This window comes from Onychomys torridus, chromosome 2 (genome assembly GCF_903995425.1).
Source record: "Onychomys torridus chromosome 2, mOncTor1.1, whole genome shotgun sequence".
Lineage (NCBI taxonomy): Eukaryota > Metazoa > Chordata > Mammalia > Rodentia > Cricetidae > Onychomys > Onychomys torridus.
The window spans coordinates 99988190-100132368 of NC_050444.1; the positions used below are offsets into that span (position 1 = coordinate 99988190).

General features: G+C 42.7%; 1 non-coding gene across 1 annotated transcript; it reads right to left on the reverse strand.

Annotated features, from left to right (window-relative positions):
• Window positions 1–43520: 43520 nt before the first annotated feature.
• Window positions 43521–43592, reverse strand: Trnah-gug. The gene has a single exon. It is a non-coding gene; the product is annotated as a tRNA-His (tRNA).
• Between the last annotated feature and the right edge of the window lie 100587 nt (window positions 43593–144179).

Consider the following 144179-nt stretch of genomic DNA (forward strand, 5'->3'; position numbering starts at 1 on the left):
TCCAATTAAGAAATGGGCTATAGAACTAAACAGAGAATTCTCAACAGAGGAAGCTCAAATGGCTAAAAGACATTTAAGGAATTGCTCAACACCCCTAGTTACCTAGGAAATGCAAATCAAAACGACTCTGAGATACCACCTTACACCTGTCAGAATGGCTAAATTAAAAAACACTGAAGACAGCTTATGCTGGAGAGGATGTGGAGCAAAGGGAACTCTCCTCCACTGCTGGTGGGAATGCAAGTTTGTACAGCCACTTTGGAAATCAATATGGTGCTTCCTTAGAAAATTGAGAATCCATCTCCCCAAGACCCAGCTGTACCACTCTTGGGCATATACATGCTCAATCATACCACAAGGGCATTTGCTCAGCTATGTTCATATCAGCTTTGTTTGTAATTGCCAGAACCTGGAAACAACCTAGATGCCCTTCAACTGAAGAATGGATAAAGAAAATATGGTACATATACACAATGGAGTACTACTCAGCAGAGAAAAACAATGACATTATGAGGTTTGCACGCAAGTGGATGGATCTAGAAAAAAATCATCCTGAGTGAGGTAACCCAGACCCAGAAGGACAAACATGGTATGTCCTCACTCATAGGAGGATACTAGATGTAAAACAAAGATGACTAGACTGCTATACAACTCCAGGGAGGCTACCTAGAAAACGGGACCATAGGAAAGACCCAAGGATCACCCAATGACAGAGAAATAGATGAGATCTACATGAACAACCTGGAAGACAGTGGGAGTAATGAAGGGCAAGATTTGAGGGAAAGAAAGCTTAGGGGAGCAGGAGATCCCAGCTGGATCAAGAACAGAAAGGGACAACAAGAAATAACAGACCATGATAAATGAAGACCACATGAGAACAGGAATAGTCAGAGTGCTCGAGAGGTCCCCAGAAATCCACAATGATATATCCTCTGTAGACTGCTGGCAATGGTCGAGAGAAAGCCTGATCTGACCTAGTCTGGTGATCAGATGACTAAACACCCTAGCTGTTGTCTTGGAACTTTCATCCAATAACTGATGGAAGTGGATGCAGAGATCCTCAGCCAGGCCCCAGGTGGAGCTCCCGGTGTCCAATTGTCGAGAAAGAGGAGGGACTGCAAGAGCATGAATTGTTGAATCCAAGATTGCAAAAAGCACAGGGACAAATAGCCAATCGAATGGAAGCACATGAATTATGAACCAACGGCTGAAGAGACCCCAGCTAGATCAGGCCCTCTGGATAAGTGAGACAATTGAATAGCTTGATCTGTTTGGGAGGCACCCAGGCTGTGGGACCAGGATCTGTCCTTAGTGCATGAGCTGGCTGTTTGGAAACTTGGGCTTACACAGGGACACATGCTCAGCCTGGTAGGAGGTGACAGGACCTGCCTGTACTGAATCCACCAGGTTTAAATGAATCCCTAGTGGAGTCTTGGTCCTGGAGGACATGGGAATGGAGGGGAGTGGCTAGAGGGAAGGTAGGGGTGAGGCCAGGAGAGGGGAGGACAGGGGAACCCATGGCTAATGTATAAAAATTAAAACACATAATAATAATAAAATAAATTAAAAAAAAAGAAAGAAAAGAAATCACCCTACAGACTTGACTACACGCCAATGTGATGTGTGGTGATATTTTAGTTTTGAACCCCAATAAAGCTTATCTGGGAATCAGAGGAAAAAGCCAGCCACTATATTAAACACAGGAGTCAGGCAATGGTAGCACATGCCTTTAATCCTTGCATTTGGGAGGCAGAGATTCATCCAGATCTGTGTGAGTTCAAGGCTACACTGGGAACAAAACTGGGTATGATGATACACACTTTTAATCCCAGCACTAGTTAACCATAGAGGTCTGTACAGACAGGAAGTGATAGAGCTGAGAGGAAAGAGGAAGTGGTGTAGCTGGGTAAAGATAGGAAGTAAGATGGCAGGGCACAGAAAGGTATATAGGCATGAGTATATAGGAACTAGCTCTCTCTTGGACTGAAGAGTTCCTAGAGGTAAGACATGGCTGGTTTGCTCTCTGATCTTTCAGCGTTCTCCCCAATAACTGGCTCTGCTTTTTTATTTTACTTTATTATTTTATTTTTTATTAATAAGACCTTTTAAGATTCATGTTACAGTGTTGGAGGCATTTTCTTAGTTGAGGATCTTCTTTCCAGATAACTCTAGATTTGTGACAAATTGACAAAAATCAATCAACACAGGGTCAAAAGCAAAGGGTAAAAGACAACTTGAAGATTGGGGCAAAAGATACTTACAATGAGCAACATTACACAATGGTATGTAAAGTCGGTATGCATAAAATATTAATACACATAATTCAGACAGTGAATACAAATTTGTAAGAGGAAGGAGAAACACAAATAATCCAATAGAAAAATGAGCAAGGGCTAGAAATAAAAGACCGACATGCTATAAGCACATCAACAAACACATGAAAAGACTTTCTGACTTCACAGAAAAATGCAAATTAAAACAAAATATCAATTCACTTCTATCAGTCTGACAAAATGGGCATATGATTGGCACATTTATTTAGAGAACAATTTTGCAATAATTATAAACATGTGCTTGCTCTACAGTGTAGGTACACATGCTGACTAGTTCTATTGGAAGTCAACTTGACATAGCTAGAGTCATTTTGGAAGTCATCAGGACCCTCAACTGAGAAAATGCCCCACCAGATTGGCCTATGGCTAGCATGCGGTGCATTTTATTGATTGATGATTGGTGTCAGAGGGCCAAACTCATTGTGGGTGGTACGACCACCAGGCTAGTGGTCTTCCGTGCAATAAGAAAGCAGACTGAGCAAGCCACGAGAAGTGAGCTACTAAGCAATACCCCTCCATGGCCTGTGTATCAATTTCTGCCTCCAGGTTTCTGCCTTGAGTTCCTGCCCTGGCTTCCCTGGGTGATGGACTATATACTGTAAGATGAAATAAACTTTTTCTTTCTAAGTTGCTCTTTGGCATGGTGTTTTTAACCACAGCAATAGAAACCCTCACAAAGACAGTACATTTCATGGAACAGCATTTTCCAAATTCTTTCCTGTTATGTCACATGGAGAAAATGATGATATCCATACAGCGCACTGGGTAACCCAGAAGGTTGCTCACAGGAGGAGATAACCCATAGAATGGGCTGTGGTTCCGAGGCTCTTTGTTTCTCTGTAGGAAACAAAGGCTCTGTTTCTCTGAGGAAAAGGCTCTACACTGACTACTAGTCAGGAAGCTTGGCCCTAGAAAAGCCACTGCTGTGTATTTGCTACAAAACTATGTAGCCTTTTAACCTTCCCCCTCTTACTCTCTCCTTCCTCCTCCTCTGTCCCTTTTCCTCTCGTGCACACGTGCTTCTTACCATGGTGCCTATGTGGAGGTCAGAGAACAACATTGTGAAGTCAAGTCAGACTTGCCTTTCACCATGTGGGTTCTAGGGACCAAAGTCAGGTTATCTAGCTTAGTGGCAAGCTCCTTTACACACCTTGCCATCTTTCTAGCCCCACCAGAGCATTTTTATAATATCACAAAACAAAGAAAAAAATGGAACCAACAACTCAAATGCTCATCAGTAGAGGAATGAAAAAAGTACATTCAAGGATATTGGTATAATGAAATAGGATCTAGCAGTTGAAATTGATGAACTTGAATTATGCTAGCTTTTATGAAATATGTACTACCTTATTGTGATTTTTAGTGAGTAGAACATTAGAACTTGGGTCTCCTGTTTAACTGTAGTATTGTGATCTCACCATAGTGATAAATCTAATAAATATACAAGCATTTAACAATATAAACACGTATCAAAATATCATAAATAGGAACATTCATGTATATTGGCCCAAACCAAAATATTAATGAACTTGAATTTCAGGGATGACTTGCCAAACTGGAATGCTGAGTAAGAAAATCAAAATACAAATCAACACAAGTACCATGATTCTATATGTATTAGTTCATTTCCGTCATTATAGTGAAACGCCCAAAGAAACTTTTGAAGATAAAAATTTAGTGTGAGGTGGCCCTGTTGGTTTACCTCTGGTGAGAGACTAATGGTGTATGGCATTAGAATGGGAGGAGCCTGTGAAGAAACAAGTTATCACACACAAAACAGAAAGTCAGGGGAGGCTGGTCCTATAGTCCTGCCTGACAGTATGCCCCAAACTGGTCTGTAGACCTCTCACTGGGCTCTGCTCCTTACTGGTCCCATACTATCTCCCAGTGTGCTACTTCAAAGGCCCCAACACATGAATAAGTTGTAGGAAGACACTCAAATAACATCCAAACCCAAATACAAATGTAAACCAAGCGAAACTGTACGTGCCCACTTAGAAAAGCTACATAGAGATATGTGGATGAAGAGAGTATCTGCGACTTCAGGACAGCAATGGCCTCTGGACAAGGAGTAAAGGCAATTAGATTTGATGGCTGATGAAGATCTCAGGACATCTATGACATGAGATTCTTAAAAATAAAACCAAATGGAGCAACAGTAGCAATAAGTTCATATGTTAAATCTAGATGGTAAATACTTAGATTTTGAATTTATTTTCACTATGTACTTATACCAAGCCAGGGGGTCAATGATTTCAGGTCTGAATGCACATTATTAGACACATATAGAAACAGACATCTATAGCATTCCAAAACTGCCTCTGTTGGCTGGTGAGATGGCTCAGTGAGTAAGATTGCCTGCCACCAAGCCTGATGAACTGGGTTCAATCCCCAGGACCCACATGGTGGAAGACAAGAGTGAAAGCCTGCAATCCTGACTCCTCGGACCTCCACAAGCATGCCGTGGTGTGCTGCCACATGTGCACATGAGATTAATATAACTCTGAAAAGAATCTTTCCATGAGTCTAATGTGCACCTACAGGTTCAAACTGCTAACTTAGCTCATCTTGAAAGTTTCTCTCAGGATTTTATGTCTCTAAACATTTTAATTACAATTTCTTCTTCTGGCCTAATGTGAATGAATACAGTGAGCAGCCAGGCCTTGTTAACACTGCAAAGGCTGCCCCCTCTCTCAGACACTGCCGTTTCTCTGCTCATGCTCTTCTGTTTTCTAAAAACATGTTTCTCTTCTCCTGTCTACGTTGTCAGTCCCTCCCTCTTCCCTACCTTTCTGAGTCCATCCCAACAAGCAATTTAGCCAAGCACCACCAATTTAAGCTCTGACTCATTTGCACGCATCGCTTTTGAACATATTAAATAGATCCATATGCTTATCTACACTAAGATAGATATTTTTTCCATAAGAAAATAGAATACAGAAAAAAATGTGTATACTTCCAGTATTTTAAACAGGCATCTAAACTGAAGCAGAAATTAAAAGTAATTTGGATCAGGATTTTGAACATTAAAACATTACAGTAAATTGGTAAAACATAAAGCAAATATATAGATGTCTACTTTATATCCAAAAAAGTTCCTCTTTCCCTGCCATATACACAGAGACACAATGGCTCCATTTCAGTTGGAGTTGGATCGTAAGTAGAATAGTAATGAACGTGGCCTTTCTCAACATTATTATCCCCAAAGACACTTTATCATCCTTCCCAACTTGGGCAATCCCTATGAAGTCATCGTCAACCAATCAGAGTTTCTAACAGTTAGAATAACCAGTGTAGCCAGCCACATTGAGTTGATAGAGAATCAAAGAAACATGATATTCTCCTTAGCCTGGGCAATTGTGTCAGGGGTAAACATATGATTTCCATTAAGTTTCTCAAAACACAGAAAAATCGTTTTCAGGCCCTCCTCACTACCTCCAGGATACCAACTCCAGATCAGAACTACTAGCGAGACTGCCACTGTCTTGAATAAGCCCTTCCAAAATCTGATTGTGGGGACATAAAACAAGGGATCCTGAGATACAATACATGTCAACAGACCAGGACAAGCTCTAGCACTGGTACTTAACTGTAACCAGAAGACTGATGTCCCCAGAGGGGAAAAGGTAAGAAATCACAACGTTACAGTTATATGAAGAGGCACACTGGAGTTTCTGTCTCATTTGTGTAGTTCTCTAAAGCATGACTGACGGGCAGATTTATTAACCATCCCCTATGAATAAAACTGAAAAGCAACAGTTCCTATCATACCCATCATCCAGATTTTAACTTCTCATATCACACACCAACAGAAAGAAGTAGAATTCCTTAGAGAAATGGCTAAGAAAATAAGGAACTTCTTAGAAAACATAAAAGATGGGATCAGTCAGAGGGACATAGGAGGCAACTGGAAGAGAACCCAGAGCTCAAAACCTGAGGCATTTGATCCACAGGAATCATAATGGTGCAGTATCGAGGCCACACTGAATATGTGCCTCCACCACAAATTCAAATGCTGGAACCTCATGCCCATGTGACAGTGTTTGAAGGTAGGTCCTTTGGGATGTGGAGAGGTCCTGAAAGTAGAATCCTCATGAACAGGATTAGTGCCCTCCTAAAACCTTTGGCCAGGTTAGAAAACAGTAAGGTAACAATCTATAAACCATAGATTGTCTTCAGTAGACTCAGATTCTGCTGGCATCTTAATTTTGGGCTTTGTAGCCTCTGGGATCCTGAGATATTCTGAGAGTGGTCTGAATAGATTAGAATTTTCAGTTATAACCAAAAGTAAGAAACAAATATTTTTTAGTCTATACTGTTATGAAGACCTTAATTGAGTTTTTTTTTATTAATTAAAGAGTGTGGACAGCTTTCACATACAAAAGACTTTTGAGTAATTTATATAGAAACGGGGTCCTCTGAGGGATGGAACAGAACTCTCCCTCCTTTTAGTGGTCTGTGCATGAGGATTTCCTTCCAAAGAGTATAGTATAGCGGTTCAGGGACAGTCTTTCAGTAGGAAAATCTGATAAGCATCACCTCAGTTGTGTGTTCAAGGTTATCGTGTTGAGTGATGAAGCACATTGACATATTATAGGATGGTACTTCATCTCTGGGACCTCCTATGCCACACAACACAGTCACAGAAAATCCAACTGCAGAGCAGTCTGCAAAACACCTGACCAGGACTGACTTCTCAGAACTTTCAAGGTCACCAGAAGTAAAGACAGAGGAACTACCTCCACCAAGAGAAAACTCAGGAGACGAGACAATGACAGCTATATACACTATGGTAGGCAGGATAGATTGGGAAGGGACAGTAAGAAAAAACTAAAGAAATGGATACAAAACACAGACTTAAGAATTGTACATCGCCAGCTGGTGGTGATGTACACCTTTAATCCCAGCACTCAGGAGGGAAAGGCAGTCGGATCTCAGTGAGTTCCAGGCCAGCCTGGTCTACAGAGAGAGTTCCAGGACAGCCAAGGCTACACAGAGAAACCCTGTCTCAACCCTCCCAAAAGAATAGACTATAAGTAATAAAAAATGTAGCATGTCACATAAGATGCTAATAATAGGGGAGTGGATTAGAGAGTTGTCAGGACTCACTTCACACCTTCAATAAATCTAAAAGGATTTCAAAACAAAAAGATTATTAGGGACAATAGTAGTTCACAGAGTAGTTACAAAGATTAGCTTAAATATGAGGTGCCAGAGAGTTAGCTGTTGTCAGACAGTGTATGACAATGCCTGGTAACTGTTATTATTGGTTAGTATTATTAAGCTAAATTAACCCGTGAACTGCTTAGAGATTACTAGGAGGAACACTAAGAAAGATGTGCTGATTCACACCATATTGGGCATTGATCCTCATGGTCAACATCAAGTGGTCTTGGGAATCCTGTCACGTTATGCTTGTTCAACAAGTCTCCTCTTCCATGTGTGTTTTCTTAGCACTCTTCTGCACCTGAGAAAGAACTCTGGCTAGTGAATCAAATAATGCTTCTGGATGATTTAACTTTCTCATACTTCTGCAAAGAACTGGTAAATGTTCCTCTAGTAACTTTCTTCCAACTCTGTCTTTGTCTCCAACAAATTTAACACAGTTGTTTTATTGGAAACGTGCTACACACACCTCCAGCACACTACTGGAGCGTCTCTAAGATGCTCTGGCCCAGATGTGGTTTAAGGGGATGCATTTCACCATCTGGGGTCTGCTCTACAATGTCTCCACATCTGCTTTCTACTTACACTTCAATCCCCACCCCTGCTTTGTTCATCAAGCCTTTTTGACCCTGCTCCCAAAGTAAGTCCTTAGCTCCACCCTCCTTGGAGCACAGGAGACACAGCCCTAACCTGAAGGTATCTGCAGGAATTCTGTGTGATTTCTCCTAGTTCGTCAACTCCCCCATGACTAAAGCCAAGTCCCACCCAATAACCTTCTTCACATTTAGTGCATCTAGTGGCCTGGTTCATACTGGTGAAGTGGTACTAATTTGGAAGCCATCCACAAATGATACAGATGCATTGAAACAAGTTTGTTTACCAGGAGGGCTCTTCTGGCTTAACAGAGATTCAGGATCAGTTTTACTGTGTTTTCTGCAAAGGAAATTCCTAAGAACTGGTAACAAAATAAGTAAACAAATAAATATCTACAGTGAGCCCCTTCCCATCTCCCTATTAGCTTTTACCTAATTATAATTCTCCCCCTTCATTTATCAGAGTTATTTATCATTATTTTTGTTTATTATTAATAACAATTACTGTATTTTTGGCAGGTTAAATATAGAAATGGTTAAACTCAATATATTCTGTTTCTTGAAGGCCAAGGAAAATTTTGAAGTTAAGCTGATGATTTCTAAATTATACAGGTAGCTAAACAAAAAGGCTTTTGCTATCTAACCATCTATCTACCCATCCACCCTTCCATGCATTTGTCTACCCATCCATCCAGTTGTCTGCCTAGCCATCCTATCTAAATAGACATTACTGATGGTTAGTGCTTGCCAGGTGTTGTACCTGGTAGTAAAGATGCAAGAATGAATATTAAAGCCTTTGTCCTCAAGGAGCTCTCCACTCTAGTGGGAGGAAACACAGGCTAGAGCAAATGCAGCACACAAGAAGGGCTCCGATAAGTGGCGTGGGACTCTGTAGTTGAAGGAAGATGTGCAGAAGGCAATAATTCTTGAGTCAAAAGCAAACAGACACAAATTATTTCCATGATTTCCTCAAATGACTTCCCTAGCATATAGACGTCTTGGGAGGTTAAGAATGGAGCCTCACTTCTGGCTTCTCCTAGCACTGACCCTAGGCAAGGCCCCAAGCTGCCTTGAGCATCTTCTTTCTCTGAAATAATAGCATCATTGCTGGGAACTTACAGGAAAGAGTGCATGGCAGACCTCTGTGAGCTCCTTAGAACCTTCGATCTCTAAGAACATAATTACACCGTCAATACCTTACTACAAGGCAAGGAAAATTGTGTTGTGTTTTTAGCCTCTGTTCCATTCAGTTACTACAAGAATTGGCAATTTCAGGTAGATCTGTTCTTTCTGTGAGATGACCAAGTCAATCTTCCCTTAATCCACACAAAATGAAGCAGGAACGTAAGCTCACCTGGACGGAAGACTGCATGACATCTCCCACCTCTCTACAGAAGCTCCTCTAACTGCCTTACCTTGTCACCCGGTTTTCCTAAAGATGCTCCCTCATCCTTCCCTTTTGATATTTTCTGCCACCCAACAGCATCCCAGAATGCCTCATTTGGTGACATCACAAATAGCCACGGGTTGCTTCTGGTGTCCCATCTGTTCCTGCTGCCCTTGCTTCAGTACAGGCAAGATATGAAGCTCATGTGCAGTTGCGGCCGGGCTGGGCTGGGGGAGGGGATCGGGCCTTTGAAGCTGTTTCTATCAGGGCCCTGCAGCTGTCAGTGTTGGCTGCAGAAGCCAGTGACTGTCCTTGCAGCTCCCTGATGCCGGCCGTACACTGTGCTTGCAGATATTAATTGGGCTTTCATTATGTGAACGTACCCAGAGGCTTTTGCAGTCAATTCCTATATCTATATTGATTCATAAAAATGCCAATAAATAACAGCTCTCTCAAAGCACCTTTTAATGTTTCTGATAATTAGCTGGTTTATGTTTTCCCCCAATTTTTTCTTTCTTTCATTTTCTTTCTTTCTTTCTTTTTTTCTTTTTACACATTGCAGCATAATAGATCACAGAATCCCTGGGACAATGGACAGGCACATTGGCTAAATCACCTTATTACAGTTCCATATAGCTGAAAAGAGGCTTAATGCTAAATGATCAGATTCCAGCTATTGTGGAAACCAAGAAAGAATAATGCTCCAAAATAACCGCCCTGGCGCCTGTGTCCTACCCATTGTCCAGGCAGCCATTGGCACGTCTTCCATTGAGTTCTCCATAGAGGCCCAGCCCTGAAGTGAACAGTGGGACCTAAATTCAGGTCTAGATGCATCTCTTTGCTTTCTAGTGTATTTTTAAGTTAAAATATATTTCAAAAAAATACTATATTTGTGTGTCACTACGGGCAAAATTATGTTATTAGTTTTGGAATACCCCAAATTAGCCACCACAGACTACCCTAGCCCCCACAATTACTACATATTATGCCACATAAAGTGAGGAGGAAAGCAGAAATTGCATGTCCATTTAATTCGCTGAAATTCAAAGGGAGAAAGGATGTTCATTAAAAGTTAATAGTGACACAGCTGTGCAGAACCCTCACAGAAAATGCCATAGTCATAGGAGTCTGACTGTGACCTGGTGTCATTCTCCATAGCAGAGTCTAAGGGGCCTTTGGTGTGTTGAGCTGTTGATGGACAAAAAAGAAGAGCGCTGACCCATGGAAACAGGGGACAAGAAAATTTTGGAAGACGCTTGTTCTGGTTGTCATACTTTAACAAGAAGCGGGTATCGTTTTAATTCCAGCTAGGTAGGGTAAGAGGTCCTGATAAACACTGTCACTTGTATCTCCAAAGATGGGTAGACCTGAATTCTTTATAATAAACTATGTACAGCTACCTCTCTCTCTTACTTCCTATTGAAGTCACTTTTTAAATAAAGTCCACTGAGCTGAGATTGACGGAAGTCAAAATGTGAAACATAGACTTTATCACCAAAATGTAACCTTAACAACATTGCAGTTACCACGCCCAGCTGGGATTGGTCCTGCCTTCTTACATATGGTTATTTCTAATACAATCTGTGGGTAAAACAAGCAACAAGAGTGGCATAAGTAAATGTGCAATAGAAGCTGTATCCCACCGGCAGATAATTCCCCTCGAACTGCATTGTGGAAATACTCTGCTATTCAGCAGTGGCAATGGGACTAACTGACTTAGGGTAATAAGGATCAGTAAGTGCCAACTTGGGAGAAAACAATCCAGATTTCTTACTTCCAAGAAATGTGGAGAGATTCAATATAGTACCTTCTTTATGAGTTCAAAAATAGACAAATAAGTAAAAATAGACTTTTTAAAAAAAATCCTCAAATTTGAAAAATTCTTCATAAACCTTTATCTGATAAAAGAAGAAGAGGGGTACAGGACCATTTAAAGAAAACCAAATTTGTATTCAAGATATATGGAGTCGTAATCATTGGTACCTTTTAACAAGATTCTCCTTCAACTTAATAGAGGAGTCAGCCACAGCACAGAAGACGTTTACTCATGGAGGTGATTTGGCATAGGAGCTACAACAAACATACTTCTGCTAGTTAAGGTATGCTAATAAGAAAGAAAATACGATTTCGTGCAGAGGGCTGCAGGGTAAGGTGGGCCCTGCCTATCAGGACACACAAGATGGAACAGGAGAGAGGCCGATGTGGAAGAGGTGATGCCAGCCCGCCAGCCTTGTTTTCTTGCGCTGCCTGGATGCGTCCGTAGCAGCGAAGACTTTCTAGTAACAGCTCCCACTGAATTAATGCTTACTATATTCCAGTTCCACACACAACCTGCTTACCTAACATGAATATTTCCCATGCCATTAGGAGTTACATGCCTGGAGACATCAAAGATCAGTGGCTACTATAAATAGGGAGAGGTGAAAAAAGACAACTCATTTATCTAAGTTTTGTGGATTATTCTCCATTTTCCAGTTTAAATTATCTCTTGATTAATAGTGCGGACACGTAGGGCCTGTAAGAAAGAAACTTCAGATTACCTAGTCTACGTTTTCCCCAGAAACATTTGCAGTTCGCTCCCTGGCCTGCTCTTCTTTCTCTTACCGTTTGCAAACATCCCTACACAGCCCTGCAAGCTGTTCTGGGTGGTCACTCTGGCCTGGAAACAAACAGGAAACCTTCTCTAGGGAGGCCCTGGCTTCCGAACTGCTGCGGATCCAGACACAATGCCTAAGAAGCTGGAGGCCTATTCCACAGAAAAAAAAAAAAAAACAGATGAACTCTGTGAAAATTAGTTGCTCCCAGAAAACCTAAGCATGGAATTGACATTCCTTCTGGCATCCCAGGGTTACAGTTCAGGATTACACACCAGACAACCCAAAAGTCCACAGAACGCCTTCTTCTCCCATCTCGCACAGATCTCTGACGAGGCTCATGTGGGCCCTGCCTCTCCAGGTTAGGTAGTTTCAACTGCTCCAGGTCATGTTCTCCCTTAAGTCCCTTGTAACTCAGCTGCATAGCCATAGCACACAGTGGATCTGTACTGTGCAAGGCCAGCATTAGAGGGAAAATAGAGTTTAAACAAAGGGTTTCCATGCTTTGGAGGAATTCGCTCCATCAACAGTCCTGAATCTTCTCGACGGCCATAGGCTCAGCAATGAGGTTCCCCGCAAGTCTTCTGAGTGGGATTCCATCATCTTCACCTTCACTATCCAGTGTGATGACCTTTAACCCCCACCCCGAAGTATGGCTAGTGCGAATGGAGATTAGTGGTAAGCACAAAGTGAAGGGGGTTTTGTAGGCATGGATGCTCACAGAAAGGAAGGCAATCCATCATGTGCAATTAAAAAATATTGATTGCATGATAAAATGTTTCTTTTTAAAGTATATTATTGGAATTAATTTCACTTTTTAGAGTGTGACTGAGAGAAATTTAGCATAAATGCCTGGCTATTATGGACAACATTTTATTACTACTGAAAAGTCTAGAATGCTGGAGGGTGAACTAGGTTATGATTTTGCAGGCCAAGATAATAAATCTGTAGAAATTACATTTGCTTTATTCTTAATTTTATAATTGACACTAAAGAGAAATCCTAAATGTAAGAAAGTATTTCATGTATTTATATATTTTTTGAAGTATAAATTGTTTTTGTCAGCATTGAGTCTCTTTAATAATAAAAAAGACAAAAAAATTTAAGGTAATTAAAATAACCTGAAATACAAATTTCCAAATAACAATACTTAATATTACAAACAATTATAATGATTTATTTTCTCTCTCTGACTTGAAAAGAATATTAAAATAAGTTTAGTTAGATTAGACTCTTAAATTATTTAAACTCAGATGTCACATTCAAGTGCATAAAAAGTTAGCTTCATGCATTTGGTTACTAGAGAGATTACTCTGAAAAGAAATAAAATATTGCAATCTTTGGTGAGATTTTAAAACTTAACCTATCTATTACAGATTGTGTTGTTATTCTTAATAAAATCAAGAAATTATTGTTGGTTGAGCTAATCCTCTCAGTAAATAAACATTTACCATTTAACATAAGTGACAAAATATTGCCAAGTGTTCTTTTGTGTTCTGTCTCTTCGAAATGTTCCAGTTCCCTTGTGTGTATGAATCCTGAGACATTTGACTTTGGTGCACACAGCAGCTAATCAGCCATTACAAACAGTGCCATATCAAAAGCAACACACACACACACACACACACACACACACACACACACACAGAGAGAGAGAGAGAGAGAGAGAGAGAGAGAGAGAGAGAGAGAGAGTTTTCCTTCACTTACTAATCTCCAAGTTCAAAATCGAAATTGGAAGCATGTTGTTGCGGTAAGCAGCATCTTGCAGACAGAACGTACTATAAAGCCGCTTTATGTGCTGTTTCGTTAAAGCTGTGCCATTTGTACTGCTGATTAATGACATAATTTGTCCACATAAGATATTTCCATTCAAGGATAAGATAATTGCTTGGGGAATGTACAGAAATGCTGCTATTTCTTAATCAGAAAACTTTAAAAAAAAATGTGCACTTAGGAATGACATTTGCTGATGGGTTTGTAAACTTAGCCTGCTCACACTAACAGGGATCTATTCAAAGCTGACAAGGACAGGATAGCTTTACACAGTAAAAGCTATGTTTGTTCCTCATGTTGATTGTTTGTATGTATTGACTGAGGTTTGGAGTTCCGAGACATCAGGTAAGAGTTTGTTTAAAAACAAAAAACAAAAAAACCCAAACCAAAAAACATCGTATGCATCCTCAGTAACAAGCAGCCCACAGCTGTAAATCAGGTTAAGCTACCAACTAAGAATAGAAACCAACCAACCCAAACCTAAAGCAAACAGCCTGCTTATCACATAATAACTACTGAGTAACGCAAATATTAGCAAAGCAAACCCAGCCGGGGCTCCAGCTCAGAAGGAAGAAAAGCCTGCATACATGACAGGGACGGCAGGCAATCCAATCCGCACTTCCCCTGATTCAAGCCTTCGGAAAAGTGGGTCAGGACTGACATCTGCTGGTCTGGTTAATGGGATGTTGCCCATTGAAACCAGATCCTTGAAGAACAAACCATGGATGTTGCCTGGCTGGAGCAAGGGGGAGGAAGTGGCTTGGCAAAATCCTCCCTGGGAAGCCATCTGCAAAGTAGCCAATCCTCTACAGCGGCCTCAGTTTCTTTCTCTTCTTTGATGTTTCACCCTGGTAACCAGGAACGTTTTTCTCATCACCCCTAAGCAAGGATAGAATGTTGTGTAAGTGGATTCTACTTAGAGAGCCAAACTTCCAAGAGATGGTAGTCAACTGGGTGCTAAGAAATTGGACAGGGAATTCTAAGCCTTTATCAGAAGAATCACTAGAGAAAATTACTTTAAAAGGCAAGTTGCATGTCCAAATACTGGTACTCTGTGCTTTCCTCAACACCTGGCTGTACCCTCAGCTTTGAGAATATTCACTTTGAGAATGTTATGAACATCTATGTTATGGCTTCTATCTATCTCTCTTGCACCTGCACCATTTCCCAACTGGAACGCGTCTTGCTGCACGGAGTCTTGTGTCCATTCTCTGGCTTTATTATTTATTTTTCAAACTTAGGTCTCACTGTGTAGATCAGGCTGTCCTCAAACTCATAGGGACCTGTCTGCTTCTGCCTCCCGAGTCCTGGTATCAGAGGCATGTGCTACCACATCTGCCTTCCATTCTCTGGCATTTCAGTTTTCTATCTTTAGCAAGACCAACTTCCTAACTGACTTGGAAGCTACAAGACTCTTGGGTTGGGATGGTGTCTATCTTTTTCAAGCCATCTTGTCAGTTCCTACTTCCAGTATCCATGATACAAGTAGACACACAACAAATATCTTCTGACTCACTTTGATAGTTCTGGATTCTATAATGCCATGTGTCACTCTTAGGAATGTGACTTCTCCCTGGTGGATCTGAACAGAACCTAGAAATGCTGATTTGAATTGACAATAAATAATCTGGGCATCCCACCAGGGTTCCGTGCCAAACCATTTTAGTCTTCTAGGGGAGATGTCATTCTAAGGTTTGTAATAGAAGCTTTAAGTCATGGGTCACAGAAATTCTTCTCCAGAAACTTCTTTAACAGTGTTCATACCATTAAGGAGAATGAGCAAGCGGACCAGAGAATTTCCCTCCTACCTTTGGCTACAAGAATTCCAAAGTGCTACCAAAATTGTACATGGAGGCTGGAGGGATGGCCTGGTAAATAGGCACCCTTACTGCACAAGCGTGACAACCTGAAAATGTTCTTTTATAAGGTATGTGTGTAGAAGAAATAAAACTTGAAAACTTTGAAGTAGAGAAAGAGAAGCATAGAACTGTACACTCTCCTTAAAAACATTGCAACAACCGTCAGGTCAGCAGAAAGCCAGATTTTGCTGCCTCCAGCTCCCTTTAGGGAGGCAAAGGTGAAAGAGCGCAGATTAGTTAACGCAAATAGACAGTCATTAGGTCTGTCAGAAAGGACCCGGGTCCTACTTTTCCCGTCGCCACCCTTGACCTTCTGTCTTGTATTGCCAGTTCATGCAAAATACAAGTACAGTAAAGGCCCTTTCCTCCCACTATGATTCTGAGGAAATAATTGAGTGGTTTTTTTTTTAATTTGCTGGTTTACAAATAAAAAAATCCTCTAAACCTCAGGATTATTTTCAGGTTCAGAAATTAAAATCATAAAGTAAAATACATACAGTGCTAATATTACTGAGTAACATCGTCTCAATATTTATAACAAATTTTTATCACTTTTGTTAGAAGCTTATTAATTTGAAGAGGGAAATAAGAACACAAATCAGATCCTTTACAAAGAATTTTTCTCTTTATATACCATAGCAACCTAATAAAGACATGGTAACTTGGCAGATGGCATGGCATGTTAGCCTTGAAACAAAACATTAGATGCCAAAATGTGCAAAAAAAAAAAAAAAAAAAAAAAAAAGAATCCCTCTCTGCCTCCCTTGTTTCCCTCCTTCCTTCATTTGTCTCTTCCCTTCTTTCCTCTCATTCATATTTGTCTTATCCTTTATGTCATCCTATAACAAAAGTTATCAACTTAGAGTTTTCCAGTGCCTAAACAAAAGGTGCTTGCTAAGGCCAGAAAGGATTTGGGTCACTCCATCTGGATAGGAGCATTGTAAGTAATAAGCTCAGTCTCACTTAAAACTGTTTTGGAAAACATATACAGACCGGCCATTTCTGCATTGTCTGAGCAGAATTACTTCCTTTGTCTTGTTCTTGCACACACATCTGAGGTCCTCTTCTAATGGAGTGTGTAGAATCACCCAGCTGTACACTCCAGGAGTCTCAGCATCTGTGGCCATGACATAATGCAGACAGGGTACCCCTCTTCAGGGGAATGAGCCCCGTTGAAAAATACAGTCTTGTTTCTTTAAGGACTAGTAGATTTTTTGGCCAGCCTCTGCAGGCAATGAAAGTTACCCTTGCCCGGTGGCAGTGATCCAGTGATGGAAGATGCAGGGTATACGTGTGTGTGTGTGTGTGTGTGTGTGTGTGTGTGTGTGTGTGTGTGTGTGTAGGCCCAAAATCCCTACTTTGTAAAGTACAGACTCATTAAGAGTGCAAATAATTAATGTAAGTTGGACCAGAAGGAGAAGCTTCTTTTCTCTCTTCTTCTCTCCCTCCCTTCTCTCTCCTGGTCCTCCTTCACAGCTCCACCCCTTTCCTTTCCCATCCTGTTCTCTTTCAAAAGATCTCCTTGGACACACACTCTTTCACCTCATCTGTATCAGAACCAAAATGTGGGCAGCTTTCTATAGATCACACTTTTTCTTATTAGTATAAAGCCACTGAAAAGGCCTGTTCTTCAGAGAGGGAAGGGTTAAACATTTGTCCTTGTAATAGCTGCCTGTCTTTTAAAACATTGTCATGTAATTTCAGTGCTACCTAAAGTGTCTTATTATAAAGGCAAATCTCTCTGTCAAAAAGACGTCATTATTCAGTCCCAGAAAGAAATTCTACAAAGCAATGAAATAAACACAGGTTTCCATGAGACACATTCCAGGCTATGAGCTTAAGAGAAAGGAATACCTAAAGAAGTACTTTCCAAATAGATGGACCAAGTTCATTAATCCCTATGGATAAAAACATTTGTAATCATCACATTAAAATTTTGAATGTTCTTTATGAAAGATGAAGATTCAGAAAATTTTAAAAAATTAGATGATATTTCCTATCCATTTTATTTTTCTGTTGGACACAGCTATACTGTTTCTTTTATTGTATATAAATTAGTTATTTAGTAGGTTGAGGACCAAAAGGAATATATTGCATTTCTGAGTTAAAGCCATGAAGACCTCTCAGCAGCCAGTGTATAATCTGTTTCCCTCCATCTATGAGCTGGCTGGTAATGCAGTAGAAGCTAGAAGTCACATGGTGAGTATGGCACGGCTTTCATCAGCCCTAGTTCCCCAAATGGCTGCAGGGAGCTGAGCCTCTTCACTAATCAGATTTCAGTGAATAAGAAATAAAAGTCTGTAGCATTATACTGTTGAGATTTCAGGGTTTATCTTTGTAGCAGCTAAAGTTGCTCTAACTCTGGCTGGAATATTGCCATAACACAAATGTAAAATGTATAGCATGGTTCAGTGACAAGGGCAAGAACAGCAGTGGAATGGACTTTGGAGGCTGGAAAGATGAAGATAAGTTAGGCAGTGGCAAAATCCTTTGATGATATTGCCCCTTGATACAACTCAGAAGACAGGCCAAGTGCATGCTGGTTCTTTAGCTCTAGGGAAAGGCTTAGAAAACAGAATGTTGGTAGCAATTTGCAAAAGGGTAGATGAATTCAGGCAAGAATTGGCTTGTTTTTCAAGCAAAAATAAAACTGAACATCAGAAATGAGAGGTGTTGAAAAGTTGGAAAAATTGACTGCTTCTAAAACCCACATAGTAAGGAGTAAGATTGAATGAGAGTCAGCTTTGTATCTAAGCTCAAATAGGAGTGAAGTCTCCCTGTCTAAGCTAGATGGCCTCAAGGCAATGAAGAAATGGATTGGGGTAAGAATGAAAAGATAAACATGAATCATACCTGAGAGTTTTGATGAGAAAGAAGCCTACTGCAAGCAAATAGATTAGAAGTCTATCTGGTTTGTGAAGGAATTGTACAGTCAAGGGAACAAGCAAGCTTGGACTACAGCAAGCGCTTCACCATAGCAATAAGCTTCAACCCCAAATTATCGGTAAGAGGTTGGCTTTGAAGGCTATGCAATCTCTAGGAAGAGCATGTTCCCTCTCCTTAAATTAGAAGTGGCTAAAATGGTAAAGACCAAGAAACTTTTAGTTGGTGGACCTGGGTGCCATGAAGAACAACAAGGGAATTTCTTCCATGAGGCAGGTTCTCCTCAATCCCACAAAAGGGTTTTCTCTAAACAGTAGGATGTAACATCTTCACATACCAGTGACTGCTCTGTGTGCTTACCATTGGATATGAGTCACTCTCATGTCACAGAAAAGTTGAAGAATTCTTCAGCTAAACCAGCATAAGGAGAGAACTGTCCCTGTCTCCATCCATCCTTTAGCCCCATATGCTTACAGAATGTTGAGTCTAGAAGTGGTCCTGATAATTGTGTGAGAGCACTTTGGTGATGCCAGCTGACTTCCTCAATGTGCACATTAAGCAAGGCTTCATGTCTTTTCCCACCAACACCAATTGATCTTGCATGAGAAACACTTCTTTAAGCCACTAAGATTTCTAAGTTGACCTAAGGTATCTTTTCAATTTATTAATTTTCTGTTTCACCAGAAATTGGTTTTTCTCAATTGCAACAAAAACTTTTGCCTCATGTATTAGTTGTAAAAATTAAATTTTTCCCTTAATAAAATTCTGACACCTAAGTATTTCACAAGTACATAACAGTTTCCTTTTGACTGGACCAGAAGTGAAAGTTCAAACCCCCATCTGAATCAACAACAGAATCCAAATGTTACCTCTGTGCAATGAAGTTGCTGCCTCCTGTTAAATGATTACTGAGAAGAATGTTACAAAATTGATGAATTGTGATGAGAGACGTGTGAACTCAGGACTGAATGAGCAATGAAAACAGTGGGAAGAAAAACATGTATATTTGCATATTTTCCCCCAAAATAACAATCATAATCAATACATAACCATCTAAATAGAAAGAAGTGTTTAAGAGCTTTTAAGATAGAAGTGACCAGGGATCATTTAGAAAACTTCCCATCTAGAGATGACATTAGGATGTCGAACATTCCAGAAGGTCCATGGTATAAGCACATCTGCACAAGAAAACACCAATGTATAGAATATGGAGCTGTAGATAGATTTACTTTGAGAACTGTCTTGTAAACCACTTAGTTTTAGTCTTGGTCAAGGAACAGTAGATTACATTAACACTTGTAAGGAAGGCTCATTATAAAGATTCAGTTAGTAAAAAGAGGGATGGAATTTTCCATAAATCAAAAAAAAAAATCATAAACCACAATATCAAAGTCTCATGAATTTGGAACTAAATGATCATTTGGAGTCTATGTTTGGCTCTAAAGACCTCCAGAATCTGAATTTGAGTATTTTCCTTCTCTTTCTAAACCTCAGATATTTCAGCCATTTTTATCTTTTTGGTGTTTAATATAACTTATTATTTTTGTATTTCTTGCTTAAAATTCCATTATTCATAGACTATGGCTTTCTTCTCCTTAGTTCTCCATGGGCTGCTATATATACCTAACTGTCATATCCATGTTTCAAGGACCATAATAGAGTAAGATTGTTTCCTGGATGTTGTTACATAGTGGTTCTGTTCATGTTTCCTCAGTCAAAATGTATTAATCTTATGAGTAGGAGATTGAGAAAGCCAATCTTTATTTTTGATGGTCACACATTCAACAGAACATAGGTATTTTCTTAGGAGGAAGAATAGAGTAGAGCCTGAGAAAAGAGAACAATGGAAATAGACTCTGTAGAGAGTGTCAACAGTTCTTAGTATTTATTTCTGTAACAAACACACAGCACTTCTAAGTTCACAGGCAATGATGGAAAGTGCTTGAAGAATTTTCACTTTTTGTCCCACGAGCCTGGACAGTGTGGGTCAAGTGCAAGGAGTAATAGAAAGAAAAATAAAAGAAACGCAGCATGCCTTTGACAGCTTTTGCTGTGGAGGAATGAAGGTCTTGTCTGCAGAGGTGGCTGACACACCGTCAATGCTCCCACCAGAGGAAAATAACCTGAAAAGCCCAGGTGACTGTAAAATGTACCCAGACAACCACAAACTGATCAGTCCTGGGAATTCATTAGCTTGGGTTTTTTGTTTGTTTTTTGTTTTTGTTTTTTGTTTTTTTTTCCCCCCCGGGGGTGGTTTCTTAGTATAGTTTGTCAGCTTCTACAATTTACTTTTCAACTGTGGGTATGTCTAACAACTGGCTGACAAATGTCCTGTTGATACAACGATCTATTCTTAGAAGCTAGAGCAAGCCAATTTCCATCCAGAACTGGGTACCCCCTGCCTGGAGATGGGAGAAAAAAAACTGGCAATAGAGGAGTTCCACAAGAAACCAGAGAGAGCGTACTTGCACACTGGGGGGTTGCAGTGATACCAGCATCTCCTCCATCTCCTTTAACTACAGCCCAGACTGCAACTTCAGCAATACGGGGCTCTTTCTTCTAAAGAATCAGCTCTATGGGTAGAGACAGGAAACACCACATGATATGGTTTAAATATTGCTTACCAGCCTTCCTGCTTCAGATAATCTGATCAAGAAAATCCCTCACAGGAGTGCCCAGCAGCTTGTGTTTTAGTTGATTCCAGATCCAATCAAGTTGACAACAAAGATTAGCCATCACAGGACCTCTACGGATTGCTGTGCTCTAGGGTTCTTAGTAGAATTGAAATAAAGCTCTTGCGGATGGGTTAGCCAGAGTTTAGCATATTCTCATATCGCCTTCCTCCTGACTCAGAAAAACGGTTGTCTCTCAGACTGGTAGAGGCCAACAGATGGACTGACTGTTGGTAAGTGGAAGGGCCAATAGGAATTTTCATCAACTACAGAAGCAGAGTTCTCTTCCTCTTTGCAGCCTTGGCATCTGCTGGGGGAAAGGTGGAGGTTTGGCTAATACTTCCAGACTGAATGTGGTGGCAAGCTTTCATGATAGTCCCCAGTAAGCCCCTTTCCTGGTATTTACATTTGTGTGTGTGTGTGTGTGTGTGTGTGTGTGTGTGTGTGTGTGTGTGTGTGTGCCACTTTCACTGTGCTGATCTGTGACCAACAGAATGGGATAGAAGTGATAACAAGTCAATTAGGAGGCGAGGTCACAAAACAGCTTGACTCTCCCTTAAATTACATGCTGGGAGGAGGAGTAGGTGGTTGCCTTGCTGTGATCTGCCCAAAGGAAGGGGAGGATGTGATAGAGAACTAAGGTCAGAAGTCATGTGGGTGACCTTTCTGGGGGAGGATCCTCTGCTCTAGTGAAGCCTGTGGATGACTGGAGCCCAGACTGACATCTTGACAGCAAGCTCATGATTGACTGTGAGCCAGAGCTATCCAATAAGCCCTTCACCCTCAGACTCGGCATGAGATAATCCGAGTTTGTTGTTTTAAGCTGCCAAGTCTGGAGCAATTTGTTATGCAGCAATAAATAACTTATACACAGCCGTAGGTTGTCTTTCTGTATGCTCTCAAATAACTCATTCTAGATTGCAAACACTTACTCACTGGTCTGGCTCCTCCATTGAACTGCTTATACTTTGAGGAAAGAAACCAAACTGTTGATTACATCCTCAGTACCAAGGGAAGTGCTTAGTACACAGTCACTGTCACTGGGTAAATAAATGAGGTGGAATGGAATAAAGGCCTGATGTCAGGCAGGCTGGTGGGACCCTCCAGCTGAGGGGTGAGCCAGTGGAGTTGAACTTGAGCTAGTCTCTCCTAGGTTGAGAGGGTCAATATGAAGTTTCTTTCTTCCCCCATCCCTGCCCCCCTCCGGTTTCTCCAAGCTGGCTACAAGTAGAAGGAAAAACGGCTTCCAATGCCCAGCCACAAGAAGCACAGAACGTGGGGATGGTCCCCGAGAAGATGGCTGAGATGGGAGATGGAAAATCAGCATAGACAGCCACAGGGACAAAGGAACAGTGGGGATAAGACTATGGTTTTTAAAAAACTTTATTTTTTATTTTTTTTAATTTAAGAACTTAAGAAAAAGTGTGTTTAGAGGAGGTTAAAGGTTCAGCTGCTGCTCTAAGTGGTGTGGTGTCTGGTTATGAATGTTCGAGGACAGACATCTCCCTCAGGCCTCTTCATGCCCTCTTGAAGAGCCGCACTGCATGCTCTCAAGTCCCACATTGGGCCATCTCTAACTGAAAGAACAGAAGCCTAGTTTCAAAGACCCACAAACACCTTGTCTGTGGGCTTCCCTGTGCTCTGCATGCTCATCATCTTTTGAAAAAGTCTGAATGGACCTTAAGAAGACCAAAAAGTCTCTAAAACAAACAACAAAACAAGTGTCCAGTGGCAGTATAATCATGGAGGGACACTTGGGCAGGTAACATCTTCCCACTGAGGTAAGGAACCCACACAAGATGGGGCACACCGTCAGGAAATTTTAAGTACTTTTGACTACATATTTTCTGTATACCTGCGAGTGAGGAGTAGGAAGAGTCGTCCCATCTTATTTTTCTCATTACAGACCTTTTAGTAGGAAAAACACAGTATTCCCCTAGTGTGGTAAACAGGGCACGTAGAACAGAGGTGTGGACTTTCAAATCCCTCATCTATTACTCTAATTGTTTAACCACAGACAGTTCAGCTTTCCTGATTATTTTTTTAATCTATAAAGTGAGGGGTATTTACCACCCCTTCCCCCAGCCCCCAGCACTCCCTGAAAACATGCCAGCTGAATCTGCCTGTGATTCCTGAGGTCAAAGGAAACTAAAAAAATCTGTAAGCAGAATTTGGGAATGTTTGATTAAATTGAGGGTCTACTAATACAAGGAGTGAGTCAGAGCCCTGCTAGCTTGGGATGTTATGTTGCTATTTCTGCAGGTAACCCAGTGTCATTCCAGGACACCATGCATAGACCCAACAAAGCTACACCATGAATTTTATTGACCACGATAAACTCAATTTTTATTTCTACATTTGCAAAAAGGATATTTAGTAAAATTCACCATCTGATAAATAAATAAAAAAAAACACTAAAAGGAAATTTTTGCCAACAATTTGCTGAAAGTTAATAGGTTTTCAGGAATTCCATTTGTCTCAGAGGTTTGAATTTCTGTAATCCCTGCCTTTATAAAATTACCGGTGTTCACTTACATTAACTTGGTCCTTACTGTTTCATTAGTGAAAATATATCTAGGGTGCATTTCTGTAGACTCTTTCAGAAGTCAGTGAGACTTGAGAACTACCCTTTGCCAAGTTTTCATAATACATAGTAATAACTCTAAAAAAGGAAGATATATAGAAACAAAGCAGCGGCCAAAAAGTCAAAAGCTTAATTTCTTTTCTCCGCACTGGGGATTGAATGCAAGTGCTCTACTATGAGGCTAGATCTCTTCCCTATCCCATGCTTTTTCTTTTAACTTTTCACTTTGAAACAGGTCTAGCTAAGTTATGGCTAAGCTTGGCCCTACTCTGTAGCCCAGGCTGGCAGTCAGCTTGTAATCTTCTTCCTGCCTCAGTCTCTCCAAATAGTAGGGACCACAGGTCTGCACCATCAAGACTGGCTCATTTCCCTATGTACCTTTCAGTTTGTGGCCTTGAGAAAATGGCCTTCCTTCTCAATGCCTTGTTCATTCATCCACAAAATGGAATTAGTATCATTGTACATGCAACAGGCTGGCTAGAAGAATTAAATGATCAGTTTATACATACTAGTACAAATTGTGAAGTGTGAACAGCATACAGTAAATTAATTATAATTGCTATTATAACAACTAATTTTAAAGAAAAATAGCTTTTATATATAAATGTAATTTATTTAAACCATGACCCCAAATATTTAAAAGTATATACCTCTGGAGAGCTCCTTCTGAGCCTGACAACCAGGCTGAATTCTTCTCCAAAGCCACAGACACTCCTGTCTTAACCAATGTTATATTGCTGTGAAGAGACACCATGACCATGGCAACTCCTATAAATGGAAGTATTTAATTGGTGTTTCCTTACAGTTCAGAGGTTTAGTCCATTGTCAGCATGCTGGCAAGCATGGTGGCATGCAGGCAGACACAGTGCTGGAGAAGCTGAGAGTTTTACATCTATATCAGTAGGCAGCAGGAACAGAGAGAGAGACACTGGACCCAGCTCTCAGTGATACATTTCCTCCAACAAGGCCAGACCCCCTAAGAGTGCCACTCCCTACTGACCAAGCATTCAAATCTATGAATCTATTCTTATTCAAAGTACCACACTCCCCATAAATAATACCAAGTCAGTCAAACTGAATGGCTTAGTTTTCTTTTGGTGTCTGTGGTGGTTTGGGTGAAAATGTCCTCTGGAGGCACAGATGTTTGAATACTTAGTGGTACTCTTTGAGTTGGTGTAGGAGTACAGTATTGCTGCAGGAAGTATGCCACTGGCAGGCAGGCTTTTAGGTTTAAAAGCCATGCACCATTCCTTGCTTTGTGCTTGCAGTTCAAAATGTGAGTTGTCACCCCTCAGCTGTTCCTTTCATCTGATGCCACAATTCCCAGCCAGGATGGACTCTTATCCCTCTGGAGACACATGCCCAAATAAACCCTTTCTTCTGTAAATTGCCTTGGTCATGGTGTTTTATAACAAAATTAGATAAGTAACTAAGGCAGAAATTGGTACCAGGGAATGAATAGCAGGTACGCAGACATTGCTGTGACAGACCTGATCATTCTGTGTTTGGGGGGAACATGGAAGATGTTGAGACTTTGGACTAGAAAAGTGGTTAAATGCTATAAGCAGGGATTAATGAACCATCCTAATAGGAGCTTGGAAGACACTAGTGCTGAACTCCACATGAGCTGTGGAAGCTCCAATCAATAGGTTTCAGGATGCAGGGATTGGGAGAGGCTATTAGCAACTGGGTAAGAAGATATTCCTGTGACACTTTAGCAAAGAATCTAGCTGCTTTCTGCCTTTGTCCTAAGAACTTGCCTGAGGCTAAATTTAAAAGTAAAAAGTTAATTTTTTTTTTCAGAAGAGGAAATTTCAAGACAGCATCATATCAAATCTATGGTGTTGTTATTATTAATTAATATTATTAAATCTAGAGAGAAAAAGATCAAGTGGGGCAGAAAGAAATACAGAATATACAGTTTGAAGAGGAAAAAGTGCACCAGAAATCTTAATGCTTCATTGAAGGTTTGTGCTGAAGCCGATAATGAGATAAGGAGAGGCCTGACATGCAGCCAGGCAATATGTGGCAGGGAAGGCCTGAGGGGCTCTTGCATAAAGCTGTGAAAGTGAAGACTAGGTTGCATTAGAAAACGCAAGATATTTAAGATGCTAGAGCCATGGGGTATCTGCCAAGGAGAGCTGTAGACAGGGAGTAGAACCAGCCCAAGAGAAAACAGTATGTTAAAGGCTGTAAAGCTTGAAGCACAGAACTACCTGAGCCATTTGACATCAGACATGGAGATACAAGATTTGGTGTTTGTCCAGCTGAGATTCAGTCTTGCTTTGATCCAGTATTTCCTTCCTATGCCCCCATTCTTCCCCTTTGGAATGACACTCTATATTCTATGCCATTGTATGTTGGAAGAATGTTTGCTCTTACAGGATGTTACAGGATTGTGTTGAGTTTCAGAAGAGAATGTAGATTTATTTAAACTTTTAAATAGTGTTGATCCTGAAGGACATTGAACAAATGCATTTTGCATTATGATATGGCCACAAACCTATGAGGACCAGGGAGTAGAATGTGGTGGTTTGAATGGAGAATGTTTCCCATAGGCTCAGATGTTTGAATACTTGGTCCCCAGTTGGTGGAACTGTTTAGGTACATTTAGGAGATGGTGACCTTACTGGAGAAAGTACGCCACTGAGGCAGGCTTTGAGGTTTTAAAAATCATGTTCTATTTCTTGTTGGTTCTCTCTGCTTCATGCTTGTGGTTTGAGACATGGAAGCTCTGAGCTTCCAGCTTCCAGCCTCAGCCTCCATGCCTGCCACCTGCTGCCTTGCTGTCCCCACCATTATGAACCTCAAGTATCTTGAACCATAAGCCCAAATAAATTCTTTGTTCTATAAGTTGCCTTTGTCATGGTGTTTTATCACAGTCATAGAAAAGTAAACAACACAGTGGCTAATAATTTGTAGCTTAAAACCATAGCACATATTAATTATCTTGCATTTTCCATTGAGTTGGGAATACAAACAGCTTCAGTGGGTCCTTTGGATCCCTAAAGGTGGCCATAAAGTGCCCATCCAGGATGAGCTCTAATGGTTAGGTCTGCTCAAAAGAATCTGCTTCAAAATTTATAGGGATATTAAGAGATTTCTCTTCCTTGAAGTTGGGCAGGGGCCCACAGCTGGCTATTGGCAAGAAAGGGTCTTCAGCTCTTCTAACCCACCATGGTCCTTTGCTGTATGGATTCTTCCAACACAGTCATTTCCTTTATCAGACCATTGGGGAGAGCCTGTATGGTAACTTTTGCTAGCAATTATATATAAAAGACTAATATATGTCATGTGACTTACTTGTTATAATCAGGTGAATGACATCCTTTCACCTTGACTATATTTTGCTGATTATAGTGAAGTCACAAGTCCTGCCTACACTCAAAAGGAGGTGATCACAGGAGTGTAAATGGTGATGATGGTGGGGGGGTGGGCTCCTCAAAGACTATCCATGGATGTCATCAAGAAAAAAGACACTGATTCTTATCCATTTTAATTGCCCAACTCGGCTTCTGTTTATTTCCAAAGTCTGGGCAGGTTTTACCGTCTGTTCACTAGAGGTACAAAGCATAAGCAGAGTGAAAAGAACCAGGCAAAAAGAAGGTGAAAGGGAAAATTACATGTTCTATTTGAACTGTGGCAGGGGTGATGTTGGTGTCCAAAAGTAGCTCTTTAAATTCCCAGAGCCCCACCAGTATGCTCTGGGGAAAGGACTCTGAGGAGATGACGCCCACAGAGCAGACCTAATTCAGCCATCCTTGGACCCTACTGCTTTGGAAACTGGTCCCTTAGTCACGCGCAAAGCTACCAACTCCACAGACGAGTAGGGAACTAACTCTAACCTCCCTGCAGAGGACACGGGATTACTAGCTACACACCACTCAAGCATTCACATTTCCAAACGTGAAACAAGCTCACACTTCAGCAGGAAAGGATTTGTGTAGACCTCAGGAGGGTAACTCAGTACCAATACAAACTATGAAATGAACCTGACATACTTGCCCCTGAGTTGACTTTGAACAAGGTACAAAACTACCTAGAGATTGATCCAAACTTGGAAAATCATCCTGCGTATCCAACACATGGCTTCTCCTTAAAAAGAACTGTTAGCTGGACATGATGACACATGCTTGCCATCCCCAAGCTTTGAAGGCTGAGGCAAGATGATCGTGAATTTGACACCAGCTTGGGTTAGACAGAAAGACCCTATCTCGAAAGTACAAAGGCAAGTACAACAACCCTCACTTTTATTAAATACACTGGAGGTTGTTGCTACTGACAACCAGCCCAATTGAAATAGTTCAAACTGGGATTATTAAGTCACCTGATTCCTGGATCTTCCTGTCGGTAAAATAGACAGGAACTGAAGTGTTTTAAATTGGGGTTTAGGTGTAGATGGTGGTTTGTTGTTGTTTTAAACAAGCACCCCAGGAAGTGTTTATATGGTTATTGAAGTGGGACAGCTACTGTAAACAAAACATCATATCAAAAGTGAAATTCTTTCTCCAAATTACCTTATCTCTGCACTGCCACCCACGACCCTAAATTCCACAGACACATCTGTTGTCTCTCCTGCTGATCAGCCAAAGAGAGCATCTCCCAGCCCCCCTACCCCGGCTCTACTCTCTAAATATAGACAAGCAACCACACATTACATGGCCATGGACACATACACTGCCTGTGGCCGTCCTGGCTCCCCAGAGAAATGATGTAATAAGTTGCTGGCACATGCTGCTCTTTCTAGCACTATAAATGAACCCCCACTCCCATCTCTCTAGGACTCCCGTATTTTGTGTGGAACCACAACAGACTGTGTGCTGCCTACACTCCGGGGTTACAGAGTCAGGCTGGAAGAAACGTGTGGTTGCTATAATGCAGCTAGGCCAGGCCATGCTAGCCACTGCTGGCTTCATCTGCAGGCTGCACTTGAATTTTTGCAGGACCCTATTAGGGTCCCCAGGAGAGTTCTCATATGAAGTCCAAGAAATCTGAAGAAACTATGGCGCTTACATGATGGACTAATTTCATTTCAATAAAATTCCCGTATTACATTCAATGCGCCTGGCTTTATTAAGTTTTGTCATAAATGCTGGGAACACTTCCAAATTTAGGCTTGCACAATTATTTTTATTGGTGCGTTAACTAAAAATGGTATATGCATAAGTCAGAGTGTACGTTCGACTTCATCTGGGAAGCCAAAATGAGCTTTGGGTTGATTTATAGTCATTTTAGCCCTGTAAATGAGATACAGGAAATGGGAGCTAGAGTTTCTGATCACAGCATTGCTAAACCCTCCACTGGTTCCATCCACAGCTCTGCCGTGTATCTAATGAATTTAAATTCCAAATGTCTATCGGAAACCCACAAAATCACTGAACAAAGAGGCTGGCTTACTTTCAGACCCAGATCCATCCAAACAGTGCAAAAAGCCCAGAGGTTTGTTGTACAAAAGTGGGACTGGGGAGTTCTTGGTGCTTTGAAAGATTTTAATTGCTACGGAAAAATCCTTTCAAAGATTTCCCCCCTCAACATGGGCCCCTTGGAAACTTTTCTTAGGGGAACTGTAAAATATTTATACAGCTAGCAACATTGTTTAAAAAAAAAAAAAAGCAAGAAGGGAACTGTACTGAATGAAAAGCAGACTGACTTGGAGCAAGCCTTGCAGATCCAGGGAGCCCCGAGCAGAGGACATTCCTGTGCAGCCCTGAAAGACAGGATTCATCCAGACCAGACCCACACAAAGCAGAGTTCATGGTTGTGTCCAGTCCAATGCTCTGCCATCACCGTTTTAAAACTCTTTATTTTGAAGAAGAGCCCCGTTTTTTGTGAGGAGCTAGTGAGGTTTTTGGAGCAAAGTAACTGACCCCGCTTTCCGACTTTCTCCCAGAAAGTTGTTTTGGGACCTGGATACATGAATCCCCATCTGGAAATTCGGGGCTTTGCTTTTCCAGGCCAATCCGGGCCGGCAGTTCTTGAAGTAGTGCTTCCCACCAGTCCGATTGGTCCATATACATTCTACCCACAACCTGAGTGCAGGAGGCTCACAATCTGCACTCAAAACCTTAGAAAACATGGCCCTGAATTTGAGAATTCAGGCCCGAAATACAGAATTTTGGAATTTGAAAGGTGATCTCATCTTGTAGGGTAAATGTATTCCCAGAAAAGAAGGAAATTTCCCGAGGCAACTTAATGAGTACTAGTTAGGGTCGGGCCCTAAGGTCCACACGCCTCTCTCCTCCTGCAGCGTCTGTAAAGAGGGGCTCACCTGGATAATTACAGTTCCCAGACAGCGCTGTACTCATGTGAACTGCTGCTTTGGTGTGTTCTCAATACTTCAATCAACAATGGCATTATTAAAGAAAGGGCTGAAGAGATAATCGCCCTCTCTACATCAACTCCCCAAATATTTTCATTTCCTCCCACTGCTTTATCTTTCTCTGACGAAGCTATGTGCTAATAAAAATCACAGATGTCAATCGCGTGGCCTCTTGGGATTCAACCTACACACTGATGCCGTCAGCCCTGCAACCCTGTAGAAAGGAAGAAAGAATCTAAGGCCTAACAACCCACAAAGTGGATAATTAACACCAGAGAAAACCAAATTTGGCTACATCGAGGTAGCTGAATTACTAAGGGGCAAGATGAGACAGAGCCCTAAACTTTCCTACAGGGGAGAATAGACACAACACCACCACAGTCTTCTCAATCAGAAGGGACCCTCTTGTCTCAAGGCAGATTTAATTGCCATAATTCAATTAACATGCTTTCACTAATTATATGAGCTTGGAGATGACAGTTCAACAGCAGCAGCACCGAGAGTAAGCCAATTTCTTTTCATTTTTTAACTTAGTCTTAATTATAAGTGAATTGCATTGATTTCTTTTTTGCATCTGGCCTTCAGCTGTTTTGTTGTAGAATACTATCATATAATTTAAAGACTCTGGGTCTTTGGCAAAAAAAAAAAAAAAGTACTTATTTTGTGAACTAACTGCAGCATTCCTAAATATAAATCCACGAAGACGTAAGTTCCCTTTTCTCTGGATGACAATTCTTATCATATGTTAAGTGAGACAAAGAATATTCATATCAAGTGAGATGATCATTTAGTTCTCAAGTTCTGAAGTGTATGCAGAAGACTCAATTAAAGATTTATAAACTAATTATCAATATTGTCATTAAATGAGATGGATTTAGACATGTAAAGAAATGCTAGAGAGAGCTAGCAGCAGTGGTTCCTAGATCCAAAGAATATACATGTTCTTCCCCAAGATAAATTGTATGACCATTCATATAAGAAGCCATTCAAAGGCTCCCTGGGATTTCAGAAATCAAATGCAGAGTTTATGCTGGGAAAATGATAATTGGATTAGCGCCTCCATTGAAGAAGATAAGAGGATAGATTTCAGTATGAGTTATCACAGCCACAGACAAACGAGAGCTGGCAAATGTGAATTACCTGCTAGAAGCCAGTGGACAGTGGCCCACTACACTGAGAAACATTTCAACAAAGCAAAGACTCTCCCAGGAGGGTTGGCCCAGTGCTAACTTGCTAATTTGCATAATAGAATAGATCCATTTTGATAAACCTCTACATTCATTCATCAAAAGTATATGTTCTTCATACCACACACCATTACCAAAGTTTTAGTAATTCCATGAGTTTTGATTTAGTAGAAATTTATGGCTAAGTCAGAATTTTTGATACAGTTAGTATTCCAAAGATAGCAGAGTAGAATTGGAACTGTTTTTTCCCCCTTAAGGGTTCTTTGTCCCATTTTTCTGCCTAGCATTTTATTTTATTTAGATCAAATTTTGTTGTATGTATTTGCTATTTCATAAGCCTCAGCATGAAGAATAAGAAGTACCAAGAGGCCATCACATCCCACTGGTAGTGTCAAATGAACAGACTGATATCAGCTTGGACCACAGGGAAACAGACATCTTCATAAGCAAATGGCTACCAGCTATGAAAAGCCAACCTTTGCCAATGAGCAGGAGGTGAACTCCCACCCATCCTCAATGCTTGCTTCTGGCCTTCCTTCCCCCCAGACACTAGGCTTCTTATTCTGGGTTTCTTTATCTAACAGAAAAGTGAACATTTGACATTCACCAGTTATTCCCTATCACTGATGCTTATTCATCCCAATTCATCCCAACAGGCCATAATCTGCCCAAATGTCAACATGTCACTGTCATATTTCAGGCCTGGCACTTACATGCTTTTTGTAAACATTCTCATGCAGTGAGAGAAAGAAACCAAGGCTCTCATCTCATCTTCCAAGATCTTTGACTTGTGGGAAGTATTTCACTTTCATGGGACAAGCACATGTCTCAAACTCCTGACATTTAGGAAGACAGTAGGACTTTTTAAGGTCTTGGAAGAAACAATATCCCCTCATTTCTACCCAAGACATCTGGAGGATTTTGGTTGATTTAGACTTGGCCATTTGGCCATACCCAAAATACAGTACCAAATCCACCTAGACTGAATCAAGTGACCATCTTTGTGGCCAAAGAGGTACAGAACATTGTTCTCCTGGATTCACCCATCTATAATCTTGTGGTGTAGAGCAGTAGAAAGCAGGAAGAATAATAGGTAGGTTGCTAAGCATGGAAAATAATGGTGTCTAAATGGTCAATCTGGTCTGGAAGAAGTCAGGCTTTTTCAAAGTTTTGTGTATCCAGAAGCAGTCACCTTAGTATGGATGACTTTTACTTCATATTGTAAGAGATGTCTGGATTAAGGCGAGTTCAGGTTACCCATCTTGACTGAATCTTCTGTTAGAAAAAGGTCTGCCCACATGCCAGCAGCAGTACTTTACAGTTATATTCAGAGTGCCACTAACTGGTCATCAGAAATACTTGACTTGGAAAATAGTACATACATTATGGTTTACTTTGGGAAAGATCTGAGGGACAGGAATGGCAAGGGTTAGAAACAGAAAGTGTTCGCCTTCAATTTTAAGGAAAGTTTTATGGCTCCTGGACACAAAAGCCCAGAATGTAGAGGAAGATCTGCTCCTTCTGGGGCCCTGCAGCTCCCTGCTGCTTTCCTGTGGCTGTTGGATGCTTTCTCGTGCCCACATCACACATGTCAATGTCAATCAATCCCCTTCCACAGAGATATGTGTAACAGGATGACCTTTTTTTTACTTCATTATATTTTTTCAATCTACATGTGGCTGAATGAGAAGCCTGCCCTCCACACCTGTCCACATACTCTCTTTACCCTGTGTGTCAGGTCAGTTCCCTATTTACACAAGGACAGAAGAAAAGTTTGAGGAAGGTAAAGGGGTCACTGGGCCCATTCTCCTGGCTGTCTATGGTCTTCCCCTGTCATTTCCTCTCATCGATCACTGTCCTCCCTAGAAACTCATCCACATCCCTTGAGTTCATATTATTTTTTTCCTTAGGTAATATTCCTTTGGCAGACCTATTTTAAGATCATTATGTTCTCCCCAAAATTGTTTGGCCAGAACGTTCCTGTTGATCCAGGCTTTCTGTCTACCCAGCTCGGTTTCCTTGTTCCCACATGCAGGGAATATTAGCATTCTTTCTTATTGTGGGGAACTGGGCAGTAATCTTACACCATATGTATTTTTATATCGAAAGTCATGAGATCCTTATTTTGCATTCCTTAACTATGAGCCACCTTCCATTTCCCATCCTTCACAAGGGTAACCCGGGTCGGCATCACCATTAGAGAATTCCCAGAGAAGCTTGGGAATCTGGTCCTTTGCTTTTTTGCATTTGGTAAGGGGGGCAGGGAGGGCCCTGCCTGTTTGTTTGCTTTGGGATAAAATCTTTTAAGTTCTAGTCATTAACTGCCTAGCTCCCAGGTACTTCATGCTTGCCACCATGATGTCATGGTAGCTGTAGCTGGAAAGCAAGCCCAGGCTGGGGGGGATGTGAAAAAAGGCGGGAAACAGATTGGAAGTAGAAGCTCATCTGAAGCTTGCCCGTGCTTACATAATGAGGAAGGAATGTAGCAATGGACACATTCAGGGTTTTAGGACAACAGATCTTCAAGGTCTTCCACTCCTGACTTCTGCAGATCGCAGCTTCCAGGAGTTATAAACAAGTGTCCTATGGACAAATAAGTCTGGGAAGCACCATCTCAAAATTCACAGAACACATTAACATATTAAAGGCTCTGATGGTTTCACATTAAATAAATGGAGTTAACTTGGTTTAACTCAGCATTCCCAAAACCTATTTGAGCTTGAAAAGCTTGCCACAGTTTACCCAGAGGCAACCTGCAGGGCCGCATTCCTTGAACTACTCAATTAGAGGACAAAGAAATACAATTCTATTATCTTAAAAGTGGTATGCTCTTTGTAGATATTAAATATATGAATGTAATTTCCTTCACTAATCATTCTTCACTGCTGTATCTCATGGACCAGGGCCATAGGGTTCACTGGCCCAGCAGCTAGTGGATAGAAACATTCTTGGCTTTTTCAGCAAGATAGGCTTCATAGAGAGGGGAGGAGGATTTTCTCGTTGTTTTTGCTTTTAATTCTTTTATTGCTGATTAGATGCATCTGGGCATAAGTTTTGGAGACCATATAGAATTTTACATAAGGGATATCTAGATAGAAAGGGTTAGTAGGAGGAAAAGTACATTTTGGTACTGGCAACATTTGCTGGATGGTTGTGGAGAGAATGTGGAAAATGAATTGATCAAACTGGATCCAATTTCCCCTTCTAGGTTGTTGTCTACAAAAGAGGAATGAGTAATAGTAAAATATGGAGGGGCTGGAGTGGCTGGTTCCTCCCTAGGAGACCTGTGATATGGACAGGCAGAGTTGATGTTTGGAATTCAATTTCACAGCTCTTCCCTGGCTTTGAATATGGCTTGAAGGACACTCAACTAGTTCCAAGACCATCAGAAGGTCAAGATGAGAGAGGTGGAGTCAGCCTTGATGGGCCAGTAGACCCCAACAAAGGAGCACAAAGCCAGAGCGCAATGTGGATCCTGCTGCCCCTTCCCTGTCCCCACTCAGCACTCCATGTGAACTGGGCAAAAGGTTCAAAAACCAGTTGTTTGGAAAGACCAAGCATTAGCCATGTGGCACATTTCTATTTGTGGATTAGACTAAAATTTACCTGGACATTTAGCTACTTATTTGCCTACACACCTGAAGACAAAGGAAAGAGCAACTAGAGAAACGAACTGTGTTGTCTTGTGTATGTGTGGGAGTTTTTGTTTGGAATTTCAGGCGGTGCTGCACCCTGATTTGGGTATTCAGGAGACACTTGTTAAGAGCCCAATTGTGGGACTGCCAACCTGTGACAAGAGCTTGAATGTACTGTCATAGTTTCCAGTTTCTTGGGAAGGAGTCATTTCACTACAGATGCCTGGTTTCCATCATTACCCCCCCCACACACACACACAGAATAGCACCAAGTTTAGTACACTCAGTATACATTCAATAAACATTCTTTTAGATGAATGAGTAAAATGTTCTCGGGCCCTGAACCTCAGGACATTCTCTACAGGGAATTTACCTGTGTGTCTTTCTTCTTAAAGGAGAAAGTGAAAAGAAGTAAGGTTTGCTGGCAGAGTTCACGGCAGCCATTCTTCCCAGGTAACGGTTGCCTTTCTTTCTTTTCTCTCTACTCAACCATTTGCCTCCCCCTCTGCCTTTCTACTCGATAAATGCTTTGGAGATGAAGCTGGCTTGCAGAATAAGGGAGCAGTCCAGTCTTTGAGCAGTCCCAATTCCTCCTGAACTGTGGCTTGGGAAAAGTTTAAACTCAGTTTAAAGGGAAAAGAGAGTCTTCTGTTCACAGCTGGAGAACGTTGGTAATCATGGCATGCTTCTCTCTGCTCATCCTGCATGCATGCCCCCTTCTATCACTGGAGTCTCTCTGCAGGCCATAGGTCCTGCGTTCTCCCAAGGCTTTTCCTGTACCTTTCAGATGACACAATTTGTTGGATTATAACAACCCACTTGGACGTCCGTTTCCTCCTATAGATGTTAAGGTTTTGAGAGTCCTGTCTTCATCATTACATTATCACAGTGCTTCCCACAGTGTGCATGGAGCTCATGGGCTAAACTAGGCATTTTTTATTTCTTAAAAGCAGAAAAAGGGAAGTTTACTTTCTCAATGCTTGCATGCATTTTGTACTCTCCTGTCCCGGCTGACCCATCAAGCCTGCTGGTTGTGGTAGATTGGCCATCTCCTCTCCTCTCTACCCCTTTGGCTGGAGAGGAACCTAGACATTCAGAGAGCACCCACATAGGATCCTGTCTCTTTTTGCCTTCTTCTCTGATTGCTGTGGTATGTGCCACTGCCATGTCACGGGCACTCAAAAGTATCCTGGATGTGCAGGCAGCTCCTGAAGATTCAAGTTCCTCAGTCATACAGTGACGCTGAGTTTCCTCCAGGTTACACTGCCTCGGAGCCAAGTCGAGACTTTGGGAGAAGAACAAGTCTTTCTCCTTTCTGTCCCTTTCAAGCAGGAGCCACTTGGTATTTGGTGGCTGTCTCTGTAAAGACCACTTCTCAGCCTTTGGGATCTTAGTGACCAAAGGAAGATTTTTCTAGGTTCCCAGCTAGGGGTTAAATGGTTGTGCATATGTTTAGCATGCTTGTGGCTTTTTTTCATAATCTTTTACTGGATTGTAAATGCTAAATGAGTTTTGTTTTTTTCTATTAAGGCCAAGATATTGCCTCTTTTGTTCAATCTCCTATCCTCTTTACTTGCCATTGTCCTGAGTATATTATAATGGTAATAATTATAATAATTACAGGGCGTCGAGGAAGTTCAACAGGTAAAAGTGCTCACTGTGAAAACCTGATTTGATCTCTGGAGCCCACATAAAGGTGGAAAGAGAGAACTGACTCTAAAAAGTTGTCCTCTGATCTCCATACCCATGTCATGGTGCATGTGGCAAAACGTAGACATTGTTCACACACACAGTAATTAAAAAATGTAAAAAGCAAATTCTAATAACGATGATAATAGTATTTTCATTCACACTGTCCTCAGTACAGTTGTACTAGCTCACGCTGTCCACACATGCTCTCTGTAGAATGTATTCATCAGTCACATCATATAGACTGGACAGAGGGAGGCCAGAAGAGACCAGATAACTTGCCTAAGGTCACCCATCAAGTAGCTTGTAGTTTAAATATAGGCATCTGACCCTAGGGCTCATATACGTAGCAACTGGACTGTTCTGTGCCCCTCTTCTAGATGACCTGGCACCTTCCTGTCGCTGCTGTCACCCTGGGAACTGGATTCATTCTTGGACAGAGGAGACCTCTGCCTCTCCAGTGCTCTGAGAGGACTCTCAGCACAGGAAGGCACAGGTGTGCGAACCAGGTATGAGACAAAGCCAAGGGTGTAGAGCTGGATGGCAAAGCTCACGGAGATCACGAGGCACCTGTAGTAACTAGGACAAGTCAGGGATTCCAAAGAGACAGAAACAGAACGTCTCCAGATTTGGGGGTTAAGATCCTGGTGAAGCATTCTAAAATACCCCAAGACCTTATCTAAAAAACCTTCTAGTACAAACATAGATTATCCTTCCTCTCGGTCTTGTCTGTGAATAAGACTGGGTTATGTGAGGATCCAGAGTTGACTCTGGTGGGACAGGCAGTTACTGAGGCTGTGGTTGTTACGGCCCCTGCTGTGGTCTTTGGAACTCTCTGGGAAGAAGAAAGGGGAAATGACCAGGCCCAAGCTTGAAGCCAGCTGCAGCTTGGAGTTCTGGTGAAAATCCCTCCTGTTTTGGATTTGGGGATATGTGCGCTCACGAAATGACAAAGAAAAAAAAGAGGAAGCGAGGACGGCAATGACATCGAAATGGGAACAGGAGAAAGTGAGAGAGGCTTCGGAGTCTCTGATTTGTGTGGTGTGAGCCCTGACTCGGCTCCAGCTCAGCGGGATTTATGTGGCTTCATTAATCACACTTTCTTTTGAAATGGAATTTTCTGCCTTGGAGCCTTTGAACATTGACATCCAAACACAATATATTCCTTTAAAATCACCTCTGGATAAAGACAACCTGTGGAGGGAATTCCCCCAGCTCGTAGGTGGGGTCTGTTTGGTTCTCAGATCTCCGGGAAACGGCCCCTCCCTCCCAGAACAGAAAGGAGTCCCTCATCTCTGATTAACGACACGCAGTGCCATCTAGTGGCGATTTGTGTTTTGTTTGTCCTGGATAATGAGAAGTGGGCCTCCCAGGCCAGCTTTCTCAGGACTGGGAAAAACAATCATCACCTTTCTGATGCAGTTAAATGACAGAGACAAGAGAGTCACAGAACTGCTGCCAGTCAGGTGGCCGAGTCTAGGCAGGCCTTTTGTTGATGGGCTGTCAGCTCCGGAGTGGTATGAAGTCCACACAAACCACACAGAATAGTTTCCTGGGATGGAGAGGAAGGCAAGGGGACATTCTTGCCAACTCCGTATCATCTTATCTAGCTGTAAAACTATCTCCAGTTTGCTGATGAACAAACAATGCACTGGTCAAGTTCAAAGCCAAGCAATGGAAGTAGCAGAGCTGGGGTTAATCCAGGTCTCTTTACCCTTTCTTACTGATTCTGCTTCTCTTGGAATTTCCTTTTTTTGGAGGCCAACATTTCTAAGTCCTTCCATATTGTCAGCCACTGAGTTATCAGTAATAGCTTAGAAGAGGTAGAGACCCTGTTAGAATTTTCTAGATCACAGTTCCTGTGGCAGAGGTGCAGAGGAAGAAATGGCCTACACTTTATCTTATCTTACCGCCCCTTATCCTTGAGTTTGAAGCACAACATTGGATATGTGTGAGCTTTTTGCAAAGCCACCACCAGCTGCCTCTCCTGCTGCAGCTTTGCACTGGGCCTCAGGGTATCCTCAGGGCACTACAGCCTCCTGGCCCCAGCACTGCACCTTGAAAATGAATTCTAGCTTCCCAGACACTGGTTTTTGTTGTTGTTGTTGTTTGTTTTTAAGCTGAGGACCGAACCCAGGGCCTTGCACTTGCTAGGCAAGCGCTCTACCACTGAGCTAAATCCCCAACCCCCAGATACTGTTTTAATAAATTATTTTTATGGATTGGTGAGTTTTAATTGTGCAAAAGTAAGTTAAAATATATTCTTCATAATTGGAGAATGGAGAGTGACTTTGGAGCAAGAAACTACTTGGGGTTGCTCAATGTATGACTTGGTCAGAAAAGTAAATGTTGATTTCCATTGTTTCTGAAAGTTATCTGAAATAGAAGCAAATATATATGTGTGTGTGTATATATATATATATATATATATATATATATATATATATATATATATATGATATAAACCCTATTCAATTCATTAACCATGGGGATCAATGAAATAGCTTGGCTCCATTTAGTACAGAAAGCAAGAGAGAGAGCATTTGGCTACAGCTGGTAGTAATGAAGTAAGTATATGTAGTTCTGGGTCTTTAATCAGGCACTCAACTACAGTTGCATAGGTAAATCATCATGTTATCTGAACTGACTCTAATAGACCACCCAGATAGAGCAATATGAGGGGCATAAAGTCTTAGGTTACATTGCAAATTAAGATATACTTTTAATTTGGCCATAGCAATAGCCCAAAGGCACAGAAAATAAAAGACTGCAGAATACTCAGCCCTCAAGTTAACATATATACCACAGCCTCTCCTCCCAAGGCTTGGGGATCATTGAGGAAGAGGGGGTGGAAAGAGTGTAAGAGCCCAAAGCAGTGATAACTTCAAAGAAAAAGTGTCCTCTAGACATATCAGAGCAGCTGCACATATGAACTCACTGAGATTGTAACAGCACACACAAGACCTCAGACACACCCAATCCCAGCATGGAAAGGGGAGTGGGTATGGAGTCCCACTGCTATCCAAGCATTGGCAAGCATAAGCTTCTGGGAAACAGAAAGTCAGTTTACTCTAAGACTCAACCCCATAATAGAAGGCCACATATCCAAGAATAGCTTGATTGGTTCACACACACACACACACACACACACACACACACACACACACGCACATGCACGCGCGAGCACACACACATACACACAATTGGGTGGATGAAGAAAGAAGGTAGAAAGGTAGGTCTGAGAAGAGTTGAGGGTGGTGAATATAATTGAAGAACTAATACAACGTTTTATAAAAGTCAGCTTAACAACAATCAAACAAATACTCTTTGCCACTATAGTTGACTCCATGGAAAGTAGTAAAATAATGTCACTAATTAATTAAAAATTATAGCCTTTTTTTCTTTTCTTTAACTAATTAGATAATTTTTGAAACATTATATCACAGTTACCTGTTTCACTTGCAAACTCTGGCTTTTTTTTCTTTATAAAATACAGACTGTCCCTGGAAAGTGAAATATAGATTATGAAAACATGGAGAGCCGGGCGGTGGTGGCTCATGCCTTTAATCCCAGCACTCGGGAGGCAGAACCAGGCGGATCTCTGTGAGTTCGAGGCCAGCCTGGTTTACCAAGTGAGTTCCAGGACAGGTGTAAAGCTACACAGAGAAACCCTGTCTCGAAAAACAAAAAACAACAACAAAAAAAAAAGAAAGAAAGAAAATAAAACATGGAGGTAATAATGGGGTCTTTCTGATATTTGTAAAAATGCTTCAGTAAAAATTAAAGCAGGTAGTGCCTCCATGTTAATGTCATTAAAAACGAGAATTCATTTCCTCTCAGAACTTAGCCTTTAATATTTCTGAAAACAAATTTCACATCAATTTATTTTTAAGAGTGAACACTTGACACCTTTTCAGAACAGCAAGAAGGAACTCTAATGTGAACAAGCCGTTGAAAGCAGCCATTGATTTTTGTGGTGTTCAGTCATGGAAACCACACGAAGAGGCAAAAGCAGGCATTGGAAACATTAGTATAGATGCAGGCACTCTGGGAATCCCGACTTGGGCTGCCCTGGGTTTGGAGTCTACTGTATCATAGTTTTTAAATTTTGAAATCTGTGATGTGAAGCCCCTTTCCTAGCAGAAGCTCACTCTGGAAGTCCTACCAAGGGAGGCCAGATTGTGCACAAGGGCCCTAAGTGATCGTGGAAGGACAGGGTGGTGGTTAGTGCTGTGGACCTCCTAGCCCCCACGTTGCCTTTCCATATGCGCTCTCATGTTCAGTGGTTTTTATTTGTGGGTACATCATTCTTTTCATCCTCACAGTCACCTGCCACTCTTTGCATGGGACGGCATTGACAACTTGGCTCACTTAGGCAGTTTTCCCTGGCAGAGAGCCAATCCTCAGTGCAGGAAGGCCCCTTCTGGTGAAGACACAGAAGAGGGACTTGGAAATGCTGTCTGTTTAGGCAACTGCTTTGACTGTGTTGAGGCTCCAAGTCAGGCTCAGGCTAATTATATTCTTACTCTTCCCCCATGGTTTTCATTGACAAGGCAGTTGCAGTGGTTTGAATGAGATGTCCCCCACATTCTTCTGCATGCAAATACCCAGTACCCATCGGTGGCCCTGTTTGGTTAGGTCAGGAAGAATAATGTCACTGGGGATGAGTTTGGAGGTTTCACAAGTCAGGTGCCATTCCCCGTTGGCTCTCCTTGCTTCCTGCTATTGGTTCAAATGATTGCTCTTAGCTGTTCTGGCCACCATGGCTGCCGTGCTTCTTCTCTGCCATGATGTGATGGAGTCATCCCTCTAGAATCATAGGCCCCAAACACATTCTTTGTTCAATAAGTTGCCTGGATCACGCTCTTTATCACAGGAGTAGAAAAGTAACCAGTACACAAGAGAACACACTAGTGGGGTGGGAGGCAAACTCATGGGTTTCTGGAAGTAGCCAGGTAGCCATTGATGCTCTCCACAGAGCAGGGAGAGAGAGTAGCGTCTCCAAGACTGTCAGCTTTCTCCTTCTGAGACTACCCTCCTGATACTGTAAAGGCTCTCTTTTGTGTGATATGACTGTCTACATGACACAGCCGATGGACTCTGACTAGAGATAAAGCCTATTTCATCCTTCCCAAGATTCTGGGAAAGAAAACAGAGGAGATCCTCATTGCAGGCCATGCCTAAGCTATAAAGGGCAGACCCCGACTCATTGTCAGCTATAGAGAAGTGACTTTCAGAGAAATACAGCGACACTCGGGAAGAAACCTGAGATGGAGACAGCATGCGCTGGTTCTCTTCAGTATCCTGGCCCCGATAGTGCCGGCAGCTTCCTAGGCCTATGCTTTGGTCACGCCTCTCTAGTGCACAGACTGAGTTTCCGTCGCTTGTAACCACTGAATTCTGATGAACACAAGACCCTTCCTCAAATGAGCAGTTCACCTCACTTTCAATCACTTACTGAAATACAAAGAGCTCCGGATGGGCTGCTCCTGCTTTCACGGAAGATGGGCACGTGGGTGTCCTCCTGAAGTCATATTAGTTTTGGCAGGCAGAGAAGGTGGTGCACACCTGAGGTGGAGACTAGGCCAGGGCCTTTGGAGATGTGGGCAAAAGTGTGGGAAGAGAGGGGAGGAAGCAGTGAGAAGAGACTTGGGAGTGAGAAACGGTCTTGAGAAAGACTCTTGGAGGGGACAATAAACACATTTCACTGCTTTCATGACATGGGGTTCTGAGGCCAGTGGTTTTAGGTTCACAATCAAACAGTGACTGCTAGCTCTAAAAAGGGAGGAATGGTATTTATTCCCATTCTCCTGGAATATTATTTGCCAGAAGTCACTGGCCCTGAAAGAACTTGATCAACCCTGTATATTTTTACTTGAAAAAAATTTTTAGCATTGTATAAACTCTATACTGTGTTGCTAAGCTATTAAGGAGACAGGCACCAGGGCATTCGTATAGAATCTCCTAGTGGTCCCTCATTTAAAACATGACTGCTACAATTGCAGAGCAGTAAAACCTCATTATAACACACTTACAGTTGACATTTTCAGGCTGTATTGTTCATGTTTTTAAGTCCTGGAAAAAAAGCCCATTAAAAACATGTCACCCACATTAATTCAACATTTAGCCACTTATAATACAAACCCCAATCTTTTGGAAAATGTCATTAAAAAAGTTTTGCCATATATGGACATTATTTATGGCTTGAGCCCTATTGTCTACTTATAATATGCCCTTTATCAGACCCAAATGCCCACTTCAGAGATTTTCATTCTGAGCAACAACTGGCTTCTTACATTATCCAATGATGCAGGAAAGTTAAATTACAGCCAGTTCATATCATAGAAACAAAATGTTTCCTGCAGTTACTGATAAGGGACAGTTCATTTTCTCTCTGTCATCCTGGAAAAAAAAAACCTTCCTAACAACAATTCATGCCTGGTTAAACAGGATTTCCACATCTCCTGCTGACATCTTTCCAAATAATTCAGGGCTGTTATTACTGTATAGCCCTGGCAAGGCTCAAAAGCAAGCAGACTTGACGAGTCTGCTCAAAGCACAGCTTAAGTAGTTGTAATTAATAATAATTACATGCCCACTACACTCCAGGTTTATCATATTATCCGTCAATGCAAATAAAAAAAATCCCCATACAACACACTAGCAGCAAGATTGGTGCATTAATAAAGCAACTGCACGGATATCATCTTTATAAAGTTTAAAGTATTTGTGCTGGTTCCTGTTTTTATTGATGTTCAGTATTCTCTTTCTGTTTGCAAAATGTGGCTTGGGTCCCATACAGCATGTGGCCACATTTTTTTTTTCTTCCAAAAGCCTCCTCATTTCTGCCGTGACTCGGATTTGAACCGAGGTTGCTGCGGCCACAACGCAGAGTACTAACCACTATACGATCACGGCGAGCTACTGACGGGCTGAGCACCAAGCTTCCCTTAAGAGCCACTGCAATATTAAAATTTGTGGAAACACTGCCATCTATTGCCTAAGTGTGTACATTTTCTTGATGATGCCAGAGATGAGCTGTGCTTCCCTGTTCCTCTACTGAGATGCCCAGCACCAAAGCCAGCTCCGCCTTCTTCACTGACTGGGAAAGTTGTCCTAGGAGAGGAGAAACTGGATTCCCTGTCTAGGGACTGGTAATCAAGGTAACAAGGCAGATAAAAACTGGCCGGCTGATTCATGGTTTCTGCTCTTTATCCAGCAAAGGCTGCACTGCCCACCGCACCAGCCACCTACTATGTTGAACATAAATTGGAGACTTTTTGTATGTGTCTTCTTTCCACACGCTTAGGTAACACTACCATAAAAACATGACAGAGACAAAATGCCCTGAAATGCAGAGGATCTGAGAGGTTACTTTTTCCTAGCAGAGACACAGAATATATTCCAAATGAGGAAAGGCTCCCTCCAAACCTACTGATCCGAAAGTTACTCTTTCCCCAATTCACAGGTTGAAAATGCACCATTGCGGGCTTCCTTTAGCACTGACAACTCATCAGATGGGAAGATAATATGATCCATGCTCCATACATTTCCAGGAGAGATTCACTATACATTTTCTTGTAAAAAATTGTTCTCTACAGGTATTTGAAGGGCTGAGAATCTTTGGGGTTTTTTTTTTATTATTTATTTATTTATTTTGAGCTGAGGATCTAACCCAGGGCCTTGTGCTTGCTAGGCCAACGCTCTACCACTGAGCTAAATCCCCAACCCAGGGCTGGGAATCTTTAAAAAAAAAAAAAAAAGCCTACAAAGAGTCTGTTGCTATAGACTGGGGCTGTTATTGGGCTATCTCTTTCAAGCCTTGGAAACCTAGGTGCAGCTGGCTGGGGTTGGCTGGGGCTGGCTGGCTGGCATCGTGGGTGGAGTACCAAATCAATGTGCTGATTGGTTGCTAGGGGCTCCCTGGTTTCTGGAGGGAGGGTGTCTCCAAGGTAAGATTCAGACACAAAAGTTCACTTCCTGCTCTCCGATCTTTAGCTTCTATGTTCGTCATACTTTCACAGATACATTTTCCTTCTGTGGTATCATAGAATGTTCTTGCCCGGTTTCCTGAGCCCTGAATGGTCTGTGTAAGAAGCAAGGAGAAAGGTAGGAGAGCCTAGCAAGTCACCAGGTGGAGAAAAAAACAAAAACAAAAACAAATCTCCTTGTTGCAAAGGAAATAACTGTTTCCCGAGCCCAATCTTTGGTGGATCAGCTTTGTGGTTTGTTTGTTTGCTTGCTTTTACTACGCTCAGTTTCTAACTGAAAATACTAGTTTAAGAAAAAGACTCCTATAATACAAATTACGGAATAAGATTCTGTTTGAATTCTGGCTTGTCATCAATGAACTGAAGAGAAGAGGTCACTTTTTAAATGTCTGTGCCTTTCTATATAGGGATCATAATGGCTTCTACCCAACAGGACTGTCCTGAGGACAAATAGGCAGGTAGATGCCAATATTTAAAAGAAGCCTGTCACATGATAAGCACTGTAGAAATGTTAGTTATCACAGTTTAAATAAACACATTCCATTAGCTGCTGTAAACCATTTCATATGTCTGCCAGCCTGAGATATGCTACCCGACAGTGCCCAGGATAAGGTTTCCCCTGTCTGTGCCATCACAGGGTCCTGCTGTGTCTCCTCACTCAGGGTCCCAGGCTGAGGGAACAACTGCTCTCAAGAGCTGACTGCTCATTGAGTCGTGCTCATTGCTTGACAAATGAAGAGAGAGCTCTGGAGATCCCGAAATGAGCAAGTAAAAGCTCTCTGGAGCAGCTGAGCCACGTGTCCTTGCCCCAGGAGTCAAACTCTTGGGGAGAGAGAGAGATGGGCTTTGAACTATATGCAATAGTCACTGAGTAGCACTGCATTTGGGGGAGTTGTTGGGACCATATTGTCCAAGCTTTGCTGACTGTTTTGCAATGGGAGGTTCATCTCCATTCTGCTATCCTTGTGGACCCCCCGGACTGTAAAAAATGTCATCCAGCCTCTTAGTTTCCAACAGCTAAAGTTAACCATCACAGTCTTAGCCTCCATTTCATGTCACCTCTTTACGACTTCCCAAAATGGAGTTCTACTGGAAAGAATGTAAAATTAACAGCAAGGGCCTGAGAGAAAATCACCACAATGTGCTGCACTCACCTTTTGTTGGATTTCTGTGGCACAAACAACCTGGAAATAACGTTTTTCAGTTCCCTTCCACTGCATCAGTCAGTACAGTGTCCTACTCAACAGGATGCATTGACACTGGACTTTTGCTAAATTGATATAAATACCCAGGAGCACTCTCTGCTCAACTACATCTGAGTGGCAAACTGTCAACTGACCGAGGGAGGAGGCATGAGGAGGGAAACGGAGGTAGCACTTGCTTTTCCTGGATTCTAGTGCACTTTCTTGTTTTTCCTGATTGACCTTGGACTGCTCACTGAGCAATCCCTCCCTATAAGAGTAAGGGTCATTGAGCTACATGGCTTCTAAGATTTTTTTGTATCTCTGACATGCCACAAAGTTAACTTAAAAAATACATTTATGGATAGCAATACAATATAAAAATGTTGAGGAAAAAATAAGACCCATTCCAGGCTGTGTTTCTCCTGGAGGTTGCAGAAGTTGCCGTTTTGCTGGCTTTTCCGTGTTTGTAGCCTCAGTGTCCTGCCCGTGGAGACATATTTTAAGCATGTAGGGATTGGTCTTTTGGATGAGCGGCTGACGCTGAGCATGGGGAAGAACGTCTCTTTCTTCAGCAGTGTTTAATACAGTTTTGTTGTTGTTTTGTTTTGTTTTAAAGAAAGAACACTAATAGAAGAGCATGTGCAAGCGCGCAGTGCAAGCGCGCGCACACGCGCGCACACACACACACACACACACACACACACACACTGTGGATCAAATTGTTTGCCGGCTTGAATGGCAAAGGGTTCCATGATGACCAGCATCTCTCATTTGTGATGGGGCACTAAATGATGGATTTCACTTCCAAAGACACTAACTGTTGATTCCCTTCTCAGAGTCTTTAAGGGAAGATTGATGCTTACCAGGGTCTCATTGTTAGAGTAACAGCCTTGCTGCCTGACTGCCGTGGTGTCCCTCTGATGGAGTTGTTACCTCCTGGTCCTTCATAATGGATTCTAGCAGAGGAAAGGGGGCTGACAAGGGGCCAGGGACTGCACGGGTCCCCACCTCCCAGCTGAGCCCTGTCTCCCCTGTCACCCCTCCTCCCTCTTTTCCCAGACTCAGCTCTGTTTTCTCCTCCTCGTCCCTTTTTTTCAGTTTGCCTCCTGCCTCACTGGGGGTGGGGAATGACAGTCAGATCCCTCACTGGGCTGGAGGCCAAGCACGCCAATCCATTGGGCCAAGGCTGGCTGCCTGCCCAGTTTTCAGACAAAGACAGGTTGGGAACCCCCCTACAAAGAAGGCTCCACGGTCCCCTCCTCCCAGGGTCCTGTCTCTTTTTGGGCACTTTCTAGAATACTACCCCCATCCTAGGAAGCTGTGTGTGCTGTGCTGTGCTGTGTGTGTGTGTGTGTGTGTGCACACGTGCACGCACATGAGAAGTGAGAAAGAAAGAAAAAGAGGCAGAGACACAGGGTTGGGGGAGAGAGAGTGTGTGAGAGTGAGAGACAGACAGACAGACAGACACACACACACACACACACACACACACACACACACACACAGAAACTAAAATCAGACAATCTGGTACCTAAATGGGAACCGAGAATTTCATGTACACAGCACACACCTCTGAGAATAAGCTATATTTTCAGAAGGAAAAATAAGGCGACTGAAGGCAAGAGAAGCCCAAACACATGCTGGCTTTGAGTTTCAAACTTCCATGCAAGTCCCCACACTAAACTGTGTAGAAAGGTGGACTGACTCAGACTTGAACATCTCCTTAAGACTTCCTGCCTGCACCAGAAGATCTCTGATTCTGAGAAATCCCAAAACACTGGAGAAATGCATGATTTTCAGAATGCTTGTAACCACAAAATGTTTTAACAGCTTACATTTTCAAGAGTAAACTGCCTGGAGTGATTTTCCCTCTGCTTATTAATGAATTCTATTTAACCAAGTCAGAAATCTTGCTGTGGGGAAAGCTGAAACTGCGTGTGTGTGTGTGTGTGTGTGTGTGTGTGTGTGTGTGTGTGTGTGTGTGTTTGGGGGAGGTGTTGTTGGTTGGTGGTTTCATTTTAATTTTTTTTTTTTTTGCCTGGAGGCACCATTATAAAACTCCAGATGCAAAGCCCTCTAATAGAATCCCTCCTCTACATAGCACTCTGGAACATGCGGCCTAACTTTTATGACTGGCAGCCCAGGTCTCTGGAAGCCTTCTGAAGGGGCTGATCCATTAATGATAATGGGAGACCACAAAGAGCCCCCCCAAACAGCTGAAGGCCTCTGGCAACAGAGAGCCAAGCTCTGAATACAGGAAAAGAGCCCACGGGGTAGGAGAGGGACCCCTCAGGATGGACAGCAAGTTTTCTCCACTACGTTAAGACCGGAGGCTTTCATGAAGAGAAGCAATGGAAGGAAGGGACTGGTTAGCAACTGGGATTGATCTCTGACAGATTCACCAGGGACTACTTTTCTTATTATTTATTATGATTATGGTTTCTAGAGTGCTGGGCTTTGAACCCAGGAGCGTGAACACAGGGTTTTCACCACGGAACATAATCTATACTGAGGCCGAAAGTCTTGGATGGATGCTTTGACCTTTCTGGGTGTGTTTTTCATTTAAGGGGGAGATAATATTGAATTTATAGGGTTACTAAACTAAATGTGAATTATGCTGAAAACTGTGTCTGCTACAGGAGGCCTTACCACAAAGGGAGTGTGTCTTAGTGGATCAGAGGTAGAAGCTCTGAGTCCCAGGCCTGCACGTGTCGAGGCCAAAGAGCAGGCACATGGCAGAGCCCACAGTGGCCTGAAGTTTACTGACTGGGCTCTGTTCAAGATGCTAAGTGGTTATAATGAGAGGCTGGCTCTTCTCCACATGGAAATGTGGAAGTTCAGGATCTGGAGAGGTGGTTCCAGTTCTAGGAACAGAGGGATCCAACTGGAAACTGTGGGAAGAATAAGTGAAGAGATGGAAATAGAGCAGGAGAATCCAGAAGACTTCCAAGGCAGGGGCCACTTGAAAGAGGTTCAAGTTGACTTTTTGCCCTTCTGTCCTAACTAAATAAGCCAATATCTGAGCCAGTTCTGCCCAGAAGTGTCTGAAACAGGAGGTAAAAAGTGCTTTAGGGTGAAGGGAGAGTGGGAGAGAAGAGATAGGTAGGTGGGAACGAGGTTGGCTTAAGCCTTCTGGGATACTAATCAGGGTGGGAGGCTTGCCAATTGGGCCTGCTCTTTGCCTAGACATTTTTCTTAACAGGTTTGCTCTTACAATGGCTGAGCTGTCACATGTAGGAGGCACCTGGCTCCAGGTGGGTGTGGTTGAGAACAGTCGATGACCCATGGCTTTTTGCAAGGGCTAGACAATATATTTGTATCCTGCCTCCCATACTCTTCCCTGTAATGCTGAAGCACCCCGGCTACCAATCTCAACAAGTGCCCGAAGTTAAACATGTCTGGATGTGCTTTGGAATCTGAAGTGTGACCCCACTTTTGAGTTTAAGAACAAGCTCATAGACATGTAAGGGCTTTTGGCTGGATGTGGCCACACACTTGAGCATTCAGGACAGTGAGGCAGGGGGATCATGCGGTCAAGACCAGCCTGGTCTACATAGTAAATTTGAGGCCAGCCTAAGTTATATGACAAGACCCTGTGTCAAAATGTGCAAAAAGTTGTCCTTGATTGATGGCTGAATGTTTTGCTACTGACAGTTTTAACTTTGTCCATTTCTGAAGAATGCTCCATAGGTACATGTATATTAAGTCAGTAGGATGTGGTCAATTTTGATTTTTCTCTATGAATATCAAATTATTTTTTGTTTGTTTTTCAAGATAGGGTTTCACTATGTAGCCCTAGCTGTCTGAGAATGCTCTGTAGACCAGGCTGGCCTTGAACTCAGACCTACACCTGCCTCTGCCTTTCAAGTGCTGGGATTAAAGATGTACACCACCATGCCCAGTGAATATCAAATTCTTTAGGGCCAAAATCTTTCCTAATTAAAGTGGGGTTAGAATCCCAACAAGAGCCAGCAGGATTGCTCAATGGGTGGGAACACTTGTTGTCCAGCCTGATGACCCGCACTGTAGAAGGAAAAAACTGATTCAGGCCAGTTGTCTTCTGTCCTCTAAATGTGTTCCATGGCATGTACACACGTGTGTGTGCATACACACAGAATAAAAAAACCTGCAATGTGAACAGGCTAACTTATCAGACCTTAATAACTTGGCCATCAGAAGTACTGGGAAGTACAATAGTCTGCTCCGGTCTCCTTTCTTCAGCTACATGCACCAGAGGAACCAGGAACTGGACCATGAGATGTGATGCTCATAAAGTGAACACCTCACATCCTGCTTGCTCATATTCTCCTCTCCTTTCTGCATGGTGAAGTTCATGATCTGGGAAAGCTGTTTAACCTCCTTTGCTTCATTGGCTTTACCAAAAAACCAACAACAACAAAAAACCCACTGCTCCTTATCTATTGTATGAGGTGCTAAAAGAAGAATGTGAAATAGTTAACAGAAGGTTTTGAATGATGTTGCATAGAGCACACAACTGCATTTATTCTCACCATTATCATCATAGCTGTTTTTTACTCAGAAGGCAGATATTCAGGTTATAAAAAGAAGGCAGATTTCTATCCTAGGAAACCCTGGAATCATAAAGATGTTTCTTGGGTGAAAAATATGGATCTTGACACCTTCCTCTCGATTGTCATCAGTTCTTTGAGTGATTAAGAAAAAGATAGAAAAAGGAAAAACAAAACAGAGGGGAAACCAGCCTAATTGAATGTAGAATAAACTATTCATTAGCAAACTAAATAGCTACGCAGTTAATAACCCATAGTGCCACATGGAAAGCCAAGGCACAGCCAAAAGTAATTGAAGTTTGTGATTCTCCAAAATGTTATTTAAAGCAGGGTTTGGCAAGGCTCAGCAAGCTTGCACCAACTTTAATTGTGTTTTTAAAACTCAGGATGGAGATTGCATTTCTTTACCCATTATTTGCATAGTGAGACCTCTTTATGGTGAACGTGATTATAGTAAAACCTTATGCCGGGATTTTAAAGTTCAGCGCATGTGGGATCCATCTCTACTAAAACCCACACTCTAAGTTCTGACCTTTTAACTGATTAATTCCCAGTTGCACGTTCCTTCCAATTTGGTCTCTTTCCCCCACTCCTGACATCTAACAATGTGGTGAACCCTATTACTACCAGAGAAAGCTTCTTGGGAGGCTGGCTTAACCTAAGGAGAGGACCCCCAGGAGTAACTCAGTGGGCCCTGGAGGAGATTTACCAAGAGCCATAAGCCGCAGTTGGCATACCCTACACTCTGAAACTCTGTTAAACATACATAGATATATAATATATTTTGCAGACTTCATCCCCCCCCCCACTCTGGTACAGTACTATTGACGAACTGTATCCATGTGTAACTTTTCCTAACCTTGACCCATTCATTGATGTTTTGTTTCTTACCACACAGGCACCTGAATCTCTGATGCTTCTAGTCTCCTACCCAGTAGAAGCATTTGTGGGTAACAGCTCGCACAGGAGGTCACAGTGAGAATCAAATGAGAACCGAGCAAAGGAAACTGCATCTGACAGTGGCAGGCAATAGACAGCCCAGCAGTGTTTGGCCAGGGCTGCCATAACAGCACCATAAACACGGCAGCTTAAATGCAGAGCTCTGGAGGCAAGAAAGAGCCCCAGAGTGCTCCTCTTTGGGCTGTGAGCTGAGGGTCTGGAGTAGCTGCTGATTATACCAGTCTGCACCGATTCTATGAGCTCTGTTGGGAACCCTTTTGGAGCATCACCTTTCAACTGCTATGGTTCAGCAGTCTCATCTCTTAGCTTTCCTCCCGAGTTTTACCCCTGAATTCTTCTTCCACATTTGCAAAGGGATTCCAAGATGTAAATCTGATGGCAGAATTTTCCTGAGAGAATTGAAATTTCAGATAGGCAGTTGGACATAAAACTGTAATTAATATGAGAGGCTTAGAGTAGGACATAGATGTTGGCAAGATATGGGGTATTGATAACAGCAAAACGAACTCACGGAACTAGCAGTGCATTTTTAAGGAGAGTAATTCATAAGCTCAATATAGATCATTCAGTGAGGTCTAAAGTTTTGCTAGCTAATATCACCAGAACAATCTAAAATAAAAGAGAGATAACAGACATTCTTGTCTTTTGATTATTTTCAAAGGAAGGTTCTGGCTGGAGAAGTGGCTGGTGGGTAAACGCTTTCATCACACAGAACCTGGTGAACTAGGTTGATCCCTAGAATCTATATAAAGGTGGAAAGAGAGAACTGACCCTATAAAGTTGTTTTGTGACCTCTGAGCACACTTGGTGGCACAAACACCCACACATCATGCATGTGAACACACACAATGATAATAATAACAATAATAAACAATTTAAAAGTAATACTCAACATTTGTTTTCCGAGACAGGGTTTCTCTGTGTAGCTTTGTGCCTTTCCTGGAACTCGCTTTGGGGACCAGGCTGGCCTCAAACTCACAGAGATCTGCCTGGCTCTGCCTCCCGAGTGCTGGGATTAAAGGCGTGCGCCACCACCGCCCAGCAATACTCAACATTTTTATCTATCAAATATACCGCTAGCTATTAGTTTTTATAGATAGCTTGGCAAGTTAAGGAAGTTTCTACTATTAATTGGTATAGGATATTGTGACCTTTTTGGAGTTTAAATCATGAAATAGGTATTGCATCTTAGTAAGTACTTTTTCTGGAATTCTTGAGATAATCACATGATTATTTTCCCTTTTACCTATTATTCAAAGGTTAGTTTCCAAATGCTAAATCAACTGTGTGTCCCTGAAATAAACTCGACTTGGTTATTCACATTGTTCTTCAGGGGCATTGCTCATTTAGTTTTCTGAAAACGTGTGTGAGTTTTACCATGTTCTTGAACGAAGTTGGCCTGATCTCTGTGTGATTTAGTATCTAGTGGTTATTTCTATTTCATCCCTTCTCTACCACATCTCACAAGTTTGATGTGGTATTTATAGCATTGTCTTGATGTCTGAAGACCATTTCTTTTTCAGAACTGACATTGTAAGTTTTGCTCACAACCAAGTAACAAGTTTCTAGTGTCTGAATATGTAGGGATCCTGTCTTCCTTTCCGAAGTACATTTCCTATAAGCCTAGAATCCCAGGCTGCCAAGTACTTTCCTTCAGCATTCTAGAACTGTCTGGCTCTCACCCAGCATCACTGCTAAGAAAGCCACTCTCAGGCTGGAGAGATCGCTCAGCATGAAGAAACCTGCTTTTGCAGAGGACTGGAGTTTGGTTCTCAGCACCCATGCCACGCAGCTCACAATTGCCTGTAACTCCAACTTCGGGGGATCTTATTCCCTCTTCTGTCCTCTGAAGGCAACTGTGCTCATGTGCACATAACTACACATATCCACAATTACAAACATAATGGAAAAAAATCAAAGAAAACTGCTCTCACATAGTTACTCTGGAGGAGTGGGGCTTGGCTGCTCGGATCTTGAAAAGGCTTTTCTTCATTTTAATTTTGATTGTTTGGCTTATGTGCCATATTTTCATTCCATCTTTACTTTCACTGTACTGAGTCCAACTATGGACTTCATCTTAATTAGACTATTTTGGATTGGTAAGGTTTCTTAATTATTTAATGTTTGATTTTTGTTCAATATTAGCGTGTGTGTGTGTGTGTGTGTGTGTGTGTGTGTGTGTGTGTGTGTGTGAGAGAGAGAGAGAGAGAGAGAGAGAGAGAGAGAGAGAGAGAGAGAGAGACTGTTTATGAGTGCAGGTACACACATACCAACACAGTGCATGTTTGGAGGTCAGAGGACAATGCCCAGGAGTTGGTTCTCTCCTTCCTCTGTTGGTTTTAGGGACTGGACACACGTGAACACCATTTCACTGGCTCCCTAAAATTCCTTGACTTGAATTGGTATGCCTCTTCAGTTTTCCACCATTAACCCTTCAAATTCTGTCTCTGCTTAATTGTCCTTCTCCTATCCTCCTGGGACTGCAGTGAAACATGTTATCCAGTCTGATCAAGCTACCACATCTCTGTTGTCATTAGTGACCATTGTTTTATTTTTCTGTGTGGTTTCTGGGATAATTTTTATAGATTGCCTCTATCAGCCTACCCATTTCATTTTTTTTCTCATTATAGTTTGGCCTGTGACAAAGTGTATGTATATCACATGTACAGTAAAATGATATAAAATACTTAAAATAATTATATATTTTAAAATGTGCTTTAGAAGTTTGCTTTTTTAACTTTCTATTTATTCTTTGTGTCTTTCACAGCATGCATCTCAATCCCATTGATTTCCTGTCCCCTCATATCCTCCATCAGCCCTTGCGACCTCCCCCTGCCCCAATAAAATTGAAAAGAAAAAAGGGGGGGAGGATCTCCTCATGGAAGCTGTAGTGTGACACAGTGAGTCACTCAGTAAACCCTTTTGTCCATATATCTTTACATGCGAGTGTTCATTGCAATGAGTCCTGGGTCTGGTTCGAGGCCTCTGGTTTCTGCTACACTATTGATGCTGGGACCTCACTGGGACTCCTCCTGGATATCCTGTTGTTGCCCTGTATTGTGGAGATCCTGCAGCTTTGGGTCTGTAGGACTGGTCCCTTCATGTACTCCAGGAGAGCACAGATGAGGTGTATGATGGGGTGGGCCGACTCATAACCCTGGTTCTGGGCCTGAGTAGTTGCATTGCACTGGCGAGTTCACCCTTGCAGCGATGAGCAGGACGCAGGGCCAGTTCTCCTGCTTTCATATCCTCAGGGTCAGATCAAAAGTTTGCTTTAATAAACAGTACATAATCTTTGGCAAAGCTAGTTAGGTAAATAAACTCTCTGCTTCTAAATAATCTTGTGTTTACATAAAAATTAGGCATAAACAAGAGTAAATAGAATAGTACTGAAAATATATGTCAATTATCCAATAGTAATAATTATCATTTTATCTTTTCAAAACTACACACTTTCAACAAAATTTTCTTAGAATAATTTAAAGCAAATCTTTGAGAGCATGAAATTCCAAATGAAATGGAATTCCCTCTGAAAGTATCTTAGTGCTCATCTCTAATTGATTAGAATGTCTACTCATACATGTAGCAAAATCAACATGCTATTATTATATATAAGGCAGATTTGTGTGTTTCTCTCTCTCTCTCTCTCTCTCTCTCTCTCTCTCTCTCTCTCTCTCTCTGTCTGTGTGTGTGTGTGTGTGTGTGTGTGTGTGTGTGTGTGTGTGTGTGTTTTAAGGAATGTTATACAGCACTCACAGAAATTCATTTAGTTCTCTAAAAATACACATGGTCGCTTCATAGTCCATTATTTCTTCCACATGTTTTCAAATGTACAATATATCTCTTTAAATATATTACGCATTCTTTTAAAAAAAGTATTCTGTCTGAAACTATGACTATAGGAAGCCCTCACGGGCCTGTGTTTGCTGTGCTTAAGTTATTGTGCACGGTGACTTATTTCCTTGATTTTTATTTTTGGATGCTCAATATTCTTGGAATCTTACTCATGAGAATTACTTAGGGTCTGGCACAGAGATATGTTCTTTATAAAAGATATGCATTTGTTTGTACCAAGCATCTGATGGCACAAGTATTCTGGAGGTCACTCTCAATTAAGTTCTTGGCTTGGGGTTTTCAAGCCACTCAGGGAATGTGGATTCAGGCAGTAAATCTGAGGTAATGGGAGTTACAACTTCTCAGTGGTAATTTATTGTTCTCTTACCTCCACTTTGCATCAAGGTTAAACATAATACATTTTCATTACAGCCCTTGGAATAAAGAGAAATGACAAGATTATTTCTAGTTCACATTAACCCACATGTTCAACTCTTCGACACACAGGTTTGTGCCTCTTCACTTTGGTGACATTTGAAATTTTTCTAACATTCCCTATACCATGGAATTTGTAAAATGAGGAATTCATATTTATCTGATAAAATAGTTACCTCATTTTGTGGGCTGATATTCTCTCCTTTAGTGAGAGATCATCATAGGTTTAAGATGGAGCTTTTCATTTGCTGTATTAGTTTTTAGTTCTAATTGTACACAGAAGGAAGGCTGATCCAGGTACTTGCTCTAGAAGGGGAAGCAGTCTGAGTAGTCTGTTCTGTAGCTCCTATTGTTCTGGCCTTCTGAACAGTGATGCTAGATAAAATCTAACCATGAAACATACACACACACACACACACACACACACACACACACACAAACATAAATGGGGATAAGCTAAAGTGAAAAAAGCCTGACCCTTTGTGAACACCACACTCTGAGAATATGAATCACAGCAAATTCAATGCCTGTGAACTGAAAGACATGCTTGGAGACTAAGTTCACTAGACACACAATTCCTTTCCTGTATCATAACTCAGTTGTGTGACATGTGTCTGTCTTGTGGCCTTAAGTATGCTGATTCTTCCCCAAATATGTTTCACACATTTAGTTTATGTTTCCTTCAGTATCTACCATGGTGGGGTAAAGGGGTAATACTAACTGGACCAAGGAACTGAGAACATTTTAATTAGTGTTTGAGTTGATTTAGCTGTTCACAGAAATAGATCAAGAAGAATTTATCACTATTTCCATGGGTGTCAGTAACCCTTTTTCCAATACTTTTTTTTTTTAATCTTAAAGGACCTAGTCCAGAGGGAAAGGGGCTTTCTGAAAGATATGATTCATCCTCAAAGGTCTTTATGAGTCTTTGTAAAAATATATCAAAACTGTGAGTGAAAATTCAAATGGAAATGAATGGCATGCTCTGTAGAATACATAGAAGGAACTTCATTCCCTCTAAGAGAAGGGCAAAGAAGAGGCCAAGTGGGAGCATGAAAGTAGGGAGGTATGGTTGAGTATATCCCAGGTGAGGTGGCCAAAGGACTTCTCACTCCATCAAGATCTTTTACTCACTATTCTACTTCAAGATTTTATACTTGTGCAGCATTCCAATTTCTGGGAAACTTGGCTACATTCACAGAAATCTTGTCTGGGTAGGGAGGAGACTTTTGTGCAAATCATAGAAAGAAGGCTACCCCCAGCTGGGGTAGGCACTAAAGCTGGGTAAAGGAACAACTCTGTGTCAAGCCAGGAAAGAAGAAGAAATGGTTGGACAGATAATAAAAGGTGGCAACCATGAAACTCCCCGAGGAGTTTGATGAGCTTATATGCAGAAGTGTGCATACAACATTTGGGTCATTGTTAATATTTATAACAAGTTTAGCAGCTTCAGGAAGTCCCTCTAGCTCTCAGCAGTTGGAGTTACTGTCAAGGTCTACACAAAGTCTTATTCTTCCTTCATCATGGCTTTATTTCTCTAGCTCTGCTTCAAGCAGTGGTTTTAAACTAAACTGCACACTAGAATTCCTGGGATAGTCAAGACACACTTGCCTCTCTCTAGGCACTTTGCTTTAGTTGATCTAAAATGTGGGTTTCAAAGCTAAAATCTTCCCAGTGAATCTAATGTGCAAGCAAAGTTGAATCCTGATGTCAGAAAGCCGCAGTAGCATTATAAAGTTGCTGTGGCATGGCCACATGTGAAGGTTAAAAAGGACAAAGAATGTGTGAGAGAAACACCATCATAGAGCACATTAACTTTGATGAAACACATTCTTATAAAATCCCAGTTCAGCTGGAGCTGAAAAATCAAAGAAAAAATATTTTTTGAAGCCTACTATATGAGAACAAACCATGTCTAACCACTCAGATTATTGATGTTCTGTTTATATCAACATGGCTGAACTTTATTTTTCTAAGAAACTCCTGCTCAAGAAACTAAAGTTGCAAAATAGATTATTGGTTACTTCAAGAACTCCCTCATTGTACCCAATCCCAGTTACTACATCCCCAGCACAACTCCTACACTTAAGGCTCAGGGAACATCTCTGAAGAGGGGCCAGAAAGACTGTAAGAGGACCAGAGATCTGCTGTGATAGTGTGTCTTCTAGAAATGACAAAGAATCTTCACCTATGATACCTCAACAATATGGCTGCCTAAATAGGACCTGAACAAGGACAATACCAACAGACACATGAACATGGACAGGGAAATCTCATAGGCCCATCCCTAGTCGAAGGACTATAGGTAACCAAGAAATGCTGAGATCTGGAGAAATAGTTCTCCCCAGGGATGAGCTCTTGTTGTGGAATATTGCTTTAACTATGTAAAGTTACTTTTCTTGTAAGAGGCTCTGCCACACAGTGAACACTTGAGTAGCAAGCATGTTAAGTAGGAACAAAAAGCCAAGTAAACATGTCTGCCACAGTGTAGGCACTAACTTCCTAGAGCTGGGTCAGTTGAATGCAACTCCTAGTTGAACACAGCTCTCAGCCAGGCTCATAGGTCATAAAGCTCAGCTCTCATGGACCCCAGCAGGATAGAACCAGGCACCAGCGCAAAGCTGCCTAGCAGTTAAGATTTGGCTCATGTGGTCAGAAAAGGCTAAAGTAAAGACAGTAAAGACAGGTCTGGATGGGAAAAACAAAACAAAACAAAACAAAAAAACCCTAAATAGGTTACAGTGTGTTTAGAAGTGTGAGTAGGCTTAAGAAAGAAAAGAAAATAGGCATGACAGTCATGTAAAAAAAAAAGAAATCATTTGTAAATAATTAAGTAAAGTCTTTAAAGAGAGGGTAAAGTAATATAAAAAGAAAAAAAGTCATGTAAAGATTGGAAACACACAGGGAATCTGGATCCTGTATGGTGTTGTGTTGACTTTGAATGCTGCTGAGTGAACAACAGCTGCTGAGAGACATTGGATTATAAAAGGGACTGCTGAATTAAACCAGCCTAGATACTTTAGGGATGTCTTAACTTTAAAATGCCATTCAGAAAATGTATTGCATTGGGGGAGAGGTTATGCTTTTGTTTCCACAGGAAATGAAAGGATATGGATTCCTTCAAGGTTAATAGAGATCAGGTTTGATTGGGGGAGACCTCATGAAAATCTTGACTACAGACATAAAGAAATAGTGCTACAACTAATTTTCCCAAAACTTGATCATTATCTCAGTTTTCTCAGGGTTCTCTAAAGATGCCATCATCCTCAGACAACAGGAAGCAATTTAGAGAACACAACACCCACATTCCCAAGAGGTGGGATGGGTGGTTTTTTGGTCATTCAGTGGGTTATGGATGTTTGTCATTGTTTAAGGGGGATCTAGGAATATAGGATGAAAAGACAACTATTAACCTCAAATATTTTACATTGGTATGGATTTTGGTATATTGATACAAATTTAAAGTTATTTTTGTTACGCTGTACTATGTTTCTATTCTTGTTTAAGGTATTGTGCTTATGCAGCTCATTAAAAAATATAATGTATAATTATGAAATGTAGATTAGTAGTTAGTCATCTATAATAATCAAACTTGTAGTCATTAGGTATGTTTGCAAGGTTTAACAGATATATTTTAGATATACAGAAGTTCTTCAAACACTTTAGAGACCTACAGAATATGGCATTTAAGATGGTTAATAACCTAAGGCCTTTCATGACAGTGAGACACATCTGCTCCTGGCAGCACCACTCTACTTCATAAAAGACTGATGGGCATCCAGGAACATCCATATGGAGTTTGCTTTCATTGTGGCAAAGCTAGCCATTTGGGCCAGAAACTTCTCTTGCCTTGACTAATTACAGTATGATGTACAAACTGGACAAGCAGAACATGAAAGAAAAAGACTGTCGGACTTTGCTGAGACAAGGTAGGACAGTCCTTTAAAATTCTTGCTTCATAGAAAAGTCTGCCAGATATTCTAGGTCTGTAGGCTGAAGATGGATGCCCCAACACTTCAGATAAACCTTGAGTGACCATCCCAAGTAGCTAGATGTCTCTGTCATTTCTATAGTTTTAGAAGTTGTCTGCTCTGCACTTCCTGTTTACTAAGTTAATATATCCTTTTGGGGTCTTTGATGGAGTTGAAGACTAGATAGTTATACTTAATGATTTTCCTTAGTTATGATAGAAGATAAATTAAGCACAAAGCTTTGAATTCATCAAGATAGACTAGATAACAGAGTAATTTCTCCAAATTTGCCAAATACAAATGGACTGGATATTGTAAATGTTTCTTACTTCTAACTGTTCTTATTGCATATAGTTTTACTATGTTAAAACTCTTCCTTTTCATTTAGACAAAAGGGAAGACATACTGTGGAATATTACTTTAACTACGTAAAGATGTGTTACATTTGCTTATGCTGCATTTGTTTAATGATGTAAAGATATGTTGCTTTGCCTGCCTAAGGCACTTGATTGGTCTAATAAAAAGCTGAATGGCCAATAGCTAGGCAGTAGAGGGATAGGTGGGGCTGGCAGGCAAAGAGAATAGGTAGAAGGAGGAATCTAGGCTCAAGAGAGAACAAGAGGAGAAAACAAGGGATAAAAACAGGGAGGTTTCTGGGGCTGGCCAAGCAGCTGCCAGATAGACAGACACAGAGTAGGACATACAGAATGAAATGAAGGTAAAACGCCTCAAGACAAGACATAGACGAAGAGAAACAGGTTAATTTAAATAATAAGAGCTAGTGGGACAAGCGTAAGATAAGGCCGAGCATTCATAACTAATGTGAAGTCTCTGTGTCATGATTTGGGAGATGGTTGGTGGCCCAAAGAAAGCCTGCTACAAGCTCCCTAATTGGTCACCCAATACCAAGTGGTTAGCCCTGAAATCCACATACATACGAGTAACACTAAATAGACTGAACAGTTTATATTTGTATATTTAAGCATTTATATTTATATAGCAAGAGCAATTAAAGAAAAAGAGACTATAATTTTGACAGGGAGAAAGAGGGTACTCAGAGGGGACTGGAGAAAGGAAAGGGAAGGGAGAAATGATATAATTATATTTTAATTAAAAAAAAAACTTCCCTCAAATACATTCATTGTTTTTCTATTCACAACCCTTCTTGGGATGCTTGGTGGGTGCAGAGGTGAATTATTCTTTACTTTGAAACTCTGACCATTCTCTTTCTACTTAGTCTTTACAATTTCTATAAACTCAACCCAATTCCAACCAAAAACCCACCTGAAATCAGACCTCCCCCTCCAATCTTACACTCATCCTCTCTAGTCCTCAATGTCATTCAAACACTTTGCAGGAGATGATTCTCTTAAGCAAGCAGCAAACTGGGCTTTGTTTGAGTATCTGGCCACCAGGTCTTTGCTTACCGCTTACTCAGAAATACATATTAAAACCTCAATTGAAACAGCCTCATTTGTCTGGATGATGGCTCTGCAATTTACAGACAATTGTTTGTAATCCTTCAACTGCATTTTCAAGGTTGGTGTCACTAACCATATTTTTTATAGATGAGGTCATGGAACTTGAAGAAGTTTGGCACCCTGCTGAGGGTCTCACAACTGTGTTTAAGGGAGGGATTTTAGCCCATGTGTTTTTGATTCTCAAGCCCAAGGAATCTCCATGGCAACACAGTGAAGCCTGAAGCCAGGTCCACTTTGGCCAGCTGGAGTGAACATGTGAGGTGTTACTCATTTTAATGAGTTGACACCAGCAGCTACTCCCCCAGTGGGACCCCACAAACACAGCTGGATAATGGAGGCAAAAATAAAAGAATATAAAGCTGTTTGTTTTTTTTTTCAAGTACCTTGATATGTTTTAAATCTTTAGCTGGTTATTGGATAGGTAATTGTTTATTAAAATATTCTTTATTATATCTTTGTACACATGATACGTTTTATAATAATTTTTCTTCTTTTAAATATTATTGTGAAGCATGTTTAATCACATACAAAACTAGCAAGAGTGTTGGTCCTTTATGTATCCTTGCCCAACTTCAGTACTGACTTAGCCAAGTTAATATCTACCTTTAGAAGACGAAGATTTTAGAAGGATGTATATGGAAAAGATAAGTAGTTTTTTTTTTTTTTAAAGCATCAACACAATACCATGTCAGACTGAGGTACATTAACTGTAATTTGTTGTTTTAGTCAAATATATAGTCAGTACCTAAATTCCTGCTGAACAGAATCATAACATTCTAGAGCGAGTCCTATAACTGCTGTAGCTTCAACGGACTCCAGGTTGTTTTAAACCTTCACTGGGGTTAAAGTACAAGACATCAGTCCAGCCCAGGCTGACAAGTGTGGTGTCACCACAAGTATGATTCTCCTGCCTCTGCCCTCCCTGCAGCTAAGATTTACAGGTGTGTGCCACCATTCCTGGCTCATCCTTTTCTTATAGATTTTAGTCTATTGATACAAACTTGAAGTTAATTTTGTTATACTGTGTGTATATTTCTACTCTTGTTTAAGGTATTATGTTTGTACAGCTCATTTAAAATTGTAATGGATAATTAAAAATAGATTAATAACTGGTCATCTATAATAATCATACTCATAGTCATGTTAGTTAAGTCTTCTAGGTATATACAGATATATTAGATAGACAGGTAATCTTCAAACACTTCAAAGGTCTACAGAATATGGCATTTAAAATATCTTTAAAATTTAGACTTTCTGGACAATGAGACATGTCTGCTCCTAGCAGCACCAATTTACTTCAGAGAGGAGGATGGGCATTAAAGACACTTCATGTGGAGTTTATCTTCACCTTGGCAAAAATAGCCATTTGGACAAGAAACTGTTTTTGCCTGGACTGCTTGATCAACTGGACATGCAGGACCCATAAAAAGGTGACCACTAAACTTTGCTTGACAAAATGGTCCTTCAGGTTCCTGCTTCACAGAAGAAACCACCAGACATTCTACAGGACACTGAGAGAAGTGACCGAGAGACTCTAGCCCTGTGGGCTGAAGACAAATGCCCCAACTTTACAAAGGAACATTAGGTGATTGTCCAGGCTGCCAGCTGTCTCTGTCTACTCTTGCAAGACTCCTGGAAAATGCTTACATCCTTCTCCTGGTTCTCAGGTAATATTATATCCTTCTGAGTTCTTTGATGTGGTTGAAGACTATATAGTTATAATTTTCTCAGTTATGATAAAAGATAAGTTAGATATAGAAGCTTAGACTCACAAATATAAGATAGATAGGATGTCTTCTTTAATATTGTAACTGTAATTCTTGCTTGATGATTGTTTTGTTATCTGTAATTTTACTATATAAAAGTTAACCCTCCTTTTTTAACAAAAAAGAAAAGAGGAAGTGCTGTGGATATCACTCTGTATAAATAAAGTGCTGATTGCCTAGTAGCCAGGCAGGAAGGATAGGGTAGGCAGGACAAGGAGGAGGAGAAGGCGGGGAACAGGAAGGCTGGGAGGAGACACTGCCAGCTGCTGCCAGGAGAAGAAACGTGTAAAGGCACTGGTAAGCCACAAGCCACGTGGCAAAGTATAGATTAATAGAAATGGGCTAAATATAAGAGTAGAAGCTAGATAATGGTAGGCCTGAGCTAATGGCCAAGAAGTTTAAATAATATAAGTGTATGTATGATTATTTTATACGTGGGTTGTGGGACTGCCGGGGGCTTGGTGGTACCTGGAGAGAAGCTCTCCAGCTACATCCCTTCTTCTTCTTCATTCACAGTTGTCAATGTTTCTAAAGAGCAATAAATTAGCTGTCAACAATGACGGGAACCAGAAGAAAAGATTATACACACAGGGGAGTATGCTACTAAAAACCTCCACTTTAATTAAAGTCATTCCTTTCAGGGTCATTATCTCTATAATATTTTCATGTAGACATAAAAAGGGGTAGAAATAAGAAAAGAAGGTGAGGAGAGTGAGGGAAAGAAACAAGGAAGGAAGAAATAGAAAAGAGGAGGGAACCAGAGAGGGAGAGAGGGAGAGAGGGAAGGAGGGGAAGGAGGGAAGCTAACAGGTGCCTTTGAAATCATATCATGATAGATGGGTCTTGTCTTCCTTTCTTTGTGAGTCATAGAATCAGAGCCCATCAGCTCACTTGTCAAAAGGTAATCGGGAGCTCTCAGTCCCGCCACTTGATACCCTTCCCCATCCCTAGCAGACATGCCTAGTCCTGATGAAAAACCCCATTGTGGTAGCAGTCCTGTTAGTTAAACAAATACCTGCCAAAACATTAGGCAGATGGTATCAAATGATTTTCACAGTCCCGTATGAGGATCCCTGTGCCCTGCTGATGACAGGATTACACAGAGACCAGAGCAAATTAGCTGGAAGAGGGGAGGAGAAGGAGGTGAATCCTATTAGTTAGGACCACACATAGGGCTAAATAAAAGCAGGAAAAAAATCATAGCACTGGGTTTTATTCACATCAGCCCATGTTTTCTCAAAAGGGTTGAAAATATGTGTGGTGTGGTTTGTCCGTTTCTACTCATATGGGTTGCTTGGCAGCATAGGGCTTATTATGAGAGCCTGAGGTCACACAAGCCTACCACTTGGTGATGTTCAGGGTGGGTCCTAAGGAGGAGGGCTCCTGCTCTCAGAAGCTTCTTCAGACATTTTTTTTTAACATGTAAAAGATACTTGGTCCTCTCAGACTTGGCTTGCTTGGGGACAGAATCTCTAAAGTGAGTGCCAGCAAAAGATAAGATTTGAATCTGCCTAGTATGGGGGTCATGTAACAAACCCTGGGTAGATTTCTTGTCCCGTGCTTAATTTGAGCAAGGAGTTAGTCTGTAACTCATTGAGGATCAAATAAGATTATTTTTTGTCAACCTACTATGAGATAGGGAAGATTTATCTGCAGCCATACTCGGATGTTCTCTTAATACCTTTCAAAAATACAAGTGCTTCCATCCTAATAGGTTTTTAGCTTGAGATCTAATCATCCACTCTTGAATTAAGATGCTTGAATGAAGCCAACTCATTTGGAACTAAGCACTTTAATGTCAACAGAGACATATGGTAGGGAGACAGAATTACAAAGGCTCTCCTCTGAAGCATCCGGTAAAAGGGCAGGCCTAAGATCCCAGCACCGTTATTAGTTTATTCATTTATTTCTCAGTAAACAATTGAGAGTAATATCATCTTAGGGACCTGGAAGTTATCTAATAATTACAGGTTTGGGATAAAGATGCATTCCCACCTGAAGGGATCAAACCATTCCCTGGTTGTATAATTACTTCTTTTGAAACAGTGTTGTTTTCAGAGCAAAGAAAATACAACATATATTATACATACTGTGCAAATATATATCTCAAGACTTCTATGAAACATCTGTAGCCAGACTGTTAATACAAAGGTACACTTTGCTATTTGTACAAAGGTATCATCCCAAACCATGGAAACTGACATCATAAGAATGTGTAGCTGAGCTTATCTCTGACTTGTCACATGGGAAATCATGCTAACAAGAATTTGTGGAATACTGAACCTTTGAGATTACTTTGTTGATTTTAGATGTAGATAATCTGATAAATATGAATATTTTAGTTCTGTTTTCCCTGAGACCAGCACGTCACAGACAGAGCTGATCCTCTCACCAGGAAGGAAATGGGTCCTGAAGCCAAGTAGTGTAGCAGAGACAGAGCTGAGTGAAGACAGATGTGTGATACAAGCAACCCTTCCAAATGGAGCTGTTAGTTATTGATAGCTAATGTAGCTTTGCTGGATGTAAATGCCTGGTGATTCTCAGCGCCTGGTGCACACAGGTCTGCAAGACGTATTTGGTAACAGACTGAATGAATAGATGGAGACGTCTGGCCTCCCCCCGCCACACACACACACACACACACACACACACACACACACACACACACAATATTTTAAGGAATGTGCAAGTCCAAAGGAATACAAACCTGTATGCATCATGGTGTCAACCACAAAAATCTTGGGGTTAATATAATGTAATTAAATGTTTAATTATCTACTTTTGAAGCCCAAGTCACTCAGGTTAAATATGTGTAGAGTAATAAAAGTCATGAATAATTCAGTGTTTACTATGGAGGATGAAGCTGTTATTTCATGGAAGGGAGAGGGACATGGAGTGTCAGGCCAGGCTGTTAGATTCCCTGGAGGATCTGGCTGGGTAGGAACCCGATTCCTCAAGGCTTTGTTAGTAAGGCCTTTAGTTTACAGAGGAGTGTGCCTGAGGAGAGTAGAAAGCAAAGACAATGCACAGATTCGGGACATTCAGGGACAGGAGTGAATGGGGAAGACATATGAGGCCCATTAGTCCAGTGGCAGCACCCACTCAGGACGTTAAGATTCCAGATCCAAGAAGCTGCAAGCAGTGAAGAAACGAGCTTAGAAAATGTGCCTTTATAAAAGTGTGGGTGGGTGAGAGGTGCTGGAGGTGGGGCTCAGTGATGCCATTCTGGTCCAGCATGTGCAAGACGCTGGCTTTGATTCCTAATGCAGAACAAGAGATAAAAGGCATGCATAAGGATAGAGAGGAGGACCCAAAGAAGAACAGCCAGGATAGAGAGGACCAAAAGCTAGAATGGGCAGACAGAGCAGTGGGAGAGCCTTGAGCATCAGAAGCCTTTGCCAGGGTAGGATCGGAGGGGACATCCCAGTCAGTGGGAAGAGAAGAGTCGTTCTGTAAGGTCGGCACCTGCAAAATGTTAGAGATTTATTTAATTGATGTGTGAGCCTGAGTGTCTGCATGTGCACAGCATGTGTGTAGCAGCCTTTGACAGTCAGAGGAGGGCATCACTGCAGTCATAGGATGTTGTGAGTTGACATGTCGGTGTGGGAACTGAATCCAGGAGCATCTGCAGGAGCAGCAAATGCTCTTAACCACCTAAGCCATCCATCTCTCCAGGCCCTTCGCACATCACTCAATTGGACTTGACTTCACATCTTGCAGCAGAACAAACACTAAATATTACCTGTGAGTACACACGTCTAACCATATGATCATTTCTGCAGATTAGAAACTGTCAGGTATTGATGGTGGAATGTAGCCAAAGTCAAGGAGGCAATGACTGTGTTTTTCATAATCTTGAATTAGAAAAGACTTTTAAAACTGTAACAGAATCCAAAGGCCTAACTCAATTCAACCACTTAAAAATAAACCTTTTCACAAAAAGTTATAATACCATAAAAAGTTTTAAAAATACAAAAAGAAAAAATAATCAAATATAAGTACATATACATGTTTACAAACATATTACTATTTATAGATACATAAAACCAAAAAGAAGTTCAAAACAGACAAGGAGAGACAGCTCAATGGGTGAGGCATCTACCAACAATCCTGAAAACCTGATCCCTTGGACCTACAGTATGGAAAGAGAGGACTAACCTTCCCAAATCATCCTCTGACCTCTGTGTGGCAGCCATGCTGCCCTCACTTATGCACACAGGCACAACATTTTTTAAAATGTAACAAAAAGTCTTTTAGAGAGTCAACAACAAAGATAAATTACAAACTCAGAAAAATGTATTCAATGCCCATCACAGCCATGATTGATATTTTTAATATCTTAAGAACTTCTATAGATGCCCTTAAAAGACCGACTAGGTCTTTATTACTGACCTATTGGGAAGGTGAAAATGGAGTAAGAATAGAGTTCAATGAACAAGACAGTTCACTTGACTGTTCACAAGGGGAGGTGCTGAGCTTCGCGTCAAATACACAAATGTGAATTAAAATGAAAGTACGATAATATTGTCCCCACTAACTAAACTGCAGAAATCCCAGTATCTGAGGACATACCTCGTTGACAAACTTGTGCATTTCTGGTGGGAGTGTAAACTGATATATTCAATGAAGGGCAATTTGGCCATATCAATGAAAATTACTGAAAAGCATACTCTGCTCCAGCCATCCCATTCTGGAGGATTTATCCTACAGATGCACCTGTTCATATGAGAAATGACAGCAGCATCATTATTAATTGCAGAACTGTTTGACACATCAAAAGATGGGGAGTGATCTGAATGCCCATTATTAGAAAAGGACTATATGACTTATAAAGCTGGTCCACACACCACATGTTATGTGGCCATGGCAGTGAATAAGAAGCTTGTAAAGACTGACATAGAAAGATGTCCATGCCAAAGTCACATGGGAAAGAGAACAGGTGAAAAAATGTGCATTGGTTCTCAAAAAGATACTAAAGAGCACACAAATACATGATTTTATGAGTATAAAATTTCTGCTGAGAACATCCAGGAGCTAGGAAGAATGGCGGTTGCAGGAGAGGAGCTGGTTGTCTGGAGAAACAGACAGAAGCTACAGCCTTCCCTGTGTCTCCTCTGTACTTCTTGAATTTTGAATCATTTTAATATGTTCCTTATTCATAAAATTAAAATGTAAGTTCAGCTAAAACTAATCGGTATCAACACTCTTTGAAAGAGGGTTACATCCACTGCCGAGACTGATATGTACATCTTGAAAACAGAGCAACATAGATATAAAACCTCAAACCTGATATCAAACTAACTAAAATATTTTCTGTAGTTATCATGTTATTATATGTAATTACAATAATTACATTTTAAATACATGAGCATGTAAGATAATTCATTTCCAGCACCACAATTAGATGGCACTTTCTAGAACACAGATTTGATAATGTCATCTTTCTACTTTAGATCTTTTTATTGTTCCCCGTTACCTCAGAAAAATAATCTTCAGTTTCCCTAGTATAAGCGACAAGACCTGCCATTGGCCTGGCTGCACCTCACTACTCCAGCTTTGCTTCTCATTCCCTTTCCTATTTTGTTCCGTTTTCCTGAATTTGACATTGTCTTTAAGAACTCTAGACCTTTCCTTAAGCCTGGGCCTCTCCCCTGTCCCTTTGGCTTCAGGATCTCATCCCCTCTCTCCTTTTCTCTCTGCATCCTCAGTGAATCAAAAGCATGTCTCCTTGAACCCCCCAAAGCTGGACAAATCTAATATTCTGTATGTCCAGCAACACACCACATCACTCAGTCTCTCTGGCTGTTCCTCTCTTCTTCTTGGTAATGGATACTTCATTCTCCCACCTCTCAATAGACTATAATTTCCTCGAGGGAACTGTAAGCAGCAAAGAGACATAAATAAATGAATCTGTTGAAGAACTCCATCCAATGAAGTCACATGGGAAGGCAGACACGGACGGAGAAAAAAAATAATTCAAAAGAAACAAACAAATAGGATTTGACAACGGGTTAGGCCATTGCCAATGGATGCACATCCCAAACACAGCCCTATATTAACATTCTTGGCAACACACACACAGCCTCACAGGTCAGCCTTCAGCAGCAACAGCAGCAGGCAGTAGACCTTGCAGGAATTCAGGTCTGCTTCCTCACAGAAGCACTTCTGATGCTTGTTTTGCTCCATCCCTGCCCCCTTTCACTTCCAGATCACGATTCTGGTCCCAACCAGCCCACAGGACACAGGCTCTGGCAACCTCAGTCAGATCTTAGTGGGTGCTGGAGGATCACTGGAGTAGAAAGTACAAGATAGGACCTCAAACCATTAGGATATCTTCCAGAAGAGTCCACTGCTATCCTGGGGATGACAACAGCAAGGAGAGACCTGGGCCCAAGTGAGTCACATGACTATATCTTCTGGATGATTTCTTCTGGGGTTTTGTGAACATCTCCAAAAGAACATCAAAAGCAATGGAAACTGATTGGGACTTGCTAAGACACCTGAGTGGACGGTTATCAGAATATAAATGTTCTCACTCTTTGTGAGATACATTGGTAAAAATTCATATATAACCAGTGCTTCAGCTTAAAGCAAAATTACACCCTTTGGTTTTTAGTGGCTAACCCAGAATTCCACACCACAAACCACTGAGTTCCTCCTGAGTGTAGGGACCACAAAAGAATGGCTGGTCTATGGGCTTTACAGCCTTGATTCTTAGCATTTTTAATAGAGAAATTCCCGGTCCCTAAACGTGAGACGTTCTTGACCACCAGGACTGGGAGTCCTTGTGCATGACAAAACAATATTCCTAGATAACCAGAGCTCTCTGGTGATTCTGGTACAAGGCTATAGCAGTCGGTACGTTGCTTAACTTTGCTTTTAGTTATAATCATGTTCAAAAGTCTGGCAGCAGTCCCAAAGGCTCAGAAAATGTCACATTCATTTGTTGCCAAGTCTGACCACAGCAGTCTCTGAAATGTTAATATTCAGGTTATTATACAGTTTCTACAAAACGAATAGATGTGAAAACTGGGATAATAATTTAAATTAAAAATAGCTTTTAAAAAACCCTGCAACTACTCAGGACTAAATCTAACAAGATCCATTAAGATGTTTATGGGTATAGTTGCTAAAGGAATTAAAAAGTAATAATAAAAAGTGAAATCTAAGATAGAAAGATGGCTACTGAGTAGTGCTCAGAGAGAGATTTGATGTCACTAGCTTTGAACATGACAAAAGACAGGGGATGGCTCTTGACCCTGGAAAAAGAAAAGGGATAGGCTCTTCTCTAAACCTTTTGGGAGGAATGCAGACCTACTCACACACTGACTTCAGCCTGTAAGAGTTACCCAAGGGTACTAACCATATTGTCACCTGTGGGTTTCACCTTAGCCCCATCACCATTTCTGGTTCTAATGGCACCACGGAGAATTCCCTAAGAAGGCTAAGACATCTCCTTACTCAGGATCGAAAGTTGAATCAAGTCAGCACGGCCTGATGAGATGTGGGCTGACTTGCTTAGCAGAAGTACAGCAAAATGTCCTGCAATCTTAGCTACCTAGACTGGCAGGCAGGTCCTTAAATCAGTGAAAGTAACTTTTCTCCCAAGGAAAGGAAAGGACTGGACATGTTGAGAGAAAGATCGAGAACAGCCTTGTGAGACTGAAAATGGAAGACCCGGGTGTCCTCCAGATGCACGGGACAGGTTGGTTAGAGACTTGGAGAGAGATGCCGCCAAATCACACTGCAGATTCCATCAGAACAGGGGGCGGGGAGAAGACACGGGTGGGGGAAAGCCACACACCATGCTTCTGAGAAATACAATTTGGAGTGTTTTTGGAAAAAAATGTAAAAAGGAAAGACTGAAGGGTGAGCCGTCTTTGGGGGAATGTTGACCCGGGAGAGTGTATTGTTGCTACACTGGAAGCCCTTAACTCCTCCAGGAGTCTAGTTCAGAATTCAGATAAATAAATGAAGAGTTATACAGAGTCTTCACCAAGGGCATCTAGAGATATGTATGGGGAATGCTGAGGAGCCAGGACACTAAGCTTGGATAGAGATGGAAGCTGTGACCTGGTGATGAAGCAGGCCTCGCCCTCAGAGAGATGGTCTTGGACTCGCAAAGAGGGTGGATGTCAGCGATCCATTATGCCAGCAGAGATGCACTGTAGTGAGCATCCTGGGGATGAGTGAGCTGACTACAGTTTTTCTGCATGTCTGCCAAAGGTGCACACTGCCGAGATGGCAACATCAAAGGACTGGTCCAGTGCAGAGGCCGCTGGAAAGGACTCATTCACTTTCAAAACGCTGTGCTTAGGAAGTCTGCAAAGGAGTAAAGCCAGTGACTACCATGATACAGAACCCAGAGCCTTCTGTCTGCTGTTCTGTCTGCTCTGAATGTATCCTCCTAAAACACGTCCAAAACAAAGTTACGTGACTGGTACTCCTCGAAAAACTGCAGTCTCAATGACAGTAACTTCTCAGGCAACACGCCTTCCACATCGTCTTGTTTGTAAGTTTTCCCAGGGATGCTATGGAGTTCCTGACATACCAGGCTCCTTCTGAAGAAGTGCCCCAACCACTGGATGCATACTTCAATGCCCTACCTATTTAAAAAAAGTATTTGCTTTACATTATACCTCTATGATATTATTAAAGCTGACTTAAAGAAATAGAAAATGTGTATTCTTGACTTTAAGTCATCACTCTTTTTTAATATATTTTTATTTTTGAGAATTTCATACATTTGATCTTACTCATTCTCACTAACTCCTCTCAGATCCACCCCACTTTCTTACCGTTCATCAATTTTGTGTTCTCTTTTTCTTTTCAATAAGACATTGAGTCCAAGTCGCGCTGTCCATCACATTTCGGGTTTGGGGCCATCCACTGGAGTGTGGGTCACCCTATCTGGGGCTGTACCCTTAAAGAACACGGACTCACCATCCCTCAGAATAGCAACTCACCATAGCTCCTCAGTGAGGGGTCAGGGGATCACTAGAGGAAGTCCGTTGAAGACTATAGCTTTACACTGCTTCTGGTTCCCCTCTCTGCAGCCTGTCACCAAGTGGGAAGACTGGCCTCCATAGGCAGAGCTGCTCCTGCTGTGACAGGTAGGTCCTGACTCCATAGGCTCCTACCACCACAAGCTCCCACCACCACAGACAGAGTGACTCCTTGCACCTTTGAAACCAAGAGCCAATCAGATCCCTTCTCCCTTAAACTGCTTCTGCCAGGCATACTGTCACTGCCATGAAAAAGCTAACTAATACACCGTCCTACCGACCTCATGATGTCTCCAGCCCCCTCCTTTGTAGAGCACAGTAACATTACATCCTATGGTTGTTACAAGGAATGACAAGTTAGCAAATAGGACACTGTACCTGTCATGTGGAACTCACTCAACAGGTCTGGTCGTCATTATTATTATGAGCACGGGACCGACATGATGCTAGGCTACTAGGTAAACTACAAAGGTCAGCCACATTTTAATCCATGAAAAAGCATTTCTTGGTTGGACAGCCAAGACATGCGTGCAGAGCCTTTGGTGACATTTGTACAACTTTCTCTGATTCTGGGTCACAGAATCAGAAATGGAACTGTCCAGTTACCTCCCACCCCGTGTCCTCTCCCTTTGAGGATTGCCGGTGGAAAGATGATCTATGAGAGCCATCTATCCTGGTCTCCTTTTAATTCTCTTCCCAAAAGGGAGACAGGAGAGCATGATGGGGGCACTTGTGTTTCCACTTACGAGAAACAGACAGACAGAAGGAATCCCACAGACTCACACTCAAGCACCACTCTAAGTGGGAAGGATGCGTTTCCCACTAATCAGAAGGAAATCTGCTGTCGGTACAAAGACTCCTGCACTGATATTAACAACATGGAGAGAAGAAAATGGCTCATTAATGATTCATCAAAATTGCTGTCACCATTAACTGAAGCACATTTTGTGATGGGCAAAATGACTTATTTGAAGCGTGTGCTAGCGCGCGCACGCGCGCGCGTGCGCACACACACACACACACACACACACACACACACACTCCCCTCTCACAGCTAGGGGCACTTCCTGGCTGTCATGGTGTTAGTCACCACTCGAGGGAGCCCAAGTTTCTTTGGTCTTGGCCTCACATGGGGGCTTGGTAGAGTGGCACATCCTTCTGTCACTCTGTGGCAGGGTGGACATCCAGGCGAGCGGGCTCTTTGTTGTCAAGGTCTGTCCCGTGTGCTGTATGATGCTGAACAGCATCTCTGGCTTCTGCCCACTAGTTGCCAATAGCAACAATACTCCCATTTCCCAATTGTGCTGATCAAAACATCACCAGACAGTGCCAAATGTCCCCCTTCCCTCTCAGGAGGGGATGCCTACTTAGTGAAGCTTCCAGAGCTTACGGGCCTCCCCAAACTCTGATCCCTAACAGAGAAGTGTGGCAGAGCTGAGAAACACTTGGCTGTATCTGTGTCCCTCTCATGTGAATAGCCTGGTGACAAGCAGAACCTAGGAAGACTGATATGTCTCCTGCTGGTCTGGCAGGAGACATCAGAGAACGCGAGTCTTGGCCAGTCTTTATAAAGAGACGAGTACTGTCAACGTCCCTCTGGGTGGTGCTGAGCAGAGGCAATGCTGTTGTCTTCAGGCTTTTGGTAGCCGCTCAAATGATTAGTTAATTATTCATTACTATTTGTCATAAAATCCTGAAGGGCTGCCAAGTGGCATCATGCAGGCGATGCCGAAGCAGAGGACATGTCTTTTCTTACGTTCCAGTGGGTAGCAAACATGGGCTGCTTTGAAGACACACCAAGGACTCCGGGCACCAGCTTGAGAGTGTGCAGATGGGAGGTCTAAGACAGCAGGTCCTGGTGCTTTGCCCTCCGGGCCTGCGCTTGCACCTGCCCTGTTCTGGCTACAAAGAGCGTGAGGCTGAGGGGGAAAGATGGAGAGAGATGCTTCCAATGGGAAATGGAATCCAAACTCTGACAGCACTCCTGTTTGCTCACAAGCCTCCATCTCCTGCCCATAGTGGCATGGCAGTCAACCAGCCTACCTACAAGAAGCCCTCTAGGCACCTCCACTCCTCCCTCTCTCCTGAGGGAGGTCCTCTTGGGCACGTCTCTTCCCCATTTCTTCTCTTTTAGGGCCACCTTCAATATTCACTTGAACTAGATAAAAAAAAAAAAAAACATATGGGTAGTGGTTTGTACTGGGGCTGACATCAGCAGGAGGCACAGCATGATTTGCTCTGATTTTGAAACCTGAGGGGAGGAAGGCCTGGCTTTCAGCCCTGCTCAAGGACACCAATCAAGGAAACATCAGCTCAGAGAAAGTCTCTCTCAAATAGAAGGGGAGATGGGCCGGGCATCTGGATTAAAAAGACTTCAGAGGTACTGGTAGCCTCTTTCACCTTCCAGCCTATCATGATCCATACTCAGAGATCCAGGTGTCAGAGGAGAGGTTGGGATGTGGGACCACAACAGCACCTACCCACGAGTGCAATGCCTGCCTACAGCCTCTGCCTACTTCCATGGGCTCCTTTCCCCCTTGAAAACCATTTTTTTTGATAGTCACTATTTTTCCGAAGTTGGCAGGCACATAGTTGATTGGGATGTGTGTGCTGTGCATACAGAACCCCTCTGAGCTCTGAATCCTTTTCAGACTCAGATTCTCACTTGGTGGAGATATAATGTAAGTAGGACACACCCATCACATGGACACTGATCGTCGGTGCAGTGCTTCCAAACTCCCTGATGTCCAGAATGCTGTGGTCCACATGTTGTCCATGTGCTGGTTCCCAGGACTGCTGTCCTGCTGTGCTTCAGCCAGTGGACTCCAAAGCCTCCCCACTGCTACAGTGGGTGCCTCTGCCTGCCCCTGTCACATCCTGACATCACAGGGCTCGTTATGAGGACTACTTATCAGTACGGGTGACACTAATTGGTTAGGAGTTGGGCACGTGACCTATTTGGTGTTTCACTAGTCTTTTTGCTCTTCATCCCCACCCCTTTGGGACACCCACCAGGGAGAGTTTAACTTTCAGTCTGGTTCCTTTCTTTGTTAATGACTGTCCACTGTGGTTCTGCCTGGGAAAGCTGTCAACTCAAACTAGCTAAATGTAAAGGATTATGAAGGAATGTTAGAGCTGAACTGTAGAAATGATTTCATTATTTCTAAGGGAATTTCCCAGTCCAATTTCCCTCCCCCAAATTTATTAGTTGGGGTGGGGAGGAGGACACAAGCATAAGTGTGTACATACCTGCAAAACAAGAGGACAACCTTGGGTATCTCCTTGGACACTGGTTGGGGTGTGTGGGTGTGTGTGTGTGTGTGTGTGTGTGTGTGTGTGTGTTTTGCATTTTGAGATAGAGTTTTTCTCTGGTCTGGACCTCTCTAAGTAAGTTGGATAGGCTTGTCCATGAGCCCCAGTGACCTACCTCTCTTGCCTCTGCAGTAATAGGATTATAGGCACACACCTCCATGCCTAGGGGTTTTGTTTGTTTGTTTGTTGTTTGTTCGTTTTATAGGTACTGGGGATGGACTTGTGTCTTTCTGCCTGTGTGGTAAACACTTTACCTACTAAGCTAATTCCCCAAACTAAAACATTCATTTGTGTTGCAGTTAAATAACTATGGGTTCCTATAAGTAGAAGGAGCTAACCAACTGTACCTCTGGAGCTACTAAACAAATACATTTTCAGTAGGTTAAAAAAAAGATGCTGTCAGGAACTAGCAGGTACAATGTGGACAGATAGCAGGCACTGTGGCAGTGTCCCCACACCTATTTAGTGACAGGAAAGTAAAGATAGCACTACCATCCACCTCATGGGTTGTGATGAGGGTGGGAATGGGTTCACAGCAGGAAGATGTTAAGGACAGTGCTTGGCATGGAGTTGGCAGCAGCTACTGTCATTGCAGAGGGAGATAGCAGGGTCTGTGTCTGACTGTGCGTCTGCTCCATTGTCTTCTTGCTGGCTGCTGCATGCACCTGGCTCTCTGTTCTCACAACTCTAAACTGCATATACTTGTGGTCTGCCATCATTGTATTATTTTAGCTGATGCCTGCTCTGACTCCATGATCACACTTTAAATGGCAACCTCCCTCTGTTCCTTGGTCTACCCTCCTGAAGGACAGACTATGATCACTTTCCTGTGGGTGAATTTCATGGGGCCCTCATGTTTAACCATGAGAGTAGAGGAATCACAGCACAAAGTCCAGCTGCTCGAAACAGGGGCTGTGGGGAACATGGGTTGGGGGAAATGGGTTGGGGCTAGGGCATGAGCAGGCAGGCAAGGTGATCAGCATCTTGTGCTATAATTCATGACTGCATGTCCATAGCAATTACATTCAGAGTTTAGAAGTGTTCTACTGACTTTACAGAGTGAAATTAAAAGAAGGAAGATTCATTTGGGTCATGGTTTCAAAGCTTGCCATCCAGGATAATGGAAAAGCATGTGTGCTGGGGGTAACTTGCATCATGGTGTCCAGGTAGCAGAGAGCAAGAGAGAAATATCTACACAGGCTGGCTTCCTTCCATTCAGGCCCCAGCCTCTGTGGTATGGAAACTCCCATCCAGGCCCCAGCCTGATCTCTAGAAACATCTCATAGGCACAACCTGAGGTAAGTTTTACTAAACTAGGTATTCTTCAACTAATCAAGATTAGTCTCCACAGGCCATTTGGGCCACTTGGTATCTTGGTGTCCTACTTCCTGGAAAGGTCATACCTGTGTTGAGGCTTCTATAGGCTGACTGACTTCTTGATTGTACAGAATTAGAATGTTGTAGCTCAACAGCATCTATTTGGGGCTATCTTTAATCTTTTTAAAAAACATTTTTACTCACTTTGTATTTGACCTAACATTCTTTTGTCTTTCAGGTAAAACATTTGGAATGTATTCTTAGCAGACTACAAATTTCTACCACCCAAGCTAGATTGCCAATAGGCTGCATCTGAAAGCTATGACAGAGTTTCCTCTACTCTGTTAAAACCAGACTACCTGCTGTCTCCATCAATATATTTGGCAAGTGCATTGATTTAGGACTGTCTTTTGGGCTATCACTCTGAGAGTTTTATCTAATTATTCCTATAGTGATATATATCATCCAGGGAAATCTGCATGTGTCCTGGGTAATGGTCACTCACATTTGACTCCTAAGAAACTCTGTCTTGTTCCTTTCAGAGTAAGAGCTGTGTTTTATGTCAAAGCTTATGGTAGTAGCTATCTGCTGCATGTCTTCATGAGGCAGAAATGCTGTGCAATGTCTCAGTTGGTGGACTCTATAAACAGCATGAACTACTTTCATCAGAATTTCACCTTCCTGATCTGGTCACATCGCAGAGACTCCAAATATGATCACAGTGAAGGCTGGGCCTCAGCAGACACATGCAGAGGCAACACAGATAATCATGCTGAGCACTGAACACTTGTTCCTTTCCTCCCTCAGTTCAAACCTTCCTAGAAAAGTATATTGTTAGAATACCAATAGCCATCAAAATATTATTAATTGAAAATAGATTTTTTTCATACACTATAGTCTGATTACCATTTCTCCTACCACATCTCCTCCCAGATCCTCCCCACCAATACAACTCCACACCCTTTTATCTCTCCCTTTAGAAAACAGACAATAAAAAAAGAAAAGCCAAAAAAAACAACTGAATAAACAGAGAAAAATAAAAACAAACAAAAAACAAAGAAAAAGCAGGAGAAGCACACACATATACAGATGTGCACACATGTACACAAACATGCACAAACATCCACACATGTTCACATCCACATCCATACATATGTATGCACACATGCATATGTAATGCATACACACATGCATATATACATACAATCAGAAACCATGATTGATAAGCAAGAGACCAGTAAGTTTAAAAAAATGTCCAGACAAAGCATTATGAGACAAAAAAAAAAAAATCTCCAAAAATACCATTGAGTTCATTTTGAGTTGGCCATCTACTGCTGGGCATGGGGCCTGCCCTTCAGTGTGTTTGTATACCCAGTGAGACTCCATTGGAGAAACAAATTTTTCTATTGCAAATGGTTGTCAATGTAGCCCTCCAGCATCTTAACTTACTCAAGGTTTAAAGTTTAAGTCCAAAATCTCATCAAAATACTGTTTAGGTTGGATGTATGTGAGATTCAAGACATGAATTATCCTGAAACAAAGTTCTTCCAGCTGTGGACCTGTGAAACCAAACAAGTTATGTCCTTTCCAACTATCATGGTAGGATCGGGATCAGATAAATGTTTCCATTCCCCAGGACAGAATTTGGAAAGAAGAATGGAAAGAAAATCTCAACGGCCAAATTCCAGTAGACCTTAAGACTAAATAAGTGGTGGTTGAGGGTTCCCCAAACAACATTAACTCTCCATTTTTTCCTGACTTTGTACCCAACATTACACCTCATCTTCCTGAGCTTTCCCAAACTTTAACAATAGTGTATATCTTAATATCTTCCAACATACCTTGGAAAAGGGTGGAGTTCTCAAAGAATTCAATCATTGTTTTAAACTCACTGTTGCATCTATCCTCCCAGTCCCTAGGTAATAAAACTCATCTTTGTTCCTTCACCAGACAAGGGAGCTAAACCAATACATTCTCCACATCTTACTTACACTAACTTCCAAGTCCTCAAAGATCCACACCAATAATGACATCAGGGCATGGTTGATATATTGGGCACCCCAATAAACTTATCTGGGGGTCAGAGAACAGAACATCCATAATATTAAACATAGAGGTTAGGCATTCCAGAGGCAGAGATCCATCTAGATCTCTGTGAGTTCAAAGCCACACTGGAAACAGCCAGGCATGGTGACTCATGCTTTTAATCCCAGGAAGTGATGGCAGAAAGCAGAAAGGTAGATAAGGCGTGAGGACCAGGAACTAGAGCTGGTTAAGCTTTCAAGCTTTCGAAAAGCAATTCAGCTGAGATCCATTTGGATAAGGACACAGAGGCTTTCAGTCTGAGGAAACAGGATCAGCTGAGGAATTGTCGAGGTGAGGAAGCTGTGGCTTGTTCTGTTTCTCTGATCTTCCAGCGTTGACCCCAGTACCTGGCTCCAGGTTTGTTTTTATTAATAAGACCTTCTAACGATTCATGCTACATCAGGGTCATTGGTAATTACAGCAATGAACTTAATACATTCGAATTCAAGGAATACATTTGTTAACTTGTGAGTCTAGTTAGACAGAGACAGGGACTTTTTCCTGATGGAGTCGGACATGACAAGTGAAGGTTCCATACCCTGGAGTTTCCCTTAGCACTCCTCTTTCCTTATTACCTAAGGATAACAGGGTAGAAAAACACTCAAATTTAGGTGATTGATATAAAGAAAAAGATACTTTCAAGACAGATCAATCCTTATTTATCTATGACCATCAAGTGATGGGGGATGTAGGTAACATTTGGCTGAGGCATTTTTGACTCATCATCCCAGACTTGGTAGACCAAACCTATCCTATGGATCAGGTACTATCTTGCCAGTCTCTCAATGTCTCTATCAGTCCCTGCTTGATAGGGTCTGGGTCAGAATCTCAGGTCCCTATGCTCTGGCTACTTCCAGAGCAGTGGTTCTCAACCTTCCTAGTGCTTTGACCATTTACTACAGTTCCTTGGGTTGTGGTAACCTCAACCTTAAAATTTTTCAATTGCTGCTTCATAACTGTAATTTTGCTACTGTTATAAATCATAATGCAAATATCTATGCTTTCTGATGATCTTAGGTGACCTCTGTGAAAGGCTGTCTTGACCCACAGGTAGAGAACTATTATTCTAGAGGCTTTTGTTGTCTTGGGTTCTCTCTGTCTGTGAGATCAGCACTCACACTCCTTGATGGCTTTCTTACTCAGGCACTGATTGAACATGGAGAGTGTAGGCTTTTGAATTAAATAAAACTCATTGACTGACACAACAAGAAAACTCTACAATTCCCGTGAGTGAAATATTGGGTAAACCGGGAGCCCACAATCGCCAACTAAGCTTTGTCCAATTCTGGCATGTTCTTAGAGGAGATGCAGGTGCTCCAATTCAGTAACAATGATGAGAATAAGCATGTTAGAAACAGCACGCCCTGAGGATTCCAGCTCATGACAGCTAAGCCAATAAGGTCTAACTGCTTCCTATAAAAGCTGCTGACATCCTTGGTTTGAGGAAAATACCAGAAGTCTCAACCTAATCTCACTCTTCCTGCAAAGAATGTGTGGATGAGAAAACCTTCTGTAAAGCCCTGGCATGGAGGAGCAACTGTCAGAGTGTGAGAAATACCAGCTACACTGAAGAGCAAATGCTTCTTTTCTTCTTCCTCCTCCACCCCCACCCCAGGAATGAAAGTTCTTATTTGTATACATTGTTCAAGATAGTGGATTGTCCTGTAACATTTTCATTTATACACACACCACCTACTTCACTTCAATTGTTTTCAAACTCCATCATTCTCTCTTACTGCCGCCCCCATTTTATTCCCATTTCTCAACAATTCTGCATCTATTTTCTGATCTTTTAAAAAATATAGATCCAACATATGAGAAAGAACACTTAACATTGCCTTTCTAAGTCACCTTATTTTCTTATTTTCCTTACCGCACTAAGAAGCCTCTGTAATACTCTGAATTCAGGACTCATGATATCTTGATATCGTTAACACTGTTCACGTGGCTCAGTACTGCTCTACCTGACATCAATATGCTCCCATGGGAATTTTAAGATTTTCTTCTGGTTCTCTGGAAAGTGTTGTTGGGATTTTGTTGGGGAACTGCATTGAACTTGCAGGCCTCTTTTGATAAGATCACCATTTTCACAGTATTGATTCTTCCAGCAAATGAACATGTAGCCTCATAAGGGGGTTGAATTGTGTCAAACTCTTTTCTGCATTGTGAAGGTGATCCTGTGATTTTTATCCTTGACTCTATTTTTGTGCTGTATTACATTTAATAATTTGTGTTCGTATTAGATCACACTTGCATCCCTGGAATTAAACCAACTATCATGTTGTGTGCTAGTTTTAAAAAATGTGTTGTTGAGTTCTGGTGACAAGCATTTTTACTGATAATTTTTGCATCTATGTTCATCGGAGAAGTTGGGCTATAGTTTTCTTTTCTTCCATATTTTTATTTTATTTTTGTTATGTTCTTATCCTGGTTTGGTTTCAGGACCATACCAGCTTTGTACTATGAGGCTCATAGTATCCCTTCTCTTGCTATTTTCTGGGATAGTTGGAGGAACATCGGTGTCCAGGCTGGTAGGATTCAACAGCGAATCTGTCTGTCTTGGGCTGTTCCTTCTCTGGAAACTTTTGTGACTGCTTCAGTTTCATTGCTGAGTATTGATCTGTAAAGTCTTTCCTCTTTTGTCCAGTCTTTGTTGTTTCTGCTGGGAAGTTAGCTATCATTTTATAGGATTGAGTTCTCAGAGAACTCAGTGCTGCTATCTGGGAACCTCTTGTACTTTCTGCCTTGTGTTATTAATGTTTGAACTATGGTATAATGTGGAGAGTCTTTTCCTAGGCATATGTTTGGGACCTAAGATTTGGACCATTTTGCACTGTGATCTCATTGAATAGGTATTCTATCACTTTGGTCTGTATCTATGTTCCTTATTCTCCATCAAAAGGTCTTAGGTCTACCCTCTTCATGCTGTCCTCGATGTCTTGAACGTTTCAGTCATCACTGCTTGTTCTTCATTGTTATTGACACGTAGTAATTGCTCAGGCTGTCTTCAATCCTGGATATTCTTTCTTCGCCGGGTCTAGTATATTATAAACTTTCCCCCTTTTCTTTCTTTTTGGTGTGTGTGTGTGTGTGTGTGTGTGTGTGTGTGTGTGTGTGTGTGTACATTTCAGTTTGTGAATGCTTTGCGTGTGTGTGGAGGTCAGAGGACTACTTCAGATGTCAGTCTTCACCTTTACCTTGTTTGAGATAGGGTTTCTTTGTTGTTTTCTGCTGCACACACCAGGCTAGCTGGACTGTAGGATTCTGGGACTCCCCTATCTCTGCCTCCTCTCTCCCTGGAGGAGCTCTGGGGTTGCAGACACTTGTGCCACACAGCTGTCTTCCTTTAATGTGCATTGTGGGGGTTTCAGCTCACAACTGCACAGGAAACACTTTCACCCTCAGTGCTATTGCCCCAGCCCAGTGATGCTTTTCATAGAATTTATTGAGCTTTTGTTTCCAGGATACCCTCCCCTGTATCTCTGCTGAATTTTCTATCCAAGTCTTTAATTGATTTTATTTTTTCACTCCATCTATTTATTCGACCTTGTTGATGTCATTGACCATTTTTAAAATGATGCTTTTGAATTTTTTGTTTGGCATTCCATTTTATTATCTTTGATTATGATAGAGTCAATGGCCTTTGGTTAGAGTTGTGCATCTGTGTTGTAAGTTGTGCATCTGATGGGATGAATCCCTTTTCCAGTTTCATATGAAGGTATTTGTTTTCGTTTGTGAGTAGCTTACTCTTAGGTATGTGATATAATTACTCACAGAGGGGAAACCAATCATGCTGAGGTCCAGGCTGGCCAAATGTATGCCACCTGCCTCTTTTCAGCCATGTGTGTGGAGCACTCCCTTTAGAGACCTTCTTCCTTTGTGTGCTGGAAACCACCAATGATCCCAGGGGATTCTGTGGGCTGGGCAGGTCTGTGATTGCTGCACTCCAGAGGTTCCCCAATCCATGTATCCAGACATTACCACTGTGTGTCCCCAGGCTCCCTGCCTCATGAGTACTAGTTTACAGAGACCTAGGTTAGATCAGTCTCCAACAATAGGCCCTCTTCTAAAATGGTGGCTGGCCATCTGGCTCCAAATTATGGAGAGCAATGCAATTGATTTCTCCTCCTGTGCTACCCCACCACACACACAGAGTCTCTGTCACACAAAATCCCTGTGCTGCCTCTAAGGCTAGTAAGGACACTGTCTGATGAGTGACTTACCACTGAAGCCCAGAGGTTGAAAACTCTTCCCCCAGAGCATGCTACATATGCATTTCCCAATGTGCACCAGTAAAGGAGAACTCCTGCAAAGGAGTTAAGTCTGCAAAGGATGATAGACGAATTAGAACTTAGGGATGTGGCGTGATTGGTATGTTGCCAGTCAGAGCCAAATTATAATTTATCTTAGCCTGTCTTCAGGCCCCAAAATAGCCCCTGTGTGGTCCTAATAGCCTGTGACTGATGGATAAAAAAACCTTTGAGCCGGGCCATGGTGGTGCATGCCTTTAATCCCAGCACTTGGGAGGCAGAGGCAAGTGGATCTCTGTGAGTTCCAGGCCAGCCTGGACTACAAAGGGAGTTTCAAGACAGCTAGAGCTACACAGAGAAGCCCTGTCTCAAAATACAAAACAAAACCACCACCACACACACACACACACACACACACACACACACACACACCTTTTGAAATGTATTAACTTAACAAACCCCAGTTCCTACCAATCAAAGGGCTCAGGATGTTCTCAGGTAGCTTCTGAGGCAGAGTTCTCCCCAGGTTGTTCAAGCTGGCCTACCTGGTCTATGCACCAATGCATTTGAAAGTGTCTTGATTTATGGTTTTCTTTGTTCTGCTACTATGAAAAGTTCATGAAATTGCCACCTCATTGGAACCTAGTATTTGGGTGACCTAAGTCTATGCTCCTGGGCCATGGCCACTCATATTTCCTTTGAGGTGGGAGCTATTCTGTTCATTGACATACCTTTAAAAAGCTGTTAAATCTATATGTGTTCCTTACTTCCAATATTCTTCCCCAGTTTTTTTTCATTTGTTTTTTGTTTGTTTTCTGTTTTTTTAAGGATTCTCTGTTTCCTAATTCCATAAACTCCCATAAGCTCTGTCCTATAGAAGGTAGATAAGAGACTTGTTCTCTTATCTCCAAATGTGGCTGTCTCCTGAAAACAAACAAACAATTCGTTTTTCTTTTGGAAAACTCTCTTCCAGTTGAGTGCATGCTACTCAGTGTCCAAGTGGTCCTGGTTTGGTAACACAAGATGGCATTACATACTGTGCGCTGCCTCGTACTGATCTTTACTGCTCATCAGCACCTCATGACTAGCATCCCACACAAATCCATGGTAAAGCCCCCTGATGGATGAAGAAAGGAAGACACGGAAAAGTGACTTAAGACCGAGCATTGGTGAGTCTCAGCATCTGACCCGGAAGGCTTCAGCAAGCCTCTGTCAAAGCATTTTACCCAGAAGCACTGGCGGCATGTGCCAAGCACCGCCCTGTGCATCAAGCATGTTGTTGCTCCAGAGTTAAGCATCAGGAACATGGCCACAGACCAGTGTCGAAGGACAAAAGCTCCTGCATGACCACTGTTTCAGCCTGAGGGGCAGCCCCCACTCACTTCACAGCCCATTCTCAGTATTCCATTAGTAGGGTTGTCTTTCTGAGGGAAGACGTGAGAGATGAGTGGGGAAGAGGGAAGGAAGTTGGGAAGGGGGGGTGAGTGGTTGAAAGAGAAAAAGAAAGCATTCTGAACAGGATATATAGAAAAAGGTAAAAGGAAATAACCTCCAGATAGATATATTGGAGAAGCCAGACGTTCAGTTCCTTAGATATACTGCCACTTTTAAACCCTCCCTATAACCTAAGATGTAGAAAGATTACTTAGTGTTTGGGGGAAATGATGGAGAGTTTCAACAGCTTGGCTGGGTCATAAGGTAATTACTGTGCTCAGGATTTGAATCTAGCTTTTCTTCATTCCTAAATTTAAGTCCTTCGGCAGTACATTATGCTCCTTGACCCAGCCGAAAGCTCACAGCAAAGGATCGGGTCAAAGACACTAGAGCCACATTCAGTGTCCCCTCCAGAGGCTCCACATGGAAGAACACAAGGGTTTTCCTTGATAGCAACTTGAAAAGTTGAGTGAAGTGTGGCTGCCAGAGAAGGACAGTCCATTATGTGTCTAGTGTTTACACACTCATCATAACCTTCCTGGGTCTATTTGCATTTTCAGTCCAAAACCCTGTTTTGCGTTAATGAGGCCCACAAGTTCCCTAGCCAAATGTTTATTGGCTTCCAGCTTAACATAAGCTCGTATCTAATCAGTGTAGACGTTGAAACAAGTACCATGCTGGCAAATTCCCAAAGCAAAAGGAGGTAAATGGGAACAACATGAATGAGACAAACAAGGGAACCACCATGGGGGAACAGTTTAATCAACACTTTGAGAAACGTGCCTGCCTCCTGCCGAGCCGCAGCACAATCTGTTTCGTGGATAGCCAGTGCTTACTTAACCATACCTTCCTGGTGCTAAGCCTTCGGCCTTCTGCACCAGTTCTGTGGGGGAGAGGGGGCGTCGTTTTATACCAAGAGGAATGAAAAACCCTCAGATCCAGGTTTTGAAGTCAATATTTCAGAAGTAAAGGACCGGAGCAGATACTAATATCATCTCACCTGTCACACGCGGGTGTTTACTGCAAACCACTGATTCTCTGCGGGGAGGATTTTTGTCAGGTTGGAAGGAGGGTGATAGACAGGGGTTCCAGGCAATAGGCAGAGCTAGAGGGTAGCATACAGCGGCTGCTCTCATCCAGGGATGGAGGTGATAGACAATTAATTTGATGGGCAAATAGTCAAAGTCTTCATTTGGAAGGAGCTGGGCATCTTAACACTCCCCCACCCCACCCCATCCCCCACCCCCGCCATCTTCCCCACAGGTCTGGAGATTCAGTTACTGGAAGCAGAAACTTGTTCCATCAGCCTCCTTTCACTCCCTATCTCACAGCTCCAGTCTTCCCTGACAGTTTCCAGGATTGCATCTCCAAATACAGTTAGAATCTTCTAGTGCACGCCTCCTTCAGGAGAAGCCACGCAGGATGACACACACACTCTGGATGGGAAGGAGTCACTAAGAAAAGGAGTTTTTGACTCCTCACTACACATGCCGGCTGTATGTTCTGACATCTCTCCCCAGCTTTTTCTTCCCTGAGTCACTTTCAGAGATATCTGGGTTTTGCTGACCCGTCTGGGAACTAAGTGGTTCTCTCTCTCTTCAGGGCCACCCCTCCACACAGGTGCTTCTCTCTGGGTACCGCTACATTTAAAAAAGGGAAGTGTGGTAACGCCCCATGGTAGAACTGGGCGGAAGAGGTCAAAGACACCCAATTATGCCTTGGAGACTGCCAAAGACGCTCACCTCAGGTGGAAATAGTGCTCCCCAGTCCTCCAAGCTGACTCGGTGGTTCCCAGGTAGCCTCTCCTCTCATTCTCTGTCTGTGTAGCCTTCACCTGCACTCCTCCCCTAGCTCTGCGATGAAGCGGCTCTCTGTGGTCTTCCTCCAGGGACTCTCTGACTCCTAAGAGCAGGCATCCCAGGGTGGCCTCTAAAGACAATGACTGCCTGGATCCTTAACCATCATGTCCTGGCACACTGCTCTTCCCCCACCCCACAAGCATGGTTTCCCCTGTCCCGGAGCTGAATAGTTTCCTAGCTCCTACACCTTCACCATGCCTCTTCCATATGCCAATCACAGCTCCCCTGTTTTTCTCCTCTCAAACAAATCCCACTGAATACAGCGCGAAGACCAGACACAGAGTTAGCCAGAAGTCACCACACCTCTGTCCCGATCCACCCTGACTACGCATGGCATAAGAGGGTACAGCATCCTCTGCCTCATCAGCCTGTGACCTCCCTTCCCACTCAACAACCCTTGGGCAGGAGAGAGTGTACTGTGCACCCTTCTTCCTCAGCCTTCTATCCTCCCCTGGAGCACCCACGGCTTTCTTCAGCAAGCCCAGCCCCCGGACATATAGAGTGAATTCTGTTTGTGGGGAGATGAATTAGGAGTAAATACTTTAGACAGTCCAGTATTTAGGTCCTCTTTTGATTATCCAGATGTAAGGGACTCACTCTTAAGGAGAATGATACAGCACACCACTCAAGTGTATCCGTCTGTGTGAACCATGCAAGGGCTCACAGTGTTCACCTACACAGTTGCAGTCTCTTCTAGCTATTGTAGGAATGTTGTTTATATCAATATTTAAACATGCTATTGCCCCCAAATGAACCACAACAGCCTCATTTAAAGCTATTTTATTATGATGAACCGATATTTGGACAATTGAAAACTGTACTCACTTGCTATGCAAACAAATGCAATGGTGCCTCATTCAGCAAATACATATTTAAACAGTTTAAAAACACATTGACTGCATAATTTGTATTTGCAACTGCTCAAAATAAAGGTCTTTTTATTTAGCATGCCAAATAATGGGAATTTGGATGCCGTCTGAAAGGATGCATTATTCATGGGGAGGAGAAACAAAATCAATAAATGAAAATTCAAATAAAAATACAAGCCATTGTGATGCGGCTTCCAGACAATGATGATCTCTTGCATTATTTACTCAAGGAAAAGACTCAGGAAAACAGCTCTTTTGGACCTGGGCTGTGGGCTGAATTGTAAACTCCTGCTTAGGCTGTTTGAAAATAAACAAAACAGTGTGTTTCTAGCATTTTCAGCTTCATTTAGTTCATGATTAAAATTATTTTGAAATTCAACAACAAAATAAGGTGGGAAGGATGTGATATTCTCTCATTAGTGCATTGCTCACGTTGCTCAGGTCTCTGCTGCAGGGTGTGCAGAATACATTAAGGTCCTGGATGGGGAATCTGTGAAATCCACATCTTTGCATATGGGTCAAGTATGCTTGTCCTGAGTGGAGTGGAGACAAAATGGTGGGTTTGATACATCTCATAGTTTCATTACTCTCAAAAGAGGCATCAAGAATGATTAAAGGGAGGCCTTGGGGACAGACATCCTGGGCCAAATCCTGCCACTGATACCACTAGCCCTGTAACTTTCATCCTTAGGCCTTGGTTTCTTCTATATGAATTGGGTGATAATAATAACATCTGCCTCATATGGTAGTGATGAGGATGCCTAGAACCTGATACATAGGCATTACCCAATCAATGTCCAATAAGAATATCTAAGAGTTGCATAATCTTCCTTAGAGGCAGTTGATTGGCAGATCGTGAGTATCTTTCACTAGCCACATGTATACCTGTGTACTTCAGTCCATAGCAGAGCCATCATGAAGGCTTGCCCAACATTGAAAGAACTATAGGCAAAAGATGCTACAAATTCAGTCCATGCTAACATTTGGACTGGAAGTCACTCACCATTTAGTATTTCCATTTGAACTCAATCAGATTGCGGGAAAGGGTCAAGTTACCTTACCTTTTCTTCAAAAGAGATTGTTTCATTTTCTTCTAGATCATGTTCTACAGCATCCTGAAGGAACACAGCTGATAAGAGATGGATTAGTTTTTGCTAATTGCACTGTCTGGGCACCATGGAGAACTGTTGCTAGATGTGCTGGCATCCACTTAGTCAATGCATACTGTGGGCCCACTATGCCCAAGACATCCCTGTCCTTAGAGTTGAATAGGACACATGCAGACAAACAGGCAAATGACAACAAAACACTGTGTAAATGGCAGAAGGAGAGAGTGACAGAGTGCAGTGGACACACAAAGATGCATAGTGACTGGAGAGAACCACAAAGGCTTTCCAATGCATGGCATCCAAACTGAAATCCCTGCTATACGATGACTATCTAGGTAATGTGTGTGAGGAGGATGAAAGCAGGGAACATGTTCAGAAATAAGGAGGAATGAAGGGGAAGAAGGTGTGGGGGTTACAGAAGGCAAAGCTCCTTAGGAGAACCAAAAACCACACACTATGTCTGCAGTGAGGAGAGAGGGGATCCCAGGACAGAACTTTTAAGGGTAGTATTGTTTAACAGACATTGGAAGTAGGGGGATGCTTAGGAGTCTGGGCAGAACTCTTCCAAAAGGGGCTCCAAAGATACTAAGAGGTGAAGGAAAAAGCACCCAGAGGTTACACAAATGAAAAGGACTTGGTTGAATAATCCAGAAGAGCAGCTTTCATGATGTGTGACAGCAGCTGTTACACCCTTTCTGTTCCCTTTGTTGGTGTTGATGGGAGAAAATTTGATAGACTATTAAGCTTGTCCCAGGTGATGTCTGTGTTATATACATGCATGTGAAAAAACACACACTTCTAAGTATGTGCAGGGTAGATTGTTAAAAAAAAAAAAAAAGACGATCTTTTTTCTACATTCTAGGGTATATATTTAGGTGGTATGGTAATATACAACCTTAGTTTATTACACTATTTCTATATTTTCTACATGGAGTATTATTATTATATAAACAAAAACAATGAAAATAATTTTAGATATTGACATAAAATATGTATGATAGGCATCAAAACTACAAAATTAGCTTGCTCTAACTATGAACTAAAACATAAGTGTAGGATGCTTTCAGACCAGCTGCCGGGTTAATTTTTGTCACAAGTTAGAGTTGCCTGGGAAGAGGAACCTCAAGTGAGAAAATGCCTCCATCAGATTGCCAGAAGGCAAATCTGTAGGATACTTTCTTGATTAGCGAGGGAGGGCCCAGCAAACTGGAGGTCATGCCACTCTCGGGCAGGCAGTCCTGGGTAGTGTGAGAAAGCAGGTAATGAGGAGCAGACCAATAAGCAACACTCCTGCATGGCCTCTGCTTCGGTTCCTGTCTCCAGGTTCCTGCCTTGAGTTCCTGCCCTGACTTCCCTTCAAGATGGACTTTAAGCAGTTAGCTGAAACAAACCTTTCTTCCCCAGACTACCTTTGGTCATCGTCTTTATCATAGAAGTAGAGACTCAAACCAGAACACCAGTTTATCCCAAATGATTCTACGATCCTTTGACCTTTCTTTATATGTATTGATTTGTTATTTGTTTATGGTGTGTGTGTATGGAGGTCAGAGGACAGTTTGTGGGAGTCTGTTCTGTCTTTCCACCACATGGATGGAATTTAGGCCATTAACTACTTTTTCCCACTGAGCCATCTCTCCAGTCTCCTTTTCTGCTCTTTCTTTCTTCAAAGGCAAACCGGCACAGCACTTCACGTAGAGCACAGGCAGTTAGGACACTGCCAACTTACGAAGCCATAGCTCCTGACACACAGTCTCTCTCCACCCTTCTTCCCCCAGGAAGAGACGACACCTGGAAGATGGGAAATCAGAAGAACTTGAGTCCTTTCCAGGGCCTATCATACACGCCTCCCTTCTCTGCTGTACCCCCAAACTCCAGTCCCCAGCTCACACTAGCTTTGTCAGTGGCTTTCCACGCTGATCCTTAGGTCTTGAAAATCTTTAGATAATCTTTTTGACTTGCCACCCATATCCAGCCTCCCCAGCTATGTCCATAGATGCTCCACAGAGGAGAAGTTCAGTCAGGAATCTCACAGCAGGTTCCTGGGACTCAGCCCTCACCATGTGATCTAAGTGGGACACCACTGCTCCTGCAGCCAGGGGAAGTCTAGAGAACATGACCCAATCCAGTGTTGAAGAGTTTAGACAGACCCAGAAAAAAAAAAAGTAAGATCAGGAATATTTAATTTATGTTTCTGGACTTTAGTTTTCAAAGGAATCACCTTAAAACTTGTTAAAAAAAAAAAAAAAAAAAAAAAAAAGAGGTTCCTAGTCTCCATACCCAGATTCAGGTTCAGTTAAGTATGGGGAGGGAGGATAAGGCATTTGCTCTGCTTATGGCACCCCAGGTTGTTTAAACATAAGTCACCACATGCTGAGAAACACTGGCTTAAAATTGGCATGGCACCCAATGTTCTGACCGCTTTGATGAGTGGGCTCTGAGAGACAAACATGCCCAGTTTCTCCTGGGGAATTCTTCAGGTGTGCATGGTGTGAGGCAGGGGTCACCCCACAGCCCATACAGCCTCAAGCTTCCTAGAGCATCCATCATAATTGCTGATCTAGGGACATTATCATTTTTTATTGAAGCAAAGAAGAACTATAAACCAATGACAAGCTGCCTTGGGCTAGAGCTCCAGTTAGACGTTCTCTGTCTCCAGTGGAGGAGAACCTGAGACTCTCTCTCAGGGAGCAGCAGTAAGTGCACTATAGTTTCCCCATTATGTCTCTAAGATGCACACCAGACAATGCTAACTCCCCAGCCCCAAGTCCGATATTCCCAAATGGTCCATTCATATCCACTTTTCCCTCAGTGAAAGGAGCTCCTAGGTCATTGAGAAACTGTCCTTTAGTCTTCAAGATGAGAACCTTGAAAGAAAGAATTTCCAGGAAATGGTTTTAAGTGGCAGGCATGTCATGTAAATGTCTGTAATAATGGGGCAATATAACAGCGGGTAGATGGTTTGTTGAAGGTTATCTGAGCATAATGACAGAGAAAGAATAAAAATGAGAGATGGCACTGGAGGAATCCCAGAGAGCGGACACCTCCCTTTCCTGTGTCCCTGTCATGGGCCACCTCCCCACTGTGCCACTGTTGTGTGGCTGAGTCTGTGCTACTTAAACTCGGGGAGAGTGGAAAGCAGAAACTGTCTCATGACCGTTCTTTCCTTTCCTTATTCAGCTGAGACTTAAATGATCGGTAGGTACACGTATGTGGTGTGTGTGTGTGTGTGTGTGTGTGTTCAATAAACAGAGCTACACGAGAGCAGTGAGACTGCCCAGAGCCTCTTCTGAGGGCCAGCCACTATTCTAAATTTTTGTGTACCTTTCCAGAGCTATTTTATAAACATAAGTTATGTTTTATAAAAATGATTGATAGCCGGGCAGTGATGGCACACTCCTTTAACCCCAGCAGAGGCTGGCGGATCTTTGTGAGTTCAAGGCCAGCCTGGTCTGCAGAGTGAGATCCAGGAAAGGTGCAAAAGCTACACAAAGAAACCCTGTCTCAAAAAACCTGATTTTTGTGCTTAACTCTTATATTTTATAAAATGCCACATATTTTAGCATGTATGCACATATTATTTTGTATGCATATATTAACTGTGTGTATGTTTGAGATGGGGGTCTCACTGCCTGTGGCCTAGGCTAGCCTGAATCTCATTATATAGCCAGTTGTCCCTGAGTTCACAGAATCCTTCTGCTCCAGCTCTGCGGCGAGTGACCATGTGAGCCACCATGCCAGCTCAACAGAGTGCTCCACCTTAGTGGGTGCCACACTGCTCCCTGCCTTCTAAGCAGCAGCAGCCTGCATAGCATGATTTTAGCATCCTCATTGATAAATACCTAGGCCGTTTTGAATATTGGTGGATTTGCTACAATTATTGCTACAATACTACAAATAATGCTAAAATGAATCTCTATACATATGCCTCTATACATATCTGAGAGTGCATCTCTTATATCAATTCCCCAAAGTGGAAATAGGGACAATTCATAACCCAGAAATTACCAAATTCCCCACCAAAGTTATACTAATTTACTTTATAAGCAACAATGACTATTAACCCAAAATTTTCAACAATTGGCACATTATCAAAATTTAAGAGCCTGGTGAGTAAAGTACTTACATTCATATGAATCAAAGGACATTCTGATGGGTAGAAAGGGGAAGGCCTCTTACCAGGCCTAGGATGACTATGTGTTTGGACACATAAACGTGCAAAATCAAGTCAAGGCAGATTTTTTATTTAGCCTTACGTACTGGCTAGTTTTCTTTGTCAACTTGATTCAAGCCAGACTTATCTGGGAAGAGAGGACCTCAATTGAGAAAAATGCCTCCATCTAATTGGCATGAGACAAGCCTGTAGGACTTTTTCTTGTGTAATGATTGATGTGAGCGGGACCAGACCACTGTGGATGGTGCCACCCCCAAGCAGGCGGTCCTAAGTGCTATAAGCAAGCAAGCTGAGCAAGCCTTGAGGCACAAGCCAGTCAGCAGCACTCCTCCATGGTCTCTGCTTCAGTTCCTGTCTCCTGGTTCCTGCCTTGAGTTCTTGTCCTGACTTCACCTTATGACAGATTGTAAGCTAAAATATCTACCGCTCAAAGTTGCTTTGGGACACAGTCTTTATCAGAACAGTAGAAAGCAATCTAAGACAATGTGAATAAGGAATGGTAAAAGAGAGATAAATTTGATTATATTAAAATCATTAGCACCTGATCATTAAGTACTCTGCAGAAGTAAAAAGAGGATGACATCTGGAGGAGGACCATAGGACACAGAATTGGCTGATTTAGCACCTGGACTTGTATGCTAATAATGTGTGCAAAGCAATGTTTAAAAACAATGGAAAAGTGAATAAAAACATAAGCATTTGACAGTAAAGGCAACAGGAATGTTGAACATGTTGTAAAAATACTCTTTAGTATTTAAAGAAATGCAAAGTAAGGCTTTGTAAAACTCTATCTTACTATCTGCCAATGGTATGTGCTGGTGAAGTATGGGATCTTTCACAAGACTTTTGGGAACCATTTGAAAATACTGGTCACTACACCCTGTGAGAGAAGGTACATTCTGTGTAATTCTAGTTTTATAACCTGCAGAAAACCTGTGCAAATCATGTTCATAGCCTAAACCTGGAAATAAGCCACACGTCCTACAGACTAGACAACTAATGATTGTTTACCTGTGCACAGTGGATTATTACATAGAAAACAAAGCAGTGCAAATCATGAGCTTGAAAATAAGTTCATTGGGCTGGAGAGATGGCTCAGAGGTTAAGAACACCGACTGCTCTTCAAGAGGTCCTGAGTTCAATTCCCAGCACCTACATGGTGGCTCACAACCATCTGTAATAAGATTTGGTGCCCTCTTCTGTATACCTAATAAATAACTTTAAAAAACAACAACCACCAAGTTCGTGTTATTTAAATGCTGTTGTCCCACTTACTGACAGTGTAACTTTGACTAGGTCATTTTCTTCATCTCATTCCTCAACTCTAGCTCCCCAGATCCGTGCTGAAGACTAACCAAATGCATAATTGCTCTGAACACTGTATCTGCCACACAGCACGGGCATCACATCAGCTATTGTTATTTGAAAAGGAGCCATGCAGTGGCTTTAATCCCAGCACTCAGGAGGCAGAGGCAGGTGGATCTCCATGAGTTTGAGGCCAGTCTGCTACAGGCAGCCAGAGCTACACAGAGAAACCCTGTCTCAAACAACAACAACAAAAACAAAAGTGAGACCAAGTTTTCAGCCATCTAAATAAAAAGGCTATGGGCTTCGAATCGGATGCTGAGGTGTGAAGAAATGCAGGATGGTGAATCAGCAAGATGGAGGTGGGTGGGAGGAGCTTCATGACAAAGAGTGTGTAAGAGTGTATGTGTAGGGACAACTATGGTCGCTGTGGGTCAGAGTGGGCAAGAGGTGAGATAAGGCAGGGCTGGCATGGCAGCAGAGAGATGACTCACTCCTCCTGCCAGACCTAAGATCATGAGGGTCTGCTCAACACCCTCCTCCTGCATGTGGAAGGGCAAACCCGCAGGTAGTACAGTCTAGAAGTTACTCCTTACTTTGGGGCCTTGTTCTTGACTTCTTCCGGTTGGTCTACTTGTTTTATTTTCAGTCTTACCGATACCAATTAGAAGCCTAATTACTGACAGAAGCTCCCTTTACCCTCTTTCATTTCCCTTTCTTTCTTTCTTTCTTTCTTTCTTTCTTTCTCTCTCTCTCTCTTTCTCTCTCTCTCTCTTCCTTCCTTCCTTTCTTTTTCTTTCTTTCTTTCATTCGTTCATTCTCTCTCTCTTCCTTCCTTTCTTTTTCTTTCTTTCTTTCGTTCGTTCATTCTCTCTCTTTCTTCCTTTCTTTCTTTTTTCTTTTTTCTCTCTTTATTGGGGTCTCAGGACAATGAGATCTGGCTTATATCTTGTATTTCCCAGGTAAAATCTGTATTCATGTTTTAGTGTAATGGTTAATTCTGACTGTCAGCTTGATTGACTGGAGAAACACAGGAGATTAAATAGAACATGCTCTGGTATCTGTAGGACGTTTCCAGATAGGGTTAACCTGGCCTGTGTGTAGAAGCGTCATCTCATAGCTGGGGCCCACATAGAATACATGAGGAAAAGAGAGGTAGCCAAGGCAGGCATTCTACCTCTCTGCTTGCAGGCTGCACAATGTGAGCCTCTCTGCTGTCACACTGTTCCTACCACAATGGGCTGGAGCCATGAAACCCAGAGCCAAGGTAAAGCTTTCATTTCCCACATTGTTTTTATAAACAATTTTGCTACAGCAACAAGTCCAACTAATATCCAGTATAGAAATATCTTTTAACTCATTATTGCATGCACATCATTCTTTTCCAAGCAGCTTTGTTTGTTCACAAAAAAAAAAAAGACAGGGTCATGACATGGAAGGAGGTTGTGTTTGCTTTGATGAACTTTGGCCTGATCATTTTCGAGCCTAAACCATGGACCTCCATTAGTCCCCTAGTCCAGACACTGGCTGTTGTGTGATGATACTTCACAGGGTTTTGTAAACTTTCAACACGCGATGGATGGCATTCCCTGACTATGACTGTTACTCAGGAAAGGAGGTCGTGTTGATGTTCCCCTTTATTTCCCACACGGGTCTCACCTCAGGCCCTGGGACCAGGGAAGCGATCAGAATCTCTTTTATGAAGTCTGAAAGAGATGTAGCCGGGATCCTGTTCTTAGTCTTTGTTTTTCTTTTTAACTATGATTTCAGAAGATATCATCATGATTTTGATATAAATAGTCACTCTGTTTTGATTGAGTTTGGAATCACCAGAAATAAGCACTCATTAGAGGAAGAAGCCATTTTTGTTCACTCATTCTGAATTCACAGATTTCTCAGAAAGGAAAAAGCAGTTTTCTTAGTCTCTGCCATTGGCTCTTTCAAAAGAAGAGCCATGAACATAAACTCAAGCCTGAAGTCACTTGTCTCAAGGCTGCATTAGATTATGAAACAAACACGCTGGGGTCAGGACCAGGTTGCCACACTCCTCAGACCTCTTCATCTTGGTGCTCCTGCTCTGTGCAGGTTCCAGAAAGGTTTCTTGGATGACGATGGACTCTAGAAGGAAACCGTGGCTGAAGGGACCCTTTCCAGGACTGTACACATCACACGTGCTTGACACAAATTCCACAGTATGAAAGGTCTCACTGAATCCCCACGTGGGGGTACTTCTCTTCTGCTTCCCTTTTTTCTCTTCGCCTTGCAAGAAAATGTTTCACAACATAGGGAATGTCTTCAGAGGCACCAGGATTACTGTTTATTTCCCACTAATTAAAGTGGCGGAATTGGAGAGGACTGGCTTTACCTTTGAAGTAGATCATTTCTTTTAAGTCAGATCAGATTTCACATCAGTTAAAGGCAGCATCTCTGGGCATACCTGAGCAATCCATATTTTCCTTAAAATTGTGTGTGTGCCTGGTGCCTTAGAGGTGCCCTCGGGAGAAGAGTCTCCCTGTTTAGCTTCCATTTTGAGTTCCTGATGGTGGCCTACCATTCACATTTGCAGTTCTCTGCTCTAAGGAGGCTAGTGGTGTGTTTCTAGGTTTCAATTCAGCAGTAGCCCAAGCAGAAAGCAGAACAGCAAAAGTTCTTCCCTAGTGTAAGGTGCTGATGTGCAAATAAGAAACGCCATTCACGCCTTGGACGCAGCATTCTGAAAGTTCGAATGTAGAAACTTTGGATTTCTTAAGTATCCTTCGAGCCTCCTGTCAAATTTGTTCTTTTGATTTTGGCTCCTGTGTCAGTTACTCTCCTCACTGCTGTGCTAAAATACTCAACCAAAGGCGACTCAGGGAGGGGAGATATCCTTTGGCTCAGAAACCAGAGGGAGGGTTCACATTGGCAGGGAGAGTAGCCGAAGCAGCTCTTTCCTGGATGGTGATTTGATTATAGTTGCTGGGCGCCTGCAGTGGTGGGAGCATGGGGCACAGGGCGCCTGCAGTGGTGGGAGCATGGAGCACAGGGCGCCTGCAGTGGTGGGAGCATGGAGCACAGGGCGCCTGCAGTGGTGGGAGCATGGAGCACAGGGCGCCTGCAGTGGTGGGAGCATGGAGCACAGGGCGCCTGCAGTGGTGGGAGCATGGAGCAGAGGGCGCCTGCAGTGGTGGGAGCATGGAGCACAGGGCGCCTGCAGTGGTGGGAGCATGGAGCACAGGGCGCCTGCAGTGGTGGGAGCATGGAGCACAGGGAGCCTGCAGTGGTGGCTTCTCAATGGCACCAACAAGGAAGCAGAGCTCAGACTGAAAATGGGGTTAGTTGGAACCCTCAAGTCCCACTGTGGTGGCCGACAACTATCGTGGAGACCAGCTGTAAATCAAGTGTTCACATGGGCCTACAGGAACATTTCACATTCCACCTTAATAATTCATCACTATATGTCAAAGTCATAAGCATCCTTCTTCTATTTCCTCTTCCACAGCAGATTATTAAAGGCTCTTGTGATGGCTAATGGAAGGATTATTCAGCCTGAACCCTTTTTCTTTCTGGTAGCCCAGGATCCCAGGCACTCTCCACATTTAGGATGTTTCTAAGATGGAATGTGATAAAGCTGGAAAATCCTAGAGTCCTAGAGTGGATTCCATGGCTGTGATGACGCAGAACTCTTCTCGTACCCATCTTCCTTCTTACCCAGTAACTGATCTCAACAAAGCTATCTATCTGGGCCTTCCCCGCCCCAGTAAAATCACATATTACAGGACTGATGTCCTTGCTCCTTTGAATGTTCTATCTTAGAGGCCCCCAGAAGTTCAGCTTCAGTGGTCCAGGTCTCCAACTAGTCCAAGTGATTCCATCTGGGCCACCTCATCTGACCACACTCATTAAATACTCATAGAACTCTCTCCCGTCACAGCAGCGACAGTACTATGACACCACCTTCTCTTAAAACACCAGGTTGGAGATATGCCCATGGGCCAGGCACATGGTACACAAGCCTGATGACCTGATTTTGGATCCTCAGAATCCCAGTGAAAGCCAGCATCTGTAATCTCAACATGTCCTTACCAGGAGATGTGAGGCAGACACAGGAGAATAACCAGAAGCCAACAAGCCAGCTAGCCTGGTGTATGCAACAGTGAACCAGACACCCTGCCTCAAACAAGGTGGAAGGTAAGACCCCAAGGTTTGTCATCTGATCTCAATACGTGCACCTTGGCTTGTATGCATGGTGTACACAAGAGCATGCGTGCATGTGCATACACACACACACACACACACACACACACACACACACACACCTGCGGCTCTCACATTTTTGAAAACCAACTTATTATGAATACAGTCTTCATACATCTTTAATGAAAAAAAACTCATTTTAAAGTCTCAGGTTGATCCATGGTGTTGTCTGTGCAGAGACAAAATGCTCATTCCATGGCCTCTACTCATAACAGCTCTGTGGACACCTGTCTGCTTGAGAAATAAAAGACTGAGGAGAAGGCTGTGGCTCAAGCAAGGTCCTGTTGCTTCAGATTGTGCCCACAGCTGGCATGTCAGAGAGGTGACCACATACAGTTCTGAGAGATTCAAGGTGGTGGGGGGGAGGTATGCTACTGTGAAGGTAAAGGAAAGTGAAACACACATACCCCAAACCTATCTCAGAGGCCCTAGGAATGGCACAATTTCCCAAAGCAGTGAGAATTTGAAGAAAAGAGGACTGTAACATGGAGACAGCCAGAGAACTAGAGGTCCATTTTTACTGTGGTACCATTTGCCCTCAGCCAACGCCCGGTCTCCTGCACTAGAGGCCCCTTGTCATTTAAACCATAAGCCGAGGGCAAAGATGAGTCTGTACATTTGCTCCACTTTCCAGGTGCAGTTTAATTAAAAATAAGATAGGGTTGAACCAAGATGACCATAATTATCTTTATTAAAAACCCAGGAGGCGGCAGAGGCTCATATAAAAGAAAAGTCTGTTCCTAGACCACAACAATGTTTAAAGAAAAACCCAGAGCTTGGAAAATTTGATGATTCGTCTACTTTCCTGCATCTGATGTTCTTGCCTGTTGAACATCTTAATCCTAGCCTGCTCTAGATCCAGAGGTGTTCTGGTGTGGTGGGCAAGACTCTAGGATCACCACTGAAATTTGTCTGCATCCCCCACTTGCGGGCTGGGTGCTGCTGTGGAAGGCCACTCCAGCCTCCCAGGTCACCGTCTCTTTACCTGTGTAATGGGAACATTCACAGCTGCTGTGTAGATTTGCTGTCAATTAAACGAGAGCGTGTAGCTGCTTTGTTGTGGGTTTGGAGAGCCATGAGCACTTAATGAACAGTCTACTGCTGCTATTATTTAATGCAGGTGTCTGCTGTAGCATCAGCAGAAATGGTCTATATGCACTTCATCTTCAACATATGGGAGCTCTCACATCTGATCTTCTCACCACTGTAACTGTAGTGTGACACTGGGAAGCCTTGGCATTCACTGTCCGCCTGGTGCTTCCAAGACCACCCAAGCCAATCCCATACTCCCAAACACACAAAGTATAGACATGATCCCCACAGCAATGACTCCCCAGCAGAGAGCAAGCCTAATAGCAACACTGAACATCTCTCTTTACACCACTATTATCCCTCCCCAGGGTGGCCTTCTAACTCAAGAATTGTGATAGGGACTTCATTAGAACTTTGAACACAAAATGGCAGCCACTGTGTTTTCCTTATTTTTAATGAACATAAAAAGGTTTACAAACATGCTTAGTTATGATACACAACAACAAGGCTTATGTATTTCTTTCTATACAAACTGAGGTTCTCCCCACAACAATAAAGTCCAGTGTATGATAGATTGGTAGACTTTCCAGAACAAACTATATGATATTCTATAGACTGAGAGGCGCTGTATTCGTTATTTTCTATTCCTGTAATAAGAAATACCATGACCAAGGCAATTCATAGAAGGGTTTATTTTGGCTTATTAGTTCAGTGGGATCAGAGCTCATTACAGCAGGGAGGCACGGTGACTGGAGCAGCAAGCCAAGGGCAAACAAGGAATGGTGCATGGCTTAGAAACCTCAAAGCCAGCTGGGCCATGGTGGCACACACCTTTAATCCTAGCACTCGGGAGGCAGAGCCAGGTGGATCTCTGTGAGTTCAAGGCCAGCCTGGGCTACAGAGTGAGTTCCAGGACAGGCTCCAAAGCTACACATAGAAATCCTGTCTCACCCCCCCCTCCCAAAAAAAAAAGAAAGAAAGAAAAGAAACCTCAAAGCCAGCACCCAGAGACATACTTCCTCCAGCAAGACCACACCTCCTGAACCTCCCCAAACAGCACCACCAACTGGGGCCAAGTACTCAAACATCTGAGTACATGGAGGACATTCTTATTCAAACCACCACAGGGGCCATTTAAGTCATGAAAGTCTACAAGCAGGGCTGAACTTGTCAAAGCTGCATTGCTTAGGTCACATTCCAAGAGTCTGGGCTCTTGTTTCTTTACCTTGCTAGAAGGAAGCGGTGCTGTGAAATGATACTGTGTTCTAGGTAATTCTGTGCTGATAGTATCATAAAATTTGACTTGATGGGACTGTGTGTGAGTTGACCAGGGAAGGATTTACAGAAGCAAAGTTTCTTCTAAGCAGTTCCCTAGGGTTCAAATTGTACTGACCAAAACAGTCCTGGTTTCTTTGCTTTGGTGGCACTGCATCAGTGTCTGTCACTTCCTGGGAGTCACTGACTGATGGTTCATCTGGGAATCTCTAACTGAGCTTTTCTGACCTTAGAAAGGAGGTGAGGAAGAAGAGAAAGAACAGAAACCAGCTGCAATGTGTCTGACTATTGCCCACTCCATTTCCTGGCTGATGAGGCACCTTAAAACACTAACAAGGGAATTCTATGGTGAGCTTGTGTTCATCTCCTAGTATGCCTTTCATGGATAGCCATCCTGCCTCTGTGCCATAGGCCTTGGTGAGCTGTTAGTAACCTCAGTCTCCTCACCACCACCAAGGACGGTATTTGATCTGGGCTAAACAGAGAAAATTTCCTCTATAACTTATTCCAAACAGAAGAGAGATCACTTTCTTTTAATTGAATAAAGGCCAAGGCTTGGATGACAATTTTTCCTCTCCTGCCCTCTGCTGACAGGCAGCCTCGGGATAGTCGCACACAGACAAAGGAACAGAACTAAGAGACGGAAAAAATGCCAGAGTTTTAAAAGATTCATTGTAACTCCTGGACATAACTTTGCTGGAACTGTACAGACTGCCATGGACATTCTGCTTTTTTTTCCCCTTAAGCCCTTTTGAATTGGGTTTATATCACTTTCATCTAGAAGCATCATCAAAAACAATTACAATGTGCTACTGGGGAATGTTCCTCAGTGGTAGGTAAAGTATCAGCCAACGTGAAACCAGGAACCAGGAGCTCTATTATCTCCACTTTCAAAAAGGACAAACTAATCTTAGAGAAGAAAATGGTATTGGCTTAAAAGAAGCAGGGCTGAGGTTTAAATCCAGACTATTCTGTCTCCAAACACCCTGATGCCTCCTCCGGAAATCAGAAACTGTGGAACACTTTCCAGATGCCATGATTTTCCAAGATTATGGTGTGATGGAAACACGAGGCTTTGCTATGGACTTCACATTCCTGTAGCCAACACACACGTGATCAGAAGAACTTGCTAACAGATGGCTCTGCCTGCACTCAAACGACTGTACCTGTCCCGCTGGGCAGCATGGGCAAATAGAAGGACAGGGACCAGCCACACAGGGTCCAAGTTTAACAGCAAGTAGGTATGGCTCCCAAAAGAATAAGAATGGAGTAAATATCTTAAGGAGATACCCATGAGCATTTGCATACAAGAATTTAACTCAGGCCAGCCCAGAATGCACACCATGGAGGGGTAGAGGAATGGAGTGTGAACTTCAGAGCAAATTGGGGCTTGGGAAAGTTCCATATCACAGGGAGTTCTGTGGAGTACTTAGTGGGAGGACAGATGCTGAAAAGTTGAGGCTAAGAACTGGACTCCGCAAACTAAACACAGACAACAATGGGGACACATGTATACATGTGTTATCACACACTCACACACACACACACACACACACACACACACACACACACACACACCCCTACTCGTCCACCTGCTAGTTTCCTGCACAGATATTTAATATAATGCTAATTATAATGATTAGGTCATGGCACCCATTAGCAATGGCATGAGTGCCCACATGTGTGCACGTGTATGACAGACAGAATGTGATCTGGAAAGTAGGTATTGAAGATTTCAAAACACGCAGTACGAGTAGAGTATCGTGCACAACTGAGAGGAAATTCTGAGGGCTGCCGAGAGCCTGGGGAATGAGGCCTGGGGTGGTGGATGGGGAAGAAGAGAGGACTCAGCCCTTTAAAGCAGTGGAAGGGTGTCTTGAAGGTGCCCAAGGTTGCTGGCACAAGAGTGCTCTCTGCCCTCCTTGCTAAAATGACATCCCATAGGGTATCCTGTCCCTAATGAATGAGATGTTCATTGGGGACACAGTTAGCAGACCAGGGGCTGGAAAAAGGCGGCTCTCAGGGAGTGGCTGGTGGCCACTAGCACTGTGTGGCTCTTTGGGTTGCAGCATTGGTTGTCATGAACATTATTTTATTGGATCTTTGTAGCGACCTGGAAAGGCAGCTCTGGCTATCTGTTCCCTCCTTGTACAGTATGAAGCTAATGGAAAGGAACTGGCTTACCTGAGCCCATGACGGCAGGCATGGGACCCACGCTTCAGGCTTTTGAGTGTAAACACATGCCCTCATCTCCCTGCTCCATCTCTGTTGCTGGAAGTGCCTGAGAGACTAACAAACTAGCAAGAGACTGTGGTGGCACACTTCCTTTGTGGAGGAAGAGCCCACCCTGAAGGCAGTGTGTCCAACGAGCCTTTACGAACGTGATTATTTGGCTCATGAGCATTGCATTGAAGAGAAACAACTCACTGAGATAATATAATATAATATAATAAATGCCTCGTCAGCCTCACCCCATACGCTCTGCCATCAGTCACACTGGCATGCTGTAAATTCCTCCTGCACATGAGGGTACTGGTATGGTTCTAGCACCACCGATGAGGAGACTGAGGCATGGAGAGGGCAGACAATGGCACAAGACCACACAGCAAGGACAGTGAGGATTCCAACCCAGGATTCCAGCTTTAGAACCCATGTCCACTCCACCGCATTAAGCGGTGAAACAAAAGACTAGACAGGCTGAAGCGTGTGTTCACGCCCAAACTGAAGTCACAGTAGGGCTTGCACAAACCACTGTATGTAGAAACAGCCAAAGAACAATAAGCACTACTATTACTTATCACACAAAGTCTACATCAAGTGTGAGCCGCTACCACACAAGCAGTTTCCTTTATTACGTCTCATATGTAGTCTTCAGGACACTTACCTCGGTGTGTAATCATGCACCCATTTGCCTTCTTCAACGTCCTAGTGCTCAGTGCTGATAACAAACAAACGCTTGGATGAGCAAACCAGTGAGACCCCCAGCTCAAGAAGCCTTCCTTGAATGAATGGGTGAGTGAATGAAACATTCCTTGCCGCCCTGGAGTCGCACATTTTTTTTTCTGCACTTGGTGGGAAGAGAATATTGCTTTGTTTCTCTTCATGCCATCTTGGGACTCTCACGCATTTCCCACAGCAGATCTGCATGGTGTTTACAGGTGCCTTCTGAAAACCACCCACTCCCAGCTTTCTAAACTCAGAGACGCTGTGTCTCTGAAATGTCAGCCTCTCTCGTTAAGTCCCTTGCTCAAAAGAAGCGAGAGATGCAGACAAGGAAAGTTTTCAGCTCCTCTCTCGGCTGTGCCAATTGTATAATGAGTTTGTGGGACTGAGTTTATTTCCAAATTTAGACCCACTCAGAGTACAATGGAGGCTTCTAAACTCATCCCGGTGGCTCCCAAACCCACTTTTGACTTTTAAAGATTACAGACTTTTCTGAGTTTGACGAGTGGTGAGTGGGAGCTGAAGTCCCAGAAGACAGGCTGATAGTTTTTGATCCCCATGTCCTTTTCTCTTTTCTCTAAATGTGGTTATTAAGAATCTGAATTCCACTCCCATGGGCATACTCTAGAGGCAAATATTTCCTCTGCCTTTCAAAGAGGCTATTTTACTTCAGGTTGGCCAATTGGCTTCTTTGCTATATGGATTTTCTTAACGGCTGTGATCTTTTGTGATCTTTGCTTTCTTGAACTCAGAATTCTAAGTTTCTCTTAAAGTTACTCAATAAAGAAATGTACTTTTTAATCCCTACTTTATTATTCTATTTGAGCCTTTTAAATTCATAGGATATATCTTCTTCACAGTTTTCCTTATGAGCCTCAAGCGTTAAAAATGATTTTAAATTTTAATTAATTACTTTTGAAACAGAGGTTCTGGAACTCGAAGAAAATGGTCCTTCCTCAGCCTCCCAAGTGCTGAGTTATAGGCACGAGCGGTTTTAAACAAGGCATTTCTTTCTACTGAAGCTCCAAAGAAGCTTAGAACAGCAGCGGCAAGAGCTCATGGTTTGGAAGCAGAGATGATGTCCCATGAAGGCAGGATGTGGTCCAGCTCTTCCTGCTCTTGAACTTCCGCCACAAAAGGGAATGCCAAGAGAATGACTGTGAAATGCTCCAGGAAAAGAATCGAGATGCACCAGATCATGGCAGTACCAGGAATGCCGTCTTCCATCCTGAACTCTTCTCCAGCCTGGAGAAGCCAGGGGCTGCTGGGTGCTCAGGGTGAGAGAGCAGAACGGTGAGGATGAGGGATGAAAGCACAACAGTGGCACCCTTCCCCCTTGGTCCTGGGAGTGAGAACTTCCAAGGGAGAGTTAGAAGGATGTAGGTAGACATGGACGGTAAGAGCAGGCTCCCTATGGCAGCAGCTTCTGGTCCTCTGAAAGTGGCCTGGGAAGATAAGCAGCCTGCCTAAAATGCATCCGAGGGGCAGAGAGTCCAACAGGATGAGTAGGGGAGGAAGCAATCCTGAGCCTTTCCCACTAATTCAAGAAAGCCCTGCTGCAAATGTGTATGATTAGTGCACTTTGTACACAGTAGATAATTCCCAGTTGTTACGTTCTCTTCCACCTGGTTCTCAGTTGCTTCATAAACTCTGGTCCCCTCCTCTTCCCCCAGAGGGAAGCTGGATGGCTTGGGCCGGAGTATCACACTTTATTGGGGCTTTTCTAAGATGTGGGCAGGAAGCAGTAACCAGAAAAACACCACATTCAGCATGGAATGCTGCCGTGGAGTGATGCTCACACCGAAGACCTGGGACAAGGGATGGCGGCTGTTGGGTGGGCCAGCCAGCACACTCCTTATGTTCCACCCTCTGTCTGCAGTGGAAGCCTGCTCCTGAGGGGTGTAGTGGAGAATCCGTTTTGACCTCTCCCAAGATCGGTAGAACTTACAATTCTTCTCCTTCTCCGAGCTCCTTACCCTATCTCTGGAGTGTGATGGAGAGGAGGGTCATGTGAGGAGGGAAGCAGGGGGCAGCAAGGATGCCTTCGGGGTGGACCATGCACAGCAGCCTCCCTGGGGGCCCTGTCTGGGACAGGAAGGCCAGAATTTGTCAGGAGATAAGCTAACCTCTAAGAAATGGTGCTAGAGGAAGTAAGTGCAGGGGATATTGCAAATGTATCCTCACTGTGAATAGGAGTTAAGGATGGAACCTCTTTAGGAAGCAAACGAGAGTGGTTTTGAGCAGTGGTTCCAGCAATTGGACACTTTTTCCCTTCTCTCTACAGAAACGGTATAAAATTGCTACCATGAGCAATGCAATAAAACCACGTAGACGAACACGAAGGAAAAGCACAGAAGCACACCGACCAGACATGACCAAGACATTGTCGTCTCTGGGTTTTGTGAGAATTAGAGCAATTACCAGCGAGAGATGGAAAGTTTCCGTGTTTTCTTCTGATGATTTCAAGCGGCTCTGCACATACCTTTACTTATATGTTATTCTAATATAACTTCAACATTGCACTTTCTGTTTATCTGGGGGAAGGGATACATGCACGCCACCCTGTTAACATTTCATCTTTAAAACACAGCTTCAAATGTCATACATTTCAGATATTTCAGTAAATCCAGCTTCCCAGGTTTACTACCATCGACACAGTGGCATTTTATACTTTATTATAGGTAATACACCAGCTTCCCAGGTTTAGTACCATCTACATAGAATGATCATTTCCTTTTGGTCATTTCCTGTTCTGCCTTGGAGATGTTGCCTGAGAGGGTTTGTAGCAGAAGACTTACCCTTCTGAAATATAAAGCTCTGACACCCAGGACAGCACCTACTAATCCCCAGCAATGCTTAGTGGGTGCCCAAGAGTGTGAAAAGATTTGTTAGAGCTCAGCTCTGCAGACTAGACCCCTTCATCTCTCAAAGAGAGACTGACTACTGTGTATGTGAGGGGACGTCTCAGGATAATAGCTCCTAACTCTTAGAGTCTTGATCATAGCTCCTCATTTTTTTTTTGTTGTGCAGAAATTAATAGGATAAGCTTTCCAGAGATGCTGAAAATGAGTTTCATAATAAGAATACAACATAAAATACACAATTAGTAGGAAAGATTGGTTTGGGAGAATCTGTGAAGGTAAATAAATATGGAGATGCAAGAAGCATGTGTTTATTAAATTTGAATACATAAATTGGTCTATTCTACAACTTCCTCTTTAACTTGTCCTCATTTCCTTTCTTCCTCATTTACCTCTAAAAAGATAAAGATTACCAGCTAAGCAAAAAAAAAAAAAAAAAAAAAAACCATTTAGCTGAGTAAGTTTCAATAACGTAGTAAAGACTTGACTTGTTTGAAAGGGGAGAGTTTTCTGAGGGTCATTGTTATTAGGAGAAAATAACAGAGTTGATTATATTGGGGTTTTGTTATTTATTTGTTTTAGAAGATTTTGGAGTACTGAAACTTCTTCCTTGATTGAGTGTCAGAAAGAAAATAAATGAGCTATAACTCCAGGGCAGAGATCTACAGGGGCGGCAGCTACCATCACAAGGGCTGTCTGCTTAAAGAATAGACAGGGGACACATATTTTTAAACCCTTCGTGACAATGGTTAAATACATGGACCCAAGTAGTATGGCCTCCACATACACTTGTGTAGAAAAGCAGGGGTCCATTCCCACATGAGTTGACGCAATGAACACTGTTGGCAAGGGCCCTACTCCTGTGTTCCCTATCAACTACCCACCCCTTGCCTGAGAATCTCTGCTGGAAAGTTACCTCATCTTCCAGCACATCCTTCTGGAAATTGTTGTTTGGTCTCAGGGAGAGGATCTAATCAAGCCATTCTAATCAAAATCCTTCTCACAAATTTAAATACAATTAAAAACTGATGGTGACAGTTCCTCTCAGTTGGTAAAAACTGTGTGACACAGAATCCAAGAACCATTGTTTCCTGTATCCCACGTGGGAGAAAGTCTTCCTGCAGCGAGAGGAAAGGAATCAAACAGTGGTCAGGAGTTAGACCTCCCAGCATCCTCCTGGGAGCTTCTTCCTTCCTGTGGGTTTTCCCACATTTCCTTGGGTCCCGTGGACCACTAAGGCTTCATGTTGCCTCTGCTGGTTCAAACTGGTTTGGATCCCTAATTACCAAAGAAGGACTGTCTTGCCTGCTGTTTAATTAAAATATTTGATTAATTGAAAACTGGAAGCTCTCTACTGCAGTCTGGGTTCACAAAATAAATCTTTCCCACTTTTGAAAACTGATGGACTGAATGTAGTAACTACTTTCTCTAGCCCTTGATTCGGCAAATTGGTTATTTCGAGAAAAAAGAAAGAAGGTATCAAAACAGCCAGTGGGGCACAGGCCTGTAGTTCCACCACTCAGAAGGCTACAGAATGCCTATAACAGACAGGAGAGATGGGTGCAGGCAGGACCCAACCTCAAAACACAAAGCAGCAAACGAAAAGTCACAGCCATGTCCCAGGAAAGAGGATGGGTGTGAATGGTAATCCATGAGTGAAATGGGGTGCTTTCTTGACCTGTGTGCTCTCTTTCATAAGGTATTGCTTTTTGCAGGGACTGTCAACAGCACAGCTAGAATCCTTGCCCCTGTCAAACTAATGTCCCATTCTCCTTTCTGGATAAAGAGAACACGGCAACTGGCGATACTGATGTTTTAACTTGGGCATCTATCCCTGGACAAGTGTTCTGAGGAGGGGGAGGCCTTCTGTCTGCTTCCCCTATCCAAGCAAATATGGCAAGAGAACTCTCTGCTGCCCTTTGTCACTCAACTTCTGTCTGTGAGTCTATCTGGAAGGTATCTATTTGTCCAAAGGCCAGGGAGATAATAAAATCACCCACCCATTCCCAAAGCACCAAAGCAAACTGTAGATGGCTTATTCTGGAGAGCCAGAAGAAGGGCAGAGTGGTAGAGTGTTCTTATTGGCCAAGAACATATAATCCTCTTCCAGAGGGCCCGACTCTACAAGCTCCCATATCAGGTGACTCATAACCTCCTGTAACTCCAGCTCCAAGGGGATTCAGCATTTTTGGCCTCCTTAGGCTCCTGTACTCACATCCATATATCCACACACACATACATACATATACATAATTACAAATAAATCTTAAGAGTCAGAAAGGGCTGAGGATATGGCTCAATGGTAGAGTACTTGCCTAGCATGTGCAAGGCCCTGTGTTCAATTCCCAGTACCATCTTGGGACCCTGACCAGTTGAAATGACTCGTGCTGGGTGTCTTCAGAGCATTTTAAGGAAGCAGCTTTGCTTCCTGTGAACTTTTATGAAGACTTGTTTTAACTCTGGAATTGATTAGCTACAGTTAAAGTCTCTGAATTGTCTTTGATTAACAATGAAACTGGTAGGGAAAGTTATCTCTTAGTCAAGATGGTATTATGAACCTCTGTGTCCTAGTCATCTGGGGCTTCCTCTCATACCTCCTGAGGGTGGACCTTGGGCTGGGGAAGGTGAAGTGGTAGGGGCTTAGGCTGGTTGATATGCCCCTGAGGGTGCAAGGCATGGTGTCCTTGACTTCACAGCTTCTCAAGCTTTAGGGAACCTACAGATAACCCAGGGCTGATGGGAAATGGCAGATTCTGACTCTGTGACCCAACTTCCAGATGATAACCCTTTTTCTTCTACAACACACATGGAGTACTGAGTTCCTGCACCATGTCTGGAACTTATCCACACTCATGCCAGAGCCTGAATCCCAAACACTCAGGATTCTGCAAGCAGCTAAGAGACCTGGGCACTTGCAGACCAGAACTGCTAATGGCCGCTCCCCTGGCATGAAGCCAGGGAGCAGCCTCAGCTTGTTCATCTGTCAGAGTGAGAAGCCAAAGGCATTGGCGAGCACCTGCTTCCAGCCCTCAGGAAGCCAGCACTGAATTTAGGCCCTCAGCAGCCGAGCTGTGGAGAGACAGGATTTACAGACAATTGCCTGCAACCACAGTCAGGCACACAGCCTATAACCAACTCAGTTTCTGCCAAATGCCTGGCCCTGGGAAACTGCAAGGGAAACAGCTAACCACCAGGAGGTGGGGGTTTGGATCTGTTTGTTTATTGTTTTTTTTAATCAGCACATTTGAGGTCTATTACCATGGTTTCAGGTTTGCCTAGTTGGGGGGGGGGGGGGGGCGGGAAGCTTTGTGGGATAGTCTCTTTTTATTTGGTAATATTTCAGATTTGGGACTTTGATGGGGTTATCTTCCTTCCTTGATCCCAGAAACAAAGGCAGTGACTGATAACTTCTACTCCACAAGGCAAAGGAATTGTGTCTCTCCCTTATCTCAGAAAAAGGCTTCGTTCTTTCTGAAAAAAAAATGAATCACCCTATCTTTTACACAGTTAAGCTCCTTGGCATTGCATTGGCAAATTATCTGTTCCCCACTCGATTCAAGCAAAAGCAAGCCTATATGCCCATCCTTAATCTTTTCTAGTTTTCTTCCAATTAGATGCAATCTTTTTCCAATACTCTAATTAATACTTCCACATTAAATATTAGGCCTTGTAAGAGAAAAATCATCTGTAATATAGTCAGATCGAGCCAAAGAGGATTTTCAAGCTCCTGCCCTTAATCTTTCTTTCAATTTTCTGCCATTTAGAAACAATTTTTTCCCCAACACTCTAATGAATGCAAATGATATTCGTGATTAGTTAGTATTATGCTAATCTGAGCCTGGAATTTACCTAAATCTGCATGGTGTTGTCTGAGCACCAGATTGCTTTGGGTTTCTGAGGAAAATTACATTAGCCTGCCAGATGTACAAAACATGATAGAGTAGAAATCTGAGCAAATAATCAAGATTACATTAGTTTTGTTTCTTAATGAACAACTGTTGGCATTAGGGATTACAGACAAATTATGGTTTTCCTCTCTGAGCTCAAGCAGCTAAGCAGCTGTTGTGAAGGTCCCCTTTTCCTGACTACCCCTAAATAGATTGGGAGCCACCGGGGCAGAGGGAAAGCATCTAAAATTTCACATAATTTAATTTGTTCCATTACAAAGTAATCATCGCGACGAGGCCCACAGCTAACCTCCAAATTTTCCCCCCACACACCCTCTCTCTCTGGAATGTGGGAGCCATTTGAGGGTTTCTGGGACAAACTCAATGTGTTTTTCTTCTCTCCTGACATGGAGGGATGTGGGCTACATGCCTCTGAGACATACCTGCTCTCTCTACCCTCTGGGCCACTTTCCAAAAGGGTGCCTGCCTAATTCCTGCTGCTTGGGTGTCACAGATGGAATGCTGCTGATAAGGATTACGGAGGTAATGCAGTACATCTGGCTGCAGTCTCAGAGGCTGGCTGCACCAGACACTTGCACAAACAACAGCCATCTGAGCTTAGACCCTCATCCTAGGTTATTTGATCTATGTCTGTGAAGTCTCACTATAATGAAATCCTTGTCCTACATGGTGGTGATGCTGATGGTGTTGGAGATGCATGGTGGTGGTGATGGTGGCGGTGGCGGTGGCGGTGGCGGTGGGGGGTTTGTTTATGCTATGTACATAGGTGAGGGGTGAGCAGGGGATAACAACAGCCTGTGGTCCTGACCTTGGACATTTTTCTTGACATCAATCAGCATCATGGCAGGGCTGTGTACTTTCCTGCTTAAATTAAGTGCCTCGCTGACAGTACAACTTTACTCAGTGTGCCATTTCTGGGTTCAGAGCCATACTCTCTGTTGCCACTGGGCCTTTGCACATGTAAGTTCCTCCTTAGGGGTTAGTACCTTCCCCCACTTCTCTGCCCCTGGTGAAGCCATAGCACTGCTTAGATGACTTAGGAGTCGATGAACTAGGCGATCAAAGATGCCCATCTCTCACCAGCAAAGAATGCACATGCTTACTTACGTTCTTCCCATCCTGGATATGTCACAGGGAATGGAACTAAGCCTGCTTTGTTCACAAAGTATTATAATACTTCATGAAAAATTATAGACAGAGTGAACAGATTCATATAGTTGTAAATACGGTATTAATGGGGAAGGAAAGCTTGAATTTCTATACCATAACGTGGACAGAAGTCCTAAATGATAGGACATTTGTGACAAGGTCATCACAAACACATGTGCTGAGGCTGAGAAGCCCCCCATCCCCTGCCCCAGGCAACAAGGACAGGAGCTGAGGTATATGAACACAGGCATTTCTTGACTTGCCATGGCTGGCTGAGCAAGGCTGCTTGAGGGTGGAATTCATTTTCCTGGCTCCTAGACTCACCTCCTGACCATCCTGACACATGGATGCACCCATTGCTGTGACAGGTCTCTCTGACTATTGTCACCTGACCTTCCACCAGGATGCACAGGGTCCTCAGTCCTCACCAGGATCTACTGTCCAGGAGTGAGGTCTCGATGGATCGGTGGGATGGATGGAGAGCGCACGCCGAGGGAAAGGAAGGAAGGATGCTCTCCGTTCGGCTAACCTCCAGTTCCTACTTCCAGCTCCTCACATCTGTATCGGTCTCTGAGCTCAGGAGAAGCATGGAAAGAAACCAAAATAAAGAAAAACCGAGAGAAGCAGAGGAAGGAAAACAGCGGAATTAACTCTCTACTCACCGGCAGTGCAAAATGCAGGGATGATGGCTGAAGAGACGGAGCCTCTCCAGGCTGTTGGATGCTCCAGAAACCCAAAGCATACTTCCTGCCTTCCTCTCTCCCTGGATTGACAGGGGAGTCTATTCCCTGTCCCTGGGAGTGGGGGTGAGTCACTCCCCTGCTGAAGAAGGCTGCAGGATGAAGGAAGGGCAGGGTGTTGTTGCCTGAACCCTGGCTGCTTAGAGACAGCAAGGTGCTGGTCCTTCCATGGTTCCCCTGAGAATCCCAGTGCAGGTCTGTAGAATGTCTCACAGTGAACGTTTACAGTTCATCTCATTTGCAAGTTGGAGAGGGGACAGGAGTGACTCTGAAAAGTAGGTAGACTCCTGGGTACTGAGACAGGAGAATGAGCAATGTCAAGGAGGACTGCCTTTCTGTTCCCTAGTTGTTCACAATTGAGCTCAGAGCAAAATGGGGTGTGTGGTGTGAACAGTAAGTGGATTAAAATGGGCAGGAACTCAGAACCAGGAAGAAATCCCTTTGTCAGAGTAAATGGCTGAGGAGCCTGGCTGAGCTTGTTTGCTCCCTCCCCAGTAACTTGACAGAGGAGAGAGCGTGCGTTCCAGGATTCTGTTTCTATAGCTTTTTGGGTGGAGGTTGGAGTGAAGAGCAGTAGTAGTTTTGTGTTTTAACCTATTTTTTATTTTTTATTGTTGCTTTTCTTGTCGGGATTCATTCCTTATAAAGCATCCTGCTGTGAAGCACTGACTGCCCTCCACTGGTCATCCAACAATTGTTTTATCTGTACCAATTCCTTCGGGCCTCACCACAGTCTCATGAAGTACATTTTTCTGCTATCCCAAGTAATGGTCAAGGAAACTGAGTCACAGGAAGGCTGACATTGTCCTGTTTTTCCAACTTGTCACCAGCTTTTGGCATGCCAGAAGTCCAGGCCCTTGAAGGAAGTGCTGTTATGCCTCTCGACATGATTTAAAACTCTCCAAAAGATAATTTTACATTCTACTTTCTCATTTTAACTTTACTTCCCCTTAAGTTCTCTGCCTTATCAACACAGACAATGTAGATTGGTAAGGCTACAGAGACCGGACTCTAAAGAAAATAACTGTCCTTTCTGACTTTGCTCATCCACATGAGATTACATACAGTGCAGTAGCCCTCATCACACATGGCGCCTGCAGGGCTGAGGTCTCCTCAAGGACACGCCCACACTATCTACCCACTGATTATTTTTATAAAAGCTCATGCTTTATGTTCCCATGAGTAACTGAACACTAAGCCCTACTATACCACCACTCCTAAAACTCCTGAGTCTTACTCTATCACCACTGAAGACAAGAACTCCACGATCACAAACAGGAAGCCCGATGGTTTGTAGATTATTCCTGCCTGCCCTTCTGCACTTGGGGCACCCAGAGAACACCCCAGTGGAATGTTCTACAAGAGACTGTAGTTTAAGACCAAATAATCACTTCCAACTAATAGGAAATTCCTTTAAAAGGTGAGATTCTAATCATGAAAGGCCTGTAAACACAAGAGCCAGAAGTACTTCTGGGCAAGTATTGAATTCAGCTTCTGTGGAGACTTTTCATATGCAGGTGTTTCTCAAGCCACGTGACCAATGGGTCAAGATAATGATTTAAAGAAACAGTATTTGTTTTAAATAATGAACTAGAATACATTAATAATTATTGAAAGTGAACTTAAAATACTAAGCATAAAGCAAATTTTATATGTTTTATGTGTGTGCAAGGCTATGTGGGTGGAACACCAAAACATTAGAAACCAATGAACTTCATTAACTTTGTGCAGTGGCTCAAAACTGAGCAGTCATAGGCTGGTGTGGTGGCTTAGTGGGTAACGCTAAACCTGACCACCGGGCTTCAGTCCCCGGGCCCCACATGATAAAAAGAAAACTGACTCCTCAAAGTTGTCTTCTAAGGAGTCAGACTGGCAAGTCAAATGGCTTGCTTTTGTCTTCAGAACAGTTTTATAACATTCTTTTGGGTTCCTGGATTGACTCATATTGATTGAGAAAAAGAAGCAATCCAAAAGCAAGCAATAACAGCATGTGAGCAAGGGGGACAGACACGGCTTCTGAGCTGATGGGGTGGATGCTTTCCTGAGTAAGGGAAGGAGGGAGTCAGAGGTCCCACACCCTTTGAAATGGACTGAAAGCAGATTCAAGAAAGATATCCAGGCTTTATTTTTTTTAAAAATATTTTACAAAGTCATTAGAAATAGTCTTTTTATCCAGAAAAAAAATGGACTTACTATCTAATTAAAAATGCCAAGCTCCCTTTGCATTTGACTAAAATGACACGAATGTCTCATGAGGAATTCTTGACTGTCTTTAGTTGGTCATGGTGGCTCTGCTTCTGTCTGTCCATTCTCACCTGAGTAAACATGGGCCAACTGTCTTAAGTCTCCGCACCTTGGTGTCTTTCCTGTAAAATGGCAATCATACACACTCACACATTTCAGTGTTGCTGCCAGACTTATGTAAGATGGTATGTGCCAAGTCCATAGCAGACAGACTGACACATAGGGCTGGGTCATTTGGAAAAAATGCAACTACACCTCACAGTTCAATAACAGCAATTTTCTCAGTCACTGGAGACTTTCAAAGACAAAATTCAAGTAAAAACATGATCAGAGAAACATCTTTTTGGGCAATACTGTCACCTAGGTAGTTACTCAGACCCTAAAGGATGCCTATTTGGGGAGACTGGGGCTATTTCAATGTTCCTTACTTGGGAAAATAGCTTTATCCAAAAGCCTTCCAATACTCAATAGTTATTCTTTGTATTAATCTTCTAACCCATTACTAGACTTATCCCAAGGGTTTGTAGGATACTGACTCTGTAAACATCATCAGCATCACATATTTATACCATGCCTGGGAAATCTTGGTGAAAGTTTAGGAAAAAGCAAAATGGCATGGGCTACCCTTTCCAAGCCTCCCATAAGAAAGCTCCTGAGAGGGAGGGAAGTGGAGGGAAACAGCTGACAGAGGTGGCCGAGTTGCGTGCTGAGCTGATTGATTGATTTCTTAATTAATTTATGATGGCTCAACAATAATTACAAGCTACTGTTTGTCAGCCAAATCACTTGTGATGAAGTCAAAGGTTCACATCTGCACGAAGCTTCCAAGGATCAATGCATCAATTAGCCATGTTGGCTTTTTTCCCACTCAAAGCTAACATGTGTCATTAATATTCCACCATTTGTATGTATAAACTAATTGATTGAACATTCATGCTACATAAACATGTGGTTTGTATTATGTGGGGTTCCACTTAATACATCTTTCATGCCAATATAATAAATAGCCTCACATAAGAAAATGAAAATCTTTTGGGAAAATAAAATGGCAATTGAAAATTAGTCCTTCTATTGGTGACAGTGTCTAGTCCTGGGGATCACGGTATCAAAGAAAAGTCTTCAATTTTGTGGAAGAATGAGTTGGTACAAATTTTAGAGGCCATAGACATTTGTGTGAGATGGTTCAACAAGTCTGTCAAAAGAGGAGCTATATGTGATTCCATAAAACCACCACCACCATTGTTCTCTGCGATGGACGATAGAGTATAAACAGTGCTAATTATAGTCACATGGTCTCCTGTTTTCACCTGCCCAAAGTCTAGATTGGAGAAGCAATTGACCTGGAGTAACTTCTGTCAGGGTTATGGTCAGTATCGGCACTGCATCCTGAGCTTGGTGGAAAATGTTGAAGCCACCTGGGAAGGCAAAATAAATTCTAGCCCTCCATCACCATAGCTCCTTCTTTGTTCCTTTGAGGCAAAGGTTCTCCTGGAGAAGGAGGAGCGCTGTCTCTGATGGCAAGCATGACTGGGTTGTGTGGTGGGAGCAGAAACATTCGTCCACAGCTGATTTTAGTCTTGTGTTTCTCCATCACCGTTATACAATAAAATATCACATACATGCCTTGAAGTAAATTAGAAAAGAAACATAGATAGCCAAGTAACTCCATCTTATGTGATGTGTGCTGGGATAGTATCTGGCTAAGACAACCCTACTAATGTTTTAGAAGTGTTTAGAATCCTCAAGTTTGTTTCATGAGAGCTGGGTGAAAAGGGAGTCTCAGGAACAGGGGCAGATGGCCTCCTGTGAGCTAAATTTGGGCCTGAGGTGTTTATAACCAGCACACTGGGTACAGGCTGGGGAGTGAGACACCAAGTTTTCACTCACACACCAGCAAACCTTGCTGAAGCAGAGCTGAGCCCAAAGACAGTCTCTTTACTATAAAGATCACTTTATCAGGCTCATTTAGAAGCAGTTAGTACTTGGCAAGTGCTTGGCTACTTTCTCCCCAACTTTCCCCAGGACCCACTTCCCTCTATGCTCTCTGTCTTTATCTTAGGTTTCTGGTTTTCCTAGCTCATACTTCTGACCCCTTGGCAAAACACTGTCAAAATGTTAGTCTACAACAGAGGCCTTTCTAACATCAGGAAGGGACAGACATGGAAAATAGCTGAACATTTAGAATAGAAAGTCAACCTCTTTGTGTGAGTGGAGGCCAGGGGACAACACCTTTTCCTGAAACAAAGTCTCTCCCTGGTACTTGGAACTCTTACCAATTGACCTATATTGGCTTGCCAGCTTCCCTGGGTGTCTTCTCGTCCCTGTATTCCCAGCTCCAGGATCACAAGAGCATGCCACCACACCTGACTTTTGATGTGAATCCTAAGGCTCAAACTCAAGTCTTCATGTTTACTTAACAAGTACTTTAATTCCTGAATTATCTCCCTAGCTCAGGAAAAAAGCAATCTTCTTAAATGAACTTCATTTCATCAAAATAAGAAGCTAAAAACCACACTAATTCCATAGCGTGTTTGCCTGACCATGTATCTTGCAAAGCACATTAGCCTCTCTTTCCGGGCTCTCTGGAAGTCACCATGAGGATGGTAGTGAGAGAACACGGGAGTGAGGTCTGCTCATGGGATGAATTGCTCATCTTCAGCCTTCCTCAGCAACGATGTGTCTCCTAAAGGGAGAGGGGATTGGCTGCTTTTGCTTCTGAGCGTCTTCCCACTCTTTCCTTCAGTTTCAGATGCTTAGTTTCATCATAACCCAAACATATTTCTAACACATACAGGTTTCATTGAGAATCAGCTACCTGAGTGGTCTCAGACCAGAGCCTGGCAGCCCATAATCATCCATCAGCTCAGACACTGAGGGCTCAGCAGGATCCCACCGGCAAACGGGTGGTAACTATCTTGATGCAACCTAGCCAGGATTTATTTGGTAGCCCTTCATGTGCTATTCTGTTTAGGGCTGATGAAGAAGTCCTGCTTCCTATCTTCTTGGGGTTTATGAGTCCACACCTAATCAACCAAATAAGACAAATCTTACATTGAGACAGAGTCAATGTCCTATACTCATGTGCCTTCACTCACATTAAACAATCATACATGCAGATCACATACAGCATAGAAAAATACCAAATTGTGCTACTGTTTTGTCTCAAATAGTTGCTTGTGATGTTGCTATTCCTAACAATTCTAAAATCAGACTGGAGATGGCTTAGAACAATGGTTCTCAACCTTTGGTTCTTGACCCCATTGGCAAACCACTATTTCCAAAAATATTTATATTATGATTCATAACAATAGCAAAATTACAGTTATGAAGTAGCAGCAAAACTAATTGTATGGTTGGGGGGGGTCACCAAAACACGAGAAACTGTATTAAATGGTCACAGCTTTAGGAAGGTTGAGAACCACTGGCTTAAAGGTTAAGAGCACTTGCTGCTCTTGCAGAGGACCTGGACTCAGTTTCCAGTATCCATATGGCAGCTCACATCCATCTGTCAGTCCCCTTCCTGGAGATATTATGCCTTCTTTTGACCTCTTTGCACACTAGGCATTCACATGCTGCTGCACAGACATGCAAGCAGGCAAAATACTCATAAAGTTAAATAATGGAAAAATTATTTACAATATCATGTGCCATCTACTTGTAGCAAGCCAGATTCTCCCATTTGAATGCAAAGTAAAAGCTGAAATAGTAACCCACTAAAGAACTATGCAGATTTTAAGAGCAAAACTATCAATAAAGGCATCAAGTTATAATGCAAAGTAGTATTTGGGATTTTTTTATTTATTTATTGCTATCTTATGAAACATACAAAAGGCAGCATGGACCCTGCTATTTTGCAGGGTGATGGCGATTTAGCCTCGTGATCTGAAGAATTAATCTTTTGAGTTCACTCACAGAATCTGCAAAGGCTGCCGTGTGATGCTTTAGACACCAAGAATCCCTCTGTTGCCTGGTGAAAAATTCCCTTTATACACACTCCAGAACATGGGCAAAAGCCAGAAAGTGTCTCTCTGCCCACTCAAGTGTAACAGCAGCAGCTGACAGGATGTGCACCAGGGATTTCCTTTTCCTTGAACAGTGTGTGGGCTGTTTACCTACCATCACCTCACCACAGCTTCACTAGAGTTCCAGAAGGTGAGTGGTGGACACCAAAACCTGAACAGCACGAACACTTCACTTGCCAGTAGGTTTCCAGAAACTTCTTCCCAGCTGGCTTATGACTGCAGTGAGCCTAATCATTGTCTCGAGGGAAGATGACAGGAATCACATTTCTACCAAATCCCTCCACCTCCCTATCCACAGCCCTGCAGTCCTCAGAGGCAGCTACCAAGCAAGTGAGCATACTGGCCTGCTCGATACGAGGAGTGGAGCCTCAGAAGGAGGCGAGAAGTGAAGTTGGAAGCAGAGAGACACAGGCCAGACATCCACCAAATGCCTCCTCATGTTCACAAAACTGTGGGTGGAACGCAGGCCATGCGGATGAAACAGCCCCCACACCAGGTTCCGGGAAGAAATACGCTCAGCACTTTTGAACTGTGTCTCGGTCCCTCCTCGCTCTGAGCAGAGTGCTCTCTACAAAGTTGCTAAAGCTCCAAGTGGCCTCATCTGCAGCGTGGGGCTGGGTAATGCCTGTTTTATTGTGCTGTGCTGAAGCCTGAAGGAGATGATTTATATAAATTGCCTCCCCAAGTACCTGGCAGACACCTGGCAAATAAGAGCCCCTCAAAAATCATTGGCTTTTTTTTTTACCCTTAAAATCATAGAAGTCAATGTTTAAAATTAAAATTAAGCTAATATGTAGCATTAGCCAACAGATCTTAAGCATTTAAAAATGCTTTGGGAGGCACTGCTTTTAAGAAATCTGTTATGATCTGAAATGGAAAACACTAAATTTTTATAGCTCATTGATGGTATGCAGTCTCCACATACACAGGCGTGCGCACACACGTAAACATACAAGTGTTTATGTAAACTCAAAAAAGCCACCCTAGTTCTAAAAGACACCTTGAAAACATTACAGTTTCCCTAACTAACCCATCCTGTGTATCTGCAAGCACCTACTAAGTGCTTGGACTTGCGACTGAATAAATAGAATTTGTGCTAGCCCCCTTGGGTGGGTGTCGTGAACCTTGCATTCACCAGGTGCCTGGCTGGCTCTGTCTCATTCATCCTCACGACAGGTTGAAGAGACAAGTAATGAGAATGATTATCTGCACTTTACAGCTGGCTCTACCAGCCGCGGGATGAGCAAATTCATTTGCCAGAGGTCACGGAATCTACATTTCCCAGGATTCAGCCTTGTGCTCATAAACATATCCATTATGTACAAACTTGGAACATGAACACTGTGTGTGAGAAAAAGCAGCCACTCACTGAACTCAGTCATGTTGGGGAGAAGCACAATGTTAAGATTGATTTTAGAACAGTATGAAATGAAAACGGTTATTAAGGCTGTACGGTACGTGATACACTAAATGTGTCCTGTAGTTCTTAGTGTCAGCTGACATAATAATAATGACCAGAACAACACTCAGAGTCCTTTCCAATCTTTTGACCCTGCCAAGCACTGCAATTTAAGCAACTTCGAGGTGATGAAGCACAGTTTTGTTGTGTATGCCCCTTACCACAACTCCTAGATTTTACGTTTAGTTCCTCTGGCCATTTTGTACATGGAAATGCATCGAGGGAATGCCATTCTTTCTTCCTGCCTCAGTATATTTCCCTGTAGCAGAGTCCATGTGTTCAGCCCTTTAGGAGAATATAGATCACAATGTCACAAAATAGTCTTGGGGACTAGGAAAATGCCTATAGTGACTGACACCACTCGGCCATGCTAGTCTCTGTGACACTGCGTCATCAGATAGCCCTCTGTCAACCCGCCTCTAAACTGGAAAATCAACACCGGCTTTCCCAGAGATGGAAGTGATAGCACCCTTGAGAACACAACCCTTTGCTTCCGAGAGAGAGAGAGAGAGAGAGAGAGAGAGAGAGAGAGAGAGAGAGAGCGAGAGAGAGCGAGAGAGCGAGAGAGAGAGAGAGCTGGAAAGGAGACTAGGCAGGCACTTGTGTTTCCTTACCCTCTGATTAAATTAATAACCATCTAATCGCCGCTTATTAAGATAGGATCCAATGTTTATGTGTAACAGTGTAGCAGCGGCCATGCAAGTGTATAAGTGAAAGCAAGTCCCAGAAAATGGCACAGAAGTTGTTCCCATGTAAAAAAACATCTTAGAATGCCTAATGATGTCCTTCACCACATCTTCTATACAGTTCCCCGTTATTTAAAGATGGTTTCACATAGTGAAAACAGCATTATAAATGGTCTATGTCACTAAAGATGTAAAGAAAAAAGCATATCCTACTGGTGACGGCACCTGAGAGATTTAAAAAGCAGTGTTGTTATTTAGAGTGTTAAACCATTTTCTTGCAGACACAATCATCCTTGTCACTGTAGTGGCCGCTCCACTCAGAACTGGTTTTTAGAATAGCTAGAATTGACCATTTTTTTCTAGGTTATTAACTGTATAGGAGATGCCTTAGAGGTGATGGCCATGTAGTATTCACGCACGAGTCTGGGAAAGAATATTGGGAAGATGTGCTGTCTGCCCTTGGAAGTGGCGAGCCTGGGACTGTGAGCCTCCTCTATCACTCAGCATTCAGGGAAAGAGAAGCCCTTCAGAAGCACATTTGTAGAATGGACATCCTCCTGTAACACTGTGATGTGTTAGGCAGATAGGTTTGCTGTGCCTGCATCTGGAACAGAGCATGGCATATAGTGTGGGCCTAATAATGCTGAACAAAACATAGACCTCATAGTCGCCTGCGCTATAAACAGTCTGTCCACAGACAGAGTGCCTTGTGGAAACGACTTTGTGTGGTTATTATTTGTGTGATGTCTGCTAGTTTCTGCTGCACTTCTAGAGATCAACTAGAATTTGACATGAAGTAAACACTGAGTTTTGGTTTTTCAGATACATGTCTACAAAACCAGCAGCTCATCCCAGCAGCCTATACTAGGTTATTATTCATTATGTCTTGTCTACTCTTGCACCGGGAAAGAACTTTACTTTCATATATTTTTTAATATATTTATTAGATAGTTTAGAAATCCTTTGCTGGTATTAAAAGAAATTAGATTTCTAAGAAGATGTTATTTTTAGAACTTTCAGTGACATAGACAATTATAAACCTAAATTCACCCCAACTTCTTAGAGTTTAGAAAAATATTTCCCATTGTGATTGTCTTTTCAATGCAGTTATCTATTTCATTGACATTTGGTATCCAGTTATCCAGTTAAAATTGACATTGACAACAAAATCTTATTAAGACCATAAAACAAAAAAATGAGCCATTTAATAACATTGTTATTTTATTAACATTGCCTTAAATCAAGTGATAAAACTGTGTAAAGGCACTTAGCTCAACTTTTCAAAACATAGAAAAATTACTTTCTTTCAAAAAAAGTTACAATTATATCATAGTTAAGTAGATTAACATATATTCAACAAAAATAACCCCATGATTTGACAATACAAGGTCTACTTCAGTTTTTGTGCTGATATATTACCTTTTACCTTAATTAATATTTAAAGAATTTCAGGTTTCCTAGATAAGTGGTTTGTTTTTCAAATTAATGTTGTGGATTAATATTTAAATAATTAGCCCTTACAATTAAGGTAAACTTGCGAACATTCTGGCCTGGTTCTGATGGGATCAAAGGATTAGACTTAGGAACTTTAAAGGGAAGAAAATTATGTCTGGTGCGGATCTGTCCCCTTGAAGTCCCAAACAGCTACCACAGAAGTTTTAATAAATCTCTCTTTCAAAGAGCTTTAAATAAACAATGCAAGACAGAATGGGAATTCAGGAAATTGCTCATGTTAGTTTTATTTGTTTAAAAGGAAACATACAGCATCTTTAATACCTAGTAGCAAAATTCATGAGATACATCTTTAATACAGACCAAATAGTATTTTCAAATAATGCAAAAGGTCATCAACAGAACTCTAAATATAACCCACCAACTGTCATGAGATTGCTCTCAGGCTTGATCTCCTGAGAAGAAATCATGTAGGAAGCCATCTAAAGAAGTAAAATGTAAAGTTCATCACTTTAAAAAGTACACTATGTACATGCATTTGATACACACACATATACGGCTGAGCATTTAAAAATTCCATCATATAGATGATAGTTAACTACTATCACATACGTTCATAAGAGTAAAACATACAAGGTTAAAAACTCCACACATGATAGTTAACACATACTACATACACGCATAAAAGTAAAGCATACAGGATTCATCTTTGAAAAACTGAACACGTGTAGATGATAGCTAACACACTCACAAGAGTTTACTCTTTCTACACTTGTTTATTGAGCTGTCTCAATAAGATGTTTTTTCTCCCTCTGTTTTACCAAAACATGCCTATCTAGGAAGGGAAACAGATGTAGAATTGGACAACCATGGCTTGTTTGGGCTTTTTCCCCTGTCAAGTAGAATTTATGATCATTGTCACACAAAAAGAAAATCTAAGTGGAACAGACAATGGGTCAGGAAGCAACTGTCAGGTACATTGACACTGCGGCTTTGGAATTCAGGCTTTGGTTACTAAAATTTCATTTGATTAAGCCGAACAAGGATACCATATCCTTCCTTATACAAAACCCTGAAGTAATTATAAAAATGAAAGAATCAGTTTCATGGTTAAGAGGAGAATCACAATAAAAAGATCATAAGAACTTTAAAGCAGCATTAAAAAATATTTCTTACACCTTCCAAAACCAGGGCAGTAACACTCAGGTGGCTTTGTGTTTCCAGTCCCTTCCAGCTCTTTACAAAAGATAAGCAATAATGTAGCTTGATTAATTAGGTGTCCCACAAAGCACCTGTCATGCCAAGTTTCTAATGACATATTAAATAATAATCTCTTAAATACTTCAGTCCCAAATTAAAAAAGTCCATTAAAACTGAATCATCCTAAGAAGAACCTTGCACACCATTCATGCAACATAATTAAGTCTAAATATAAAAATAACTTGTGCAAACATTTTCAACTTGGTATTTTATGCCCAGACATGTCCTTGTCCACCACCTGCATCTTTGATGGCAACAAAATCACATAATTAAAAAAAAATAAACAATCAGCCCTGCACGTCTTTTAAAACAAGCACTCATGATGCACTTCTGTTGGGAAATGGATGCTGCAGAGTAAGATGAAATCCAAGGGCAAATTAGGGACCAGACCACTATGCTACACCGATCTGTCTAAGTCAAATTTCTTAGCACAAGCTTGCATATTTTTTTCCTAACAGTAAATGTTTCACTTAGTGGAAATATTAATTTTAGAGCCCAATTCTTAGACTATCTTAATATAAGTTTCAGGAGACAGGGCCACCAATGAAGTATCTCTTCAGAGCCTTGGTTTAGGCATATAGGACAAGTCTTTTACACAAATGTTAGCGACACTGGAGGAGAGTTAGATCTGTTGTAAAATGCACTCTAATGAGAATAAAAGGAGAGGAGAGGGAGGGAAAGAGGGACAGAGAGAAATCAGTCATTCCTTTTGACACAGAGTACTCAAAACAGCAACAAGTAGCCAAGGAACACTCCTTGGCTCTCCCATCTCATGGAGAAGGACCACAGCAGACAGTACAGTCTCTCTCTGTGCAGGGAACTCTCAGGAAGAGCCCACCAGCAACAATTCCGGGTCGCGCCCACCTTTCAGAAACTCACACGCAATACTAGAACCCCCTTGCCGAGCAGTGCCTAAAGCCAGGACTCCGTGAAGGCGCTGCCCTCAATCCTGGCACTGCAGATAGACTGACTACTAGGGCAGCCATCTCCCCCCACCTAGGATGGAATCCCCGTTGTCTCCCACTGCACTGTGAAAGTGGGCCGTGCACTAAACATGACGATTGTGGGAGCAGAGGAGCCAAAGCTATCCAGACACAGACGCAAGGGCCAGAACGGATGGAGAGCAAAACAAGAAACAACTGAAGAAAGAATTGCTCAGATCAATCAGCCAGTGACAAACTTGGTAGTCACATTAAATGCTGACTGGGGAAGGTTCCCCATTCATGTCACGGCCACAGCATACAAGAGACCATTGTCCACACACAGCATATTGAAAGTTATCATGTAGCACTTCTATAATGCGAAAACGATTTCTTCCCCCCAGACTCCCACCTCTCATCCCGGGAGCCTGACTGAAGAAGGTTAAAACTTGTCAGTTCCTGATACTACTTTTAAAGTTGAATGCTGGGGTTCACTGGAGCACTGTGCTTTTTTTTTCCTCTCTCCTCCCCACATTTGCAGCTGGACAAATATGAAGGGGGGAACAGCAACACAAACCCACACACATTTGCCTGAGCAAAGAAAAATAATGAACGGAATATGCATATCCTCATTAACTAAATTTAATTACGCCGAGTGGCATAGTAATCACTGGTTGCTGCAGTTACAGTATTCATTGAAAGGGAGGTGGATTCCAAATTAAGGCAAAGCGTGGGGGACAGTCGCATACTGATGAGGGAGCCACACACAACATGCTACAATACACCATCAAAATCATTATTCGAGACACCAGAGAAAAAAGTACATTGCAAGAACAATTAGGTAAGCCGGCTCCAGTCCCCTACAGCCTGACTGCCTGCCTCCGTAAAGTTCACAGCAGCCAGCCTGGGGCCGACTAGAATACTTGTATCTTTTTCTTTTTCTTTCTTTTTTCCCCCTTTTTTTAAAAAAGTGAACAAAAACTCACCCTGCCTTTAAAAGAGAAGGCCTATGCCCCTGGCCACAACAGTGAAAATCCTATCTAGTCCACTGGTGTGCAGAACACTCCAGGTTCCCACAACTTGAACTTTCAACAGGCAGCAAACTTTATAACACGTGTGTGCAACAAAGGAGGTGCTGGGAGGGGAGAGGGGAGGGGGCCGTCTGGAGGGAGGGTGGGAAAGGGTGATCATGCCAGACTTACCATCCACCAGGTCCTGGCTGACATGTCATAGCATAGCTGCCATTTGATGGAGCTGTCCGACGTTTTCCCGGCCATCGTGCAGTCAGCGACCTTCATCAGAGGCAGCTCAGTGCAAGATAAGAGACCTAAGCGAGAAAACATCAGCAGTGGCTTGCTGGACTACATGTAGGCCAATCCTTATCACACTGCATCATGGGAAAAGCTCCTTCATTAGCAGGAGGAACTGCAACCTCACAGATAGAAGGACAAGGATCAGTTCTTTTGCCTTTTTTTTTTTTTTTTTCTGTCTAAAGGGATTGGTGAAAGTAGCTAGCGTTCTTTGTGTATCATGTGTACAAGAGTTAAGTATCTTGCAAGTGGGCGGCTAACTGCCTTGCTGGGCGATGCAGACTAAAGTTTATTTGCATTCTTCTCTGTTGTATATTGTTTGACATGGTCCATGGTCCTTGCCGAGCAGATGAAGAGAGGGGAGGGGTGGGAGGGGGGAGGGAAGGAGGGAAAGCTGTAATTGCTCAGAATTAATATCTCCCCCAACAAAGACATAACAGTTTCATTGACATAGTCGGAACACAGTTCAGATGTCACTGCACACGGGCATGAAGCATTTGGGGGGGGGGATGAGAACGGGGACACACACACACACACACACACACACACACACACACACACACAGTGGAACACACAGGTAGCAGCTGCAGCTGGATTCAGCTGAGGTTGCCAAAGGCTACAAACTCCATTCTCATGCTGGACATATGGAAACAGTTTAACTCTTTGAAATCGCTGTTCACGAAGAGCCCGGCAGTTTGTAAGGATAAATCAGCTTTGAGAACAGACTTGTAATCAGGAAGGTACCCGGCCTGGTGCCCACTTCCTTCCAAAAGGGACCTAGAACTAGAAAGGCCCGATAAAAATGAGGAGGACGGGGCCAGGTTTGGGCACGGTCCGACTTTGGAGGCACCTTCTCCTTTAGTTCTGTCTGTCCCACTCTTGAAAGAGCTCCTGTCTGTTTCCTTTGGGCTTGGCACTGGTCTCCCAGTGAGTACACACAGGGAGCAGGGTCTAACTTACTAACAAAAGCACTGGCTTCCAGTAGTAGCCTGACCTCCCTCCTTCCCCCCACACCGCCCCTTCCTCAATTTCCCAAAGAATAAAAATCTGAGTAACACAGAAAATCTTACAGAACCAGGCCACTACACTTAGAAAGCCAAGTCAGGTCAAGCTGACATGCTCCTTCCCTCTCCTTTGCTAAAATACAGACAAGCACATCTCTGCACAGTGGTTGCCACTGAACTTCAGGTCCCTAGAGGAACAGCAAGGCCCTGGAACCCGTGTTGATATTTTAGTACCCTGACTTCCATGTGCCCTGACAATATTCTCTGCCAGCCTTTTAGGCTTAAGGTTCATATTGGCTGCACACAGTTTCAAGGGCCAAGCTCCTGTCTGATTCAATCAGGTGGGGAGGGGAGGGAAGCTGGGGGGAGGGTTGGGGGAAGATTGTGGCATTACCCGAGTTTTCTGTCCTCTGTATTCAATGTGTGAGGGGCTGTAAAAGCAACTTGTTTCAGGCTGGAGCTTCAAGAATAAGCAGCAAGGCTGCCAGGCCAACGAAGCTCTGTCCTCCGGGTATTTTTATATTCACCTGGGGAGATATGTCAGCCACAGTCGCAGACAGGCCAGGAGCTTAAGGTGGCCTGACTGGAGCTGGCAGCGGGGGGCCTGCCCTGAACCAGCTCAGCCTCAGCCTCTGCGGCACAGGAGGCTTCCATGGCTCCCTCCTCCTCTAGGATTTTTTGATTCTCAGGCAGGGGGTTGTGTCTGGAGACCCGGATGCCTCTTCCAGGCTTCTACCTTTGAAATACCCCATGACCCTGAAATCTCCTCCCCCCTAACACACACCCCCTCTCCTTTACCCCTTCCTTCCCTCTTCAAGACTAACTTGTAGACTTTCTTGGAGCACTGTCCGGGCAATAAGCCGACTGATGGTAATCATTGACAGTTGTTTTAACTTTCATGGGCCCTCACAACCATGACAAGTACCTATATTGTGCAGCAGGTGTTCAAGTAGCCACCGGTAAAGCCCAGAGGCTAGAGAGATACACCCAGAGTCTCGTGCAGCATACAGCTGTGCACACCCAAAGTCCTGCCAGATTGAAGGGGATATAGCTGGTTGGCATGGCCCAGAGGGAGAGATGCGTCCATGTAGGGATGTCCTCAGGCTGTGCCAGGCCAGCAGCAGCTTGGGCCCAGGACCCGACTCAGTATTTGCAGAGCTCCCTGTGGGGATGGCTGTGTGGCCTGCAGCTGATGCTTGGCGTCTTGACTCCACTCCAGTCAGTTCTGACATGCTTACTTGTTTCTGTGTGCTCTGAGAGGAAGGCCAACTCCTTCCTGCCCCCTCTACCATGCTTCCTTTGAAGGGTTCTTCAGGCACAGAGGCCAACTTCGGTGACAGCCGGAGAGCTTTCGGCCTACCATTACTTACGTACCACCTGGGATCCTTTGATAATCTTGGCACTCTGTGTGCTCACTGGTACATCTGTGGAGAGGGTCCCTTCTCACGGGCTCTGTGGGAACACCTCCTTTAATTAGCTGGTGACATGTGGGAAATGAGGAGATGACAGGAGAAGCCAGGGGCAGAGAGGCAGCAGGAGAGAGGCTGTAGGCACGTACAGACAAATGTTGAGCTGTGGGGAACAAAAGATGGAACGGAATGAGAGAACCTTGTGTCTCTTCCATGGCTGGGAATGCCAGAGAACAGGTAATGAGAGCTCACTGTAAGAACTAAAGAGGGACGAACTTGTACTTGGAGCTACAGCCCACCAGAGGCATGTCCATGGTGACCATTCTCCACCCAAGGTCCTAGAGTACCTTCCAGGGGAAACTTCTGGCTTCTCGGGTAGAAGGCAGGTGTGAAAGGCTCTCTGCCTGAACTGCTCTCATCAGGTGCAGGCCTGAGAGGCAGTTAGTTTGTAACACTAACTGTGAAGGCACAAATGAGGACAGGGAACTTCTGGTACACTGGTGCTCGTGACATGAGCAAGCTGAGCCTTCTACCCAAATCCAGCCGGAGTTGTAGCTGTGTCGACCCCTGAAACTGCTTTGATTTCTATCATTGGAAAAACAAAAGAGGAGCCAGTCTGGAGCCGTGCTTAAGGGTGGTGAGATTTGCAGAGAGAACCCGCAACAAACTGTGTCTCTACTACCTCAACTAATCCCAGCCTCTTTCCCTCTAACTGCCGAAGTGCGGTGACCAATCGTGGACTAAGAGAGTGACCAGGATCCTAGTCCCAGGGTTGACACCTCCTATCACCCACTGGTTATATGCCCTGTCTCAGGTTCCTTAATATCAACTTCCCCTTGTTGACTCAAATCACACAACTAATAATTAACAGAGAATGAAAGGAAAGCGGGGGGGGGGGGGGGGTCTCCTTCTTCCCTAAATGAGTGGGAGATAAGTTACACAGAGAGCATGCACATGTAGAAAAAGAGAATCGAGATATCCAGAGAAAAATAAATGAGGAAGACAGCCAGTGAGAAAGGGAAGGACATTCTGGTGTCTGTGTTGCTCTTTGGGGGCACCCCAAGCTGCCTCTGATCCCCAGGACTCCCGCCAGCCTCTCGTGCTTTTCTGGTGCAAGCACCCAAGGCCAGAAGCTGGTCTTACACTTACCAGGTTCTACAGTCGGGAACAGCCTCCACTCCGTGACTGGACCCTTGGAGACTGCAAGTTTAGATGCTATTTGGAAATTCATTTAATTAAACTGTTTAGTTTATTGTTGGCTTTTAAGCCCTTGTGTAAGTTCTACATAATCATGCTCTGAGTTTGAGAGCCCTGTATTGGTATATTAGAATGTAGCAGTAGGTTATAATGTAGTGGACAGGTAAGTGCTCCTCTGTGGACAATGGCCCTGTGTTCTCAGTAGCCTCTTGCTAACCCTATAAGCTTAAACAATCTACTTAAACTTTGTAATGTGATTTCTTTACCTGTAAAGGAGGGCTGAAAGCATTGTCCCTCATGGAGTCTTTCTGAAGATATCCTTGGACCATGTGTGGATGTGTCTTTGGTGTCTTGGTGGTGACAGCAATGGTCTCATGGGTATATACTTACTCCCAAGCTCATCATGATGTCCCTACCCTCAGCATTCAGAAGGACTTTCAGCTGCCCCCTGACTAACTTTTCCTCACCCTCTGAGCTCTCATACCAGGCAATTCCCTAAGGCAGGATCCTGAGGGGTCAGGGCTTAGCAGAGAAAGGATGAATCAGCATGAAGTCGGTGAGGGTTGCCTTGACTCATCTCAAGTGCCTGAGTCCATCATTGTTTAACTACCTTCTTCCAGTGATGCTATCTGCATGGGGCAGCAGCCCTGAGCCTGTCCTTTGGAATGGAAGTCTGGACTGGTGCATCAAATGCTCTGAGTGGTACCTACTGACAGGAGGACTCAGCCTCCCACCCACCCAGCAACTGTTCCAGTCCTTCCTCCTGCTTCCCTGAAGGCTTCAGATTAACCCGTCTTCCCTGTCCCTAAGGCCTCCCAACGGAAGGCCTTGAGTGTGGTCCCCACAGGCGGGACAAAAGGACATTTTGTAGACATATAGCAGATTTTTACATTCCCTAACAAGGAGATTAAGCACTTACAGGCATGAAAACAGCTCATTATGAAAGTGGAGTCCTACAGTGATGATGGGAACCACCCCTGGTTTCTCCTGGAGGAAGGTGTTCGTTTCCAGAAAGGGATAATTTGATTAAAACCAGGTACAGAGGCCTGGCATGGAATCAAAGAGTGTTCACCTGAGGTTACACCAACTTTACTAAGTTTCAAAATCAAATGCATGTTTTCTGAAAGTATGTGTTTGAAACATTTTCTCTTTTTATGGCTGCCCTCAGCAATGTGTGGCAGGTGCTGCAACTGGTGCAGGGGGGTGGGGTTCACTTTGCCTGGGTTAAAAAGGCTCAATGGGTAGCATGATTCTGGTGTGTGTTTGTTTGAAACTGAGTCTCTCTACATAGTCCTGGCTGTCCTGAAGCTAGACCAGGCTAGGCTCAAACTCAGAGATCTGCCTGCTTCTGCTTCCCAAGTGCTGGGATTAAAGGCATGAACCACCACACCTGGCTCACATGATTCCATTTTTGATACATAGGCAAAGCAGTTCCATATATTCATTTATGATTATAGTCTCAATTATACATAATTTTTGCTGTTTCCTTGTTTGCTTGGAGATAGGGTCTCACATGCTAGCCCTGGCTGGCCTAGAACTTGATAGTAGACCAGACTGACCTTTATCCTTGGAAATCCTCCGGACTCTGTCTTCTATGTGCTGGGATTGTAGGCATGCATCATGGCATTTGACTCAATTATAGATTCATTTGTGCTCTTTGAAATATTCCAATGTTCATGCACTGAATTTATAAGCAAAGAGCTGCATAAAAGGTCCCTGGACCCAATACGTTTCTGCTATGTTCTGTAAATCTATAATTACAGATAGCCTTACAAGGGTTGTTCGGATGTTCAGCCTCTTGGGATGGCAGAAGCAATATGTGCTCAGTAGAAGCTGCTTCAGTTTTGATGTTTGCTGTCTTTTTATGAGCTAACAATGTGTGGTAAATACCTTGGATAGGGATATCACAGAATCAGGAGGGTGACTAACTGGTCCCCTGCTGTTGTGAGGTTTAGTGATTGAAGCTGTATTCAATGCATTTCCAACTCATGGTATCTTTAGTTTACCTTGAGTTTATCAAGACACAATCCCATCAGAAGCCAAGGAGCCTCTGGGTTTCCAAGCAAAAAGTTGAGGGAACAAAAATAAACATGATTTCATCTAAAGTTTCAGACTCCCAAGCAGTAAGCTAGTTCCACATGTCTGTCTACAGGACTGTTAGAGCAACAGGTGTTCCCAGGCTAAGTGGTCACAATCCTTTTTTCCCATCTTGTAGAAAGCAAAGAAAAAGGTGAAAAGCAGTTGTGAGTTGTGATGACAATGGCAGAAGGCACAGCAGGCCGCCATGTTGTAGTTCTGACCAGGCAAGCCTTGCCAAAAGACTGGTGGATTTCACAAACTGGGTCCTGAAACTGCCCAGGCTGGGGCACAGAAGCAAACAACTGATACCCATGAGACTTCTGGGCCTGGATGGAGGGCATCAGCAGGCAGCCCGGAGTGGCCTGCCTTGTCAAAGCTCATATGAACCAATAAAAGTTGACCACAGATTCCTTAAAGACCAGGTAAAAGCCTCCAACTCAGGACCTATGACAGAGTTATCCCTCTGAGGGTATCAGTAGGAGACATGTCTCCCCAGGTGCCACAAAACCCTCTCACTCCACCACTTCTCTAATCTTTCCCCCATATAGAAAGACAAGTAAAATTTGACACTAATGAGCTCAGGAAATGGACAAAGGGAAAAAGAATGCACCAAAGGTAGGCTGGGGAGGGTGAAGGGGTAGACTGGAGGAAGGAGGGAAGACTCCTCTGAGGTGGTTTACCAAAGTAAGAGAGGAGTTGATCACAATACGAATTTCATCAAGCGGTCATCTTGATGTTTGCCAGCAAACATTCAGGGTGAATTCACTGAATGCCAGGGGTTGTACTAGGCACAGGTGAGCAGAAACCTCATGTTACTTATTACTTGTCTTAAAGGAACTTAGTTCTTAGCAGAGGTAAGAGGTAAAAACTGACATTACCCACCTATTCATGGTGTCTGCTTTAAAGGAACAATGTTATGAGAAGGTTGGTTGGCAAAGTTAGGAACATTGGGAAAAGCCTCATAGAAGAGGCAGGTAAATGTTGATGGGGATTGAACAGGATTCTGCATACAGCCCTCAAGGCTATTGATTATCTTCATTTTGCAATTAAGTAATTTACTCCCAAGTGAGTGCTGGAGCTTGGAATCAAAGCCAGGGCTGTCATTCTCTAAATCCCACCTTTGTTCCTGGTTGCTGCCTGCTTTCACCCTAGAAGTTAATCACATACCTCGGCTCTGATTCTCTTAGAGTCAGCAACAGTGTAACTATGTTCTAGACCAGAAGGCATGGGATGAGCATACCCTCCATTCACTGGCTCTACCAGAAAGTCTGCTTTAAGAAACTGAAGGAAAAGACTGGAAGTTTCTGCTATGGGTTCATCAGCACCCCCTTTTCTGAGGCACCCAGAGACAAGTCCTGAAGACGGCAACCCTGCTCAGTTTATTAGAGTTCAACAAAGTTAGGTTGAAATGTAATTCATACAGGAACCCAAGTATTGGGCTTTTACAAATGTATCCACCTGTATAATCTATCTCCTATGACAACAGAGCTACCTGGATGCTCTGGAAAGAGTCTTGTCCTCCCAGGGTATCTGAACCCAACTTTAATCGGCATTTTGATGTTTTTTATGTCATATTCTGTGCATTTTAGAGAAAGTCATGTTGACAGAATCATAGAGTACTTATTTGTAGAGTCCTTTACTCACCATAAATTTTGGGGATATAGCAGTAATGCTTGCTGATTATACCATAAACTGGTTTTGATGGACATACAAGTTCCTTCTAGATTTCAGGTTATCATAAGAAAAGCTATGAACAATGTTGGTTAAAATCATTTTAAGTCTTTTGGTTACATATGAAGCGGTAACATTGCCAGGTCATGTAATGGATGTATGATTAACATAAGGACAAACCTCCAGAGAGATTTCCAGAGTAGCTGTACTAATTCACACATCTATAGGTGCTGCCCAGCAGTTCTAGATTTTAAGGTAGGTATGGTGGCACACCTCTGTAATCCTAGCACTTGGGAGCAGAAGCAAGAGGGTATGAGATTGAGAGCAGTCTGGGCTATATAATGAGGCTCTCTGCATAAAAACAAGAATCATATTTTGTTTATGTTCTCCATCTCTGGCACAGCTGGCATCCTCCAGCTAGCATTTTGGTGGGTGTGTAAAAGACCTGACTTCAGTTTCCTGTGCGGATGGCAAACAACCATTTTATCCTCTTTTTACCAACTATTCAGTCTAACATCTGATTTGATTTCTCCTTTTATTATTGAATGAATATAAATGTTTTAAAATAAATTGTTGACATGGGTTCTTTTTTAAATTTTTGATTTAATTATAATTCTGTGTATACATATATGTCAGAGTGTGGATTTGTACACATGAGGTGTCATGCCCCTAAAGGCCATGTGAGACTGGAGCCCAAATTAAAGGCCACCTCAGGTGAGTTCTGGGAACTGAACACAGGTCATCTGGAAGAGAGGTGGGTGTTTTTAACCACCAAGCCATCTCTCCAGCTCCTCAGATTCTATGTTATATATCTGTGCTGTGGAATTATTTTCACAGCCCATATTACTCATTTTCTTTTTTTGTTTGTTTTCAAGACAGGGTTTCTCTGTGTAGCTTTGTGCCTTTCCTGGATCTCGCTCTGTAGACCAGACTGGCCTTGAACTCACAAAGATCCACCAGGCTCTGCCTCCCGAGTGCTGGGATTAAAGGCATGTGCCACCACCGCCCAGCTATGCCACCACCACCTGGCTGCATTTTCTTTGTACTGTTTTAAATTTTGGTGAAGTCCAGCTTCCTAATCTTTTATAGCTTCTCTCTGTTTTCTCAGATATTTTCATTTACCAAAACATCACAAAGATTCTTTTGGCATTTCCTTGGAGAAGCTTGTGATCTCTGTTTTGTTTGGGTCTATGACCCATTGCAAATTCACTTTTGTGTGTGATATAAGTTAGAGATCAGTGCTCTTATCTTTTAACATGGATAATGGTTCCAGAACCATTTGTTGAAAAGAAGTTCCATTTCTCCTTGCATAGCTTTGCAAAAAAAGTCACAGGACCATTCACATGTGACTCACCATCTCTGATCTCTATTTGTCCATATATTCCATGTTGAAGTATGTCTGTCCATTTGTCAATAGTGCACTTTCTTAAGCACTGTGACATTTCAGTAAAGTAACTCCATCAGCTTTTTCTTTTTGAAGAATGTTTAGCTATCTTAGGTCCTCTGAACTTCTGTCCAAATTTTGTTTGTTTGTTTGGTTGGTTTTGGTTTTTTCAAAAATGTGTTTCTCTGTGTAGTTTTAGTGCCTGTCCTGGACACTCTGTAGACCAGGCTGGCCTTGAACTCGCAGAGATCCACCTGGATTCTGCCTCCCAAGTGCTGGGATTATGTAGAATCTGTTGGCTTCCGCTGAGGTTCCACCAGGACTACTGGGAGAGGAGACTATCTTAACACGCCACCTCCCTTCCTCCCTTCCTCAATCCTTAATATGGTGTGTGTGTGTTATGGTTTCTTTACATTTTGATTTATTCTCCTCTGCAGTCTTCTGTCCTTTTATGTATAAAAGTTTAGGAATGAACTTTAAAATATATAATTTAAAAACTTTACCACTATGTATCTTCTTGTTCTAGGTGTTATTACTAATGAAATTGTATTTTGCAATTGTTCATCACCAGACTGAAGAAACGTAATTGATTTTTACAACTGCTATTACCCCCAAACCAAAAAGTGATATGATTTTTATATATTGACTTCTCATTTCCATCATTCTTGCTAAATTTGCTTATTTGATAAGGATTTTGGGGTTTTGTTTGTTTTATTTTACTTTTTGGTAAATTAGCTATAACCTTGTCTTCTGTGATGAAGTGGATATACTTTTTCCAGACTGCATGCTATTGTTTCTTTTTTCTCCCTCTCCCTCTCCCCTTCCCCCTCCCCCTCTCTTATTCTAGTGGGTCACAATCTCCAGGGGCAATGTTGATTAACATGGTGAGAAAATACATTCTTGTTTTGTTTCAAATCTTTGGTAGAAAGCTTTCAACATCTCATCACTAAGGAAAACGTTAGCTAAAGCTGTCTAACCTATATTTAATAAATGCTCAATTTCTGATATTTTTAAAATCACCAATACAATGTTGTTGGGATTTGGAATGTAAGCATGTATCTCAAACAAACAATGCAACCTTATAAAAATATATGGCATCATTATATAGTTAATGAAGGAAACCCTAAGTGTGATATGTTGGTAGACACCTCAAGCTCTACCATAAGTATGTTAGACCCCCAGATTTGAGGAACAGCTCTGCATCCAGGGAGAGGGTACTAGTTGGCACACTGTGTCATTGACAAGCCCCCAAGTGGAATCAACTCTATTAAAATAAATAAATAAAATAAAATAGTCTGCAAAACTCTGGTTCTTTTCTAGTGTGAAAGTTGGCACTCAATCTACAGCTCTGCCATGTGCTCTGGGACACCACCCATTCTGCTCCTGCTGGTGTCACAGGGCAGCCTTTCCCACAAGTCTTCTAATAGTTTTAAGTCATAAATATAAATTTGAATTCATCTACTGAGACAATTGTGAGGTTTTCCCCTTTAATCTCCTAATTAATTTTAGAATGCTAATCTTTCAGTCTTAAGAACTCCATATTTTATTACTATGTTTAGCACCACTGATTTTGATCTGATCATATTTGTTGATTTTTTGTGTCTATTCATAAGAAATACTTGTTTGTGATATTCCTAGAATACCATCTGTTTGGAGATCCACATAATGCTTGCCTAATGAATGTTCTTTCCCTCCAGTTTTTCTGGAAAAGGTGTATGGCAGTGCAACATCGTCTTTAAGAGTGAGAAAACTTCAGTTCCCCACTGGGAAATGGGAAACAGAAGCCAGATGAAAGCCAGGCTTGTACCCTCTCTACACGTCCGCAGCCTTCACAAGCCTTAAGCAGGCAGATTTGAGTGAGGCAATGATTTCTCCTGCAGATGAGTCAGAGCTGGAGAGAAATCCCATTTTGTTACCCTATCCAACTTGGATGGCAGTGTCTTGGCATCATCTGGAGAGAACACAGTGTTCAAAACTGAGCTCCCCTGAGAACCTGGGGCTAGGGAACACATAGATCAGGGAGCATCAGTTTGGATGGTGACAGCCCCTGGAAAGGGAAGGCCTAGAGAGCAGGAAGGCTAGAAAATGACGGCACAGGAGTTGGGTGGGGTGGGATGCAGGGACCAAAGAGAAGGTGCAAAAGGAGAGAGGGCTCCACTTTTGGTGACCAGAGCAGAGCTTATCAACAGAACTTGTGCCAGCTGTTACAGAGCTGAGCCTAAGGCCATGGGTGGGTCACATTCTGGAACTCACTACTTGTTATTCACAGCTGCAGAGCCCAAGAACTCCAAAGTTCCAAGAGTATTACATGGCACCCACAGCTGCATCCTTCCAGCAGGGTGAGCAATCCAAAGCAGGTTGTGCAAGTATGAAAATGTCCCCTATTTGTACCAGTTTTGGTGCTGGGTTATTTCCCACGACCCACACACGCTTGGGAGACACACACCAGCTGAAACATTAGCCACCCCAGGGGCTACAATTTAGGGAGTCTCTGGAGGATGAGAGACTATGCCCTGCTCACAGAATGAAAAGCTGAGTGTAACAAGCAAAGGCCACAAATTTTACGAAGAGTAAAAATTAGCACTGTGAGAAACTCAGGAAGGCACCAGATGCTTGTCGGTACAGATAGAGCAACACCATGAGCCACAGGAAAGACAAGAATCCATAGCTCAACTGGACCGCCCCCTCATGCATCCAACGGACATCTCCAATGTGGAAGACCCAGAAAGAAAGTGATCTGATGCCCCTTTTGTTTCTCTTTTCATTTTTCCTTTGTTTTTACCCTTGTGACACTCCGCACTTTTCTACATGTTTGGCAGGATTTTTAATTTATTGTATTTTTTAATAAACATGTTTTGTTTATATTCTTTCCTTTGGGGGGATGATACTCCCTCCCTTAGCTTTTTCCCCCTATCTTCCCTTTTTCTTATCTGTACAGTTAGTAGTATTTGACTTTACTTTTCAAAAATTACATTCGTGTGGGAGCAGGGTGAAGGGCAGGGGACAACTTGCTGGGCTCAGTTCTTATTTCACCATGTGGGACCTGGGAATCGAACTCAGGTCTTCCGGCTTCCCAGCAAGTACTCTTAGCCACTGAGCAATCTTGTCAGCCCGAACGTGTTTTGTTTATTTGTTTGAAAGAGGGTTTAATGCAGTCCAGGCTGGCCTCAGATCGACTGAATAGCCAAGCATGACCTTTCCTACTTGACACTGCTGCATTCTGGCATTACACGTGTGTAAGGCCACATTTGCTGTGCTGTGGTAGCAGGGCTTAAATCAAGAACTCCACACTGATCTCTACCACCTGAGCACTCTCAGTTATAAAACTCTCAGTTTGGGGGCTGGAGAGAGGACTTGATGGTCAGGAGCACTGCTCTCTCTCGGGACCCATGTCGGGTAGCTCACAACAGCCTGCAACTCCAGCCCTAGGGAATCCAACACCCTCTTTCGGCCTCACAGACGGATGGACGGACGGACGGACACACACACACACACAAACTAAATCTTAAACAATAAAAACTGCTTTTATTCTACTCGTTACATTTTATTTTCATTTAGGTTTTGAAGGCTTTTGTCATTGGGAAATCATTACTTGGTTTTCCTCTGTTTAATTTTATTCTAATCTCTTATTCCCTCCAACATTCTTCTCCAGCCCCTTCTTCTTCCTTTAGGTTATTAGCCCTACATCTCCTCTCCTTTCCCCTTCCCTGTCTCCTTTACTCATTCGTTCATATATTTACCCTAAACAAATCGTTTTTATATTTACCCCTAAACAAATTGTTTTTATATTTACCCTAAACAAATTGTTTTTATATTTACCCTAAACAAATCGTTTTTATATTTACCCTAAACAAATCGTTTTTATATTTACCCTAAACAAATCGTTTTTATATTTACCCTAAACAAATTGTTTTTATATTTACCCTAAACAAATTGTTTTTATATTTACCCTAAACAAATTGTTTTTATATTTACCCTAAACAAATTGTTTTTATATTTACCCTAAACAAATTGTTTTTATATTTACCCTAAACAAATTGTTTTTATATTTACCCTAAACAAATTTGCCTTCATCCTGCAGTACATTTACCATTTTCAGCTTTATGGTCTCTGAAGATGTACAAGACAGCTGTGACAGATTTAAGTGGATTCATGTAGCTTAGATGGTTAGCAGCAACCGTAGTGTGCACTTCCCTTACTGAGTGGTCCTGGGGTCTGAGTGCACATGAGTAGGTTGTTCAATAAGAAATTCCTCCCAAATACAGATGCGATCTCCAACAGATACACAAATTACAACACAGAAAAAACTGAAGTTTTACCTCTTTCCATATCTTTAAATTTAATGGCTGAGGGATATGGAAATAGGTAAAACTTCAACTTTTTTTTTCTGGTAAAAATAGCCAGTAAGGGCCAGTGAGATGGTTCAGCCAGAAAAGGCACTTGCTGCCAAACTTGACCACCTGAGGTCAACCCCAAAAACTCACATGGTAGATGGAGAAAACCAGCTCTCAAAAGTTGTCTCCTGATGGCCACACATATGCACACCACCACCAAACACAAGTAAGCGAACAAATGTGAGAAATTATCAAAGGCCTGAAAGAGGACACAAGCAGGTGAATTTGATTCAGGACCTACATGAGAATCCACCAACACAGCGGGAAAATAAGCAAAATTGACAAGGAAATCAGCAGTATGGATGAACACGTAGCCTGGAGGAAAGATTCAACAAGGAAATGGAGATTTGGAAAGAAAAAATTAAATAGAAATGTTGGAAATAAAAAGCATAAGTAATAATAATAATAATAATAATAATAAACATGGTAAGCACCACCTACAGACTTGATCAAGCAGAAAAGAGAAAATCAGATTGAAGGTCGGAGCTAAGAAAATACTAAAAAAAAAAAAAAAAAAATGAGAATGGCCAGTATCCCAGACCTCGGGAATATGAACATGAAATTAAGCCCAAGAAACCATGAAATAGAAAAGGGAATAGACACTAAATGCATAGAGAATCTGTTCAATGAAATTATACCCAGGAATTCTCAAATCTAGATGAAGACATAGATATCCAAAGACAAGAAGCACTCAGAACCCCAAATGGATACAATCAGAGAAGAAAGTCCATTACAATCACGATGTCAAAACTACAAAGAAGCAGTAGTCAAAGCAGTGTGGAAGAAATGTGAGCTCACTTTCTTTACAAAGGCAAAGAGCAGAATACCATCAGCTCTCTCAGCAGCAGCCCTCAAAGCCAGGAAAGCATATGGTTCATGATATAAATGTAAAAAACTGCCAACCAACATTGCTGTATCCAGCAAAACTATCTTAAACTGAGGAGAGAAATAATGGTATTTAAGACAAGCACAAATGAAGTAAGCCAGTTTAATGACCACCAATCCAGCATGAAGAAACATACAGCAAAAGAAAGGGGGAAAAGGCAGATTCAATCACAAGGGCACAGAAGAGAATAAATTTCCTGAACAGCTAAAGGAAGGAGATTCAGGAAGGGATACAGCCTGTGAAAACACAGTGAACCTGCAAACCCCTAATACTTAGGAGGGAGAAAAGAGAAGAACAAGAACTAATCTGACCAACCTGGAAAAAGGGCCAACAAGATGACAGGAGTTAGGAAACATCCCTCAGTAATAACCTTTAATGTAAATGGCCTGAGCTCACCAATAAAGACACAGGCTAGCCAATTGGATTAAAAATCTAGACTCCACTATGTGTTGTCCCCAAAAGAGACACACCTCACCGGTAAAGACTCCAATAGCCTTTAAAAGATGGGAAAATAAGCAAGCAGAAACTGAAAACAAGCTGGAATAGCTATTCTGGTATCTGAAAACAGACTTAAAATCAAAGTTTAAAAAGATAATAAAGGCAAATTACATATTAACAAAGGGAACACTTCATCATGATGTCACAGTCATAAATATATATATGCACCAAACACTGTGACTTGTGCTTTTATAAATACTAACAGATATAAAAGGTCAAATAGGTAGGTTCTGATACAGTAGTAGTTTGGTGATTTAATGAAATATTTAATTTATTTGGAGTGTGTATGTGAGTGTGTAAGTGCAGGTATATATGTGCCATATCATGCATGTGGATATCAGAAGGCCACTCTCAGGAATTTGTTCTTTCCCACTACCTTGTGGGAAAAGTTCACAAGGTCTGCACCCAAATGCCTCTACCCACTGAGCCACCTTAGCGGATCAACAGTGAGTGGTTTCAATACCTCATTCTCATCTCTAGATAGGTTGTCTGTCTTAGAGTTTCTATTGCTGAGTTGATAAAACACCATGACCAAAAGTAACTTGGGAAAGGAAGGATTTATCTTGCCTAGTCTGTACAGTGAGTTCCAGGACAGCCAGGGCTATAGAGAGACCCTGTCTCAAAAAAAATAATAATAAAAATAAGAAGAGGAGGAAGAGGAAGAGGAAGAGGAAAAAAGGAGGAGGAGGAGGAGGAGGAGGAAGAGGAGGAGGAGGAGGAGGAGGAGGAGGAGATAGGGTCCTAGCTCTGGGGTTCCCAGCATTGTCAATTACACAAAAGTTGAAGCCTTTGGAAACTGCAGGGTCTTCACATGCAGAGCGAATCTACCTACTTCCCTGTGTGTACTGCAGGGTACAGACGAAGAAGCCAGAGACCATGTCACACATGGAAGGGATCCTCTAAGAGGGTGGCATCTGGATGAGGTCAGTGTTGTATATGTCTGGATGCATGAGCACTCAAAGCTCCAACATAGCATCGTGTCTTCCTTCATACTGGTTTCCCCTGCTCTAGTAAGACACAACCCCATCACTATCTGACCTTCTGTCTCCCAAGGATGTCTGGAGCCTTGGGCAGGTTCAAGGGCTTTTTACTGAAAACTCTTCATGTGTTTGGGACAATAGAGAAAAATTTGAGTTTGTCCTTAAGCAGTTAACTATAAATTTTGCAAGTAAAACAATATCTAAAAACTAACCCTGTCTTCCTCCTCTTCACCAATGACCTTAGGCCAAACCCATTCAGAAGGCCCCTTTATCTCTGGACAGAACCTTCTGTATTGACTGTTAAGGAGATGCTTCTGAAGGGTCCCCAGTGTGAAGAGATCAATGGTAGAGCAGAAAGTTGTGACACTACCTAAGTGTGTTGTAAGCACGACAGAGACAAGATCCAATCCAGATTGTGCTAAGGTTCATTGCTTGAGAAGGACAGCCTCTGCTCCAACCCTTCGCTCTTCTGCCCACCCTCCTTCATTCTCCTCCATCTCTGTCTAGTTTCCTTGCTTGGCTCCTACCAGACCCCACTCACAGAAGACATATGTTGTTGTGGGTTTTTTACTCTTTGCGGGAGCCTGCCACTCAGCATCCAAATAAATCACACATGGAGGATTATTCTTAATTATGAATGCCTGTCCTTGGTTTGGCCTGTTTCTTGCCAGTTTAAATTAACTTTAAATTATCCTGTCTAACTTTTGCCTCTAGGCTCTTCCCATTCTCTATTTTTTGCATACCTTTCTTTCTTACTCAGTTGCTGGTTGTGTGGCTGGCCGCTGACATCCTCCTTCTCTCACTCCTTCCTCTCTTTCTCCCAGATTTCTCCTTCTATTTATCCTCTTTGCCTGCCAGCCCCACCTATTTCTCTCCCCTGCCTCACTATTGGCCATTCCACGCTTCATTAGACCATCAGGTGTTTTAGCCAGGCAAAGTAACACAGCTTCACAGAGTTAAACAAATGCAACATAAACAAAAGCAACACACCTCAAAATAATATTCTACAGCCACCATAACCTCCTACCTCACTGTACTAACATTATCTCCACAAGTTCAAACCTGCTTTTCTCTTGAGCATCGTGGCCCATACAAGTACAAAGATGTCAGAAGTCTAACTTCTCTGTGTTCTCTACTTCCAAGGTGTCACTGTAGAATTGATGAAGCATGTCCTGAGAGTCTGAAACAGATCTCAAATATAGCTTGGATATAGGAGAGAGACTTCTCCATGGGGTCTGGCTCTGCCCCGTGCCTACACTGTAAACCCCCATGAGAGCCATGTCTTCTTTGAGGATGGCTTTGGGCCCTCTCCAAGCTGACAGTAAGTGCAATGCTCACCTTGAGGTTTCTACTTTCCACACTTGGGAGCTGATGTGGCTGCTGCTTTCATCTCCAGTCACACCTACCGAAGAACAGCGACTTGGACATGGAGCCCAAGCACTTCATACAATCATGAAGCTATTGCATGTGATGAGGATTTGATGAATGGCTGATAAGTTCTGCTTATCAAATGAGAACGCATTAATTGGTTTTCATCACTAGCCCATCCTCTCTGAGTGCAAGTACTGCCACCCACCTGTCCCTCAGCACCTCCTAATGGCCTATTGGGAGGGGTGGCCCATGAGTGCAGTTCACAAGAGGGGCAACTTCTTTGTGGTTCAGTGTATTGCTCAAACTGCATTGTTTTAGCATGGCTGTCATAACTGCCTACTCCTTCACTTAAGACAAATGTGCTTTCGTGCGATTGTACATAGCCCTGAGGAATTCATTTCCAGCCTTGCTCATGATATTAAAGAGCCCAAACCAGATAAGTCTCTGGTTCTCTATGACATGCTGCTGCTGTAATTATGGCTTAACACACACCCATAGTTAACAGTGACTGCAGTTAGCGCCAGGGCAGCCATCTACTCTGATAATACATTAAACGTTACTTTTGTTTTTCCTCAGGCACCATGAGTGACTATCAGGGCAGGATTACCTTCCACTAAGCAGATTTCATAGCTCTGAGCTGCTAATCATTTGTAACCATTAGGGAACACATGGGACTGAGCCCATTAAAACACCAAAAACGTGGTCCTGAAACTCAGAAAACCACAGAATTACTCTACCACTTAGCATTTTGATTGTGTGTTTGGAAAATCTGCTAGCGAACCTCCAAAATTCTCCCTCTGATGCCTCACAAACATGTCACCTTCCCAAAGCCCTCACTCCGGATAAATGTGCAGGGGATGTCAGGTGATAAGACGGAAATTGGTAGGAAAGTAAACTACCAGCTTACTACAGTTTGCTACTATTTTCTCAATCTAAGTCTGCTGATTCTTATTAGTTTGTTGTTTGACATTTACCGATTTCAATAGAAAATGGCATTTTCTCTATTCTTTTTGCAACACTGTTCTTCCCGAGGTGCTATTTGTGGAAGCTTCAAGCACATGAGGTTTCCTTGGTCCTGGGCATTTTGTCCCCTCAGGTCCAAGATGCAGCCTGCTTAGCTCAAAACCAGTCTGCAGTTAGGCAACACTCATCCACGGGTGCCATTCCTGAGGTCTGGTAAGCGCATCCCATCCCGTGTCCTCTCACATTACGTGGCTCCCTGAGAAGACAAAAGCGTATCTGTGGCCAAGCACTCTCAGGTCTCATTCACAAGCACAGATCCTCTGTGGGAACCTGAGTAGACACAGAAAGGAACGAAAGAAGGAAATCGTAATGAATGTTTCATGGAGGCCACCAAGCACCGAAGGAGGGCTGCAAGGGAGAGACAGTAGAGATCCCGGGGGCAGGGGTGCCAAGGAAGTTACACAAAGCAGAGGTGAGGAGAGGCTTGGGGATTTTCTGAAAGTCAATTAATTTAAAGCATTAGCCATGGAAACCGGAGCAGATTCAGTCTCCCTTCTTTATAAAACAAACTCTTAAAGAGTTTGATCCAAGTAGCTAATTGAAACAAATGAGCCACAAAGCACATTTAAATTCCTTAAAATATCAGAAATAACCACCATTAACATTCATGTGTAACTGAGTGGACACATTCATAGTTTTCTTCTTTGGTCATAGCCTGGGTACTATTTTAAAACCATCTCTTTCCAGTGCATAATTTCCCAAGTAAACAGGCATGCACCAGACATTCCCAGAAGTATTCTCACACTTCACTGTGTGAAAAAGTGATATTTTACTGCATATTCTTCCGTGGAAGAAATAGAGCCTGATTTGTCAGCTTTCTCTAAGCAGAAAAATTACCCCAGAATTTGATGGCCTCACTAAGCATGGGAGCACACTCCCATAATCCCAGCTTTCAGGAGGCTGAGGCAGGAAGACTTAGTCTGAGGCCAGCCTGGGCAACATAGGGAGACACTCTCAAAGAACAAAATAAAACTGGTAAAATAAACAATCCTTTTGGTAACTCATAATCCCATGAAGAAGCTGGGGAAGCTAACGGTCTCTTCTCTAGGGCTAAATTTGGCACTGTGGCCTCAGGGTCCCTGACATCATCTCCAACATAAAGTTCCTTCAGCCTCTACATGGAGACCAGACTGTGCCTTGATCTAAGTCACTCCATGCTATATGAATAGTGGCTCTGAGTGCTGGTCCCTGGGTGACTCCATTTTACTGAAGGTAGTATGCCCCGTCATGAATGGAAATGAAGAAGTA